The sequence below is a fragment of the Anabrus simplex genome, chromosome 4 (assembly GCF_040414725.1).
Source record: "Anabrus simplex isolate iqAnaSimp1 chromosome 4, ASM4041472v1, whole genome shotgun sequence".
NCBI classification, from domain to species: Eukaryota; Metazoa; Arthropoda; class Insecta; order Orthoptera; family Tettigoniidae; genus Anabrus; species Anabrus simplex.
The window spans coordinates 142460434-142583164 of NC_090268.1; the positions used below are offsets into that span (position 1 = coordinate 142460434).

The following is a 122731-nucleotide window of genomic DNA, read 5'->3' on the forward strand; positions in this document are numbered from 1 at the left end:
TTGTGGTTACCACAGACCATGTGCACTTATTACCCGCAATTTTCTTTCTGCCTTGTCACAGATTTGATCAAGGGTATGATCGTGAGTATTACTTTTATCACACAACTATGTCACAGCTCGATGTGATCAAAGATGCTGAATTACACTGTAAAATATTTTATCACTTAAACATTATCAAACTTTTATGACACAGAGATGTGATAGTGTAACATAGGCCTAAGGTGTTCGTCCTAAATGAGAGTGTGCTAAGAGGTCACGGATTTTCTAGAGGCAGCCCGAGGGGGAAATTTACGATTTACGTTCACAACCAAAGAAAAAGTGAATTGAACATTTTACATTTTAACACAAAAGGGAACTGCCTCTTTACAAACATGATTGGACTCGGCGGAAGTGCTAAGTCATATGAAATTAAATCTGGCGACTGAGAGAAAAGCGGGTAAGTTCCGTCGTTACGGAGAAATTAAATTGAACATCTGAAGATTACTACCCGAAAAATGAAATAGCTATGTGCTTACCTTATGAGGGGAGGGGGGAGACCAAGGCGCCCATCACCTGGAGGAGGCAACATTTCCCGTCGCCGGTCCAAGTTTAGGAACTCTCCTGGGGCCTATTCCACAAAAGTATGGTCTTGTACATTACAAGTAAATTCTCTAGTAACTTGTACAAATACCAGAGTTTCTGTTCCACAAAAGAATTTTCTACAGTTGTACTTTACTACTCTATACTTACAAATTACCAGTGAATTTTTATAGGTATGTTCCACAAAAGTACTAGTACTTGTAACTTACTAGTGAATTGGGAAGTATTCTCTACCAGTGAAAGGACAATAATAAATAAACCTACTAGTGCTATTTAAATATACTTATTTTACATACAATTTGATAAATATGTGGTCTAGCAGTAGTGATAGTGATGGAGGTGAAAATGAAAACTACCGTCTGTATAGAGAAAGAATAAACTTCAAGTTTAAGACTGTATTTGAATACAATGAGCATTTTAGGTTAAGCACAATACAAGTGGAAGAAATTTTGATGGATATTGGGCATAGGTTAGAACATCATACAAACAGAAATAAATCTCTCTCTGCTAAACAACAGTTACTAACAACACTACATTCGCTAGGAAATGTTGGTCAGTACCATGGTATTGCAGATATGCATGGGATGGCAAAATCTTCAGTCTGTAGGTCAATACATTCTGTGGTAGCTGCAATAAATTATATAAAATTTCCTCAAATTGTTCGGTGGCCTGAAAATACTGAGCAAATAGTGCAAGACTTCTACAATATAGCTCAAATGCCTCAAGTTGTGGGCTGTGTAGATGGAACTTTGGTGAACATTGATGCACCCCATGTTCTTGAAGGGCAGTATGTTGATCGGTATGGAAAGCATTCTATTAACTGTATGCTTGTATGTGGGCCAGATATGAAGTTCTATTATGCCAGCGCAAATTGGCCAGGTAGCGTCCATGATGCTCGTGTCCTTCGAAACAGCAATCTCTTTCGAATGATGGAGCAAGGTTGGAGACCCTTTCCGCAGTCAGTATTGCTTGGCGATTCTGCTTATCCTTTGAAGGATTGGCTTATTACACCTAAACTGGTCGATTTAGATGAACTCAGAGTGCAGAGGTTTAACAGGGCCCATAAGAGTACAAGAAGATTAATTGAAAATGCTATTGGTATTCTCAAAGAGAAATTTCCCAGTCTTAACCATTTGCGAGTACATCCCGTTTCTGCAGCTAACATTTTCAAATGCTGCGTAACACTATGTAACATTTCTCATGGAGAGTTACAAATCAATGCAATAGACCTGCAGGAAAACAACATTGTGGATGACTTACCTGAGCCAGAAGATGAAGGTGAAGAACTTGCCGAACCAGCTGTAGCTTACAAAAGAGATCAGCTAATTAACACTTTTCAGTGAAAGTGATAATTCATCTGTATATCCAATTTATTAAAAACTATTAAGTACTAAATACTATATTGAAACAATACACTTCAAGTTATATTATGATATTGTTAAAAAATGCAAAAACTAATCTAAGACATTAAAGACCTAACTTTTAACCTATTACTTAGTATTGCTATTTTAATCAATCACTACTTCACAACCTTCTTCTAAAACTACAACACTGTCCACAGATAATTCAGGATAATATTTTTTTACTGTGTCAGATGGCTGAACGCAAAATTGCTTTTCCATTGCTAGCACTTCATGGGCTAATTTTCTGTTTTTTAGGGTGAAGAATTCTATCTGCAAATCAATCTTCCTCCTTTTCTTTTCTGCCATGCTTTCTTCATGACTCTTACTAACTGTTTTCCTTGGTTGCCTCTGTTCACTGCAGGAAAATGTTGGGGTGGAGATATCTACAACAGGTGTTGAGGGTGATTCGTCGTAAGATTCTGGGACACTGAGGCTGTCAACGGACGGTGAATTTTTTCCAAGAATGTCCAAAACTTTATTGTCAATATCAGTCAATTTGGCATGTCTTCCACCACCTGTGCCAGTCTGCCTTTGATTATCAATCTTTGCCTACAAAAAAGAACTGTTATGTCGTAAATGTTAATATAATTACCCTAATTAAAATTGTGATTAAACTAAATTAAAATAAACCTAATTGAAGAATTTAAATAAAAACGTACTTACTAGTGTCACCTTCTTGAAATTAGGCCAGAATATATCTCTTACGTACATCCAACTTTTCCCCTCAAAAGCTCCATGAGCTTTTCCCAAGTCAAATATTTCCATCCAGCCATTTACTTTGTCTTGTTTTTTCAGACTCTCGCTGAATGCACCGAAAAGAATATCTTTTCTTCTTTCTATTTCCTTCAAAAGGAATAACTCTGTTTCTCTTGACACCATTTTTACAATTCTTGCAGAGTTTGCAATTTCGTAATAATTAAGTTTGGCGCCGAATATCGTTACTAGCGGCATCTGCTGCCTAATATGACAGACTATCGCGGAACACAAGCGGGCATGCGAGGATCGCGGATGAACAGAACAGAATTTCCTATCATCAAAGAAACAAACTGAAAAATAACATTGTAGCATTACGAAATTCACAAAAATATTAGAGTTCTTTGAATGTTTGCCGCATAACTTACCTTAAAATACGATATTACGACAAATGAGACACACATAACCTAATTTAATGAACGGAATACGAAGATGAACAGCTGATTCATGTTATGACGTAGTATGTTTATAGATATGTCGACACTTGTAAAACTTGTAACAATTCACTGGTAATATACAAGAGACTTTCAGTCTTTTGTGGAACAGAAATGTACAACTCCATACATTACAAGAACCCACACTAGTAACTTGTAATGTACAAGACCGTACTTTTGTGGAATAGGCCCCTGGAATTCTCCTTAGTGCAGGAGAATGGAATCACGCGAAGCTCATTAAATTATCAAGACAAGGTTGGGGCCAGCTGTGAGGCCAAGCCCTGTTCCGTCTCCCGAATGCAGAGGCATAGAGCCCCTGTAGAACCGTGGCCATCCGTGATCCGTCCTCTGCTCGGTTGGCCAGTCGGAGTGCAGAGCCTTTGGACCACGGACCTGCCGTGGCCACTTGTGGGCCGAGACCCATTATGTATCCACCGACCAAGTAATTTGCTAACGAATATCTCAATTATAATTGATCGCGCTAGAATCTTGTAGAGACTTTTTCCGAGCTTCTCCCTTCAGTAAGCCCATTGAACAACTTATTTAAATCAAAGTTTGTAGAGACATCCCTGGGTTACGGAGTAGGTATACAGACACGTTACAATTAATGGCGTAGTGTGTTTGACCGTGGATTCGAGTGTACTTGATTACAGTGGTAGGTGTAAGCAAATATTCTTCCTGATGCATAGATTTACAGGGGAAGAAAGCCAATAATTTCGTGTGATAGTCGGAGTTCTGTTGGAATGTAGAATGTTTTCTTATAACGTTTACGTGTGACATGTGGTATTGTGGCACGAAATTTTCCGAAGTGTCAAATCCTTAATACTTCTTGTACTGACAGATAGTTATGTCGTTGATAAACATGTATTAGTGTCAGATGATCTCACTTCGTGTTTTCGAATGGTAGGATTAATTGAGAAGATTATTAGTAGTATTCTTTATCATTCGTCTTGAATAATTTGTAGACTGTTTGAGGTTAGCTGTGACTATTTACAACAGCAAAGAAAATGCTTTTTGCTGTACCTTCCCATTCTGTGCATGGGTTTGATGAAGTGCTGAAATAATTGTTTTCGTTAATTCCGCAGGAGTTCTTATGATGGTTTACTCTGTTCCATCAGGATGTTGTGAACCTTATGCAAGGATGCTGTGGATTATTTTGTCTCTTCCCGTGATTTACCCAGGTAATATTTGTGGTATAAACTATTTGGATGAATAGAACCGATCTTTCATTAGTGTTCGTGTTTAAGGGACCGAGCTCGATAGCTGCAGTCGTTTAAGTGCGGCCAGTATCCAGTATTCGGGAGATTGTGGGTTCGAATCCCACTGTCGGCAGCCCTGAAGATGGTTTTCCGTGGTTTCCCATTTTCACACCAGGCAATGTTGGGGCTGTACCTTAATTAAGGCCACGGCCGATTCCTTCCCACTCCTAGACCTTTCCTGTGCCATAGTCGCCATAAGACCTGTCTGTGTTGGAGCGACGTAAAGCAACTTGTAAAAAAAAAGAAGTGTTTAAGGCACATGCATAAAGTTAGCTTATTTTTTGGATTAGTTGGTGATCTGTATTATTTTTATTTTACCTTAAATGAATGTTTATGGAAGAATTGAAAAGTGTGTTAACACTCGAACCACAGCTGGGTCATTTGTGACCCAGATGTTATTTCTTTCTTCCCAACCTTCTACAAAGAAAAAATAATTTTAGCATGTGTACAGCCAGGGATATTGTGTATTCTCAACGTGTGTGTCGTGTGAGTGCCATTCCTACAGATAAGCTAGATGCAGCATAATGTACATCGTGTGTACTGATGTCAGGTATTTGGTCTCTAAAAAAAGGACATGCAAGTCTTTCTTGCTTCACTGTACATTCGCAGTGCCATAGGAGCAAGAGCTTAGAACTGGACTCATTGTGGGTCAGCGAAGTGGGGTAGTCGTATTGTCCATGTATTCCTTATCTGTATGGTTAATATATTCTACCTGCCTGCTGTCATTTTTTGATGGATACAGTACTTTTGCATCCATCTCTTGGCACAGGCCAGAGTAAAGTGTAGCCTCCCCCGAAGTCCCAGTCAACACCCATGGCTGTGACAATATGGAAGCTGCTGGAGTATGGGTAGTGCCGAGTACTGACATTCAGAGCATGACGAGTGCATCTGACTGTTATTAAAGGTGTTGCTCATAGGGTCAGTCGTGCTGCAATAGTACTTTCTGACCCAGTGGGGAAAGCAATGGCAAACTACCTCACTCCTCATCTTGCCTAGTACACCTCATTTTGGTGCTACCATTGGTTTTTGGGGTATCCTTATAACCGCCTAACCCTTGATGGTGCTATTTGAGGATCCAACCAGTCTCTGGGCTGATGACCTAACAGTCAGACAATATTCTACATCAAAATACACTATGTGTACTAAGTTTCAAGAAAAAGTATCCAACACAGGTACTGGTATATTAATTGGCTCTACACTTATACAAATATTTCTTTTTCACAGTATAGAGAAGAAAGAACTAACAGCTGGGTCATTTGTGACCCAGCTGCAGTTCTAGTGTTAACCACAGGAAAATCAGTTAGGCTTAGTAGTATGGTAATTATATATGCTGTTGATAAACTAGACGTAAGGGTATGGATTTTTTTCTTTTTTAAGATCTGAAAATGAAACTGGTCTCATAATATTTTATATTCATTGTTGTCAATTCCTGTATAAGTAGCTTATCTACATTACATTGCACGTGTTTTTTGTACTTTCAGTAACAATAAGTGCTACTGCAGTTGAATCTAATTATCACAACGATGTCTGCGATGAGAGCTTTTTAAGGAAGGAAAAGGGCACCCTCACTAGTCCATTTTACCCTTCAAGGTATCCCAGTTATATTAGCTGCACATGGATCATTGAATCAAGGCCTCAGACTGCAGTTAGAATTAGGTAAGTTACGATTTAATTTTTTCTAAAATGATGAGCTTATAGGAGGAGCTGTAGGCCTAGTTATTACATCGCTAGTTATTCTCCAAGGTAAGGGCGATATCTTAGAGCGAATGGGTCCCCTCAGTGATTGAATTGAGACTGTATCCATCCTTCGGTGTTTTTATGTTAGGAGCATATTACCTATAACTTGATAAACCTTTGGAAGTTATGTCCATATTTTAATATTAGCCTAAAACTATGATTAATCAAATATGGTGTACTGTGATGTGTTGAGACACTCTTTGCAAGTAACGCTGAGTTTTTTGGTTACTGGGCGAGCTGTAAAAATCAGGAAACTAGTATTAGATCTTATTTAGATGATACTGTTAAAGTGAGAATTGTCTATATGTTGACAATAATATGGTATTTACCTGCATAATTTTCACACTCTGGTAGCATTCTAGAATGGGGATATCATCATGTAGTACATCACTTGGCAAGATGACATATGAATGTTACCTTAAAATGCTTGTAGAGGAGAGGTGTGTTAATCGCCAATGCTAGAATCCGACCATCCTGCCCCCAAGATAAACTTACTTTTAGAACCAGACACACAGATATCTTGTACCAATACCCACAACCCTATGCTGAGCACTTGCTACCATTGGATGCATTTTATGAAGCTCCCATAATTCAGCGCAGTTAGACATAATAGCCAGCTTCACCTCACTGATAGGTGCTAACAAAAGAGTTATAACCTCAAATATTTAGTGGGTGCCAATAATGTATGGGCCAATGGGTGACACAAAACAGCCCTCATTCTGATGTGATGTGTTAGACCAGTGATTTTTTTATATCTAGCTAGGACGTGCGCAAACCAATAGGTGTCTGCCTCCTCCCACAACATACATACGTACATGTAGGCCTATACATACATATCCTTCAACAGTTTGTAAAACCTACAGATCCTATTGGTACTCTCCTCAACTAACAACAAAGGCGCATCATTCTTTGCTGAGTAACCATCTCTACACTCTACCATTTCCCCACTCTTTATTTTGAAATTACTAAGCGAGTTGGCCATGAGATTGAGGTCACTTAGACGTGAGCTTTCTTTCAGAAGATGGTGGGTTCAAATCCCACTGTCAGCAGCTCTGGAGATGGTTTTCCATGCTTTCCCATTTTCACACCAGGAAAATGCTGGGGCTGTACCTTGATTAAGGCCACAGCAGCTTCATTGCCAATCCTAACCCTTTTCCATCCTTCCTTCAGCAAAAACCTTCAGTCTGTTAGTGCAATGTTAAACCATTAGCAAAAAAAATTTGAAATTTATTTTTGGAGGAAAATAAAAATTAGCTAAATTTTCCTGACATGGTTACGTTACTTTTCCATCATCTTTTTTTTAAAAAATAAATATATAGGCTATTTGCAAAATGTGTTGTCAAGAAAATGTCTTGCCATCAGTTTGCAGGCAGAAGCTGGGAAGCACAAGCAACAGCGCTGCAGTAACTAGACCACTCTATCTATGCATGCATAGTATTGATGGATGTATGCATTGGTAGTTTGCTTTTAGTAACCATGTGGGTGACATGGACCTGGTTTATAACATACTGGCCTCTTTACTGATTACCTTTATGTCTGTAAGTAAATAGAGATTAGAAAAAATGGGAGTTCCAATGCTTAATTTAAATTCATGCTGATCATGTTCACAAGAAATAATGGCAATCATGCTGCAGCTCGAGTTCTGAATGGATCCATCACATGTACTGGAACGCTACTGATGTAAACAAAAAGAACATTTGCAGTGTGCCAGGAGGTGAGCCTTAACATTTTGTGGACCAAAATCAGACCACTATCCAGAAATTGAAAATGAACTGCCAGAATAGTGACCAGATTAAGAAATTAAGTTAAACAAAAAAAAAATGCAGATTACAAAGAGATAGGTTTCTCATGGTTTAAAGCAAGCAGTGATGTCCAAGCTGGAAGTAGGTATGATTGTGCCAAAAAGAAAGGAAAATAAATTTGTAGATATTGAAAGGAAAGCAGATGTGCTGGGCTGAGTGGCTCAGACGGTTGAGGCGATGGCCTTCTGACCCAACTTGGCAGGTTCGATCCTGCCTCAGTTTGGTGATATTTGAAGGTGCTCAAATACATCAGCCTCGTGTTGGTATATTTACTGGCACGTAAAAGAACTTGTGCGGGACTAAATTCTGGCACCTTGGCGTCTCCGAAAACTGTAAAAGTAGTTAGTGAGATGTAAAGCCAATAACATTATTATTAAAAGCAGATGCAAGAAGAGGTTGAGAAAGAACTAAAACAACTATTACCATAAGATAAAATCAGAAAGTTTAAACCTTGGATGGGACATTAAACTAATAAAATCAATCCTGAAACAGCTGAGTGTCAAAACAAGACTGTTGACCTTTTATCAGACAAAAAAAAAACAGCTTGAATACTTCGGTCACATTGCCAGGAAACCAGAGGAAATGAGAAAATTAATCATACACTAGAAGGTAAAGCCTATGACTGAGGACCCAGAGAACATGTACCATTGTAATCGATGGACCAAATCAAGAGTCTGACTGGGATGACCTGCAGCAAGCCAGTCTCCATGCTCAGTACAGAGACTTCTGGAAGCAGGCCATCAACAGGATTACAGTATGAATCCATTACACTCTTACATAGAGTTGGATTGACATTGAGATATAGAATGGAAACATTTAAAACACATTTATGCCCAAGTAGGTCGTTTTCGACCCGTCAAATTATGCTATCCATCTTTAAGCTATCACATTGTTGACACTGGTAAGATCGATTAAGTTAACCATTATATATTTCGTCGTACATTTAGGCGGGAATTTGATTAATTGTTGTCATTATTCTTGATCTGGAATCAATAGAAGAAAGATGGATTGTCAGCCCTCTGCACGCGGGAGAAGAATGAGAGTAGAATTGACAACTATTCGCATTGGCATGTTATTCATTGCAGTATTTACTATTTAAAACTTCAATAATATACATACATAATTTGATATCTGCACAACTTGTTTAGAATTTCCAGTATTTTCGATGGAACCTAGTGTGGGTCACTAACGACCCGCTGGGCAGTTACCCAAGAACTATCACTGACTTTCACATTCGCTCGATAACGACCATAATATTTAGTTCAAACCTTACGTAATTACTCTTAGTATTCCTAATTGCTCTGTAATTTATTGCAGAGTACAGCAACTAACAGTTGCAGAAATTCTGAATGAGCTCGAAGTGGCCGATCCTTCAGATATCCCCGACTCAGGTGTTGATATCTTTATTGGGCTGCATGAAGATGGAGGAGAAGAAACAAATGCTGACTCTGGTGATGAAGATTGTTCATATTCTGACAGACTAAATCGTGCTCAACTTCATGCTCCAGCAGAGTTAGTGATGCAGGTACCAATAAATAGTAACTTCAATTCAGAACTTCCTCCCAAATTCATTGATGAACCAGAACCACTTTTGGAAAATGAACAGGTTGACGGTATTGACTTGGACACAAATTGTACTAATGGGACAGCCAAATTTTAGTCTTTCAATTGGGAAGTAGGTGATATGAAATTCCCATCCTCTTCTTCGTCCAATGTTCATCATCCAGGTAAAAGAAATTTTACGATCCAATCACACCCTATACATTTTTTTAATGCATTTCTCGAAGCAGATACAGTTCTTCAAATATTGAAGTATACCATTGGTTATGCCTTTTACACTAATAATCTACAGTTTCAATTATCATTGAAAGAGATGTAATCTTTTCTCGGCATACTTTTTCTGAGTGGATATGTACCCCTGCCATGAAGAACAATGTTTAGGGAGAACTCAGATGATGTTAGAAACAAACTTGTTCAGAACAGCACGCGTAGTAGGAATACATTTGAGGAAATATTCCGATGAAATGAAATGGCGTATGGCTTTTAGTGCTGGGAGATCCCAGAACGGGTTCGGCTCGCCAGGTGCAGGTCTTTCGATTTGACTTCCGTAGGCACCTGCGCGTTGTGATGAGGATGAAATGATGATGAAGACAACACGTACACCCAGCCCCCATGCCAAGGAAATTAACCAATGATGGTTAAAATTCCCGACCCTGCCGGGAATCGAACTCGGGACCCCTGTGACTAAAGGCCAGCACGCTAATCGTTTAGCCATAATATTCCGATTTCTTCACGTTTGTGACAGTTTGGATCTACCGGCAGGTGACAAAATGGGTAAATTGAAAAAAAAAAAAATTATTGATCACCTAAACAAGTCATTACTTATAAGTGCTCCCATTAAAGACAAAGTACCTATTGATGAGTCTATGATCCCGTATTTCGGGCGTCACAGGTGTAAGCAATCCATCCGTGGCAAACCAATTTGTTTTGGCTTCAAAAGCTGGGTAGCCGCTCAGAGGACAGGCTACTGTTTCCAAGCTGACATTTACCAAGTATATAAAGGAGGAGAAAGGAGTGGGATTAGATGAAGCAGTAGTGATGACATTTGTGGATATTCTTTCTGAAATATTTCCTGGAACTGCTTTTTCTTTCTATTTTGACAACTTTTGCATGTCAGCTAAGCTTCTATGTAGGATCTCTGAAAGAGGCCATCATGCTACATGAATTCCCAGAAGCAACAGAATGCTAAAGTGCCCTATTTCTGGTAAGCCTTTCATTGAAAAGGAAGAGTGCAGTTACTTTGAATCTTATTTTGATAAAGAGCATGGTGTGATAGTTGTGTCTTGGAAGGACAGTGGTGTAGTGAACATTATGTCAAATCAGTTTGGTGTAGCTCCCCTTCAAGAGGTTACAAGATACTCAGTCAACCAATGGGGGAAAATAAGTCAAACAGCCAAATGTTTTCCGTAAGTACAACCAAAGCATGGGTGGAGTTGATCTCATGAACCGTAACATGTCAGATTTACGAATTTCAGTTCGTGGCAAAAAGTGGTACATTCCTATTTTGTTTTGGTTGCTCGATGTATGCATGAAAAATGCCTGGATTCTTAGCAGAAGCTACGGTATGTCTCTTGATGCCCTAACTTTCCGTTGGGAAGCAACGAAGGCAATTCTCTACAAATATGGTACAGCTCCTAAGGGAAGAGGTCGAGTTACATCGCTTGACATTATCAAGGAATGCCAGAGGAAGTACAATCAAGGGCACCTGCTGATAAGTCAACAACCTAGGTGCCGATGCAAGATTTGTCGCAATAAAACAGTGAAGGCCTGTGCAAGGTGTAATGTTCCCCTTCATGACAGGTGTTTTGTAAATTACCATGAGTGATCTCAGTTCCACTGTCAGTTATGGAGTCTGAAGTTACATGTTTTGGGTACTAAATAGTATTATACACTGACTGACAGAGCAAATGCAACACCAAGAAGGAGTGGTTCAAAAGGGATGAAAGTTGGGGAAAAAACAGAGACGGCACAGACGAATAATTGATGTTTATTTCAAAGCGATATGCAGGTTACACAATGCGCACGGCATCGACTCAGTAGGATGTAGGACCACCGCGAGCGGCGATGCACGCAGAAACACGTCGAGGTACAGAGTCAGTAAGAGTGCGGATGGTGTCCTGAGGGATGGTTCTCCATTCTCTGTCAACCATTTGCCACAGTTGGTCGTCCGTACGAGGCTGGGGCAGAGTTTGCAAACGGCGTCCAATGAGATCCCACACGTGTTCGATTGGTGAGAGATCCGGAGAGTACGCTGGCCACGGAAGCATCTGTACACCTCGTAGAGCCTGTTGGGAGATGCGAGCAGTGTGTGGGCGGGCATTATCCTGCTGAAACAGAACATTGGGCAGCCCCTGAAGGTACGGGAGTGCCACCGGCCGCAGCACATGCTGCACGTAGCGGTGGGCATTTAACGTGCCTTGAATACGCACTAGAGGTGACGTGGAATCATACGCAATAGCGCCCCAAACCATGATGCCGCGTTGTCTAGCGGTAGGGCGCTCCACAGTTACTGCCGGATTTGACCTTTCTCCACGCCGACGCCACACTCGTCTGTGGTGACTATCACTGACAGAACAGAAGCGTGACTCATCGGAGAACACGACGTTCCGCCATTCCCTCTTCCAAGTCGCTCTAGCCCGGCACCATGCCAGGCGTGCACGTCTATGCTGTGGAGTCAATGGTAGTCTTCTGAGCGGACGCCGGGAGTGCAGGCCTCCTTCAACCAATCGACGGGAAATTGTTCTGGTCGATATTGGAACAGCCAGGGTGTCTTGCACATGCTGAAGAATGGCGGTTGACGTGGCGTGCGGGGCTGCCACCGCTTGGCGGCGGATGCGCCGATCCTCGCGTGCTGACGTCACTCGGGCTGCGCCTGGACCCCTCGCACGTGCCACATGTCCCTGCGCCAACCATCTTCGCCACAGGCGCTGCACCGTGGACACATCCCTATGGGTATCGGCTGCGATTTGACGAAGCGACCAACCTGCCCTTCTCAACCCGATCACCATACCCCTCGTAAAGTCGTCTGTCTGCTGGAAATGCCTCCGTTGACGGCGGCCTGGCATTCTTAGCTATACACGTGTCCTGTGGCACATGACAACACATTCTACAATGACTGTCGGCTGAGAAATCACGGTACGAAGTGGGCCATTCGCCAACGCCGTGTCCCATTTATCGTTCGCTACGTGCGCAGCACAGCGGCGCATTTCACATCATGAGCATACCTCAGTGACGTCAGTCTACCCTGCAATTGGCATAAAGTTCTGACCACTCCTTCTTGGTGTTGCATTTGCTCTGTCAGTCAGTGTAATTAAACAGAACCATGACAGTTATTGCTTTTTGTGTCATTATGATACTCATTTCTAAAGGTAAGTGAAGTTTAAATCTGTAGAAATAAGTTGTTGCTATGGTTGATGTTCAGAATATCCTCTCTCCCTGTTTCCCGAGCAAGTGCTTAGCGGGTCATTAACAACCCATGTGTTTATATGGGTTCTAAACAAGTACATATGGTTTTGTTCATTTGTTCATAAATAATGGATTCTAAACAAGTAAATATGGTTTTGTTCATTTGTACATGAATAATGGGTCATATTAAGTATTTATATATAAAAGTTATCAATATTGGAATAAAAAAAATTATTTGGGCATAAATGGGTTAATTGTTCATTTGTCAGTGGTGCAGAAAGAGTGTGTGGTAGAACATCAGGGAATGTTAGAAAAAGCTATCTTGGTCAATTGACTGGCTGGTTACCAGAGGTCTTGCATGTTAAATGACAGTCCTGTAAATTATTTACAATGTCCTCTGCAGGTAGCAGATAGGGACCCTCTCAGGGGCAGTCCAACCCAGAGAGTGGCACGCCTATGTATACGAGTCCCAGAGCACACTGACTCGGTGTGTAGCATCTAGAAAGAGTCCCAGCTCAGGGTTACAAGTGAAGATCTCAACGACATCTACAGCGGACAAGGTGGACTTTGGCATGGTGGAGATGGCGGGAGAGGCAGCCCTGTATTCAAGGATTAATATGAGTACAACCTGCTGCCTTTTAGGTTGAGGTGACTGGACACCAAAGGCTAAGGGAGAAAACCTTGAAAGAAAATCACCTACTGTGTTGGGCTCAGCAGGTCAACAATGGGATTGTTGAGGAAGTTGCTTTCAAGAATAATATGAGCTTCGGATGTAGAAATTCACTACAGCAAAATCAGTTTAGTGTTGAGTGACAGCTTACAGCCTGATGTTACACCAGCTACCCAAACCAAACAAAGAAAAAGTATCAGATTGGGAACATTAAATATCCTGACATTGACAAACAAAACTTTTTTTTTGCTAGTGGCTTTACGTCGCACCGACACAGATAGGTCTTATGGCGACGATGGGATAAGAAAGGCCTAGGAGTTGGAAGGAAGCGGCCGTGGTCTTAATTAAGGTACATTTTCCTGGTGTGAAAATGGGAAACCACGGAAAACCATCTTCAGCGCTGCCCACAGTGGGATTCAAACCCACTATCTCCCGGATGCAAGCTCACAGCCGCATGCCTCTAACCGCATGGCCAACTCGCCCGGTGACAAACAAAACTGAAGAGGTGGTTGACCTCATGGGAAGGAAGAGACTTCTGATAATGGGGTTGAGTGAAACAAAGTGGAAGAAAACTGGGAAAATAAATATCATATTGGACTATAGTCTCTGCTGGTCTGGAAATGAAGTAGTCTAAAAACAGAGTGGGATTTTTAATACATAAAGACATAGATTCTTGTAGTCAAGTCAAGTTTGTTAGTGAAAGGATAATTAAGTTATCTGTAAACTTAGGAGAAAGAAAACGCGATGTGATCCAACTCTATGCCTCACAGGCAGGATGCTCAAAAGAGGAAAAAAACCAACTTTCAAACTTGAAAGAATACACTGAGGATGAAAATCTAATTGTAATGGGTGATTTTAATTCACAAGTTGGCTCACAACGAACAGGATATGAATCCACACTGGGCCCTCATGGAATGGAAAAGAGAAATGAAAAGGGAGAATGTATGTTAGATCTATGCATGAGAAACAATCTTATAGTGAGTAATCCTTGGTTAAAATCACAAGATATAGCTGGGATGATAAAAAGGGTATGGTAATTATTATATTCTGATAGATCAAATATATGTGAATAATGACAAGGTCATTCCAAGTGAAGACCTTTTTGGTGGAGACAGTTGCAGTTATTACAGAGAAAAGACCTCACAGAGTCTGTAACAAGAGAGTCCCAAAAATAAAAGCTTGGCAACTTACCAAGCCAAGTGCAAAGGAAGAATTCAAGGAAGGTGTATGCAAATTGTTGCTGAGAGAAGAACTGAAATTGGTAGATGAAGAATGGGATGTTCTAAAAAAGATTGTGGTAGATACTGCAGAAAAGGTATGTGGACAATAGAGCCAAAAAATGAAAACCTAAAGAAACTGTCTGGTGGAATGATGATATTAAAAAGGCAATCAGTTACAGAAACTGTGCAAGAAGAGTCCTATATCTAGCAAGAATATGAGGAGGACATAATATAATAGAACAGAAGTTTACAGAGAGAAAAAATTATGTGTCAAACACTTCGTTGTAGCAGAAATGCAAGGAAGATCTGGCTTCTAATAGTGAGTGAAGTAGGGATAAGACCAAAATAACAGGAGTTCCAAAGGCACTTTTAAACTTTACTGAACTGTGATGGAAATGTCACTCCCTTAAACGACGAGCCTTATGATTTTGGCAGCACAGGTACCAATATTGTGACATGGTTGGAAGTACAGACAGCAGTATTTAAACTGAAAAATAACAAGTCAACTGGATCAGATGAATTTAGTGTTGAGATGATCAAAGCACTCAGAGAGGTTGGACAACAGTGGATGTACAGAGTACTGAACAAAATTTGGAAAGAGAATGTAATTACCCAATGACTGGAAACAGGGAGTTATACCATTGCTGAAAAAAAAAAAAAAGGCGATAGAAAAAAATGCACAATAATAATGTTATATTTTTACATCCCACTGACTACCTTTTTCTATGGTTTTTGGAGAGAAAGAAATGTACCAAATACAGGGGTGTAACTCTACTGTCACATGCCCTGAAAATCTACGATTCTATACTTGAGAGCAGAATTAGAAAATAAGTTGAACCTACACTTTTGGTAGGAACAGCATTGATTTAGACCTCATAGATCAACTATAGACCTCATTTTTGCCACCAGACTGTTCTATGAGAAGTATTGGGAGGAAGGTAAAACACTTAACTGTTTTTCTGGACATCGAGAAAACATATGACCATGTACCACGCAGGCATGTATGGCAATGTTTGAGTCGTAAGAAATTGCCCTATGACATCATAGTACAACATTTATATGATGAAACCAAGAGTTGTGTTCAGGTCCAGGATGGAAGATCAGGTTGGTTCGAAACAAAGAGTGGAGTCCAGCAAGGAAGTTGTCTTTCACCACTCTTCTTCATAATCATAATGGGTGAAGTTTTAAAAGCAGTTAAAAGAAAGGATCTAACAGTATTGCCCTGGTTTTTACTGATGTAATAGAATGGGGTGAGAGGAAGCGGAAGTACAAGCTAGACTAGATCTTTGGCATGAAGTTTTTACAACCTTAGGTCTTAAAATAAAATCAGTAAAACCAAGACAGTTGGCTTGGTGATGATTAGAAATTCTTCAACTGTTCGTCTAACAAGGAAAGGGTACATACCAAGGAATCTCGGATCTTATGCAAATTTTGCACACATGTTAAATGAGCCAAGAATAACTCAACGGCCAAAACGTCTCTTTTGGAAATTAATTTATGAGACTACAGAAAGTGTTGAAATTTGCATGGTGGAATTGGCCCACTTGGCTATGCAGGACTGTGTCGCATGCTGATTTCGCTCGTCGAGGGACCACACCACTGATCTTCTTTCTTATTCCGTTAAGCACGTCGTGAAAAAGGTGTTGTGGCATTAAGAGGAATAATTTTATTCCTGCATTGATTGTGGGTTAATAAAGGCAATAGAATAAGATTGTTATGGTGAAAGTAAAGGTTAATAAATATAGCAAGGTACGTTATACTCTAAAGCAAGTTACTCCCTATAGTTACTGCAACAATGATGCTCGTGGTAGAAATGTTGAATGCACAAAGCAGTTCTACAGCAACCACACTTAACGAAGCGAGGAGAAGGGCAAATGGAACATTTTAAATCACCGCTGTCAAAACGATATTGCACAGGATGTTGAAAGGCTCCCGGGTTTTTGGATAAATACTGATTTCAGTACCAGGCATATTGCCACATGGGACGAAAATGAGGAGATGACAGTTGGTGATATGTCAGGGATTGAATTTTCAATATGGTGTTTTTCTGCACCAAAATGATACCCAAATTCAATAATTGAACTGTGCCAGATAATCTGCGTACAAAGGCTTTCCATACTCTGAACTCTTGCACCATCTAGTGGTTGACAGTAAGCTGTGGCACCAGGGGGGGATCATCATCAGCTGTACAGTATCTTCATTTTGTGTAGATTTATGTTCAGAAAAGGAATTAAGATTGAGTGCAACTTTACCGGATGGTGTATTTTGCTTGAATATGTCATTAAACCATTTGTTCACTTGTATAGATCCCCTTTTTTTTGGATTTATTGCAACCAACATGAATATTTTCACATGAAAACATGTTCTTTTTCACCGTCTTACAAAACACACCTTTCGACTCTCTTAAAGAGATACATAAAGGCCCCATAACTTCGCCACTTGCGGTAACTCTCGACATTATGGTGTAAATGTGTTGTGCACACCACAGATTGCACTTGCGGTGGTAACTGATTTTTCCACTTTTAACGTCAATGTCCTTCCTGTACACATCTCCAGGCTGAACCCACGTTACACACATAACAGCTGGGAATCTATGGTTTACAAAGGCTTTGCTCTGTGTCCTCAGAAGAGAACCTTGATCTATTGATCATGATTGCATAATGAATTTCTCTTCTGAGGATGCATGGCAAAGTCTTTGCAAAATGTAAAGATTTCCAATGGTTTGCCTCTTTTAGACAGATATAGTGACAATTAATTTGACTTGTTGTGAAATCAAAATTATTATCATCTGAACCATGAAAGCATCAGTCTAAACATTCTTAAAACAGTGAGAAACCGTCACTTGACTAAAATGAGTGGAAGAAATAGTGTTGTCACTTTTTGAGTTTAAGCACGCCACCACTGCACGGTGCCAGTGTAAGTTACATAGAGTAATCATACCACATCCCACTATTAGCTGTTCTTGTAGTTATCCCAACACAATACTGTACTGTACTTGAAATTCTTAAATATCGAATGTGCAAATTTTCTGATCAAGAAAGCACAATCAACATTTCCCATCATTCCTGTTTTTTGCATTGAAAGCCTTTTGGAAAAGGAATACACTAGAAAATAGAAATTATGAATAGTGGCTGGTTCAGAACATGTTGGAAGAGAATAGAACCAAGATATCGTGCTTCAAAATACATTTGTGTTACTAAAAACTGTATATATTGAGAATAGGTTCTGTTTTAACGGTATTGGTATCCAGGGCAACCAAGATTCGGGCATGGCACTGTTTAATCATCTGAATTTGGTGTCACAACAGTTTGACCTTCTATAAAATTTTATAAAAGTCCAAAGAACAATCACATCCTTGAGATTGTGAGGTAGCAAGATGAACATCGGGTCACTTCCTTATCCTGACATGCTGGTGTATTATTTATCTGCCTACTGGATATCCGTGTCGGTGAGGAGTACACTCCTTGGTCATAAGCAAGTGGCTGTACCTCTTTCTGTAATAGATTACATACAGAACTGAATTTAAATAAAATATTCACCATTAGCAGTTGTCCACTACTTGGAAAGTTTGCAAGCAAACCTAGAAGATACTCGAGCTTGAAAGTTTCTCAAGATTTCCTTTGCCCTGAAGAAGAATTGAAACTTTAGGTAATGAAATCCTTTTGTCTAGGTGGGCTGAAAAATGTTTAAATGCTGGATATTTTATTGTATCCCAGTGTACAACACAGAACGAAACAGAATGGCTTAGTTATTATTTTATTGAAAAAAGATCTCTGCATGCCGTAGATTTAGCTGAAGTGCACATGCACGCAATAACACACTCTCTCGCTGGTTGATATCACGCACAAGGAACATTACTGACGCTATATTCATCTTTCAACCATGGATAGAAACACTTTTGAATGTATTTTACGTCTACATCTCGTACTAACTTATTGCCGGGGGATGCAAACATGTTTTTGATTGTCAAAAGTGTCTCTCATAGTGCTCACTAGTGACTGACCCACTAACCACCACAGATAAGGAAGGGAGTGATCGCACTAATGACACTGAATGTATACATGTAATCCTGGTGACAGCACGTTGGATTATCAAATCTCAACACACGTTTTCTGCTGTTTTTTCATTCATAACTCCCCAACAAATGTGAAAATGAAAAATCTGGCTTCGAGATGCATTTACACCCCCATTCCATCCACCTTTATTGAAAAAAGATCTCTGCATGCCGTAGATTTAGCTGACGTGCACATGCACGCAATAACACACTCTCTTGTTATTATAGTTGTATCTGTAGATAATAGTTGTAAAATGTGATATTTTGATGTGGTTAAGTGTAAGAGAGAGCTTCGCTACTTGAAATAAGTCATAATGAATTTTTTTTTAAAAGAAATTACCACTTAGAAACTAATTTCCTCTTGATAATTCATCTGAGGAAAACATTTTAAAAAAATGTTTCAATATGTACTTAATTTTAGGTGACGTTAGTATAGAGCACTTCTCATGTGGATGGAGGGGTGCTTATGAGTTACTGATTCTGGATAAATTCATGCGTGAATTCACGTATTTATATGAAAAAAGAAGCTTCACCAGACTTTGAGACCTCATTTTCATTCACTGTTAGATTTCAAAATTATATCACTTATTTCTGGTATGGTAAGTGAAAACTTCTTTCTGGTGTGGTGGGATAGCTCTCTATGCTTAAAAAGGTATGCATGTATATTTATAGGGTCAGTCTGTGGTGCTTGAGTGGGAAATTTCCAAGTGAGGAACGAATTGACATATGAAAGTGAAAAGAAAAACTTCTGTATATGGACAGAGCAACCTGTGGCGAGGACTCTTTTCTCCTGGTTCCTTCTGGAGAGTAACTGTTGTCATATATATGTGAGCCTCCTGTCTATGAATTTTGTATGTTCAGCTAATATTTTTTCTCATCAACTTGTATAATTATAGGATATAAACTTCATGGTTCTAATCCTACAAGTTGCTCATCTATTGTGCAATAAGAGCCCGGCTAAAAGTTAGCCCTGTAGTTTTGAATAAACATGTCCCAAATTTCCCTCACTGTCTCTAGACAAGAAGAACCAGTATTTACACGCTAGACACTGTAATATGTCAATTTTACATACAGTATGTGATACGGTAATACTAACATGCATAAATCTGACGTAGCAATTTTATCTACACATACTAATATACATAAGAAAAGTGCAGTGACTTACCGATAACGCTGTAACTGGAGAAGCAATTCACGATTGCATCTGCACGCTGTGGTGATGTATTACTTACTGATAACTGAAGGCACTTCTGGAAGTTGGCGAGATATGGACAGACAGAGGGAAAATACTGAGCGGATGAGTAAAGTGTACACATACACATAATGTATGTTAGTACTCTAGGGTTAATGGTTAGATTTCAAATCATAATGTACATAAGTTAATTCCAGCAGTGGTTTTGTATAAAATCATTCAAAATCTGTAAGGAAGGATAAGATATTTAACTTCTTGTGTAAACACGAATAATAATCAAATCTTCTCATCCTGAAATAATTCATTGGAGCTTATTTTAATATGCTTTAATGATTTAATCTTCTTTCAATTTTATGACTGCAGAGGATCACTGTAGTCAGTCTGTTGATCAGACCTCTTCGAAGGGGCTGTTCGAGCCTTGCAGACCTCCCAGTGTTTTTCATGTGTTTCGATCTTCATGTCCTTTCTATTGTTGAAAATATTTGTGTTATTAGTTTTTTCTTGCGAGTGTGAAGCAGATATTTATGTCCTGGATTTTTTAAATTTAATTTTTCCTTATCCGTGGTGTCTTCTGGTGTAAGGCCAATTTCCTTCAAATCCTCTCTTATTTCTCTGATCTATCTGCATCCTTTTGTTATATTTTTTGAGTCAAGATTATACTGCACCAGTTTCTTCAGAAGTCTCAAATCCTGCATTCTCATTGTATGTCCGAAGAATCCGTCTCCTCTTATGCATAGTATCAGTGATGAGTTCCAACTGTTATACAAAACTTTGTTGGATACTATCTGCCAATGTCCGTCTTTCTAGTATTTTTTGATTATGCAAGTTCTTCCAGTTCTTTTTTCGATCTTCTGGAGTCTCTTGGTCTTTTATTGTTCGTTCAGGTGAAAGAGGGTCTCTGCTGAACATGTGTCTTCCAATTTGATGACTATATTGTAATGTTTTAGTTTTTGGGTATTTGGATCAAGTGGTTTTTTTTTTTTTTTTTTAGGTTGCTATTAATTCTCCTAGGTAGTGGTGGGGACGGAGCGGTTCGGTTCGGAGCAAGTACTGTGACGTCATTACTCGGTTAAACTGAGTACAGAACCGAGTGCAACTTTATAGCGGTAAATTTAAAATTGATATTGACCTTCTAAGCTACAGTTTACATTCATAAAGAAGATTATCAATTATTATCAGTGGTACAATGCTCCGTAATATCTGTTATTGGTTATTTGCACAATTTTTATAATGCAATATAAATTTAACATGTAACGTAACAAACAGTGTAATTACAACCCTGTGCTTAACGTGAGGCATATCAAGTAGACATAAATAAAGAAATAAACATACAAATGAATAAATAAATACAATAAATATAAATGCATGTGATAATTGACGAAACGAAATCTAGTGCTTTGAAATGTGCCTAAACTCATATAATGTCAAACATTTCATTTATAACTATGTGGTAAAGAGTTAAATGAAAAATCTGTTAAGATAACATCAGTAATGGAAATAAGTATACAAATGAACTCAATTCTTCATCTTGTGACAAGCATTAAAATCCAGACACAATACGTTGTACACAGACAGTATGGGAAGTACCGTTAGTGTTCTGTATTGCATGGAACAGATGTTTTAAAGGAGGAATTTCCATTCAGAAATATCAGAGTTTCGGCTCGTTTTGCAGAAAGCGACGACCTTCGGTCTGAACGAATTTGTCCAGCACATGCAAAACACCTCCAATGCGGGCACAGATGTAGCTGGTACGCTAAGGTAAGCAAGAGCAAGTTCACTTAAGGGTCAGTGAATATTGAAATTTCACGACCGCATTGTAATTGAAATTGACTTTCAACATATTAGGTCGTGTTGCATACATCTAGTGCGTGTCGAAGAGACGTTAAGTAGAGAAAAAAAATGGCCAACCGGACACCAGTGGGATCCGAGCCCACAACCTCCCGAGTTCGCGTCGGTAGCTCTACAAATTGAGCTATGGTGGCCTTGTTCTTTTTTGCTCTGTTGGAAAGGATCTAAGCTACAGGTCTGGCTCTATCCTCTACAATCCTCAGTGACTGCTTGTCTTCGCATACAAAAGTACGCAAACTCCTAAGCAACTTTTTTTTTTTTCCTGCACTGTCTCATCCATACGTTGGAATGGAATTACTTTCACGATGTGCAACTCTATTTGTACCATGTCCTTACGATAAGCTCGTTTTATGTGATTCCATAAATTTGACGTTCCTCCACCTGTACAATAGATTTGATTGCAAATTTTAGAAGTAGCGGATTTTCTACCTGGTCTGCTAGTAAAGTACTGCCATGGTTGGGAGGACTGTCATGGCATTATTGCTTCTTTCTTATTACAAATATCGGTAGAAAATATAGCGCATCAACTTTAAACAAAGACATATGTAGTATAAGGAAACAGAAATAGAACAGACGTCTCAGTCTGGAGTCTGAACTACAGCATAGTGGTGTTGCGAGTCTAGCCTGGCTGGAAGGTTTACTGAAGCACCCGCAGCGCTATACGGAGTATTCGAGTTAAATCGGTGCTCCACTGTAACGTCACGAAAACCTGAAGAACCGAGTTACTCTCCAGTTCTACTCGCTCCGTCCCCACCTCTACTCCTAGGTATTGAATTGGTTGACTGTTTTCACTTGATTACCATTTATGCTTATTTCTTTTAACAGTGTTGGTGTTTGGAACATAATTTCTGTCTTTTCAAATGATATTTTAAGGTCAGTTTTGAAGTTCTGATATCTGCCTTTTAGCTTCATCTAAATCATTGTTATCAAGTCACCAGCAATACAAAGGCAGTTTTTTTTAATTTATCTGCTTATTTTTATTGTTTGGGGCCGTTTCTTAAACCATTCATTCATTACCATTTCTGGAGCACAGTTGAACAGTAGAGATGAGAGTCCATCGCCCTGGTGTAGTCCTGTTTTGATCTCGAATGGTGCTGATAATTCATCCCTGAACTTCACTTATGACTTGGTTGTTTATGAGGCTTAAGTGAGGCCAGTATTCGGGGGATGTTGTTGTTGTTGTTGTTGTTTGAGTCATCAGTCCATAGACTGGTTTGATGCAGCTCTCCATGCCACCCTATCATGTGCCAACCTTTTCATTTCTACGTAACTACTGCATCCTACATCTGCTCTAATTTGCTTGTCATATTCATACCTTGGTCTACCCCTACCGTTCTTACCACCTACACTTCTTCAAAAACCAACTGAACAAGTCCTGGGTGTCTTAAGATGTGTCCTATCATTCTATCACTTCTTCTCATCAAATTTAGCCAAATCGATCTCCTCTCGCCAATTCGATTCAGTATCTCTTCATTTGTGATTCGATCTATCCATCTCACCTTCAGCATTCTTCTGTAACACTGCATTTCAAAAGCTTCTATTCTCTTTCTTTCTGAGCTAGTTATCGTCCATGTTTCACTTCCATACAATGCCACGCTCCACACGAAAGTCTTCAAAAACATCTTTCTAATTCCTATATCAACGTTTGAAGTGAGCAAATTTCTTTTCTTAAGAAAGCTCTTCCTTACTTTGCTAATATGCATCCTCCTTACTTCTGCCATCGTTTGTTATTTTACTACCCAAGTAGCAATATTCACCTACTTCCTTTAAGACTTTATTTCCTAATTTAATATTTCCTGCATCACCTGCCTTCGTTTGACTGCAGTCCATTACTTTTGTCTTGGACTTATTTATTTTCATCTTGTACTCCTTACCCAAGACTTCATCCATACCATTCAGCAGCTTCTCGAGATCTTCTGCAGTCTCAGATAAAATAACAATATCATCGGAAAATCTCAAGGTTTTGATTTCCTCTCCTTGGATTATGATTCCCTTTCCAAATTCCTCTTTGATTTCCTTTACTGCCTGATCTATGTAAACATTGAAAAGGAGGGGGGACAAATGCAGCCTTGCCTCACTCCTTTCTGGATTGCTGCCTCTTTTTCAAAGCCCTCAATTCTTATCACTGCAGACTGATTTTTGTACAGATTGTAGGTAGTTCTTCGTTCTCGGTATCTGATTCCAATCACCTTCAGAATCTTAAATAGCTGGTCCAATCAACATTATCGAATGCCTTTTCTGGATCTATGAATGCCATGTATGTGGGCTTGTCGTTCTTGATTTGATTCTCTAAGATCAGATGTAAAGTCAGGATTGCATCACGTGTTCCTACATTTCTTCTGAAGCCAAATTGATCTTCTCCCAACTCAGCTTCAACTTGTTTTTTCATTCTTCTGTAAATAATACGTGTTAAAATTTTGCAGGCATGAGATACTAAATCAATGGTGCGATTGTTTTCACACCTGTCAGCATGAGCTTTCTTGGGAATAGGTATAACAACATTCTGCCGAAAATCGGGTGGGACTTCTCCTGTCTCATACATCTTACACACTAAATGGAATAGCCTTGCCATGCTGGTTTCTCCTAAGGCAGTCAGTAATTCATAGGGAATGTCATCAATTCCAGGTGCCTTGTTCCTATTTAGGTCGCTCACAGCTCTGTCAAACTCTGACCTCAAAATTGGGTCTCCCATTTTATCAGCATCAACAGCCTTTTCTTGTTCCAGAACCAAATTATCTATACCTTCACCTTGATACAACTGTAGGATATGTTACTGCCATCTTTCTGCTTTGTCTTCTTTCCCTAGAAGTGGCTTTCTGTCTGAGCTCTTAATATTCATACACCTAGATTTCCTTTCTCCAAAGGTTTCCTTGATTTTCCTGTATGCAGTATCTACTTTTCCTAGAACCATACAACCTTCGACATCCTTGCACTTCTCCTTCAGGCATTCTTCCTTAACTACCTTGCACTTTCTATCCACTTAATTCTTTATTCGCCTGTATTCTTTTCTGCCCTCTTCATTTCTAGCGTTCTTGTATTTCCGTCGTTCATCAATCAGGTCTAGTATCTCCTGAGTTATCCACTGATTCTTAGTTGAACTTTTCTTCCTTCCTAACATTTCTTCAGCAGCCCTGTTGACTTCATTTTTCATGACTATCCACTCTTCCTCTATAGTGTTTCCTTCAGCCTTTTCATTTAGTCTCTTTGCAACATGTTCCTTGAAACAATTCTTCACACTCTTTTCTTTTAACTTGTCTAGATCCCATCCTTTTGCATTCTTTCCTTTCTTCAATTTCTTCAGCTTCAGATGGCATGTCATGACCAAAAAGTCGTGGTCAGAGTCCACGTCTGCTCCTGGGAAAGTTTTGCAATCCAACACCTGGTTTCTGAATCTCTGCCTAATCATAATGAAGTCTATTAGATACCTTCCAGTGTCTCCAGGTCTCATCCACTTATAAAGCCGTCGTTTGTGGTGTTAGAACCAAGTATTGGCAAGGACTAAATTATGATCATTTCAGAATTCAACCAGCCGACTTCCTCTTTCGTTCCTTTATCCCAATCCGAATTCTCATACTGTATTACCTTCTCTTCCTTGGCCTACCACTGCATTCCAGTCTCCCATCACAATTAGATTCTTGTCGCCTTTTACATATTGTATTAAATCTTCTATCTCTTCATATGTTCTTTTGATTTCCTCATCATCCGCTGAGCTAGTAGGCTGCACTATTGTGGTGGGCATTGGTTTGGTGCCTATCTTGACGACAATAATTCTTTCACTATGCTGGTCGTAGTAGCTTACTCGCTGCTCTATTTTCTTATTCATTATTAAACCAACTCCTGCATTTCCTCTGTTTGATTTTGTGTTGATAATTCGGTAGTCGCCTGACCAAAAATCCTGTTCTTCCTGCCAACGTACTTCACTTATACCAACTACATCTAACTTTAGTCTATCCATCTCCCTTTTGAGATTCTCTAATCTACCACAACGATTCAAACTTCTAACATTCCACGCTTCGACTTGCAGAATGTCAGTATCCATCTTTCTGATGATCGCCCCCTCTCGTGTAGTCCCCATCCGAATGGGGGACTAGTTTACCTCTGGAATATTTTACCCGGGAGGAAACCATCATCAGTACATCATTCATACAGAGAGAGCTGCATGTCCTCGGGAGTTAGTTACGGCTGTAGTTTCCCGTTGCTTTCAGCCGTGTAGCAGTATCAACACAGCTAAGCCATGTTGAGTATTATTACAAGGCCATATCAGTCAATCATCCAGACTGCCGCCCTTGCAACTTCCGAAAGGCTGCTACCCCCCTTTCGATGAACCATTCCTTAGTCTGGTCTCTCAACAGATACCCATCCGATATGGTTGCACCTGCGGCTCGGCTATCTGCTTCATTGGGACACACAAGCCTCTCCACCGCGGCAAGGTTACATGGTTCGCAGGGTTCGAACCCCACTGTCGGCAGCCCTGAAGATTGTTTTCCGCGGTTTCCCATTTTCACACCAGGCAAATGCTGGTGCTGTACCTTAATTAAGGCCACGGCCGCTTCCTTTCCACTGCTAGCCCTTTCCTGTCCCATTGTCACCATAAGAGCTATCTGTGTCGGTGCGACGTAAAGCAACTTGTAAAAGAAAAAAAAAGGTGTCTTAGAGTTCTTAGTATAGATTTCCTGTGGTTGCAAATGCATGCTTTTTTTGTTTTGTTTAAGTCTATAAATGTTGTCGCTATATCTCTATTTCCTCTCCTGTTGTAATCCATTATTAGCTTGAGACTCATGATCTGGTCAGGATAGCTCCTCTGAAATCTCTCTGGTATTCTGCTAGTTCCTTCTCGAGTTGTGACCTGAATGATTCTTGAAAGGACTTCATGTTTAATGTCTAGAAGTGAGATTCCCGTATAGTTGTTAGGATCTGTTTTGTCAGCTTTTTTATGTAGTGGGTGGATGATTGCTGTTGTCCAGTGTTCTGGTAGTTTTTCTTTAATCCTTATGCTGACAAGCTGTTGATAAAAGGCACTTTATGCTGATCTTCCTGCATATTTTTAGATCTCTACAAAGGTCTGATCTTCTCCTGGTGCTTTGTAATTTTTCATCTCATCCAGTGCTTGGTAATCTTCTTTTATTGTGGGACGTTTGACGTTTTCTAGTGGCGTTGTTATTGGAGTGTTGGTGTCAAAGGTAATGAGTTCTGTTGGTTTCTCACAATTTAGGAGTTTAGTGAAATATTTAGTGAGGATTTACGTATTGTCTTTATTGTTATGGGCCAGTTTACCATTTTCATCCTTCATTAGTAGGGTTGGGGATTAATTTTTCTGGAGTTGACCTTAATTAATATTTTATTTTGTAACTGATTTGGGGAGTTTTGTAGTAATCTCTCAAGTGTGTTTTGTTGAATTCTTGAATTAATTTTAGTGCATCTTTTAATGCTTTAATATATGTAAATATAATTCTTTTTATAAAGCACTGTATCTTTATTTTAATTCTCTGAAACTAATTGAATGTTTTGCTATTCAAAATGGGAGAATAAAATGCACCTTTCTGAGTAATGTCTGCACATATGGCTTTTCTGAAAACCATAAAAATATAGTTAAAGGGATATAAAACCAGTAACAATTATTCTCTACATATATGATGGTACAATCTAATAATTGACAAAATATGTAGCTATAATCGTTGTAATGTATATATGATGCTACAGTGTAACAAGTGACAAAATATCTAGTTATTATTACCGGTATCAATGTATTTTTTCATATGTAATGCAAAAGCCACTTTATTTGATGTTTATTTTATTTAGTGTATTAGATTTGGACCTTGAGGAAGATACAGACTGCATACAGCAGCCATGTTGTAGTCATGCTTGGCTCTCCATACCACAGATTGGAGCCAAGGAACCTCTCAAGCTGTGTGGTCATAGTGTAAAGCCAAGGACCCTGACCTTGCCCCATAATAGGACCTATATCAAGTTTCATACCTCTAAAGTAGTCAAAGGAGGAAGAGGATTCAAACTTGTCTATATGATAGGTAAGGTGGTTCTACGGAAATTATTATGCACCTAGTTAAGTGTTTACTTGGTAAATATTCCGTTAAAGTACCGTTGTGTGAATGTAGTGGCGTATGTTATGTATATAATTCATTTCTAGAGGTCTTGTTACATACTATTCTTATGCTGTAATATTTAATTTGTCCAAAAGTGCATAAAGCTTTTTGTGAGTGTTAAAAATGAATAAAAGGTGAAGATGTGAATGGCTTCAGAAAGTTCAAGCTAGTGTACAGAAGAAGAGACTATAAATTAGATGTCATTTTAAAGGGTTAATATACTTTCTTACTGTTGAATGGTACAGGACGTACAGTATACCAGGAAAATTAGCATTGGTAAAAGCGTGATGTAAGTTTATTGTGTTAAACCCCAACTTCTGATTTTTTATCTGCTAGTCAGCAGGCTTGAATTGTAATATAATATTTGTCATTGGTTCCCATGTCCTCTTTTGTTTAACCATTTTATATTAACTGCAAAGTCATTTACGTGGTTGGAATTTGAGAGTTTGGCCCATATTTTACAGCCAGAAGTTGAAACAAATAAAAGCAAGGGGGTATTTATAAATATCATATCATGCATGTGACATTCTGAATCATTTTTCATTAACTGCAAGGTCATTTACCTGGTTGAAATTTGAGTGTTTTGTTCATCTGTTAGCACCTAAAATTAAAACATATAAAAGAAAGTAATATTTATGAATTACACATCATGCTAGTGACATTGTGAAAAATTTTACATTAACTTCACAGTCAGTTACGTCATTTACCTCACTAGTACTGCAGGGATTTGTCTCAGAGATAATTTTCGAAAAGTAAGGGGTTGCGATACTTTCCCGTTTTGAGAAGTACTGTACATACTGTTTTCTGGTTTATGATCTATCCCCTGCAGCATTAGAAGTCCAATTAGAGTTTTTATCTCAGTTGGATTTGTATCCACCCAATCTCTCGCTTGTGACTGTGGTTTCAAGTTGGATGGGCTTTTTAGTATACACATTGGTCTGTGTGGCAATAAGTTGAAAGATATCATCACCTATGAACTGTTCAAAATATTCCAACAGATTGGATTCATCGTCGAAGTCCACATTTACACCACTAGCACCAGAAAATACGAATTTCTGACGTGAAACACCACGCGGCACTTTGCCTTCATCCGTTTCATCATGTTGTTCACCTTGTTCTTCATTCTCATTCTCTGAACCACTTTCACTATCAGACTCACCTTCATCTGTATCAAACCACTCATGTTTGGATTTCTGAGAAGATAAATGGTCACAATCATTCTCTAAGTGTTGAATAATCTCGTTGTTCTTCAAGCGTTTCAAACTCTTTGAACTAGATGCTGTCATATTTAGCCTTCTGCGGGCAAGTAGCACTGCACAGCTGTAAAATAAAAAGAAATAAGCCTCAAGAAGCATGACGTGGTATTTACTGCCATCGTGTGGGAAAAACATCAATTAAGACGACAATACACGACGCGGCAAAGTAGCTCGTCATACCCAGGAGATATTTGCGGTAAAAGACGAGTACGTATATATTTGTCATGCCCATTACCCTGTAACATTCAGCGTACAAATATATACGTCATGCCCATTTAAGAGGTTAATATTAGTTGTATCATTTATTTTTACGAGGGGGGATCAAATATGAACAGGATTTTAATTTTTATTTAAATTCATTTTTTGAAAAACACAAAGCAATTACAATTTATTTTTTCACATAGTTTCCTGCTTTGGAAATGCATTTGTCCCAACATATGGGCAGCTTTTTGATGCCCTCATCGTAAAAAGAACTGGGTTGTGTCACCAGCCAGTTGCGCACGAAGTCTTCCACACTCTCGTCATCTTCAAATCATTGCCCTCCTAGAGCTTCTTTAAGCGATCCGAACAAATGGAAATTGAAGGGCGATAAGTCCGGGCTGTAAGGGTGATGATCAAGTGTAGTCCAGTGCATTTCCTGTAGCTTGGAGACAGTTAGAGCTGCATTATGGGGCCACGCATTGCTGTGGAGGAGGATGACTTGTCGAATCGGTTGGCTTGTCTTTTGCGGCGATATGCAACCCTTGCCTTGTTCAACAGCTCGCCGTAGTAAGCAGCATTGATTGTGCGTCGCTCATTCAAAAAATCAATCAGCAAAATGCCTCGTCAATCGAAAAAACGGTTGCAAGAACCTTTCCAGCTGACAGTCGAGTCTTGGCTTTCACTGGTGTTGCCTTCCCTTTCCTCCGCTACTCCTTAGTTGGCTTGTTTGGTGACGATCCAACGCAAAAATGCATCACCTTCTTCTGCAAACCTTGCTGTAAGCCTCTGACAGACCTCCACAACTTCAGATTTTCGGTTAAAAGGTGAGGGACCCATCTGGAACACACTTTACGGGACTGTAGGTCGTTTTTGATGATTGCTTGACAGCTCCCATAACTGATTCCGACTTGTTCTGCAATTTCTGATACTGTCCATCGTCGTCAATAATGTCTTTTAACCGCACAAATATTTTTGTCTGTAATGCTGGTCCAAGGACGGCGATCGTGTTGCTGATTTTCTACATGTTCTCGTCCTTCCTTGAACTTTTTATGCCAGGCAAACACCCGCATCCTTGACAATGTTTGATCACCGCTGTGCAGTCAATCTCCGGAAAATTTCTGCAGCTGTAACTCCTTGACGAGCAAGAAATTTTATAAATATGCATTGCACAGTGGAGGGGTGCACCTGTTGCTCCGACATCGTGAGCGTTACTGACAAAACTACGGGAAATATCATACAGTACGCTCACCCCACTCCTAACGGTCCTGCCTAAGCATACCAGAAGAGCAGGGCTAGTCCTACCAACTGTTCATGTTCAGGAACAAAAATGCTGTTTGTATTTGATCAAACTTCATAATATGAAAGTTATTTCTCACCCATATTAATAAGTCAACTGGGACTGAGTATTATATCCCCATAGCTCAATTTTTTTTTACAATACATTTTATTTAAAGTTAAAAACTTCATGATCGTTCCGTATTGAATAGAGAAATAAGAAGATGTACAATATTAGAAGGATCCACCTTTCAATACTTTGTTGTAAGGTGAACTAAAAAAAAGTCACAACTTGTTTGTGTTCAATGTATTAGTTGTTTTAAGATCTTTATATCTTGCCCTACTTTACTATTTGGCTGATGATGACACTTGTAATGTGTCGAAACCGGTCCCAATAAACAAGTTGTGACTTCTTTTTAGTTCAACTTACAACGAAGTATTGAAAGGTGGATCCTTCTAACATTGTACATCTTCTTATACATTTTATCTCTTTATTCTCTGTCACATTTTTTAGTTATTCAACCCTTTCTCTATTATTCACTAACTTTCATTCTTATCAAATTATATTTTTATCAGATTCTTCGGTTTATTCCCTCTGCGTGATTTATGAGTTTCATGTCCGTAATGACAGATTACACATATACAGATAAGGAAGGATTTCCACCTTATCAATACTGTTTATGTCTGGCTCCATGGCTAAATAGTTAGCGTGCTGGCCTGTGGTCACTGGGATCCCGGGTTTGATTCCCGGCAGGATCGGGAATTTTAACCATCATTGGTTAATTTCCTTGGCATGGGGGCTGGGTGTATGTGTTGTCTTCATCATCATTTCATCCTCATCACGATGCGCAGGTTGCCTGCGGGAGTCAAATCAAAAGACCTGCACCTGGCGAGCCGAGCCCGTCCTGGGATCTTCCGGCACTAAAAGCCATCCGCCATTTCAATACGGTTTATTGTTCAGCTAATAAGGTCGAAACCGGTACTGTAAGATAATTGTTTTACAAGAAACAGTATTGATAAGGTGGAAATCCTTTCTTATCTGTATATTTATTCCCTCCTTTCCGAGACCTCGCTCAGTTGTATTCAATCTAGTTCATTATCAAGCAAAACTGCATTTACTGTATTAAACCATTTGTTGGAAATATTAGAGCATAATCCATTACATATCATAGTCTTGGGTTCACTGTGATCAGAATCTCTCACTACATGAATACGTACAGAGTTCCGAAAATCCAAATGTGAATAAACACAAAATTATGTTCACATGATTTCAAATCACATCACAACCACACCATCATATCAAATAAGGGTTTCATTACGGAATTAATTTATTGTTATCTAGGTTTTTTACTATTATTGAAATCATCAAATCGCATATGGCTTCTAGTGCCGGAAGTGTCCAAGGACATGTTCGGCTCACCAGGTGCAGGTCTTGATTTGATGCCCGTAGACGACCTGTAATGAGGATGAAATGATGATGAAGACGACACATACACCCAGTCCCCACGCCAGCAAAATTAACCATTGATGGTTAAAATTCTCAACCCTGCCAGGAATTGAACCCGGGACCCCTGTGATCAAAGGTCAGCACGCTAACTATTTAGCCATGGAGCTATTATTATCGATTCCTTATTTTTAGATTATGAGTTGTCAAATTATGTAGACGACCCTACAATGACGACACACGCAACTCCTAGTAAGGGATGAAAACAAAGAATGAGACGAAAAATCACCTATTAGACATTAATTACTCCGTCATCATCCCGTACAATTAAGGATAAATTCAGATACATACACTCAATTGTGCAAAATCAATACTTAATCACAGCATACAAATCTTCTTTAATTGTTGTTGAGTTCATTTAAAGTAATTTATTATCATCATACATGACCAATGTGTACCCTAGTGGTCACCATGTGGTTATAATTCAATCCACCATTGCAATTACCCCACTCATTCGCTGCATGGATTCCATTCCATATCATTTCAGTCGAATCGGGCATTCTCGGCATTTCAACAATCACCTTGCAATCTAATTTAACTCTCAACAACTTGTGTTATTTATCCCATTCTACTTTACTTGACCTTTATTTTCTGATTATTATTTCCTATCTCATGAGAAAGTATTCTGAAGAATAAATATCACGTGGCTGCCAAGGAATGAAATTAGTGTTACGATCTGATTCAGATTGTCAGGGTACGTTTCAGCTTCAGTTTCCAAAAAATATTGTTATTATTATCATCATCATCATCATCATCATCATCATCATCATCATCATCATCATCAGGGCCTCACTATTCCAGTGATAATCTTTGAAGATTGTATCTCTCTCTCTCTCTCTCTCTCTCTCTCTCTCTCTCTCTCTCTCTCTCTCTCTCTCTCTAAAATAATGATGAACTATTAATATTCATGCTCTAATTAACCAACACCAAGATGAAAGAAAAATCAAATTTATCTAATAGTAAACAAATTCCTTAATCTAGAATACAATTTGATGAAAATCTACAGAAAAGAAAAATAGTATTTAATTGATACTCATGTTCCTCGATGCAGACAGATTCAGCTGGGATGTGTAGACATGAAGACAGGTGGTCTCATCTCTCGATTAAGTGGGATAGTACAAGTTCATTGTGCTGACTCACACAATTACAGCTTAGACGTACATGATGTCCACGAAGTCAGGAGATCCTCCCTCGCGGGTCCATGACTGATGATCTTGTTCTCGTAGTTAGGCTGAAACTAAGACTCAAATTAGAAATTTGATCCACTTGCATTTACACCACTAAGTTGTGTACTATTATACTTGTCTATTTCTTGATGCAAAGATGTACAACATTTAACGCTCCATTCATTCTCTGCCTCCTTAGCTAATATCAGTTGAATTTAATATCTTGATTCAGGTCTTACAGTTGCATAACTCTCGCCATAAGCTGCTTGAAGTTGTCTCTAGCTAACTTATTCACTGTGGTAATCTTCTATGTTGATCCACTTCGTATTCGACAGGTTCACGAGTTCTCTCGTGAAATAATAATTTCTTCTCAGCGACACGAAATGTTCCCAAGTTTGCTTCAGAATGTAATCCACACGAAATCGTAGAATGAAATTCTAAGTTGGAATACAAACTCATAAGACATTTAAAGACAAAGTCCATAAAATTATGTAGAAGTATTCAAAGTTTCCAGATGTAGTAGAAAAGACAAAGTTATACCATCAAAAAATGTTTCAGAGAATGTTCTTTCCTTCTCATCTTCTTAACATTACACCTTTCGTTATGTCTGGTTAAGTGATGTAATCTCCCGATTAGAGTTACTATTGTTTGAGATTGCAGCTTAACTGTGATTTATTCCCTTTTACGAGAACATGGATCTTTCTAGAATTCTGACGCCCCCTTTCCCAGTCTTCTCGCATGACATTAGCATTAAATGACACTAGTATGTTTTTATTGTTCACCGACCTATTCAATACAATACAATCTTAAAAATTAGGACTTTGTCCTTATCAAAATTAACATAAAATTAATACATTGGATGGTACATGTTTCGCCTATCAATAGTAGGCATCATCAGCCATATTTTTTTTACCTTAGGAATAGATCAGGTACCTGATTGGAAATGACTTATCAATACTGTTAAAAACTGTCTTGTAAAATGGATTGGAGATCATTAAACAACTATTACAGTATAAAATGTAGTAAACTATTACTTAAACCAGGCGAGTTGGCTGTGCGGTTAGGGTTGTGCAGCTGTGAGCTTGCATCCGGGAGATAGTGGGTTCGAACCCCACTGTCGGCAGCCCTGAAGATGGTTTTCTGTGGTTTCCCATTTTCACACCAGGCAAATGTCTGGCTCCATGGCTAAATGGTTAGCATGCTGGCCTTTGGTCACAGGGGTCCCGGGTTCGATTCTCGGCAGGGTCGGGAAATTTAACCATCATTGGTTAATTTCGCTGGCTCGGGGGCTGGGTGTAGGTGTTGTCTTCATCATAATTTCATCCTCATCATGACGCGCAGGTTGCCTGCGGGTGTCAAATCAAAAGACCTGCACCTGGCAAGCCGAACATGTCCTCAGACATTCCCGGCACTAAAAGCCATACGCCATTTCATTTTTTACCAGGCAAATGCTGGGGCTGTACCTTAATTAAGGCCATGGCCGCTTCCTTCCCACTCCTAAGCTTTTCCTGTCCCATTGTCGCCATAAGACCTATCTGTGTCGGTGCGACGTAAAGCAAATAGCAAAAAAAATAATTAATATTTGAGTCTATAAACATGACAATTATTTGATGTTTATGACATAGGTGGCTGGTTCTTGATATTAAAAGATATTACATTAAAGATAAAAATCAGAAAGCACATTCCATTTAATTATCAATTGGCATGTTGTTAAAAACTTGAGGAAAGTTGAGCATTGGTAATGGTCGTTGGTTCTTGAAGTCAATATGTATTGATTTTCATTTATATGCTTATAAATTTTGAAGAATTTTCATATGGCCTGCTTCTTTTTGAGATAATGTTAGTTGGAATGCTGGTGCCGTAGGCTATATTGAAGTTTGTGTCGACATCCTTAGGCCATTTTCATTGAGGTAGTATTTGTGGGAAGATCTTGTGATAGGTGTGGCTCTTTGTTGTTGGACGTGTTGAGGTGAGCGTACTAGTCGAAAGGGAACATTGTTGTCACTCGGTGGGTAGGCAAGTGTGTGATGAAATTCTGTAATTAAAGAGTTATTTTGAAAATTTAATGAAGGACTATAATTGGAATTAAGGAGCTGAATAGTGGAAGTTAAATGAAAAGTGTTGACACTTACCCCTTCAACCGCTGAGATGTTAACATACGTTGAGTGCTTTAGAGCAACTGGCAGCCGCCGAGCTCTACTTTGCGTGTTGTATTTGTGAAGTCTTGGTGGAGGGGGTTAGGCTTGGGAAGGCATGGCTAAGGGCCTATTCGCTGCACGTGAGGAGGAGTTGCCGGCAGCGGGAGAAGGGGAGGGGGGTGGTGTGTGTGTGTTAGATTGGTGGGAGTGTTTACTGATTTGGTACTAAACATCTTATAAAAATTACTATTCAGAAGGAGTGGTTTTTGTAATATAATTGGAATCTGTTCATAAAGAGGGCTTTTGTTCTCTGTTACATCATTTAAGTTTTTGTCTTTCTTAAATTATTGATCTAGGAAAATGTATAAGTTTTCATATTCCATCATGAGCTTACCTTTTTAAGTTCTTTTTAAGATTTGTAAATCCTGATCTATTGTAGTAGATTTTTGACCTGTTTCCTTCATGTGGTTACTCATCGCAGAGACCTTATTATGTTTTTGGGCGTTACAATGTTCTGCATTATCTAGTTGAGAAACAGCGGCCAGTTTGGCCAACATAAGAAAAATTACATACTGAGCATCTGAGCTTGAATATTTATTATTAGTTGAATTGACTGAGTTATGATTAAAAAATAAATTTTAATTTGTATTCCACGTTGTGTAAGCGATTTTTATCTCGGTTTTGTTTTTTTAAAGGACGGTTATTTGATGGATTTTTGGGTAGGTAAATGTGAACGTCGCAAATTTTGGTTTGTAGGGTTTTATTGGAGAAAAAAGGTTTGTGGTTAATTTTAGTCTAACTTTAATAATGATTTTGTTGATCATATCTGGATTGAACCCATTGAATCTGGCTATTTCTTTTATGAAATCTAATTCATTTTTTAGATTATTTGGTGAAAGAGGGATCTTTAATGCCCTGTATACTAAACTGTAATAAGTGCCTTGTTTATGGGAATTCGGGTGCAAAGATTAGTTTTTTATAGTTATTGGAGTAAATGAAGGCTTGCGGTAAATTTGGAAATCAAATTTGTCTACAATTTGCGTGATTTTGATGTCTAGAAAATTGATTGAATTGTTGTTTTTGTTTTCCTTTTCGTCTAAATTATTTAGAAACGTTAGGATGTTGTTGTTATTATTATTATTATTATTATTATTATTATTATTATTATGTTGTTTATCAATAATTGCTAATGTGTCGTCGACGTGATGGAGCAATAAACTGAGTCCGTTAATGTTTTTTACTCTTTTGTTGTATTCTAGATTGTCCATGTAGATGTCCACTAAAATGCCGGAGATCAGGTCTCACAAAGCTAAGCCTTCTTGTTTATATATTTTGTTGTTGAAAGTAAAGTGATTATTGTGTAAAACAAAACTTAGTAACTTTTACTTGACGTTGTACCGTTTTCATCGTCCTAATGTCGGAATGAAGGTCGTCATACGAAGTTATAAATTTGCCATGCACGGTAATGATCGCGAATATTACGTAATTGGGCCATACGTCACAAAGGAATGCATATATTAAGTAAATTAGGCCGTGATTTCGAAGTGTATACATTTTACGAGCGTGTATATATTCAAGAAGGCCGTGCACGTGACGGCAAAGGTATTTATTTGATGAATTAAAGATGCCTAGATCACGGACCGAGACGGAAAATTGTCAAGGATCCATGCGGCCGTGATAAAATAATAGAAGGTTTTTCAATATTGTTAAAACAAGATCAAGAAGCTGAACAATAAAAAAATCCGCAACGTAAAATCGAAATAAAGTTATCCTCAAGAAATATAGCCAGTCTTCGTGTGAATAGAAAGGAGATATTATACAAGTTACCGAGTGGAGAACTCGCGAAGTGAGAGAATAAATTGGAAAACAGACATTCACAAAGGAATATCGTGAAGAGAGTTAGGAAATACCCTAACAGTAGTCGAAGTGGATATTCAAGTCCGTACAAGCAACCAAGTTAAATATTACGAAGTATAAATTGATGAGCCGAACAGAAAAGAGAATATTTACAGAAATAATTTGCAATAATTTAACTGTCAAATAGCTACTAAAGATTAATATTGAAGTATTGTTTTAAAAACCTGACATTAATTACAAGCCTGATATTTATTCCTGAGAGCATGGATATGAAACTAATTCATGGTTTGGAAATGTTTCTTTCTGTTATGATTGACTGCAACATCATGATGCAAGGCTAAACTGGATATGGAGCCGGCTGTCTGACGGATACCGCCCGGCTGTCACTACTATTCCGAGTCCCGAGTCACAACCTGACGGTGACGTAGCAGAGGATGGAGCTGTACGACGCAATCCCTAGATGACAACATCCAGTCCGAAGCCGACCATCTAACGTCAGTGATCACAAGATAAGTTCCAAAGAGATATTTTATTTTCTTGAAATTGATATGTAGTAAATTTGTAATGATATTATAGTGTATATTTGGTACGTTGTTTAACCTAGTTCTTCGTGATAAAATCACAGACGTTGTTATCTTCGAAATGAAATTGTCCATGTTGAGCTATTATTACTAACAGGGGAATAGGTACTTCTTCCAGATTCTACAATCTATGCCATAAGATAGGAATGCGTAAAACTAAACCAGGAGAGTTTTGGAATGTAATTTCTAACCAGTATGGGATAAAAACTTCGTATTTAAAGTGACGTAACCTTAAATATATTCTTGAAGAAGATAGTTGGTTTACGAATAACCTGAATATGTTTACCGATACGACGCAATGAAATGTGAGTAGATATTAACTTATTTGATTTATATATGCATTTCATTTTTAAGCTAGCGTGTTTACGCGTATGATATATGAATTTTAACCCAAAAGAGTACCATTGTAGTAAAGTAATGTGATGTTGGAATGATTTGCCGTCATGTTGGTGATGATATATGTTTACAGAGAGAATTTATGATTTGAATGGCATGTTTATGTGCTAATGTGAATAATTATTCGTCGTGATATGTTTATGAGATTGAATTATATGATATGATGGTAATTAATCGTAGTAGACGGAGAGATAGATATATTTATGAGTAATTTTGGCGGTAAATACGACGTAATATGGGCCGATGGTGATGATTACCATTTGCGGCAGAATAATAAAATGGTTATGAGTGGTATATAGGGTTAATGGTACACGCGTACGATGTAATACACCGCATATTTCGTATATTTAGGTTACCATACACTGTCTTCGGAAGGAATATCCAAATAGGAAATAAATGAAGGGAAACTTGTCGTCTTCATAGTTAATTTATACCAACGTTGTACTAAATATTACTGGAAGTTTGTTGGCAAGAATGAATTTGATTCAAATAATAATCCCATAATTTAAAATCTTTACCGCAATTACATATAAGAGTTAACCAAATGCATTCCTACGGAATCAGTGATACCTGATTAATTAATGCTAAACCCTAAAACATGTTTGGTACAATTTCTATTAGAAATACAATGATAATTAAACTTTGAACGATACCTACATTTATTTAAGATGTTATTTGAATATTTTAATCTAATGATACTTTCGAGGAGACCAATATTTTCAATTTAAGAACAAAATATATTTGAAATAGCCATTTTTGGGCCAAAATAATTTGGAACTTACTTGTGATTACTAACGTTGAGACGCCGAAAAGAGTGAATAATGAAATAATGTTGAAATGAAAATGACGAAAATAAGCATTTTTTTTTCAAATCATTTTTCTTTATTATTTTTTTAATTACCAGTTGATTATGTATAAAAGTAACAAGGAATGTTGGACTTAGACTAAATAATCTTATTAAGAAATTTAATTAGGATTAGGGACTCAGACTTATTTTTCAACCAAAAGATTTCTTTATTATAGAAGAAGAAGAAGATAATTGATAATGATAAATATTATTTTCTTTTGTGATTCCGGAATCAAGAAATAAAATATAGATTTTCTAATTTAGAGGTTATTATTTTAGGAGATAGGCTGATATTATTAAGATTTAGGTAATTTTTGAATTAATCCATTAAAAATATTTTATTTATTTTTTTTTTCACTTATATTCGGATGACTGGACTTGGAAAACATAATAATGATTTTGGATGATGAATGGTACCGAGAATAATTTGTTGATATGGAAATGTGGTGCTTCAGTTGACCTCACGTTAATATAGTATTTTTCGAAAAAGTAATTTAATTATCCCTGAGAGGTGTCACGAGGCAAAGTAAGGATTACCACATCATATATTCTGATGGGAGAATTCTAAGTTACGATCTCGCTAGAATTTTATGAGGCGATAACTGCGTATTTGATGAACATTTAAAGCGAACTTAGCCAACGACACTTTGCATCAAATTTATTATGCATTCATCCATTAAATGAACTATTAGAGTGATGGGAGATTGAGGGGAAAATAGCCGGAGCAATCGTTACCCAAGTTAATCTTCATATTAAAAATGATCGTCCAATATGGTGCAAGGATGAAACTACCCCTCAGGATGGTGCATATTAAAAATGGCGCCCAACTTCGGAGCAAAACTGAGGACACCCAGGCCATATTAAAAATGACGTGTAATTTCGTAGCAGAACTGAGGATACCATTTATGGCGCATATTAAAAATAAAATAACGCCAAACGTTGGAACAAAAAAATTGAGGATACTCAGAGGTAGTGACAAGGTAATTGCAGGATACAGTAAATTGATGCCCAGTAATAAAGTAAGATTGAAGATACCTTAGCCCAAATGTTGAGTTGGCAATTCGCCGTTGAAACATGATTGAGGATACTCGATATGGGAGTATGGGAGAAAATAATGAAGGAGGATGGTTGAGAAAGATAATAAACGGCAGTGAAGTGAAAAATAGATGATTATCTGAGACCGGATATTTTCAGAGGATACCAAGAAGGAAAGAAGGAGTTGAGAGAAAGATAAACAATCCAAGGATATGGAAGAAAGGCGGAAGAGGAGATGGATAAAAATTATTAAAATAGATTGCATTAATAATTTAAATAATTAATTGGTTAAGATAATTTATAATATTGTTTTCAATCATTATATTGTATTATGTTTAGATAGCAATAGATAATAGGGTAGTAATGTGAAAAAAAAAAATGCTTATTTTCAATATTTTGGATGACTGGGATGGTAGGACGGCTGATTAGCGGGGGAAGTCAGATAGTCGGTTTTCCATATTGATTGAGCAATTGAGATAATCTTTAGTGAATTTAAGTCATAATTTAGAGAATTTGGAATTTTAAGAAGGTTGGATAATAGTAAATGCAAATATGACGAGTTTGAACCAACTTCGTTTACAATTAGAGGAATATCAGAAGGAGCAGGGAGAGAAACTGCAAGGACAGGATGAGGAGATAAATAGAATGATAGAGGATGCAGAAAAGGCAAAAAGAGAACAGGAACAGAAATTTAAGGAGAAGGATGAACAGATAAACCAGATAACCGAAAAGTTAGACAAGACAAAAGACGAACAGAAGGGAATAATGGAAATGTTAAAAGAAATGATGGTGGAGATGAGAAATATGAAAGAAGAGCAAAAAGAACATAATCATAAACAAGAAGAGAAACAGCAAGAAATGATGAGGAAACAAGAAGAAAAACAGCAAGAAATGATGAGGAAGCAAGAAATGAGACAGAAAGAGCAATTGGAAGAAATATTTGGAAGATTTCGAGAAGAATACCGACAGAAACAAGAAGAGTGTAATCAGAAACAAGAGGAATACCAAATAAAACAAGAAGAAAGGCATCGAAGCCAGATTGAGGAGATGAGAAGGATGGAGAAGAGGCAAGAGGAGATGATTAGAACAGGAATTGGCAAGATTGAAGAAGAAGTTTCCCAGATGAAAAACGGGATAAGCGAACTTCGAACTGAAATGATGGAAAAGATGGAGGATAAGAACAAAGAGATCCATAATGAAATGGATAAAATTAGAGGAGAATTAGCCGAAAATAGAAATTATATCCAGGAATTGAAAGAGGATGAAATTAAGAAGCTAACGGAAAACATGGAGTCGATGAGGGTAGATTCCCAAGCAAAATGGAATCAATATGAAGAGAAGTTAAAAGACATAAATGAGAACGTAATAACAGCAAATAAAACGCTGGGAGATAATTTTATATTAGCACGTGACCATATTGGAGATGAGATGAAAATTTTAAATGAAGAAATGAAGAAGAACAAAAATGAAACGGAGAAGAGAATGATTAGAACGGAGCAGGGAATTGACGAGATGAAGAAAGAAATTCAGAATATAAGGGGTGAAATTCAAACTACAAAATTAGAGATGTCAAAACAATTGAATGAACAGAGAATCGTAGATATAAATATAAATGACAGGGAAGGAACACCGACAATTTCGGGCGAAACTGATCAGAGCAGTAAGGACGTTATAGTTGGAAATATTGGAAATGGAAGCCCAGCCATTATAAATATTGTAAAAACGTACGATGACAGGCCCAAAAATTTTAGTAATACTGCGGCAATGTCACCAAAGAGGTTCTTGCGAGAAATGGAGGAATATTTTAAAGAAAATAGAATACCTGACGAAAAGAAACTTAGGATAGTAGAAAAACACTTAGATGCAAATCCGAATTTGTGGTATCAGGCATTTAAGTACACTTTCCACGATTACGATGAGTTCAAGGTCGCATTTCTCAAACGATTTTGGAATCCGGAGATTCAACAAAACCTTAGATTGGAGTTGTATTCAAAAAGATATTCGTCGGTAGGACCAACGAGATTTAGTGACTACTTCTCATACCAGTTTCATAGGTTCCAGGACCTAGATTCTGCACCCAGCGAATTAGAGGCGATAAAGACAATTCAAAAGCAGTTTCCTCCAGAAACTCAAAGATTATTAGCTGCTGCAAATGTGACTTCCGCAATCGAAATGGAAAGCATTTTAAGGCAGCTGGATATGACGTCGAGTCATCCGACAGCAAGAATCCATAGGAATACAAACAATCAAGAAGAAGTGAACGTAATAAATTGGGAAAATACTCAGAAGAAATCGGTATCCGAGAAAAGAGAAAACGATAGAAGCTCAAGGAAGAGAGAACTTAGTGATGATGATGATGAGAGGACAGGTGATCGGAACCGATGCAGATGCAGGCAGAATGGGCATGATAGTGGAAGGCAGAATGAAGAGAGACGATTTTTGCCATATCATCGACAGCCTAGCCGATTTAGAAATGAAAGAGAAAGAGGAAGTTACAGACAGAAGCCAATGTATCATGGAGCACCGATGAACAGGTACAATAATAGGGAGAATAGGAACGGACAGTATATACAGGAATTGAGAAAAGAAACTAGAGAAAAGAAAAGATGGGAAGAAGCGATCAGGGATCGAGATATCAACGGAGACATAGAGGGAGCCAAGAGTCTAGAGCTTCAGGAATACAAAAGAAAAGATAGAGAAGGGCAAAAACTGAATCCGGAAGCTCAATCGTATCAGACAGACTCTCAGAGTAAAAAAAAAAACGCCAATTTCGATGTAGAGAGTAAGGAAGATGATATTTTGGAAAAATTGGGCAACAAAATTAAGAGTTGGTATGTACTACAAATTGAGGCTTGGGATATCGATCCGGATGAATTACTAGATGAGATACAAGAAATTCACAAAGAAAATAAATCGTACTTACCCATCATTACTGCACGAATAAATGGCCTGAAAACACATTGTTTGGTTGATTCAGGAGCAAGTATAAGTGTTATATCGAAGGCGTTATTTGTTGAGGTAAATCAAGAAGGAAAGTTGCCAATTATACCAGTTGCACAAATGAAAATAAGAGGAATTATACCAGATAAATCTGTTGAATGTAAAATACAAACTTATTTAAATATCAGGATTGGTAGATTTATATTTGAACACCCATTCATAATTATGAACAAAATTAAGTACAATGTGATTCTTGGGGTGGATTTTATAGTAACAACGGAGATGATAATAGACTTGAAAAATCAGGAAATAAGATTCCCAATCGTTAAGGAAAGTGGAAAAATAGTCAAGGAAAGGATAGAGTTAGAGGGAAAGGCAGAAAACACGGAGCATATGAAATTTGAAGCTATTGAAACTGAAAAGTTAATGGAAGAGGAAATACCGTTAAACGAGACTGAGGAAATGGAAGAAATTATACATAGCTTGGAGAAGATATTGATAAAAGATGAAGAAAAAGAAGAGTCAGACATTTGGAGAAAGATCGCAGAAACGAAATTGAGTCCTAAAGAGAAACAGAAATTATATTCGATAATAGGAAAGTATTCAGGAATATTTAAGGATAAACCGGGAAAGATTCCGAATTTTAAATATAAAATCATCGTAAATGACTGGACACCATATAAAGGAAGGTTATATGACGTACCTGAAAAATATCTCCAGGAAGTAAGAAAGATCATCCAAGAGATGGTAGCTGATGGTATAATCATAAAGACTATTACACCTTATTTGAATCCATTAGTAATTGTAAAGAAAAGTAACGGAAAACTAAGAATTTGCCTTGATTGTAGAAAGTTAAATGAGAAATTAATACCAGAATATAATCAGGTTCCAAAAATTAAGGAGATAATAAAGAAATTTAAGGGCAAGAAGTATTTTTCGAGTTTAGACTTTACATCTTCGTTTCATCATATAGTTTTAGAAGAAAAATCTAGACTTCTAACCGGATTCATGTTTGACAGTCAAACATATGCTTATTGTAGGTTGCCTTTCGGATTAAAGAACAGTTGTGCCGTATTAATAAGAGCATTAGATAGGAACCTGTTACCTGACGTGAAAGAATATGTGACATGCTATGTGGATGACATGGTTTTTGCAACAGAGACATTTGACGAACATTGTAGTAAGCTAAAGCAATTATTAGATAATTTGGAAACTACAGGATTCAAAATTAACCTGGCCAAATCAAAATTTTGTCAAAATGAGATATTATTTGTCGGACATGTAATTGACGGAAACGGGGTGAAACCTAATCCGGTTAAAATTCAAGCAATTTGCGAATTTCCTAGACCAACGCGCATAAAGCAAGTTAGGCAATTTTTGGGAATGACCCAATTCTTTGCAAATCACTGTAAAGGGTATACAGAAATCGCAGCGCCATTGCAGGATTTGTTAAAATTAAACAACAAATGGAAATGGAATACTCAAACAGAAGAAGCTTTCCTGGCAATGAAAAGATTAATGGCAAATAGTATCAAGTTAGGATATCCGGATCATACTAAAGAATTTATCATACAAACGGATGCATCAAATGTCGGTATAGGAGCATACTTATACCAAGAGGCACCAGAAAATGATGAGGATCGAATATACTTGGCATTTGCAAGCCGCAAGTTACGCAGCCATGAAGTAAACTATACAACAACTGAGCAGGAGTTACTAGCAATTATTTATGCTCTGCAACAGTGGAAAAAGATTGTATATGGATTTCCAGTTACTATCCGTACAGACCACAAAGCTTTGGAATTCGGTCTTAAGGCAGCGATGCTAAGTGAAAGAGTCACACGATGGATTTTATTCGCCCAACAGTTTAATATCAGAATTGAGCATTGTAGTGGGAAGGACAATATCCTCGCGGATGCATTAAGCAGAAATCCTGTGGGAAAAGAAGAAACTATAAATCAGATCGAATTAGTAAGACAGGACGAAGAATTTTTAGAAAAACTAAGGGATATATCAGCATGGCAAAGAGCAGATGAGAAATTAATGTTAGAAATAACAAGGATTGAACAAAGTGATTTCGATGACGACAGGGAAAATAATAGAGATGATAAATATATAATGGAACATGGAATATTGAAGCAGTATGTCGGCAAGGATTCGAGAAGGACCAAAATAGTAGTACCCAGATCTTTGCAAAAAGGGATAATTTGGCATTCCCATAGGATAATTGGACATGGGGGAATAGAAAAGGTGGTGAGGACGATAATGGAAAGATTTACATGGACAGGAATGAGACAAACAATTAGAGATGTAATCAAGACCTGTGATACATGCCAAAGGACAAAATATACCCCTTTCCTTACCAAGCAGGAACCAATTGCAATAATACCAACAGCTCCTCGTGAGATCTTTGCAACAGATTTATATGGAAGGTTACCAACAGCTGTTAAAGGAAATAAGTACATAGTTGTCACAATGGACATTTTTTCAAAATTCACAGTCCTACAGCCTATACAGAGAGCAACAACAAAACAAATATTGAGAGTTATAAACAAAAACGTTATACCTCAGATGGGAAAACCGAAAAGAATCTTAACTGATAGAGGAACACAGTTTACGTCGGGTGAATTCCAGGATGCAATGCAAATTTTAGGAATTAAACATGTCTATTGTTCAGTAAGACACCCGTCAGCCAATCCAGTGGAGCGATGCATGCGAGAAATTTCTAAATATTGTAGGATATATTGCTCCCAAAGTCATTGGAAATGGATTGAAGTGATAAAAATAATCGAGGCATGTATGAACGACACTGTCCATGAATCAACGAGCCAGATACCGAGACTCGTACATTTGAACGAACGACCAGCTCGACCATGGGATGAGATTATAGGAAAAGATGAAGAACCAAAACCCACTTGCGAAGAGATTAATCAAATAGTAAGTGCCAAATTAGAAGAACAGGCAAACAAACGCCAAAGAAGAGTCCGAAATAAGAAATTCCACCCACCATTCCGGGTTGATGACTTGGTAATGATAAAGAAAGTACCAATCTCTAACGTTTCAGAAAGAATATTCGCCAAATTCGTTCATTTATATGATGGTCCATATGTGGTAAAGAAGGTTTATGGAAACAACGCCTATATGATAGAAAGTCTGGATGGGACATATCAAAACGTATACAACGCATCAAACATGAAACCATATTATAAAGAAGATCAAGAATAGAGTACTAACTAAAATCTGAAACACATGATATAAATGGGCGAAGTCAGGCCGATGAAAAACTACATCAGTTTAGAATAACAAAAATTGAAATAAATATACTGCGAGCAGCATATTTATTTATCTATGGCAGGAGGATAAATGTACCGTTTTCATCGTCCTAATGTCGGAATGAAGGTCGTCATACGAAGTTATAAATTTGCCATGCACGGTAATGATCGCGAATATTACGTAATTGGGCCATACGTCACAAAGGAATGCATATATTAAGTAAATTAGGCCGTGATTTCGAAGTGTATACATTTTACGAGCGTGTATATATTCAAGAAGGCCGTGCACGTGACGGCAAAGATATTTATTTGATGAATTAAAGATGCCTAGATCACGGACCGAGACGGAAAATTGTCAAGGATCCATGCGGCCGTGATAAAATAATAGAAGGTTTTTCAATATTGTTAAAACAAGATCAAGAAGCTGAACAATAAAAAAATCCGCAACGTAAAATCGAAATAAAGTTATCCTCAAGAAATATAGCCAGTCTTCGTGTGAATAGAAAGGAGATATTATACAAGTTACCGAGTGGAGAACTCGCGAAGTGAGAGAATAAATTGGAAAACAGACATTCACAAAGGAATATCGTGAAGAGAGTTAGGAAATACCCTAACAGTAGTCGAAGTGGATATTCAAGTCCGTACAAGCAACCAAGTTAAATATTACGAAGTATAAATTGATGAGCCGAACAGAAAAGAGAATATTTACAGAAATAATTTGCAATAATTTAACTGTCAAATAGCTACTAAAGATTAATATTGAAGTATTGTTTTAAAAACCTGACATTAATTACAAGCCTGATATTTATTCCTGAGAGCATGGATATGAAACTAATTCATGGTTTGGAAATGTTTCTTTCTGTTATGATTGACTGCAACATCATGATGCAAGGCTAAACTGGATATGGAGCCGGCTGTCTGACGGATACCGCCCGGCTGTCACTACTATTCCGAGTCCCGAGTCACAACCTGACGGTGACGTAGCAGAGGATGGAGCTGTACGACGCAATCCCTAGATGACAACATCCAGTCCGAAGCCGACCATCTAACGTCAGTGATCACAAGATAAGTTCCAAAGAGATATTTTATTTTCTTGAAATTGATATGTAGTAAATTTGTAATGATATTATAGTGTATATTTGGTACGTTGTTTAACCTAGTTCTTCGTGATAAAATCACAGACGTTGTTATCTTCGAAATGAAATTGTCCATGTTGAGCTATTATTACTAACAGGGGAATAGGTACTTCTTCCAGATTCTACAATCTATGCCATAAGATAGGAATGCGTAAAACTAAACCAGGAGAGTTTTGGAATGTAATTTCTAACCAGTATGGGATAAAAACTTCGTATTTAAAGTGACGTAACCTTAAATATATTCTTGAAGAAGATAGTTGGTTTACGAATAACCTGAATATGTTTACCGATACGACGCAATGAAATGTGAGTAGATATTAACTTATTTGATTTATATATGCATTTCATTTTTAAGCTAGCGTGTTTACGCGTATGATATATGAATTTTAACCCAAAAGAGTACCATTGTAGTAAAGTAATGTGATGTTGGAATGATTTGCCGTCATGTTGGTGATGATATATGTTTACAGAGAGAATTTATGATTTGAATGGCATGTTTATGTGCTAATGTGAATAATTATTCGTCGTGATATGTTTATGAGATTGAATTATATGATATGATGGTAATTAATCGTAGTAGACGGAGAGATAGATATATTTATGAGTAATTTTGGCGGTAAATACGACGTAATATGGGCCGATGGTGATGATTACCATTTGCGGCAGAATAATAAAATGGTTATGAGTGGTATATAGGGTTAATGGTACACGCGTACGATGTAATACACCGCATATTTCGTATATTTAGGTTACCATACACTGTCTTCGGAAGGAATATCCAAATAGGAAATAAATGAAGGGAAACTTGTCGTCTTCATAGTTAATTTATACCAACGTTGTACTAAATATTACTGGAAGTTTGTTGGCAAGAATGAATTTGATTCAAATAATAATCCCATAATTTAAAATCTTTACCGCAATTACATATAAGAGTTAACCAAATGCATTCCTACGGAATCAGTGATACCTGATTAATTAATGCTAAACCCTAAAACATGTTTGGTACAATTTCTATTAGAAATACAATGATAATTAAACTTTGAACGATACCTACATTTATTTAAGATGTTATTTGAATATTTTAATCTAATGATACTTTCGAGGAGACCAATATTTTCAATTTAAGAACAAAATATATTTGAAATAGCCATTTTTGGGCCAAAATAATTTGGAACTTACTTGTGATTACTAACGTTGAGACGCCGAAAAGAGTGAATAATGAAATAATGTTGAAATGAAAATGACGAAAATAAGCATTTTTTTTTTCAAATCATTTTTCTTTATTATTTTTTTAATTACCAGTTGATTATGTATAAAAGTAACAAGGAATGTTGGACTTAGACTAAATAATCTTATTAAGAAATTTAATTAGGATTAGGGACTCAGACTTATTTTTCAACCAAAAGATTTCTTTATTATAGAAGAAGAAGAAGATAATTGATAATGATAAATATTATTTTCTTTTGTGATTCCGGAATCAAGAAATAAAATATAGATTTTCTAATTTAGAGGTTATTATTTTAGGAGATAGGCTGATATTATTAAGATTTAGGTAATTTTTGAATTAATCCATTAAAAATATTTTATTTATTTTTTTTTTTCACTTATATTCGGATGACTGGACTTGGAAAACATAATAATGATTTTGGATGATGAATGGTACCGAGAATAATTTGTTGATATGGAAATGTGGTGCTTCAGTTGACCTCACGTTAATATAGTATTTTTCGAAAAAGTAATTTAATTATCCCTGAGAGGTGTCACGAGGCAAAGTAAGGATTACCACATCATATATTCTGATGGGAGAATTCTAAGTTACGATCTCGCTAGAATTTTATGAGGCGATAACTGCGTATTTGATGAACATTTAAAGCGAACTTAGCCAACGACACTTTGCATCAAATTTATTATGCATTCATCCATTAAATGAACTATTAGAGTGATGGGAGATTGAGGGGAAAATAGCCGGAGCAATCGTTACCCAAGTTAATCTTCATATTAAAAATGATCGTCCAATATGGTGCAAGGATGAAACTACCCCTCAGGATGGTGCAACGTTCTTCATTATATTGTTCATAACAGTGATGAACAGTAGTGAGGACGGTGCACTTCCTTGCTCCTCCCCTAACTGTGGTTCATTGATGGTTCTCGATATCCTTTCTATGATCTTCTCTAGAGTTTTTAGCCCATGTAACAGTAGTGTTATTCCTCTATAGTTGGTGGGTTTCCGTCTGCTATGCCTTTCTTAAACAGGAGAATTATAACACCCTTGCTCCAATCTGCGGGTATTTTGTTGCCTATCCATACGGCATTTAGTACTCTGTTGCAGCCATTGTATACCCAGGATGCCTGTTAACTTTATCATGTCCACATTCACTTCATCTGCACCTGAAGATTTCGCTTTAGGCATAGATTTTAAGGCTGTCTCAGTTTCTGTCCAGGTGATGGGAGATTCCTCACTGTTGACTTGAATTTCCAGTTCTGTATTTTGTTCTTGAACTGGTCTATGTAATAGGTGGTCTAAATGGTTCTTCAGGACTTCTCTCATGTCACTTTCTGTCCTAACCAGATTTCCATTTTCCATTTCGATATGTTGTTGTAATTGTCGTGTAACCTAATACTTTCTCTTTATTTAAAGTGACTAGAGAGGGTAATTTAGAATTCTGAGGTTTCTCCATTAAGTAGTTCAAGAACAAAATGCATGTTTGAATGTTGATATCTGAAACATTTGTCTTTTAAATTAACGTACCATTCTATTCAGTCTCATTTAATAATTTTGATTGTGTAAATACGAGTTTAAAAATAAGTCGGTTGCATTTTCACAATGAATGTCATTGTTACTCTTCCTCGGAAGTTGAAGGATAGGTAATTATTGCACAGGGCAATAATAGCTATATAGTGTTTACAATCATGTAAGTGCCTCATCTCTATTTGCATTATGTTGCAGATGATGTTTGTTCTGGGCCTGGAGATGTGCCTTGTGATGAACATTTTACAGAATGTTACAACAGCACACAACGCTGCGATGGTAACAAGGATTGTTCATCAGGCTTGGATGAGTTTAATTGTTGTGGTCCTGAGCAGCATTCATGTGCTACTTCCCCGGGCTGCTACACGCACCAGCAGAGGTGCGATGGACACCCTGACTGCCATGACTATTCCGATGAAGTAGACTGCGGTGAGTGACATGTTCAAACTACAGTGAAACGTGTTCGAAACCATCACAACTTATTCTTTGGGAAAAGGGCTGTTAGAACATTTGGCTGCTATATTAAGTTTGTTATATTAAAATGAAAAGATAAGAATAAATCTTAATACTGATATATATTGGCAACTTCATGGAAACTAACATGGTATGTAATGCTAATGTATATTTATTGAACTGCATAAAAATGAAGTTCTACTGCTCAAATTCGGTCAATTAGCTGTGAAGTAGGTCCATGTCCAGGGTGTACAATTCCTAACAATGTTTAGTAAAAAATCATATCTAGTTGCAAAATGTAGGTCATTATACAAAATGTGTGTGATCGCTGACTGCAGTGGAAGGTTACCATTAAAATTAGGGAAGTATTTTTACACAGGCCTTATGGGAAAATTAATCAGTTCTAGAGAATAATGACCATTTCTTAAGGTGACCACCATATAGAGGTGGTTGTTTTGGCAGGTTTCACTGTATTCGTTTTTTATATATTTCAGAATAGAGATATGTAATGTGCTCTGAGGTGTGTGTATATTGTATTTTGTGCAAATGTAATGCAGTATGATCCTCTTTTTAAGTATCTTAATTTGTTAGTTTATACTGGCCCCATGGTCTAGGTGTAGTGTGCCTGCCTCTCACCTGGAGGCCCCAGGTTCGATTCCTCATCAGGTTAGGGATTTTTATCTGGACCTGAGGTTTGATATAAGGTCCACTCATTCTATCTGATTACAATTGAGAGGAGCTATCTGATGGTGAGATGATGACTGTGATCTAGAAATCCGAGAATAACGACAGAGAGGATCTGTCGTGCTGACCATGTGTCACTTCATAAACTGCAGGCCTCTGGCTGAGCAGCATTCGCTTGGTAGACCAAGGCCTATTAGGGCTGTAGTGCCGTGGGGGCTGGGGGAATTTATTAGTTTGGAAATAGGGCATTTCAGATAATCTCTTGTGAAAGTTTATGCAATTTGTTCAAGTTGAAAAAGTTTGCTTGGAACTAGAGCCAGAAACGATCCTGTTATTCCTATTTAAATAAATACCATCTGCTATACAAACAACACTGATACTTGCTGACTCTTCAGTTTTTTTTGCACAGCATCAGAAAAATAAACAAGGAGTTTGGCCTTAATATAAACATTCAGGGAACAAAATTTGTGGTAATCAGCTGGCACAAAATCACTATTATCATTATCACCATGGAGAGAAACATAATTGAAAAGGTGTCAAATTTCAAGTGTCTAGGGTGCTAACTAACTCTAGATTGTGATGTAGATGTAGAAATCAGAATCGGTATTGGAAGAAGAGTATTTTTGAAATTAAAATATCTTGTTTACAGTCGTGATCTCAGATTCAAAACTTGTTAGTGTGTCATGAAGTAGTGTGAGTTACCAGCATTACTTTATGGTTGATATTTGTTTTATGTTGCATCGACACAGCAGGTCTTATGGTGATGATGGGATAGGACACGGGTCTAGGACTGGGAAGGCAGTGACCGTGGACTTAATTAAGGTACAGCCCCAGCATTTGCCTGGTATTATCATAATCACAAACACGCACACACGAGATGCTGTCAGTTGTGTACACTGTTTTATTTACAAATTATACGCACACAGCAATGAAACAACATCTTGAACACTTGAAGAAGAAGAAGAAGACTGCTACATTAGCATGTCAACCAACTGCCAACGCAACAAAATCACAACAAGAGTTCACATACTGAATTTGACTAGCGACTTTTGCTAACAACGCTTCTCAACTCCCAAGACTGTCTCTTTATATACCTTGCCTGGCCAGGAAGAGTATTACGCAATATGTTTTTTCGTATCTTCTTGAGTCTCCACTAATCTGTGTACAAACGAATCGAACATTCTGCAAAACTCTAGTGACTAAGGTGTATTGTTCTAGAATCTTAACCTGTGTTGCACAACATTACATCGGACTTATACATCATATCTATAGGTAATAATAAATTATATACTATTAATTACATGACTGTTCTTACATTAAATAAAGTTGTGTTAATAGACATACAGCAGATGTATCGTGACATAACCACACGTTTTGTTACACAAGACAGATCATACAACACACAAATAATAAATGATACGACTACGATTTATACCAAATAAAGTCCGTACTGACAACCTGTCATACATAGCTACGTAGAGAATAATAATAATAATAATAATAATAATAATAATAATAATACATGTACCCGTGTGGGGATTTACCGGTTACCTCCATCGGGCGCGTCCCATTGGAATTGGGGAAGCTTGCTGGCTCTGCCGCCAGCAGAGTCAGAGGGTAGTAGAGAAATAAAATACCACCGTGAAAAAAAAAACTGGTCCCTTGCCAGGGTTACGGCGAAGACTGGTAAATGACCAGAAGCCAGAAAACATCTTGAGGCAACCTCTAGGGCTAACAACCCTAGTTGTAAAAGGATGGGTACCCGTCCAAAGCAAAGTCAAGTCAAAAAGCATGATGGCACAATATTTCAAGAAACATACCCCAGGGGGTAAATCTTCGGATAAATCCCTCGTCGTGAACGCCACGGCGCACGAGTCTCGTTCGGATTCTGGGGGAGACTCAACATCATGCAAGAGACGAGTCGGAGCGTCTCGGTGTACCCCGAAGAGTCAAAAACTCAGGCCAAAATCTAAAACCTTTCTAGCAACTTTCAACATAAATTCACTTACGCAAACTGGCAAGCTGAAAACCCTCACTAAAGCTCTTCACGAAAATCAGATATCCATAATGGCCCTACAGGAAACAAGGTACCCAGATGAAGAGATTTTTGAATCCGAAGGCTACCAATTTTTCAAGAGCAAAGTGCAAAGAGAAATCCTCAGTGGAGCTGAGATGCTTGGAACCGCGTTTGCTGTTAGAACCAAGATCCTTAAATCTGTTGCAGATTTCGAACCTGTGAATGACAGATTGTCTATACTCACAATTAAATGCGCGAACAAAACCTACGCCCTAGTTAACGCACATGCTCGTACAAACGATAAGAACAAGGAATGTCAAGGTAAAGAAAGGCATCAATGTGGCCTCAGATCATTATATGTCTCTTATCAAATTCAAACCAATTCCCGCAAACGCAAGAAAGACAACCAAACAGATCACACGCTTCGACAATGATAAACTTCGGCAAAGGGTCAAGGAGTTCCAGGAGAAGGCTAGACCAAATGACTGTGACTTTAACAACGCCAAAAGTCTCCTTGTTGAGGCCGCCAAAGACGTTGCAGAAATCAAGAGAAGCAAAAAGCATGCCTGGTGGAGTAGTACCTGCGAATCAGTCCTCCAAGAAAGACTCAATGTGTGGAAACAGTACTACTCTACGAAATCAGGAAATGATTGGGAACCTACAAAACCCAACGTGCCCAAGCAGCTAGGGTGTTCAGAACTGAGAAACGTAAATACGAAAAATCTCTCATTGAAAAGATAGAACAAAACTTTAGGAAGAATGAAAGCAGAGAGTACTACAGAGCCTTCAAACGCAAACTCACTGGCTATAAACCACCATCTCTATGCTTTGAGCGAAAGGACGGCACACTGGCGACGTCAAATGAAGAAAATTGCAGCATTCTGGGAGATTACTTCAAGAATTTACTTAATTGCTCTAAACCGCAAAGCGCCATTGAGACCAAGGAACCCTTACTCAGGTACCCAGATTCCAGACCACCTGACAGAGATGAAATCAAGCGCCACATTGCCCGTCTCAAAAATAACAAAGCTCCGGGGGAAGACTCAGTAGTAGCAGAACTATGGAAATATGCCCCAGAGGAATCACTTGATATCTTGCAAAAGCAAATAGAAGAAATTTGGAACAAGGAGACCCTACCCGAAGATTGGAAAATAGCTTTGATCCATCCATTACACAAAAAAGGCAGCATGAAGAACATCAACAACTACAGAGGAATATCTTTGCTACCCGTGACTTACAAAATTCTATCACTTGCCATCCTGGAGCGTTTGGAAGCACAAGTCGAACATCAAATAGGTGAATACCAAGTAGGGTTCAGAAAAGGTCACTCAACAGCTGAACAGCTCCAAAATCTCAAAACGATCATCAGATATTGTACACTAAGGTCCAAGCAGTATGTGTCTGTCTTTGTGGACTTTAAGAAAGCGTACGACTCCATTGACCGGGAAGTCCTGCTAAACATCTTAAATGAATTTGGAGTTGATTTGAAACTGCTGGCATTAATTAGAGCCACCCTGACCGATACAAAATCCAAGGTGAAGTTCCACGGATGTCTCTCGCATTCCTTTGACATCAAAACAGGAGTCCGACAAGGTGATGGGCTATCCCCGATACTCTTCAACTGTGTTCTTGAAAAGATCATCAGAACCTGGCGGGTGAGATTACAGGAAACCAACTACAGTCCATTGAGAATAGGAACCAAATCCAAGGGGATCGCAACAGACTGCTTAGCATTTGCCGTTGATATTGCTGTTCTCTCAAACGACATAGAAACCGCTAGAGCTCAAGTTGAAATTTTAAAGGAAATTGCCGAACAAACTGGTTTGCAGATATCGTTTGAGAAAACAGAAGTAATGACTAACATTAAAGAGGCTCCACCAAAACTCCATACAAAATACGGGGACATCACCCGAGTAGACAAATTCAAATACCTGGGTGAGATCATCATGAAAAATGGACTGGACAAAGAAGCACTTCAGGAGCGAGTACGCAAACTGGAAATAGCCTACCAAACATCCCGCACAATCTACAACAAAAAATGCCTTTCCCAAAACACCAAGATGCGTCACTATGAAACAGTTCTGAAGCTAGTAATTCTGTATGCAGCCGAAACCCTGTCTCTAAATGCCAACAAAGGACTCCTGTGCCTCCAAATGCAAGCTCACAGCTTTACACTTAAGGCTTTGTCAATGAACCGATTGCAGCAGGCCTTTTAAATGTGGTTGTATCATCATCCTATGAATAGGATGGAAGAACACCGAATCCCAAAGAAGGTATTCTTAGGAGGAGGAAGGCCTGTGGGAAGGCCACGTAATAGGCGGGAAGATGGTGTACATCAGGATGCAGCACACATCCTCAAGATCCAGAATTGGAGAGTTGCTGGACAAGATCGACAAGTTTGGCGGAGAGCAACTTGGGAGGCCATGACCCGAAAACGGGCCGTCGCGCCATAGGTAAGATAAGGTATCATAGAATGTTCAAGATCGTATAGGTAGAACATGACACTGAGGAGGAAGTACTCCATCGTACTGGGAACTAATATAACTGGAAGCAACTGATTATGGCAGACAAGATGGAAAGAAAATGAGGATGTGGGCAGAGTAGATTACCCTGAAATGTGGAACCTCCAACAGTGGTTTGATATCCATGATACAGCAACTCTGATATAGGAAACACAAAATAAAAAAAAATTGCTCAGTGACAAAACAGCTGTAGAAGAACAATAAGAAATGTTACCTCAATCTCACAAAATCTATTCTAAGATCATTTCCTAACCTGCTAGCCTACAGCCTGACTGTAGTTAAATATGTAAAATATATTGCTATATGGTGAGAACAGATCCAAAAGTATGTACAGTATGTATAATTCAAGCAAATTTAAATGTCCCCAGCTCATTCTCCCTACCCTCTACCATGGCACATAGAGCCCATCGTGCGCTGTGGGTGATTGCTGCCCAACCAGATAGCTTGCAGAAAGAGAAGTGCCGTGTGGTCAGCATAACAAGATCCTCCATTGGATTGCTTAGCTTTTGTGACTGGGTTCGCCTCCTCTTGTATCAGAAAGCTCAGTGAACCTGAGACCACCAGTTCATTCCCCAGACAGTATTACAATGGCAGTGGAATCTATAGGCATGAAATTGTCTTCTCCTTGATCTTCTTGGAATGCAGAGCCTTTGTAAGCCTAATCATTGTCACTCTTGCCACTCTCAGTTAAAGACCTTCCTTTCATAGAATACTTGTTCCACAAGTACATGTTCTTTTTATTTTTGAAGTTATTCGTGCTTACTTTCAGGAGCATTGTTCTTGAACTTCATTTTCACAACTTGAAACATACTGAGTTCTTTGTTACTTCTTGCATTTGTTGTAGGTTTGGCATATCGGTTTCATAATGTATAATGATTGTTTCTCTTTTCAGATTATTGTGGCAAAGGTGAAGCCTTGTGCAGTTCTTCTGTCCCAAGGTGCTACAATCCAAGATTAGAGCGCATGTGTAGCCTATCCAGGTGTTTCAATCCACGACAACAGCGTTGTGATGGGAAAGTCGACTGTCCGTTTGGGGAGGATGAAGTTGGCTGTGGTAAGCAAGTTAACCTCCTTTTTGTGCCGTTCACTTCTGTCACAGCTGAACATATTCATGTCCTGTTTAAGTGATTATAAAGCAGTCATTCTTGATGACCAAGCAAGCGACTGTGAGGTTTGGGTCACATAGCTATCAGCTTGCTTTTGGGAAATAGTGGGTTCGAACTCCCGCTGTCGGTAGCCCTGAAGATGGTTTTCTGAATTTCCCATTTTCACACCAGGCAAATGCTGGGACTGTACCTTAATTAAGGCCACATTCACTTCCTTCCTGCTCGTAGCCTTTTCCTATCCCATTTTTGCCTTAAGGCCTATCTAGGTTGGTGCGAGGTAAAAAAAAAACATTGTAAAGAAAGTTAATTAATGAGAAATGAAAATGCTGGTTTTACACTTACTACAATTGCACATATGTATTACTCCACTTTTTTGGCCCTAGATATTGCAGGTATCTTGGAACATAATGTATATCAGATATTATCCTTCAGATTATTTTCCAATCATTTAGCAAATATATTGTGATTATTACTTTCCCTGAACTTGCTTACTGTTTGCCTACTTGTGCCCTTTGATATTTTTTTGAGATTTCTAACGAATAGGAATTTAATCTTGAATTTATTGTGATATTTCATTCGTGAGCTCGTTATGATCCAAACCATTATGAATCCTTCTAATTTCACTTTTTTTGAAGAATATTATCCTGTATCCTAATTTTAATTTTCCTCTAGCCCAAGGTGCAAAATTTCCAGCCGCAAGGTCACCATTGGGGACCAAGCTTCACTATTTATAAAATATTGGCTCTTCATGAATGACTGCAGCAGTTCGCAGTAATTCTTATTGGGTTGCTCCATAGACTGTGTTCTTGTATTAGATATCCTATTCTTTCTCCAGTATTAATATTTTTTTTAGCTGTACTATTCATGAGTTCAGTGTTCAGTAAAGTCTACAGTTTTATTTCAATTTTATTTCAAGCTTTGTGAAATAGCACGAGCGCTTTAGATGCACTCCTGTCTTGTGCACCAAATGCAGGGGTGGCGAGGTTTCGAGAGCGAGGATGACGGAAAGTTTAGCAGTCTGGCTGCACAACAGCAGCTCTTTGTCTTGCGAGCGTGTCAACCAGTTTATTTTTATAGTGCTCAAGACTGACTTATCAAACCTTTCTTACACTTAGCTGACAATATTTCGCATTACTTCCAGCTTGAGCTGATATAGCTCTGTGCTCCACCCAGCTCAAGGACATATTTCTGCAGTCCCATAATGGCAAGTCACCAAGTCCTGGCAAAGTATGGGTTTAATGGATTTTAAGTTGTGCAACTCCAAGTGTTTGACTGTATTGTGAACTCATGATAATGGTTCATGGTGTAGATTACTGTAGTGATGTCCTAGTTCGTGAACCTTGGGCAACAGCTGAGTGGCCTAATAAGTGGTCCTGAGAGTCGGGATACCAGTTGCTATGGAATTGGAGTGGACATCTCGGACATATTCTGAGTCATGGCCTGCCTTGTGCTCAGGTGGCTAGGACTATACAATCCACTGGTGGTCCCTGACCTGTGAGAAGAGAGATCCTCGCTTGGACTATGTGTAAGTAGGGTAGCATCCTGCTTCACGGAATTTTCACCAGGCACGCTCAGAATGTTTTAAGCAGGCCTCGGACCTGTGGGAATTATGGAGTTTCACTCCCATTTGATAGGTGAGGGACTCCTTAGAAACAACTTGGCGACCGATATGGAATTTGATGGGGAGCTATCAATATTAATGGGCATATGGAAGAAAGAAAGTAGAATTGACTGAGTCAGCAAAGAGAATGCATCTGGATGTGCCAAGAGTTAATGATATTTGCGTAAGGGGAGATAATGAAAAAGAGGTAGGATATTATAAAGTGTACTTGATAGTGGTTAAAAAGGGAACGGCAGACTATGGGGTTGAGCTGTTCATCGGGAATACTATTGCACGCAACATAGTTTCTGTTAGGCATGTAAATGAGCAAATGATGTGGGTATATTTGGCAGTTGGAGGAATTAGGATGAGAATTGTCTCCATATATTCACCATGTGAGGGTAGAGATGAGGATGAATTTGACAAGTTTTATGAATCATTGAGTGACATCATAATCAGGGTCAACAGCAAGGATAGAATAGTGCTAATGGGTGATTTAATGGCGAGAGTTGGAAATAGAACTAAAGTATACGAAAGGATGATTGGTGAATGTGGGGAAGATATGGGAAGTATTAGGAATGGGAAGCGTTTGCTAGACTTCTGTGCTAGTATGGGTTTAGCAGTTACAAAAATATTCTTCAAGCATAAGGCTATTCACCGCTATGGGAGGGTCGGGGCACCAGGTCCATAATAAACTATATCTTAACCAATTGAAGTCCGAATTTATTCCAAACTTGTTTGACCCCTGTGACTGAATATTTCTTAGCTTAGTTCTAATGTAAGGGGCGGATGTCCTGGAGGATCATAACACTGGAATATTTACTGTTTTTCTGTTTTTATTTATTTCCTAACTTAAAAATAGGTTTAGTATGACCAAACTGACAACTGAATACAACATTTCAGGGGGCATCCAAAGTTTTTGTTTGTGTGGTATGTTTTGAAACAGTCTTCCAAGTGAAGAGGAACAAGGCACTTCTTGCTTACTCTGGAAAGTAAAGCTTTCTTTTTGCTCCAGTAATCATTTAGGTTAGGTTTCATATTTTGTGACATTATTATGGTGAGGGTGAAATAAGTCTTCATTTCATGTACGGATAAATCTTTCTATGTATTATCACAATCCCCGCCAGTCAGAAATGCATTGTGTGCATATTTATTATTTTCGCTTACGATCTGAATCCAGAAATCATTGCCCAAGAATTGCCTAAATACATCTAACTCTGTTCCAGATTCAAGCAGTTGTTGACTGCTGAAATGGAATTTTACTGAATTATTCGGCTCGTGAATCTAGGCCCAATCACTTGCACATACATTGCTTTCGTTTACACACTCCTCACTATCCTCACTGCTTTCACTCAAATTGTCATCAAAATTACCATTACTGAATTCATCATCATTTATATCACAGTCACTCATAAAATTCACCAGATTCGATACTTTATTGCGTTAAGGCCTTGGTGCCGCCATGATCACAATATAAATAAACCATACACGTATCTTAGAGGTGAAGCTTTCACGGCGTGAAGAATTATTTAGTTTAATTTTCGGGTTGAACCATGTTGTAGTTGTCTGTACATCATGTGCAGTTTGCCGACGTTTCAAATACATAGCAGTATTCTTTGTCAAGGCGACTGAAATACCCCTACTCGATCTAAGGTAATCAGTTTCCCAGGCAGCAATTTACACTACTAGAGTGGCCCTGACTTTGGCCTTTTATATCCTAGTCTTTCTGGCTGACGTAAGCCCTGGCTGTCTCGCGAGTGTTCTGGAAGGTATGTGTCAGAGCCAGGTAGTGGGAGCTTGCCCGCGCTGTTATGTAATGGGGTTTCAGTCCGTGTGTTTATGTTGTGGTCTGTAACTATGAATGATAGGCATCCAAGAATTACTGATTTTATACCCTTCTTCTAAATTTATGTTGTTCGGATGTTTCTTGATTTCGATAGCCTCGCAGATTTTCCTTTCCATATTCCAAGGGATAGCTGCTAGGAGCTTGGTCTTATCAAATGATATTCCGTGCCTTGTTTCATAGGAATGCTTGGCCACCGCTGAAATATCTGTGTTTTGGTTCTTGGTGTGATGGATATGTTCTTTTAGGCGGGTGGAGATCAGATGTTTCGTTTCCCCAAAATAACAAGCTCCGCAGCTACATTCAGTGTGATATACTCCAGGAGCCTGTAATTCTATTGTGTCTTTTACTGGTGGTAGATAACGGGCTAGCTTCCGGTGAGTTTTATGGATGGTTTTTATGCCGTATTTGTCCAGTATCTTGCCGATCCTGTCTGTAGTATTTCTAATGTATGGCAGTATCACTGTTTTCGGGCAGGTCAGTTCTTCTTTCCCGTTGTTTTCTCCTACGGCGGCCTTTTCTTTGTTCTCTTCTGATTTTTTAAGGACTCGTCGGATGTTATTGAGCGAGTAGCCGTTTTTCTTGAGGGTTCTCGTGAGGTGTTCTTTCACTTCCTCGAGGTGCTCTGCGTCTGATATCGCTATGGCCCTGTTTACCAGTGCTGTTAGGACAGCCTGCTTTTGTGATGGGTGATGATGAGACAAGGCGTGTAGGTACCTGTCTGTGTGTGTGGGTTTCCTGTATACTGCATGACTCAGAGTCCCATTGGAGTTGCGCTTTACTAGGACATCCAGGAACGGTAGTTTTCCGTCTACTTCGATTTCCATGGTGAACTGAATATTTGCATGAATAGAGTTGAGATGGTCGAGAAATACCTGTAGGTTATTGCTCCCGTGAGGCCAGATTACGAATGTGCCATCTACAAAACAGAGAAAACATTTCAGTATCAGGATAGATGTGGCTAAGGCTTTATGTTCGAAGTGTTCCATATACATGTTTTCTATTATTGGAGAGAGTGGCGACCCCATCACGGCCCCTTCTGTCTGTTCGTAGAACACCCTGTTGAAATAGAAATAAGTGGCATTTAGGCATTCTTTAGCTAGTGTTGACAGGTCTTCTGGAAGTTTCTGGTCTAGTAGCGGAAATACTTCTGTTAGCGGCACCTTGGTGAAAAGTGACGTGACATTAAAACTTACTAATAAGTCCTTACTTTCAATTGATGGTCCTTAAGGAGCTGGATGAAATGTCGGGAGTCCTTCACGTAGGTTTCAGTGTGTCCTGTATGTGGCTGAAGCAGTCCGGCTAGGTAACGGGCGATATCGTGCGTCAGAGATCCTATAGCGCTCACGATAGATCGCAGAGGTATGCCTTCTTTATGTATTTTAGGAAGGCCATACAATTTAGGAGGTATCGGGTCCGAGGATATCATCTTCTTCTGTATTTCGGCTGGGATACTGGAATTTTTTACTAGTATGTGGAGTTTGTTCTTAATGCGGTTGGTAGGATTTCTTATTTTTCTGTATGTAGAATCAGTGAGTAATTGTTCTATTTTCCGAGTGTAGTCGGTGCATGTCATTATCACCGTAGCGTTGCCTTTATCTGCGGCTAGGATAATATTTTCCGTATCTTGACGTAGTGCTTTTAGGGCATGAATTTCTTCTTTGGTCAAATTGGACGGCAGTGGCTTTGCGGTTCTCAGTAGACATGGTATATTTTCATTGCAATCCGACATCTTCCTACCGAATCTGCAGAGGAGATCAGACTATCTATAAACCTCACCGGAAGCTAGCCCGTTATCTACCACCAGTAAAAGACACAATAGAATTACAGGCTCCTGGAGTATATCACATTGAATGTAGCTGCGGAGCTTGTTATGTTAGGGAAACAAAACATCTGATCTCCACCCGCCTAAAAGAACAAAACACAGATATTTCAGCGGTAGCCAAGCATTCCTACGAAACAAGGCACGGAATATCATTTGATAAGACCACGATCCCAGCAGCTATCCCTTGGAATCTGGAAAGGAAAATCTGCGAGGTTAACGAAATCAAGAAACATCCGAACAACATAAATTTAGAAGAAGGATATAAAATCAGTAATTCTTGGATGCCTATCATTGATAGTTTAAGACATACAGACCACAACATGAACACATGGGCCGAAACCCCATTACATAACAGCACGGGCAAGCTCCCACTACCTCGCTCTGACACATACCTTCCAGAACGCTCACGAGACAGCCAGGGCTTACGTCAGCCAGAAAGACTAGGATATAAAAGGCCAAGGTCAGGGCCACTCTAGTAGTGTAAATTGCTGCCTGGGAGACTGATTACCTTGGATCGAGTAGGGGTATTTCAGTCGCCTTGACAAAGAATACTCCAATGTATTCGAAATGTCGGCAAACTGTACATGATGTACAGACAACTACAACACGGTGTAACCCGGAAATTAAACTAAATAAACCATACACGTACCTGAAAAGATATCCACCAAAGATAAAATACGTGAAATAATCGATAGTGGTCAAGGAACTTCCAAACTCTTCAATACATTCTACAGATATCAATAGTCAGCACTATCTATATTTATGAATAAGAAATTCAAGATTTAAATGGCGGACAGGCAGCACCCATCTTTCGTCATTACGGCAGTTAGGAGCTAAAGACGGACAGCGTCCGTCTTTTGTCTCCAATCGGTTAACCGACTTCGAATTCAGGAAATCTGTTAGGAATGTTCGGGCTTTCCTGGGATTTTTCGAAGATAGACCACTATCTGATCGATAGTGAACGAAGTATCTCTAGGTCTAGGATAGAGAAAGTGAAATCTGTCTGCAGACGAATAAGAGTAGAAAATCTCCAGGATGAGGAAATTAGACAGAAGTACATGGATATGATTAGCAAAAAGTTCCAAACAGTAGACAGTAAGCAGGTTCAGAGAATGGGTGGCATACAGGGATGCTGTAATAGAAATAGCAAGGGGATGCCTAGGAACAACTGTATGTAAAGATGGGAAGAAGCGGAACTTTGGTGAAATGATGAAGTGATAGCAGCTTGTAAATATAAAGATGTATCTTAAATGTCTCCAAAGAAGGAGTGATGCAGACTGGGAATTGTACGTAGATGAAAGAAACAGAGCGAAACAAATAGTTGTTGAATCCAAAAAGAATCTTGGGAAGATTTTGGTAATATGCTGGAAGGGGTAGTTCAAGCAGCAGGGAAACCTTTCTGGACAGTAATAATGAATCTTTGGAAGGGAGGGAAAAGGGAAATAGTGTCTTGGGGTAATTCAGGGGAACTTGCATAATTCATTCCAGAGAATCGCTGGACAGGTGGAAGGAATATTTTGAAAATCTTCTCGATGTAAAAGGAAATCTTCCTGGTGACGTCGCAAACAACCGATCTCATGTGGAGGAGGACAAAATGTTAGTGAAATTATACTTGATGAAATGGAAAGGATGGTAAACAAACTCCATTGTCTTAAAACAGCAGCAATAGATGAAATTAGACCTGAAATGGTGAAATATAGTAGGAAGGCAGGGATGAAATGGCTTCATAAAGCTATAAGTTTAGCATGGTGTGTTAGTAAGCTACCTTCTGATTGGACAAAAGCAGTAATTGCACCAATCTATAAACAGGGGAACAGGAAGGGCTGCAACAACTATCGAGGTATATTATTGATCAGTATACGAGGCAAAGTATTCACTGGCATCTTGGAAGGGAGGGTCCGATCTGTGGTTGAGAGTAAGTTGGGTGAAAACCAGTGTGGTTTCAGACCACAGAGGGGCTGTCAGAATCAGATTTTCCATATGCATCAGGTAATTGAAAAATGCTACAAGAGGAATAGATAGTTATATTTATGTTTTGTAGATCTAAAGAAAGCATATGACAGAGTACCGAGGGAAAAGATGTTTGCCGTACTAGGGGACTATGGGATTAACTGTAGATTATTAAAATCAATCAAAGGCATTTACGTAGACAATTGGGCTGCAGTGAGAATTGATGGTAGAATGAGTTCGTTGTTCAAGGTACAGGGTACTTGCAAAGCTGTAATCTTTCACCTTTGTTGTTCATAGTTTACATGGATCATCTGCTGAAAGGTATTAAGTGGCAGGGAGGGATTCAGTTGGGTGGAAATATATTAAGCAGTCTGGTCTACGCTGATGACTTGGTCGTAATGGCAGATTGTGCCAAAAGCTTGCAGTCTAATATCTTGGAACTTGAAAATAGGTGCACTGAGTATGGTATGAAAATTAGCCTTTCAAAGACTAAATTGATGTGAATAGGTAAGAAATCCAAGAGAATTGAATGTCAGATTGGGGATACAGTGCTGGAACAGGTAGATAATTGCAAGTAGTTAGGATGTTTGTGCTCTTAGGATGGTAGTATTGTAAATGAGATTGAATCAAGGTGCAGTAAAGTTAATGCAATTAGCTTGCAGTTGCGATCAACAGTATTCTGTAAGAAGGAAGTCAGCTCCCGGATGAAACTATCTTTACATCGGTCTGTTTTCAGACCAACTTTGCTGTACGGGAGTGAAAGCTGGATGGACTCGGGATATCTTATTCGTAAGCTAGAAGTAACTGATTAAATAAATAAGAGAAATAGCTGTGTGAATGCATTTTGTTAATTACGTATGATAACTGTACCTAGCCTGTGTATATATATATATATAGTCATCTGTAATATGTCAAAGAAAATTTGCAGTATTATAAACAACATTTGGAAATACATGAATGTAATACCAGAAGTCGCTCCAGGTTAAATTTAGCTTCATACGGATTAAGGTGATACTCCGGAGATAAAAATCAATATTTTGGTCATTTTGGTGAAATTTTTTAATGACTGAAATTGAAAGGATTGAGTTTCTTTCTTCTTGTCACAAAGTTATTCCGCTGAATTTAAACAATTTATCACTATATTATTGCTTTATTTGCCAATTATAATTGTACATTTAAATCCCATTTTTCTCCCATAATATTCTGCCAAACGTAACAAAATTTGTATGGTATATGTATCACAGCTATATTAAGAAACCTGCATATGGAATTTTTGATTGCAGAATGTATCACAGCTATATTAAAAAACCTGCATATGGAATTTTTGATTGCAGAATTTTTTCAAGTAGTAGTGATTTTTAAATCCAAAATTGTAAAACATAAAAATTACGTGAAATTATTACGGTATATCTCTGTGTATAAATTGTGTACAGAATAATCGATACATAGTGCTTTTAAAAGAAGTATTATCTACCTAATTATGAATTTACAATAACATGTTTATTAAAGTTCATGAAAAAATTGGAATTAAAAATTTCAAAAGAAAAAAATATAGCCACTTATATTTGCAATATAAGTTTTTTTTAAATAAACTTCCAAATATTCTTGTGGAAGCATCAGTAAGTAAATTCAGATTTTGGTGATCTTAAAATTAAGTGATTATGTGAAATGATTATTTTGTAGGGCGTAGGGATGTGACAACCCCATCACCCAGTGGGTAACCACTGCAATTAGCCTCCTGAGTATTGACAGGTAAACCATAAACCTTACTGACATGAAGAAATACATGCCAGGCACCGACCAGCTAGTGCATAACAAAATATTAATGCAAAGATCCGGGATAGGCCTAGCAAGCCAGTGGTAGGGGTATTAACATCACTTTCAACAATCAAACGAGCCTCGGATCGAATGTAAAACCAATACCAAAAGTGACAAAGCCTTTGTGTAGATCTGTCAGGTATGACGGCCAAAATGGTTCTGATGACAGACAAATCTGTTCAAATAAAAATATAAGAATTGGGACTATTAATGTAGTATTCTTAGAAAAGTATGCAAGAATTCAAGAAATCACACGGATAATGACAGAGAGGAACATACCGATAATGGGACTAAGTAAAATTTGGAAAAAAAAAAGGAGTGGTAGTAAGGTGCTGGAGAGGGGATATAAAATGTGGTGGTCAGGAAGAGACAAAAGAAGAAATGGTGTTGCATTAATAGTGGCTAAGGAACTGGCCAACAAAGTACTCAATGTGGATTATGTTTGCGACAGATTAATTAAAGTTCAGTTAATGATGGAAGGAAATATCCTTGATACATGATAGATGAAGAGAGTATCACTAAACTGGAGGATGCTGTAACATCTAACAAGACTGTGATTATAGGAGACTTCAGTGCTAGAGTTGGGAATGATAGAGGAGGATATGAAACAGTTATAGGAAGCCAGGGAGAAGATCACAGAAATTATGAAGGGGAGATGTTATTAGACTTGTGTCTGAGAAATAAATGGATCATTGGTAATGGATGGTATAAGAAAAGAGATAGTCACAAGTTTAGCAGGTACAGTTGGAACTTGCAATTGATTATATAATAATAACGGAAGAAATCAGAAGATGCTTGACATATGTGAAAGTGATACCAAGCATTAATCTTGATGGTGACCACAGACTATTGGTGGGGACATTGTTGAAGTTCAGAAGGGGTAAATGTGGTGGGGGGAGGGGGGGGGGGAAGACAGGCAAAAATGAAATGCTGGAAACTAAATGATAGAGACATCCAAGAGATATATAGGGAAAAGGTTAAAACTCAACTTCCTAAAGATGAGAGGAAGAATGGAAAAGGTTAAAACAGGCTTTTGTCAGAGCAGCAGAAGAAACCTGTGGAAGAACAACAAAAGTCAGTCACAAAGAAACTCCATGGTGGAATGAGAGAATTGCAGATCCAGTCAACAAGAAGAATAATGTGTGGAGAGAATGGTTCAGAAACAGAACGGGATATAATGGAGACAAATGGAAACGACTAAGCAGAGCAGCAAGGAAAATTATAGCATTGGCTAAATAGATGTCCTGGGAAAAATTTATGAGATAGAAGAGGATTATAAGAATGACAAGAAAATATTGTACCGCACGTTAGGTAACAGAAGGAAGCAAAAAGAAAATACAGCAAAAGTCATCCAAGATGGAAAGCGTGTGCGGGAAGAAAAAGAAGTTTTGAAAGTATGGAAAGAATATTTCTGAAATCTGTATGAAGGACAAAATGAAACAAATGAACCCAAGGAAATAAATGAAGATAAAATAAATATCACCATTACAGTGGAAGGGTTGAATAAATGATCAGATGAAATAGGAAGAGAAGATCTACAAATGTCAGATGTACAAATAGCTGTATTAGAAATGAAAAATGGCAAAACTTCTGTAATAGATGACATCACATTGGAAATGATTAAAGTTGCAGGACCTATTGGAATGCGGTGGCTGTATAGAATAATGAAGATACAGTAGTATGGACTGATGGAAAGATTTCTGATGATTGGACAAGGGCAGTTATTTACCTATTTTTTAAAAAAGGTAATAAGGCACTTTGTGAGAACTACAGAGGAATAGCATTACTGTGTCATTGCATGGAAATTTAGGAAAAAATTATCCAAAAAAATCAAGCAAACATCAATTAAGAGAACGACAACAAGGATTTAGACCTGGAAGATCAACTATTGATGCCATATTTACAGCTAGACAAGTCGTAGAAAAGAAATGGGAATTTGGGAAAGACATCACAGTTGCATTCATAGATATACAAAAGGCTTATGACACGGTTAGAAGAGAAGAGATATGGCAAGGGTTGAATAGAATGGAATTGTCAAGAGAAATCAGAATGGTTTAGAACAGACAGAAGAGTTTGACAGGGAAGTGTACTTTCACAAGTGCTCTAATATAGTGATGGACTACATTATGAGGAAAGTTCGTCAAGGGTTAGCAGGTTAACAGCAAATGATAAGAAAGTCATAGCATATGCAGATGATGTAATGATATGGGAAGAGAATGAACAAAAATTGGAAGAACAATTAAATACCTTGCAGAGGGCAATTGAAGAAGCAGGCAGGGAAATAAGTTTAACGAAAAGTGAGGTAATGAAAATCCTTAGAGGAAACAAAAAAATGAGGGATGTTAGGTGTAATGGAAAAATTCTTGAAGAAGTAGATGCTTTTAAATACCTAGAAAGTAAGCTAACTGCGAAAGGAAACATCAAGAAAGAAATTTTGGAGAGAATAGGAAATTGCTCATAATTTTATTACTGTGTGTCAGACAAAATTAGAAATTGGGAAGAACCTACGAAAGCAAAAATCATGATATATAAATTGTATCATTTGCCAATATTGACTTGTGGAGCAGAATGTTGGACTTGGACAAAAAAAATCTGAGTAGATTACAAGCGACAGAGATGCACTTTCTGTTAGGGATCGTGGGTAAAACAAGGAGGGACAAGATAAGAAATGAAACCATACGAAACACGCTACAGATCAACCCTCTAAAAGAAACTATGGAGAGAAATAGGCTGAAATGTTTCAACCAGATCAAAAGAATGGGACAAGGAAGATTACGAAGAAAAGCTCTGGAATGAACAGAATCTGGAAGATCAGTTGGAAGACCACGAACAAGATGGAGGGATCAGGTGGACGATGACATAAATCGGAGAGGACTACTGTAGCAGACAGTGATGAACCATAGAATGTGGGAAAAAAGAGAAGATAGGAAAAGGCACTGTGAATGACCTGCATAAACAGAAACATATCAAGAAGAAGATTATTTTGTACATGTGAACTTAATGACGAAGTCTATTGTAACTATGTTACTTAATGACTAATAAAGAATCTTGAATCAGACATGAAAGTAGCGAGAATGATTACGGGCACAAATAGGTGGGAGCAGTGGCAGGGGGTACTTGGAATGAGGTGATAAAGGCTAAGTTAAAAATGAACTTGATGGATGAAGCTGTATGCATAAACTGGCTTCGGTCGTGGTGTCATGTGAGGCGAATGGAGAAGGATAGTTTACCCAGGAGAATAATGGACTCCGTTATGGAGGGTAAGAGGAGTAGAGGGAGATCAAGACGACGATGGTTAGACACTGTTTCTAACGATTTAAAGATAATAGGTATAGAACTAAATGAGGCCACAGAACTAGTTACAAATAGGGGATTGTGCCAGCGTTTAGTGCATTCACATAGGCTTGTAACTTTTTGATGACTACTAATAAATAAAATCATGAATAAAAATATATAAATAAAATTACTCAAAAACTTGATAAAATTAATAAGCATAATTAACCAAAATGTCCGTAGTATGGGTGCCAGAGTTCAACAGAATGGATCCCTCGAATTTAGATAGAGCATGATAAACTTTATATCCCAGGGCGTGTACATAATGCTGCGTACTGGTACATCTGCTGCAGGCCTTACCTAACCTCCTGAAAACGACTAAATAGGTAGGAACTGCACCTAGGTTCATCAATAACTCCACTGATTCTAAAATAGCTAACTATATTCTTAACAAAATCCGTGCATGAGCACCTCATCGACATAAAACATTATACATATAATACACACATAAAATATTGCTGGAAGACTCCATATTTACAACAACAACAATAACGAAAACCATGGGAAAACGAAAGTGAGAACTAAACTACCATTTGTAGATAGTCCGATGAACAATGTACATGTATGAAGATAAATACCCTTCACTGTCTCTATATCAATTCGACTTACCGATTCTCATAATCGGCAGTTAACACATCACACAGATACTGTACCTTGTAATACTGTGTTCACATATTTTAACACTTGTAAAGATGTATACACATGTCTGTCGATCCTCAACATAAATTATGGAAAGTCTGAGATAGCTTTCACCAACATATAATGCCAGACCTCCACAAGTACTACAATACTTAATGCATACGCCCTCCACAATTTGTTGATCAGCCACTTTCCACGAACGTAACAAGACTACGCTCCACGAACGTTTGAAGTCCAGTCCATTGCAGCTGTGTCACTCGAATACCGTATATCAGCACCACTTCCTTCCCGTACAGTTGTTGTTCCTTCATACAGTGTTACTACTTGTAGTTGTAGTAGTTACATTACAATCACCCCGGTTGCCGCCGTATGATCAACCTTTATAGACATCAACATCCCCCTCCTCTCAGATAATACGTCTGGATTGGTGCTTGCCCGCCAGTCATGAGTGATCTCTAGTCAAGACCAAGCCCTGAACTTCTCCTTGCTTCCAAGAGATAAACAAACTCTGGGGATTATTACATGAGTCAACAAACTTCCCTAATACAACAACAAGCTCATCTCATCAGGCTGAGATATATACATGACTCATGGAATATTCCGACACAAGTACATCACAACAAACACAGGGGTAGCCACATGACTCAACCAAATTACCAGAGTTATTAAAGCAATGTTTTCCCACTCGTGCAAAACAAATTACTCATACCTACATATTTGGATATCTTCCAGTTTACCAATATAAATAGCAAAATATACAAATGAAATACTGATAATAATAATGATAATAATAATAAATTGAATACTGACAATAATATCTCTAACTTCTACATATAATTCGGGGGTGTGATATATGTACTATCACAGGCTTGCATGCTGAATGCTGTAAGGCATAACCATCTATAATGAAGTATGTATGTATATGTTTCTCATAATATTATGTTTGATTACAAAAGCTGTGAACGTTGATTTCGCTACATCAGTATGAATTCATCACGTATGCCTTCTGCTTACCCATGCCTGTCACAGCTGTCGGCATATATCCATCTGTCTCACACATGCTTTCACCAGATATTGCAGTGGTGGGGTATAAGTGGAGCTCTGGCCACGCGTCGTCAGCATCGATTTAGCGATTGACATAAATAAGATTTAGGGTATTTGTCATGTGAGGGAGAAGAAGAGGATCAGGCAGAAAGGTTATATGAGGCAAGTAATGAGAGTCGGCAACTAAAATAGTGTATTGCTAATGTGGGATTTCAATGCAGATTTTGCAGATACATTGCTGAGACCCATAGGATAAGGCCCATACGAGGGACATGACAAGAAGAATAAACGGAGTTGGATTAATGAAGAAAAGCCATTGAGTTGTTCATCTGTAATTTCAGTAGGCACATTTACAATAACGTAATTGCAAAAGTATACAGCAAACGTTATAACAAACTTAAGTTGAACTGTTGAAGCATGTAACAGCAAAATAAATACAAAAGAAACTCCTCTGTGTTCTAAGTGTAGCTAAAGTGCACAAATACAAGGAGAGAAAAGTCCGGCTCTATGGCTAAATGGTTAGCATGCTGGCCTTTGGTCACAGGGGTCCCGGATTCGATTCCCGACAGGGTTGGGAATTTTAACCATAATTGGTTATTTCCCTTGGCACGGGGACTGAGTGTATGTGCAGTCTTCATCATTTCATCCTCATAATATCGTGCAGGTCACCTATGGGAGTCAAAAGACCTGCGCCAGGCTTCTCCGGAGGCCACATGCTATTCTTCTTCTTCTTTCCGATGAGGCCTGCTAAGGACCACGTGCCAATTTCAATTCAGTTCTTCATACTTTGTTGTTTTCTCTTCTGCTCCTTCCAATATTCTTTCATCCTTTCATTATGCTGTTTCCTTCTGTCCTCGGATCACTTCGCACCAGGATTCTTGTTCAGTCTTCTTTGGAGTCTTTCCATACTTACTACCCTTTTTCTAAAAATGTCTCTGTCCATAGAGTCTTCTTCTCTTATATTATTTCTTTCTAAATCTTTCTTTACTTCTTGAATCCAACTAGTTGTTGCCTTTTTGTCCCAAAGGTACTTGAAAATCGTTTTTGTTAATCTGGAATTCTGTAAATATGTCCAAAAAATTACAATCTCCTTTTTCTTACGGTATCGGTTGTTTTCTATGTTCCTGTATATTTCATCATTAGATCTTAATTTCCATACTTCAGTTGTTTTCACATGGCCTAAGATTTTTCTCATGGTTCTCCTTTCTAGTAGCTCAAGTTTATCTAATCTATAGTTTAGTACCAGGCATTCACTTCCATATAAGCATTTTGGTTTCACCACTGTAGTGTATTATTATTATTATTATTATTATTATTATTATTATTATTATTATTATTATTATTATTATTATTATTAGGAAATAAAATAAAATAAATAATCCCATGGAACATTCACCAACAGGACCGTACTGCCCCAACAGTATTCCCAAACAGATATTAACATTCTACCAAACATACGTAGGTGGTTTGAAAAGTTCTCGCAATGTACTAGAATTAAGTTTCTTACCTCGGTGGAACTACTTTTATTTTTCAACGTAGTCTCCCTGTAGACTAATGCATTTGGTCCAGCGATGTTCCAATGCCTTGATCCCATCTCGAAAATGAGATTCCTCCAGGCCTGCAAAATACCTCTCCAATTCGGCTGTCAGTTCTTCCCTTGTAGAAAATCTCCGTCCACCGAGGAAAATTTTCAGCTTGGGGAATAGATGAAAGTCTGATGGTGCCAAATCAGGTGAATAAGGTGGATGTGGCAACAATTCGTACCCCAGTTCATGAAGTTTTGCCATGGCAATAACACTTGTGCATGGCAGAGCGTTGTCCCGATGAAAGATGACCTTTTTCCTTGCCAAACCAGGCCTTGTTTCGCGTATCTTTTCCTGTAATTGGTCTAGGAGGTTTGCATAGTATTGCCCCGTAATTGTTTGGCCAGTAGGAAGATAATCTGTCAGCAGAATGCCTTTTGCATCCCAGAAAACTGAGGCCATGACCTTTCCGGCCGAACGCACTGCCTTTGCTTTCTTTGGTGGTGGTGAAACAGCATGTTTCCACTGCTTTGACTGCTGTTTTGTCTCTAGGGTATAGTAGTGGACCCAAGTTTCATCTGTAGTCACAAACCGGCACAAAAAATCTTGTTGGTTGCATTGAAAACGGGCCAGACTTTGTTCGGGCATTTCCAATCTGGTGCGGCACCCATCTTGCGGATAATTTTTTCATACCCAATTCTTCGGTTAAAATATAATATACCCATTCAGAAGACATCCCTACAGCTTCAGCAATCTCCTGCACTTTCAGTCGACGATCCTCCATGACCATTTTATGCACTTTTGCGATAAATTCTGGGGTCATAACACTTCTTGGCCGTCCACTACGCAGATCGTCATCCAAGCTCTCCCGACCAAATTTAAACTCGCTGGTCCACTTGGCAACAGTTGAAGATGAAGGAGCAGAGTCCCCCAGTGTGTTCTGAAAATCGGCATGAATTTCCTTTGCTTTCATACCTTTCTTTACAAAGTATTTAATCACTGCTTGAATCTCAGTTTTTTCCATTGTCACAAATCACTACGCGGGAACAACAACAACAGTCGTCACTACCACACTCCTGCAGCTAGAGCACTGACGCGTCACGTGTTCACTCACAAAGGATGTGTGATTATTGCGCGGGAACCTCGTTGCTCTAGCACTGACATCTAGCGGTGATTCCGAGAACTTTTCAAACCGTCCTCGTACTTTCAAATAAAGCCATATTGGCAGTGAGGGCATACAGGGCTACGAGCCATACACATGGTACATAGAAAGCACATTAACACATACCTCATTCATATGACCAATCACTGCCACTAACACCAAGCTTTCATACAAAATACACTCAGAAAATACTTACACTCCAATGCTTGCAGCCCAACTGTCACAGGTTTGGAAGGAACTCCTAACTAAACAAGTCAGCTGTCAGAATAATAATGATGGCACACTTCTGGATGCAGCCAGTCACCAAGCCTACATTTGAGAAGGGAAGGGAAAGGAATGGGAGGGTGAACAACCAATAAGGAAACAGTTACATGGTACAACTATTCATACTACAAAAGACTTTCTTGAATCTTAATTGAGGTGCATTTCAAGTGTCTGTAGAATGTCTTCAAGATATCAATAATATTTCAATTGATATGATTTTCGAAAATATCACTGTCATGGAAAGTGCACTTGTGACAATGCAAAGGTATGAAAACATTCTGAATAAGATGAGGAAGATGAAAGTCAACAGGAAAAGAAAATGCATACTGGATTTGTGTGCTAGTATGGGATTAGCCATTGCATATTTGTTCATTAATTAGAAGATTATTCGTACATATACATTGAAGGGAAGGTTAGGATTTGGTGGTGGTGTTGATGATTATTGTTTTTAAGCTGGGCAACCATCTGTTAACACACTCAAAAAGGAAAGAAGAATGTGGTTATCTGAAAAAAGAGAGGGGGGGGGGGGGGGAGGGCATGACCTCGCAAACTTAATATTGTTGGGGTCTGAAGACAACAGGACTTGACCAAGGCAGGTGACCAAGGTAAAAGCGAGGAGGCTGGCTCAAGTAAGTGAAAGCAACTCCAGACTCTACTAAGTACCTGTGGTCACCCACTCACACTCCCCACATGAAAGCCTCTGGAGGTTTCCCTTTCAGTCGCCTCTGAATATTGGGTTTGCAGTTTGTGTGGCCATTTTCATTCCAACTGCTTCAGTTACAACAAAATTAAATTCTTTTCAAGGTCCACCTATTCAATACAATGACGTTTTATTGTGATTTAATCACATGTCAAATAGTCAAATGGTACCAGTTTCGGCATCTATGTGCCATCATCAGTCTTGGGTACAAATTAAAACAAGATATACATTCCTAAAACATCTAAAACACATTTTAACACATTATAAAATAACATACAATTAATGTGGTGATACATGAAATACGATAAAATTATGATACAATTGGTATGATATAAAATTCTTAAAATTCCAGCTGTTCGTTACATAATTCAGTCTGTGTGCATCCGGGTGAATTTTTACAGTTGTATGCTGTCTATGTGAATGACATTTGTTCCTTTAGATATTAGGTGGTTCCAGGGAAGTTTACTTTGATCATGTGAGATCGCGATGTATTTAGAGATGACTTCCCACTTCAATTTGAACCTTGAGCAGCATGTGAACGTGTTGTTACACAGACGGAGCCGGACGATGATGATGGCACATAGATGCCGAAACTGGTACCACTTGACTATTTGACATGTGATTAAATCACAATAAAACGTCATTGTATTGAATAGGTGGACCTTGAAAAGAATTTAATTTTGTTGTAATCCCACTTCAATACGGAACCAATGAAATTCATAACTATAAAAATAAAAAAAATAAAAAAACTGCTTCAGTTAGCTGTTATTTTCTAACCCTTACGACAGGTAGGGAATACCATGGACTATTTTACCACCTTCACCTTTAAGAGGACAGGGGAGAGTTTGCACATAAAAAATAATAATGTAGAGACAGAATGTTAATTCTATTTTTTAGAGCTTGTATACAGAATGTACCTGAATGTCTTTTCAGATCCCAGATGTGGTCGCAAGATCAAGTGTAACAGTGGAGTAGGCTGTTACCCTCCTTCTCAGCGATGTAATGATCAGAGCAATTGTGAGGATGATTCAGATGAAGCCGATTGCCCGAGAGATCTATGCATCCTTATGCAAGGTATGTTCCAGTGTGATAATGGACGTTGCATTCACGAGAGAGAATGGTGCAATGGTATTGACAACTGCTTGGATAACAGTGATGAGCAAAACTGCATTAAGGTAAGGATATATTCATTTTCCTTTTTTCTTTCTAGTATTAGTATTAAGCATTAGAAATTACCGTATTTACGCGAATAATCCCCGCATATTTTTTAAAAAAAATTTGAGGCATGAAATTGGGGTGTGGGTTTTATTTGCGTCAAGGTTGCCAACACGCTCCTGGCTCACTTAGTTTTCGATGCTGAGTGTACAGTTATGCTTTGTGCAACCGTAGATGGAAGAAAACTGTCCCCATATGTCATATTTAAACGGAAAAAAATTCACTTTTAATTCTAAACTGATTTTACATTTTTTAAAAATAGCACTGTATTTTACAGAGTAATTTAAATTCAAAATTTCTCCACATCACGATAGAACGCGTCTTCCGGAACGTGCAGGGGTAGCTTTCCACATTTTCACTCACTTTGGTGTGTCTGTAGTGTGTTTCATAGTTGAAAATAGAGTGAAATCGTAATTCTTTTGTATTCAGCGTTTTAAGGAACACCACAATATCACGAAGCAGGCAGTACGCGGAAAAGCAGAATCCACGAAAACTGGCGAGGGTTGGCATTTCTGAATTACAAGATGGCTGTTAATTCGAAATCACGTCATTGGAAGTCCGATTTCTGTATTACAAAGACTTCAAATTAACAAGGTTTTACTGTATTGCAAAACTAACATCAGATTTCGCTGGTGTGTCTATTTCAAGTGTTTACATTGCACGAAAAGAATTATCCACCACCGGTCGTGTTACTGTCCAGTAAAAAGAGACCACATGTGAGAAGTGTTTTAGGCCCGTATTCACTAACGTCGGTAACTTTTGCTGTTATCTTAGATTTCCAAAACTCGGATATGTCATTATCTCAGATATTCACCACAGAATTTATTATCTCAGTTTACCAAAACTAAGTTTTCGTTTCAGTCTGAGTTTAAACCACAAATTTTTCATACTGACGTACGGAAAACAAATGGCTACGTGCTGCCGCCACTATCGAATTGTAAACAAGTTTTTGATTCCATTCGGGGTTTGCAAATAATTTGCATCAATTATGTCCGCTATTGAGCAGAAACAAAGAAAGAAGCCTAATATGACTTTCCAAGAGAGTGAATTGTTATTGAACTTGGTGACAGAAAGCATTAACAAAGGGAATTAAAAAACCAATTATAGCCTACACATTATATGTCACTCAAAAAATAAGGCAGTATTCCTTAATTCTTCATTAAAAGTCACCCAGTCGTGTACCGTACAAGATATTAGCTATAATCGAGAATTCATTTTAGGCCTAGCTATGCGTTGAGAATTCCAGGCTATGTTCAGAAGCTTTAGATAACCTAAAATGTGTCTGAAAATCAGAGTCATCGTAGTCTTGGAAATACGTCGCACGTTCTTTTATCCATCTAGGACTTTTATTAATTGCATAACCTTGATCATATTATTCGTCGCTGTGATTTTATCTTTCAATTAGATATTCCAGCCACCTACGAGCTGCCATCTTGGAAGGCTATTATCTTAGATTTCCCATTTTACTGGTGAATCAATCTCTGGTAAAATTTTAAACCGAGATAATACCCATTATCTGAGATAATGTTGTTGGTGAATACAAACTTAACTGTTACCTGGGTTTACGTAGTTTTAAACTGAGATAAAAGCGTTTACTCACGTTGGTGAATACGGGCCTAAGACGTGGAGTGTGACGAACTTGTAAGTAATTTAGGAGAGGATTCTAGTGATGCAAGAAACAACAAATCTTCCCATCTACACGGAATTGACCCTACTGCAAGTTCAGATTAATGAAATACCTGTCACGTAAGTAGGCCTACTTGCTCATTTTCATGGAAAATAAATTTCATAGCAGTGATATTTGCGTGAAGACCACGTGGACCTCGCGATGTGATACGAAATATTTGTTTATGCCTACGTTACTCTTTCAATGGTAGGAATTTTAGTTCATTTCTTTTTCTATTTTTTTTTTTTTTTCAAAATGAGCCTTCCTAAAATGAGGGTGCAGTCATTATTCGGGTAAATACGGTAATGTTTAATTTGATCCCGTGGTACTCTATCAAGTCAGCTAGTTATTAAAGGGCATGGGGCTCCTGAAGAATTTTGGGGTCCAGTACTCTTTGCCCTAAGGGACTGCTTAACCCTTTCCTGCAGATTGCGTAGTAAAGCGTACTGGAGTTACACATTGTCTTGTGGTGGTTGCGTGGTAGAGTGTATTCAACTTTCAGAGCGACTTCCTGTGTCATCTGTCTGCTAAACATATAACTTCTTGGAACCAGTGAATTCCCTACACTTCCTAGATACAACTGGCATGCAAGGAATGCTAAAAAAAGGGTTTCTTATACAATTTCTTAGATAGAACAGACAACTGACAATGTAAACACATTGCAGCAACATGAAGAGGATATTTGTTACAAATTAGATTAATATGTTGACAAATGCAATAGTTGTGAGTTTGAAGTTGTAGGTATGATGATAAAAATGGTGTGGGAAGCATTTGGGACAGAAGATGAACCTGAGGGGAAATCGAAATACAGTATATTGCTCAGGACAGGAAATGCTCATTCAGGTACCATCTCCTGGTAAAATATTAGGCCTACTTGGATAAAAAATAATAATCAGTTTTAATCCTCCAGTTAATTCTGTTTCGGACTATGGGTCTCTACGTAATTACATAATATTCCAACTAATATCACTTTATCTTCCAATCCCATTCAGTTAAAGATGGTTTATAATTTGTATGTCCGAGAGGCAGTATGATTTGCTATCTCAATATCTTCATTTGACGGATCCTGAAAATGAAATGAATTGGGGGATTCAGGGTGAAGTACTGCATTCTCTGCATTACCAAGAAAATAAGAGCTCCATCAGGTTGAGCAATTCAAGACTGACTTTATGAATAAGTAATTTAATATTAACTTGCACCATGTTGGATGCTTCCTGATGTATCATTCTGAACTAGGGGGTTCCTGCATGTAATTAGGTGATCTCATTATATCATTTTAGAATAAGTATAGTGTACTTTCCCTTGTTGCAAAATTTGAAACCGATATCTTAAGTGGTTTGTACAGAATAAATTATTTAGTGAAGGTACTCCACAACTATACCTGACAAGCAAATTATATTACTCTAGGTTTCGTCAGACAGTGAGTCAAAGATAGTCCGTGGGAAAGGGTTAACTGAGGTGGTTAAGTCATGCTTGATTCACTTGAAAGAATATGGGTTTGAATTTTCACCATTGAATGATAAGAATTTCATTTGGTCCGTATTGAACTGAGATTACAATTAAATTAATAATATATTGCGGTTCCACCTATTCAATACAAGAAAACTTATTAATGCAAGGTTATATTATAAGTTAATCACAATTGGGACCGATTTCAACCTTTAGTGATATTGAACTTTCGTCATGTGAAAATGTTTGTTTTCTACGTCTTTTATTTGCTAGTGAGTTGTTTACCTTGCACCTTTTGAACGATAGGCTGAAGATGATGCTGATTAAACGTCGAAACCAGCCCAATTATGATTAACTTATAATGTAACCTTGCATTAATAAGTTTTCTTGTATTGAATAGGTGGAACCACAATATATTATTACATTCATTGTGATTTTTCACCAGGAAGTCAAAAAATTTTGAACAGAGCTTTCCACTTCTGGAGAGGCACATTGCCGTGAGGTTCGCTTAACCTACTCAGGGAATGGGCACCAGGTTAATTCCTGGGAGCGAAGATAGCCAAGCATAGATCTAACTGTTCTGTTGCACTATGTGCCAAGGTTGCATTCCACTCCTCGTAAGAACTTCATGGCTTATTTGGAGGTGGCTTTTCTTTTACTCTTTCCTCTGGTTTTCAATTAGATCTTTGTTCATCATTTACTTCTGTATTCCTCATTTCTTACTTACAAAATTCTGGTCCTCTTTGATAACATGAGTATTTTCATCAACATCAGTCACTTTATGAACTGCCTATGATTTGTGGAAAACTTTAGTGCTGATTGTTGAGTAATTGTCTCCTGATTGCCAGACTTAGTATATCAGATGTTAAGAGGACTGGTCTTTTGATCTCAAGTTGGTGAGTTCAAACCCGTTCAAATACACGAGCCTTGTGTTGGTAGATTTACTGAGACGTAAATTAATTCCTGAGGGTCGGAATCCTGTCTTCCTTAACATCCCTAAAAAACAGAAAAGTACTTTGTCTTCCTTAACATCCCTAAAAAACAGAAAAGTACTTAGTGGGATGCAAAACCAGTAATGTATTTCTGACCGCAATGTTCATAACTCTCAATTTTCTTTCTGACTATAAACAGAAATACAGTGTCTTAATGTCTCATGTCTGGTTATATAACACAGATCTACAAAATAAAATCAGTTTCAGGTGAATGTACATTTTTCTAGAGGAGTTTCTTTTTACCCGGATTGTAGAAATCACTTCATAGTCCTCGTATCATAAATGTAGTTAAAAAGATATTCATAATTTTAGACAGTCATGAGAATACACGACCCCAAAAAATCCTTAACCATACCTATGTACATAGAGTAGAAGTCCGTTATAGTGAGAATTCATAACGGGCGAAAAATTTACTCTCTATAACGGATTGTCGTTATATCCGAATTTTTGTAAAAATCGGGAAAACCCCCATGCACATTAAATTCAGTATGAAATGGCAATCAGTTTGTTCAAAATTTGAGTTTCCGCGGATAATATCCACACTGCGGCTTACTTGTTTATTGTTTTCCGGAATCCGATACTATGTGAAAGTGTGTGTTTAATTTCATTCTGAAAAAATATATATTACCGTATTTCTACGAATACATTTCCTTCAGAAAAATTTAATCAGACTTAAAAGTGTTTTGTAAAATCACATGAATGTCTTTCTTATACAGTATGAATTTTTAGACTGTAGACGCCGAACACTGGCTTTAGTTATACCATATTTTTTGTGGCTGTACAATTATGCTTTATTTCAGCGGGTTTAATAACCATTAACTTAAAACTGGCATCATCATATCGAAGGGAACTCGTTGAAAATTTGCCGGCAGTACACATTCCACGTGTCTCTACAATACGACAATCCATCAGGAAAATATTCTTGCTTACTATAAAACTGTTACTTTCACTTAGCGTGCCGCTACACGCACGTCTTGCTTGCCAGATTCGGCCAACTTCAGCGGCTAGCGATGTATCGGTCTTAATCGCGGACTTTGAAAGTCAACGAACGAGTTTATTGCGCCGCGGTATGGCAATCCCGCCCATGCAATTTTGTGCACATACCTCACAATTTCATCTTCGACTTCTTTAAAGCCTCCTTGTTGCAGGCCACTGAATGCATTTTTTGTGCAGTACGCATTTTTAAGCTAACTTTGCCTTCACAGTAACGCCGAATATTACCTTTAGTTAGGCCTATGCCGTATTTTCTTGCGGCTGCACAATTATTATACATTTCCGAGTGTTTAATACCCATTAACTTAAAATTGGCATCATAACATCGACGAGAACCCGTTGAAAATTTGCCGGCAATACCTGTTCCACGTATCTTTACAATACGACGATCCATCACAAAAATATTCCTGCTGTCTATAAAACTTAATTTTTCTAAGCGTCAGAGGTACCGCAGACACGTTATAACTCTGCTACTGAGTAGCCGTGGCCTTTCTAAGAATTCCAAGGCTCGCATGTTTTGATGCCATTCTGCAGATTTGAGAAACATTTTTGTAGAGGATAATAGAATGTCCTTCTCTCTTCACTATTTCCCGAGATCCAGTGACGTTACACATACGCACTATACGACCAGTCGCCGCGACTAGCGATGTAGTCCTGTGATAAAGAGGCGGTTGTTTATTGTCAACGAGTTTTGTGTGTGCGGGCGCGGAGGTGAAAAAAACAGTGTGGTTTCTGCGGTAGTTGCCAGTGGTGTTCATTACTATCAGGCCGCGAATGCAAAATGACCCTTGATTTTTCACATGGGATTCTGAGGGGAAAAAAAACGTTTTCTTGGATTCGGAGAAGTACGGTATCACTCCAGAGGCTTCTGTGGCAAACATTTCAGTTTTCTTCTTCAAACGGCATCACCTAACCTAACTGTATATGTGTCATAAAAACCTATTTGAAACGCATGTAGAGAAATGATAACCTGATCGCTAAAAACTGACATGGGAATAGCTTTCCGAAATTTAACTAGACGCGAAAAATATATAAACCATCCTCTGAAATCAGTGATGTACCCTGCCATATCTTGAGGTGTATCATTTTCTTACTTAATTTCAGTATACGGTATACCATTAAGAGATCGTTTACTTCAGCCTTAATTTTTAATGAGTAACAACTGCTACCGGCCACGTTATTTACGCATTTATTCCAAAACGTCTCATCCTCTTTCATTTCGAATTTTCTTTTGAGAACAGCAGTCAACAGGTATTACCAATCGACTCCAATATCGCCTTCGAATGTTGACGAGAGAGTTCGCAAATGCACATAGCGCGAAAACTATACCGTACCGAAGATGATCGATCACATTTTGTGGCAAACGTTTCAGTTTTGTTATTCAAATAGAGTCTCATATCCTAACTTCTCTGTACTATATGTATGATGAAAACGTACTTCAAGCGGAAGTAGAGAAATGATAACCTTCTCGCTATAAATTTACATGATAAATAGCCTTTCCGTGATTTAACGGACGCGAGAAAATATAAACTAACCTCGTAATCGTTGATGCACTCTGCCATATCTTAAGGTGTAGGCCTATCTCATTCTTAATTGCGGTATTTAGCATTAAAATTAAGCGATCGTTTATCCAGCGTTTATCTTTAACGAGTTAACAACGGTTATCGGACACGTAATTTACGCATTTATTACGAAAACATGTTCTCCTCTTACATTTTCCTCACGGAAGAGCAGTCGACGGGTATTACTAACCGACTCCGACATTGCCTTTGAATGTCGATGAGAGAGCTCGCTGGTGGGCATAGCGAGAAAACGATACGGTACCAAAAATGATCGATCGCATGCAGTATAATAACTGGGTGCATAAATATCGGCAACGGAAAAAATCGAGCGCGCATAATCGCTCGTAATAACGGATGCGTCAGTGATAGGGTTCTCGCTGTAACCGAAGGATAATACACAGTTAAATATAGGAATTTTGAAGGGACCTACAAAAGTTATCGTTATAACGGGGTTCTCATTATATGCCGTACTCGCTATAGTGGACTTCTACTGTATTCATAATAAAACAACATTTAACATACCCTGTTGTGACTTTTGACTCATACTTGCTATCCAAAAACGCACAATAAGTTCATTGCCTACGGGTATAGGCTAGTAGTGCTTAGCATGTCATCGTCTTTTTTGTATTTCTGCTGGTTCATCACAGCAATGCATCTAGTTGTCCATCATCATAGACACACCCTAGTAGCATTTTGCCATCACCAGAATTTCTTGATGAAATCTTAACCTCCATGTTGTTACTGATGTCACCAAGCTTTTTCAGGAGAGAATCAAAATGAGAGTGCAAGAAATGGGTGACATGCAGCAATCCATTTTTCTGCATGCATTTAGCAATTTCTGAATTTCTTCCTTGTAGTCTGGAGAATTTTAAAATTCTCCATCCACTGACAACTCTCTTATCTATGGCCCCACTAACACCTCTTCTTTTAGTTCGCAGATGAAATATTTGTGAACTTTGTAATATGGGAACTCTTTTTGAATTTCTTTGCCTAGAGCAGGGGTTCTCAAACTTTTTTCGTTCATGGCACACTCTTTCGCTATGCTAAGTATAGCGGCACACCCCAATGTATAAGTAACTATGCCTGCTTTAGAGGAATTTCAAACGCTACAGAGCAGTCCTGAAAGAATGAAAACCCCCGTGGAGGGTACACGAATTACTGGAACATTAGCACAGCCGACTTGATGTAACGTTAGTCGAGAAATTTTGATCACTCCCGAACCCTAGTGGAACATATATAAACCATTCATTTGTCACCTGCAGTCAGTTCAGTACTACAGTTGAATTCGGAGAGATGTTTACATGTAGTGCAATTGGTTGTTGAATAAGTCGCAATTAAGTGTTATTATAAAACTGAACTAAATACACGGATATTGTGTAGTAATATGGAGAAGTTTATAATTAAACGCCAACAATTAAACAGCAGTGAAGAATTTCTTCTTCTTCTTCTTCTTCTTCTTCTTCTTCTTCTTCTTCTTCTTCTTCTTCTTCTTCTTCTTCTTTTCCTACCTCGTTTCCCATACCTGTGGGGTTGTGGGTGCATCAAACATGTGGTTTTGGCCCTGTTTTCCGACCGGATGCCCTTCCTGACGTCAACCCTATACAGAGGGGTGTATTCACTATTGCGTGTTTCTGTGGTGGTTGGTAGGGTAGTGTGTTGTGTGAATATGAAGAGGAGTGTGTTGGGACGGACACAAACACCCAGTCCCCGAGCCAGAAGTATTAATCGGAAGCAATTAAAATCCCCTATCCGGCCAGGAATCAAACCCGGGACCCTCTGAACCGAAGGACAGTACGCTGATCATTCAGCCAACAAGTCGGGTAAACAGCAGTGAAGAACATCAGAGTGAAAATAGAACAAGTGGATCACCCGGATCAAGTGTCAGTGAGAAGCTACTTCCGCATCGCCAGGTGCTGTGCGCAGGTATCAGGATTCTTATTTATACTTCCAATTTACATGTACTGAATCTGGAAATCGTAAACTTCCTGAGTGTGTTGTATGTGGCAAAAAATTAAGCAATGAATATATGGTTCAAGCAAACTAAAGAGAGACTTGAAAACAAAACATAGTCACTTGGAAAATAAATATAAAGCTTATTTAAATCGTTTGCTCTCTTCTGAAATTAAAGAAGGCAAGGGCAATGAATAAAATAAATACAGCTTCATAAAAAGCGCCAGTAGCTAGCTATAAAGTAGCAGAAATAATTGTCAGGAATATGCAGTCGCATACAGCAGCAGAAACTTTGATTTTACCTGCTTGTAAAGTAATAGTTACTCCATGTTAGGAGAGGCTGCTGAGAGAGAGAGAGATATCAAAAGTACCTTTATCAAACTATACAATTGCTTGCCACATAGAATACATGTCAGCTGATATTAAAAAAGTAGTGGAAAAATTACATGATGGTAAAAAATGTGCACTTTAACTGGGTGAATTAACAGATGTAAGTAAAAATGTCCATTATTGAGTTACATAAGTTTTTTTAAACGAAGAATCACTTACTGAACAGTTCCTATCCTGCAAAAAATTGCGCCTGACGTCAACAGGATCAAACACACATAATTCTATGACAGCGACATTGGAAGAAAATGGACTGAGTTGGAACAATTGTATTTCAGTGCGCACTGATGGAGCCCCAGCAATGACTGGTCGAATGAGAGGTTTTACTTCAAGGTTGAAGCAAGATTTTCCACACATTGTTATTTTACATCAGGAAGCTTTAGTGGCAAAAACCATTCCTTCAGATCTAAGGAACGTAATGAGCTCGGTTGTTGAAATGTTTAATTAAAAGTAGAGCTCTAAAAACTAGACTTCTCAAAGTAATGTGTCAGGAAGCAGGAGCTGATCATGAAACTCTGATCCTTCACATCTAAATTTGCTGGTTGTCCAAAGGAAGTGTGCTTTCCAGATTTTATGAATTTAGAAATGAGTTATTAAAAATATTTTTCACAGAATAACCAGAGTGTGCTGACCTCATTAGCGACAAAACTTGGTGTTCCAAAGTCACATACCTAGCTGATAATTTTGGACATTTGAATAATCTCAACGCCAGTATGTAGCGAAAGAAAGAGAATATTCTTACATCAACTACAAACTGAATGGATGCTTAAGAAAAATTCAGCTGTGGAAGTTAAAATTTGAAAAACTGACATTGAAATGCTTCCTCTCACAGCTGATACCGACATCTGTTCCAGTCTGATTTTAGAACATCTTTCTGGTTTGGAGAATAAACTGCAAGAATATTTTCCTTCCGTCAACGTGAACGAATGCGACTGGGTTCGCAATCCCTTTGCCATTACTGCTGAGGACACAAAACAAGTACCATTAGAAGAGACAGAAGAATTGGCTGAACTTCAAGCCGATCGAACTTTGAAGCTGAAATTTAGAAAAGAAACACTATTTCTGTGAAAACAGAGTTCTCAGTGTTATCAGAGCATGCCATACCTTTATTAATACCATTTTCAAGAACATATCTGTTTGAACAGGGATTTTCGGCACTGACCTGCATTAAAAATAAGAAACGTGAGCGACTTCTTTCTGTAGACAGGTGTGTGTCTGCGATTCCTCCCCGCATCAAACAGTTGTGCAAAAATAAACAAGCCCACATTTCCCACTAAATTGTAACAATAGTGTAATATTATTGACAGAGCATCTGATTTTTTGAGTTCTTATTGCATGTGGGTTTACGCCGTTCTGTAATATTAGTAAATAGTATTACTAAAATATTGAATACACAAGCTTATTTTTTTCACGGCACAGCCCAACAATTTCACGGCACACCCTTTGAGAACCCCTGACCTAGAGTCTTATTGAAAAATCAGAACGGTTTTTGTAGTAACAGATCCACTACAGACTATCAATGATAAGTTGTGGGAACACAAGGAGTCGGTTCATTATCTCTTTATAGATTTCTTCAAGGCATATGATTCAATCCATAGAGAAGGGCTGTGGAACATCATAATGGAGGTTGGCTTTCCCATAAAATTAATTAACGTGCAACTATGTATGGATGGTAATGTTAGCTGTGTTTTGGTCAAGGGTAGAAAATCAAGTTCCTTCCAGAATAAAACTATTGTATTCAACATTGCACTGGAGAAGATTATCAGGAAATTAGCTCTTGTACCTGCTGGCATCATATTGGGGAAACAACATAAAGTCCTTGCATATGCGGATGATATTGTTCTTATTGGCCGCAATTAATTAGAAATTAGACAGTTATTTGTGGAACTAGAGGAAATGGCAGCAAAAATTGGCTTATGGGTGAATGATAAGAAGACACATTACATGGTTGTACAGAGACCGAATCATGAGAAGGTTGACAGATTACCTTTGAAGATTGGGAAATATATATTTAAAAGAGTAGAGGAGTTTAAATTCCTTGGTGTATTAATCTATGATGAAAACCAAAGGCAATAGGAACACCAAGCTAGAATTAAGAATGCAAATAAGATATTTTACTCTACGAGTCCTGCCGGGCTGAGTGGCTCAGACATTTGAGACGCTGGCCTTCTGACCCCAACTTGGCTGGTTTGATCCTGGCTCAGTCCTCTGGTATTGGAAGGTGCTCAAATACGTCAGCCTTGTGTCGGTACGTTTACTGGCACGTAAAAGAACTCCTGTGGGACTAAATTCTGGCACGTCTCCAAAAACCATAAAAGTAGTTTGTGGGACGTAAAGCAAGTAATCTTATTATCTATGAGCCCTATATTAGGCTCCAAGTTTTTAACAAGGAATGCAAAAATGATTATCTACAATATAATCATTCGACCAGTACTTCTGTATGGTTCAGAGACATGGAGTATAACCAAGAAAGAGCAGCAGCAGTTGCAAGTCTTTGAGAATAAAGTTTATAGAAAAATATTTGGCCCATGGTTCGATCTTGTCTCCAAAGCTGGCAGAAAAGATCTAATTATGAGATTTGCGCCCTCTCTCAACAAGACAATATAATGGGTGTGATAGAATGCAATAGACTGCACTGGGCTGGACATGTACTGAGATGCAGGTGCAGAGCACCGCTAGATCTGTACAAGGGATCTCTCAATGGGAAAAGACCTTCAGGAAGACTCCGAAGTACCTGGAAGAAGGAGATCAACAAGGTATGCTGGCCCTCCAAATTGATAAATGGGAAGAGCGGGCTCAAGATCGAAAAGGATGGAAGAGGATTGTGAGATCGGCATGGGAACTTCAAGTTCCTCAGAAGCCTACGGAGTGAGTGAGAGTTTTAGTGAAAGCCTTTGCCAAACCAAGCTGTATGTGGAGGGATGGGAGCAGCGCCTTTGATGAGTTAACAAATGAGGTGTGTTGGACATTCTCTTCTCCTGACTTACAAGTGCCTCTTGGTTTCCAGTATCGCATATCTCCGAGTAATTACAGCGACAGTTGTTACACGACCAGGGTCCGATCAACACGAGCAATAAATACAACAACCACACTTACCGTATCTGTCTCCAACATAAGTCGATTCTTAAAATGTGGAAACGATGTAGGCCAGAGGTGGCGAACCATCTAAGTCTAAAACTAATATACTGATCAAATAACAAGTCCAAGTTTTAGAGAACCAGACTTAAATTAAATGAAAGAAATTAAAATGTTTGAAAAGCATTAAGTCCCACAAGAAGCAAAGAAAATAAATCAAATTAAAATACATGTAGGACAAGAAAATCCTCGTTAAGATATAAGAACAAATTATTTCTCACACGGTTACCCCATTAACTATCAATCAATTGCAGTGAAATTCTAATCCATAACTTCACTTGGTATACAACCAATTAATCAGGGAAATTGTTTACACTAATAATTCAATGATTTCCAGAAAGGTTGACTGCAGTCACTGAGCGAAAACAGTTTCTTTATGAACAATCTTTAGTTATCGGAAATGAAGGTAGCCACGATGTATCACTTAAATGAGTTCCAGCAAAGAAGGAACATCAGAATAGTAAAAATCAGAATAAGCATTTAAGTTACAGAACAAGTTAATACTCGCAAGAAAAGACTCATTAAATATCCAAATTATAACAGAGAAAACCCCGACATTAGTTCAACACAAAGCAAGTCATCACATTACCAAGTTAACCCACATACAGCACTTAAAAAAACGATCGTCAAGAATTAATTCAACAGAACGAACGCACATCAAATGTCAAAACAAGGTTACACACCCACTAACAGTTTAGAAGTGAAACCATAGCAACAAAGTCACATGACCAGAAAGGAAAATGACTGTCATAAACAACTCAGTCAAAAGAAACGGTTTTCAACTCCCTGCACTTACAATTCAATTCAGTAGTATTTCAGTAGATCAAATCATAATTAAGAAACTGGTAAATTAATCCACCATTTACATGATATTGGAAACCCTTTCACAAATACAAAGTACATGAGTCACACTCGTCCTAATGGTTTCGTACACTCTTTGTACTTTAATACGTCATTTAGAACGTGAATAATTTTTAAAAGGTTAGTAGACCAAAATATATGAGCAGTAATTACATCAAAAAACCCCAAAACTTACAAATCAAGGTGACCAAGGAGATAATTACATTACAGTTTTAAAATCACTTTCTTAAGATCGGAGGGAAAAAAAATATATACAGCGTGTTTCAAAAGAATCTACATATTACAAAGTATTATTTTGTCCAAACTATCGATCGCTGCGCCTCTGCTATTGGAGAAACAAATGCATAGTCTAGTTTATATTAATAGCTGCTAGATGTAAGTTGTCTTCTGTTTTGCTTGGTAACCGTCATATGTTTAAAATGGCTACTCCACAGCAGCAGAAATCATTTTGTGTTCTCTAGCTTGCGAAGTGCAATTCTGTTATTACAGTGCAAAGATGTTTCAGTTTGAGGTACCAAATTGATCCTCCGAATGGATGGAACATTCGCAGACGGTATCGGCAGTTTGTAGATACAGGATGTGTATATAAGGAAAGAGTCCTGGCCACCCTCGTGTTCCTGAAGAAAATGTTGCACGAATTGAAACTGCTTTCCAACATAGTTCTTCAAAATCAACTCGCCGTGCCAGTCGGGAGTTACAACTGCCTACAACAATAATTTGGCGTGTTTTGAGACATTGGTTGGTTATGAAGCAGTACAAGTTACAGCTGTTACAAGCTTTGCGTCCTGATGACAAACGCAAATGTGTGGCATTTTGTAACGAGATTCTTGATGCTATTGACAATGATAACACTTTCGCACAATGCATCGTGTTCAGTGATGAAGCGACTTTCCATGTTAATAGTCAGGTGAACAAACACATCGAATTTGGGGCCTACAGAGCCCATATGCAATCGTTGAACATGTTCAAATTTCGCGCAAAATCAATGTGTTTTGTGCGGTATCCCGATCATCTGTTTAGGGCCCATCCTTCTTTGATGGAAACACGGTTAACGGTCAGCAGTTTCTCGCTATGTTACAAAACTGCTTGTTTCCGGTAAGGAAATGCATTCTATCAGTGGGAGAAACCCAGTGTAGAGAAAAAAGTACCAATGAAGTGTAAAGAAGTGTATAAGATGTACTTCAGCCCAATACTGACATCTGCCAGGTTGAGGTGCTGGCCTTCTGACCCCAACTTAGTAGGTTCGATTCTGGCTCAGTCCGGTGGTATTTGAAGGTGCTTAGATACGTCAGCCTTGTGTCAGTAGATTTACTGGCATGTAAAAGAACTCCTGCGAGACAAAATTCTGGCACCTCTGCATCTCCAAAAACCATCATAAGTAGTTAATGGGACATAAAATTAGTAACATTATTATTTAATACTGACATATGCAGCAGAGACCTCGACACGAGAACAACAACAACAAAAAAACAGGAGAATAAAATACAAGCCAGTGAAATGAACATTTTTAAGTAGTACCGTATGATAAGAAACAAGAAAGAACAGAATAAGAAATGGGGGGCATCAAGAAGGAACTCTGAGAGGAAAGACTTTGACAGAATAGAGAGAGGTAAACTTAGATGGTTTGGACATATTAAGATAATAGAAGAGGGAAAGATGCTATTGGATGGTGGATACCCAGATAGGAGGAGGAAGGACTAGAGGGAGACCCAAATGTAAGGTGGTTGAAAACGATCTAGAATAGTGTAATCGAAAGAAACCTGGTTTCAAAGACAGTTAAGGAGAACAATGGTAGTCGCATGGAAAAAGATGGAAAGGTATGCTGTAAACATCGCAACCTGATGAGAGCTGGACAAGGGAAATGGATGATGATGATGATGATGATGTGACCCAAGCAATCAGTTAAGGGTTGTGGACCTGATAGTGATGATTGCTATCAAACCAGATGACAAGGTCTGCAGAATGACATTGTCAGTCATATTACTCTATTTTCTAGACCAGTTTAATTGCCTATTGCATCAGGCAGCTCCTCAGTTGACCTCTCAGGACTAAGCAAACCCTGTTCCAGCCCACAGACCAGGTCTCTGTGAAGTAACTTTCTTGTAGAATAGAGAAAATTGCAACCAAATTTTTATAATAAATTTACTATGGCTGGGTGTCATCTTCCCTTCTTGGAAGAATATACAGCTTGGAATAGTCTTATTGCTTCAGTTAAAGAACTGTAACTTTCTTCTGAACTTTACTATCAGCTTTTTTTTTTTTTTCCTTCTTTCTGATGTCCAAATTCTACAGAGTAAAATAATGTTGGAGAATGAAGTATCATGTCCCTGCTCCATAGACTGCATGAGAGTTTCTGCTGATTCAAGTGCAGTTTGTAGAGGAATATGGGATCAAGGTACAGTCTCTTCTTCCTCACCACTGTCCACGGCCACAAGTTCATTGTCGTTTTAGAATCTTTGGTTTCAAAGTCGAACACTTTGCATTTTCTCCTATTAACTTATTTTGGACACATTGTGTCAGAGAAGATATTTATGTGCAAAATGGCGACTAGCTAAACTGACTATATTGGATGAGATGCAGCCATATTTACTTTCTTTAAAACTTTCGTGAAGGATCAATGACAGTCAGTAGGCTGGTCTCAATAAGGCTTCATCTTGCTCAACAGATGAGAATACCACGTGTTGTGAATGACAACTGTAGCCTAGCACAGGGCCTCTTCTTGGATGTTTTGTAACTTATCTGTATAAGATATGCAATACTTCCTTAATGTATATACGTGAATAGTCCCTACCATTGCAAAATATCTGCAACCTAATTTTAGGAAGGGGAATTTTGAAAGAGTTTGTTGTTGTTGTTGTTGTTGTTGTATAGCTTTGTTCAATATTATTATTGAGAAATGTAAATAACTTACTGCAGTATAATAAATATGTCTGGTCTGCATTACCATTTAGTGAGAGTAAATCTGGTTTTCTCTGGCACAAAGCTTTATTTTCCCTCCAATCACTTGTGGAACTCTTGTCCACATTGTACTTTCTTCCCACAGCACGATTACCTTTGCCTTTTCAGTAATGTTGAGCTTTTCTTTAGCCATGAATGACCTATAACGAGAACTCGCACTAGCCGTCATAAATACATGATATTACTTCAACTGATGCCACAAAAATTACGCAATATGTATGCGGCACTGCTTTTCACTTTCGGCAGGAACAGATTTGCCAACAGAAAAATACCAGCTTCCAGATTTCTGTATGTCAGGAACACTCTACCAACCTGAATGCGAGTGACAACTGCAACCCAACTTCTCTTAGTCAAATTTTGAAAACAATATGCGGGGAGTATTCATGTATATACTATACCGGGAAATGATCAGGGATCTGGGCATGAGAATCTACACTTAAGGGTGGACGGTTCTTATGGAATAGGTACAGAGGCATATGCAGAGCGAAATAATAGTTATGCTTAAATTCAGTTTATTCATTACTATGAATTGACATGTAATGTTTCTTGTTATTCCTGCTTGAAATATTTGTATCGTAGATAAATTATTAAAATAAAATATTTCATGAGATGATTGATTGTCTTTCGCCTTAATGTTTGAAAACGCTTCAAAATAAATAAATTGAAATAAATTTCTTTTGTTTAAAATTGAAAACTCAAAATATCAAGAGTTATTTCCTACAGTCTTTCTAAATAACTTTAACATAAATATTATTTTCACTTCAAAATAAATATTTCTTCACTTCCAATGTTTATCAAGTTTTGTCCTACAGTCTTTCTAAGTATTGAAATTTAACACTTTGAAAATAACACAAAATCAATCTGGTTCATGAAGTTCCTACAATCTTTCCTAAGTATTGAAATTTAACACTCTATAATAACACAAAATCAATCTGATTTCCACTGAGCATTGTATTAACTGTCTGTATAACTGCGAACATAATCACTGACTTTATCATTCCTGTAGTGTTGGTTCGAGACAATGCGTACAAAATAATAATAATAATAATAATAATAATAATAATAATAATAATAATAATAATAAATAGAATAATAATAATAACAATAATAATGCAAAAATAATAATAAAAATAATAAATATTGACATAAAATGTGAATAAAGAAATAGCAAAATGACGCAGTGGTGGTGATTACACATCAGAGCATGGAAACGTGGCGGATAACTTTCAATATGCAAAATTAAATGATATACAAGGGAACACTTACAGGCCTAAAAATGACAACTAAGAAAGGAGAGTGGAAGGTGCAGGAACCCTATGAGGTCCATCGGAAGGTATGGCGTTATGGGGCAGAAAAAAGTTTACGATCATCACCTCGAAACTCATCATATTAACATTAACAAAACCAATATTACAAGAAATAAGGTCATGACATAGTAACTGATACTTAATTCACAAATCAAGGGGGTTTAAAAGACTTTAACAAAATACAGTTCCATGACATGGAATCAAGACATACTTAAGAGAAAAACTCGATTTAACATAGAAAGGTGATGCTACATTACAATGTATAGTTTAAAATGAAAGTAAGTGAAAGAATTGAAATTACGGCAACGGGAATCTAGGGCAAACTCGGACACGATAAATTTAAAACTTTAAAAATTACATTAAGCAAATAAATATCGAAACACAAAAGGAATAAAATTAAATCAAATGAAATCAGAAAACATAGAGAATAACACAAAAATAGCACTGAAATAAATAACACAAAAATAGCACTGAAATAACACTTACCAATAAGAACAGGAGTTCCTGAGGGAAGGCCTCGAGCGCACGCGCTCGCTAGGGCGGTCGGATGTAAATGACACCGATCACACCCATCATTTTTCTGAAACCGGCAGAAGACCGGAAATGGCCCAATCACAATTAACCAAGAAGATCAAACTTACACTAGATTCCCGTTCCTTTTTGCCAATAGGAACATCTTGACCATATATGGTCATTTTAAGATCGTTAACAATTACACAAGTTCTGGAACATTGCTATTACAACACCAAAAATGTCATCGTTGGAAACCGCAGGTGCGGTACAGGATGCCTCAATTTAAAGAATCTTCTAAATTTTTAAATCACATTACAAACCTCAAATTAACATTTCGTCAAGTTACACACTTGCTGACATTAATTTAAATGGTCAATTACATAAAATTTATATACAAAAAAAAATCACTTCAAAACAATTCTTGCATCTTGCAGTGTTCATTTACAGTTCCATATATCTTGATGTTTCCCTAATTTTCAATTTTTTTTTTTTTTTTTTTTTTTTTATGTTACAAACATTTTCAAATTAATATTCTCTTCCAATTACATACAAAATATTCCAGCCGAGTCCAGAGTTCTTATTTCTTCATTTTTCACAATACAAAAATATTACCGACAAAAATGAAATCCAGCTGTCCTTTCTTGTTGACCAAATTGCAATTCTGCTATTCTTTCTTGATAATACACCTGCCACAATTCCACTTAAAAGAAAGTCTGGTGGAATTTTACGCACTTGTTCTGAAAAATGGTTTTAAGTGCACATCATATCACCTGTGTTCACTGGAACTCAGGACCAGAATGTAGATATATGCTGGTCAGCAAACAGCAAGTTGATACCATAGGCAGCCGATGTCGTGAAGTCATCCCCATGGCACCACGTTCCGTATCCCTCGTAGACACGTCCCACCTCGACTCGAGATAGCAGCAGGTAGATATGATGATTTTAAAAAATAGGCACTCCTCAGGATTTCATGTGTTACCGTGTTGTATAGCGAATGCACAAAAGTTCAACTGACTAAAATTGCTTAGTAGTGTCCTATTCAGAATAACTTATATTTGCATATCATAAAATGGGCACAGTATTTCGTTAAGTGGATTTGTTCACTGTTCTTAATACTGGCAGAAAAATTATGAAAGCTCATTTAATTGGAACCATTGTTCATATGGAAAACACAGTTCTAACATAATTACAGATATTACACACAAAGAAAAAGATTTATTCTCTATAGAAAAGTGTTCTAAACCATGAATGTTTATATGTTCCAATGCTTAGAATGTTATGGAACGTCTAATGCGACACTGTCTTACTCACTTGTGATGAGTGTTTTAATCTGATTTAAAGTTAAATAAACTTTAAATGGAACATGTGTCTTCAAGCACTTTTATGGAGTTACACTATGTGATCCAAAAGTATCCAGACACCTGGCTGAACATGACGTACAAGTTCGTGCCACCCTCCATCAGTAATGCTGGAATTCAATATGGTGTTGGCCCACCCTTAGCCTTGATGACAGCTTCCACTCTCGCAAGCATACATTCAGTCGGGTGCTGGAAGGTTACTTGGGGAATGGCAGCCCATTCTTCACGGAGTGCTGCACTGAGGAAAGGTAGCGATGTCGGTCGGTGAGGTCTGGTACGAAGTCGGCGTTCCAAAACATCTCAAAGGTGTTCTGTAGGATTCAGGTCGGGACTCTGTGCAGGCCAGTCCATTACAGGGATGTTATTGTCGTGTAACCACTCCGCTACAGGCCGTGCATTATGAACAGGTGCTCGATCATGTTGAAAGATGCAATCGCCATCCCCGAAGTGCTCTTCAACAGTGGGAAGCAAGAAGGTGCTTAAAACATCAGTGTTGGCCTGTGCTATGATAGTGCCATGCAAAACAAGGGGTGCAAGCCCCCTTCATGAAAAGCATGACCACACCATAAAACCACCACCTCCGAATTTTACTGTTGGCACTACACACGCTGGCAGATGACGTTCACCAGGCAATCGCCATACCCTCACCCTGCCATCGGATCGCCACATTGTGTACCGTGATTCGTCACTCCACGCAACGTTTTTCCACTGTTCAATTGACCTGCATGATGTATGGCTTATGGGCAGCCGCGCGACCATGAAATCCAAGTTTTTCCTCCTCCCGCCGAACTGTCATAGTACTTGGAGTGGATCCTAATGCAGTTTGGAATTCCTGTGTGATGGTCTGGACAGATACCTGCCTATTACCTTTGACGACCCTCTTCAACTGTCGGCGGTCTCTGTCAGTCAACAGACGAGGCCGGCCTGTACGCTTTCGTGCTGTATGTGTCCCTTCATTTTTCCACTTCACTATCACATTAGAAACATTGGACCTAGGGATGTTTAGGAGTGTGGAAATCTTGCATACAGATTTCTGACACAAGTGACACCCAATCACCTGACCACGTTCGAAGTCCGTGAGTTCCGCGGAGCACCCCATTCTGCCCTCTCGCAATGTCTAATGACTACTGAGGTCGCTGATTTGGAGTACCTGGCAGTAGGTGGCAGCACAATGCACCTAAGATGAAAAACGTATGGTTTCGGGGGTATCTGGATACTTTTGATCACATAGTGTATTTGTTTTAATAGACTGATTATATATGTAGCTCACTAGAAACTTGCGTTAATGTGCACACGCTTCATGAATGCCAAGTTGAACTAACTCTGATGTGAGTACAAGATCTGACCCTTCCCTTCCAATCGAGTTTAAATTCAAATTATTATTTCACAATATAAGTTAATGTCACACGTCCTCAAAATACTCTTAGAATTACGAGAAGACTGAGTTCGTATCTGAATGGTTGAAAAGTTTCTAAGTCCAAGAAGTAACACTTTAAAAATAAGTCTGTTGATGATAATTACAGTAGAGTTCCCACTTACGAACTTCCTCGCAACGACTAAGTTCGAGCTTCGGCGAAGACACTCATGTACGACAGCATGTTCTCCCTTCTGTTGCGAGTTGTGAACTGTCTTTACTTGGCAAACCCTAGTCCTTTTATACGATTCTGCCAGGTCTGACTCAATCTCCTTGTTGCAAAATATATTTCCTTTAAGGTTGAATTACAGTAGAGTCTCGCTCATCCGACCTTCGCTTATCCGACATTCCGTGTTATCCGACACTGGTAGACTTAATTTGAACTTTTGGTGGAGACTAAATTCAGGCACACCCGCTGTGGAGGTTGCGACCATGGGACAAGCACTGGCCTGACCGCTGGCGGTAGGACATTTTTTTTTTCTCAAGGACAGGTGCAGTGAGTCTTCAGTCATTGTTCATTGTAGTATTGGTTGGGTGCGGATGTTGTAGTTTTCATATCCTCTGTGAGTATAGCGAGTAAATGGAAGAAAGTGATTGTTTCTATGGAAGACAAGTTGAGTGCATTAAAGAGACTGGACAAAGGGGAAATGTGCCTTCAGATTATGGATGTTGGAGACTGGAAAAAACAGAGGGAAGAAATTTAAAAGGGGTGCTCTACCAGAGCAGAGAAAAAATGAAAAATGTGAGTACGAAAAAGTAAGTGAAGCACTGTTTCTTTGGTTATCTCAACACCGGGAGAAGGACCTGCCATTATCTGGCCCCATTCTCCAGGAAAAGGCTGTGTATTTCCAGAAGGAGTTTTTTTTTTTGCTAAGGGCTTTACGTCGCACCGACACAGATAGGTCTTATGGCGACGATGGGATAGGAAAGGGCTAGGAGTTGGAAGGAAGCGGCCGTGGCCTTAATTAAGGTACAGCCCCAGCATTTGCCTGGTGTGAAAATGGGAAACCACGGAAAACCATCTTCAGGGCTGCCGATAGTGGGATTCGAACCTACTATCTCCCGGATGCAAGCTCACAGCCGCGCGCCAACTCGCCCGGTCAGAAGGAGTTTAATGAAGGGGACCCTAATTTTCCTGCCAGTGCTGGGTGGCTTGATCGGTGGAAGAAACGGTACGGCATTAGGCAGTTTAATATCTGTGGAGAAAAGTTTCTTTTCGTAAGACATCTGGAATACTGCATGTACTGTACAATGATAATTCAATAAACAGAGTACCGTAAAACACGTCATTGTTTTAGTACTAGAGTATAGTCTCCCTGTTTGTTTTAGTTCATTTTCAATGTTATTCTGTATTATCCGACATTTTCGGTGATCCGACGTACTCCAGGTCCCGTTTAGGTCGGATAATCGAGACTCTACTGTACTTGCAAATCCATAGGCCGATTTATTTGAAATTTGAATATGTTGGCCTTCAAATGATGGGCTACAATATGACATATTTCATTATTCGATATCTTATCTGGATCAAAAGATAGTAAAAAAATGTTCTAGTAGTTTCCAGGCTATCACGCACTGTACACACGATCGGTGCATCATAGCAGGTCAGCTCTCTTGCGTAGAGCTCGTGGTGTAGTCACCTCGCTTGCTGAACGCACGTCCTGGCCGTGACGTGGCTATGCTTCACGCTGAATTAAATTATGTTCCAGACCGCTGACGGTTCCTGGTACAATGCGCTATATTCTAGCAGAGCCATAGAATTTTAACTGGTATTATTGATTCTTGAAAACTTCGAAAGATTGTTGGATAATCCGATAATTGGTTAATCAAGAGACGGGCAATTGATATTTTGTGTTTCCTACCTTAGCAACTACTTAGCAGCTAACTCTGATACTAATTCCATATTTGATGTGACCTAATAATGCTTTTCAGAATTAATCTACCCTGCCTTCTCTCATAACTTTCCTTAAGAATAATACCTAATTGCCAAATATTTTCTAAAATTAATTCTTTGCATCATCTCCCTGTTGTTTTGTTATCCTCTTCCACATCAGTATCAAGAGGAAAAATCCATCCATGGAACATTATAGTTGCAAAAGTAACAAGCAAACAAATAATATTCCCGGTGGCTGAGAATAAAAAATTGTGGATATTGTTGATTTTATTTTCCTTTGCCTAGAGCAATCTCCTGAAGGTCTGTGAAACCCTCATTATGAGGTGCTACCCAGAATTTCCAAAAACTTGCTCATGAAAACTTGAATACTTACATTAACGCCTAATTTCCACCATCACCTTCACAGTAATCACCCTGGGCTTGAATAACTGATTCCAGTGGTTTTTCCATTTTTGAAAGTACTCTTTGAGGTCTTCCAGCTTTAATGTGTTCAGCACTTCCTGTGATTCCACAGGGAAGTCAAAATGTCATTCTTTCAACCGTGTTTCATTTTACGGATGTGGGAGATGTCTCAAGGTGCCAGATCTGATGCTTAGGAGGTGGGGACAGAATGGTGGCCGTGGTTTTTGTCAGACAGTCCCTCACAATCGGCAAAGTATTTGCAGGCACATTGTCTTGATGCAGTAACCATTTCCTGTTGTTCCACGTCAGGCCATTTGTGCCTCACATCTTCCCTCAGTCATCTCAAAACGTCTTTGTAAAACTTCTTGTTGACACCGGCCATTTCAGAATTAGCAGAAACACAGGAACACATTGTAAAGATCAGCACCAAAGCATGGTAACACATCCACTTATGAAGACGCCAGTTGCCAGGCTAATAGTTGAAACTTACACCAAGAGGCACCTAAAGTCAGAACTTAATATCACTACTTGTTCACATTCAAATTTTAGGAAATTCTAAGTAGCACTTCATATGTGTTTGTAGCCCGCCTGGTGGCCATGATCGTTAAGGCATTGACGTCTAAACGGTCTGACACAGTGGTTAGCCAGTTCGACCGTTGGTCGAAAAAATTTCACCATCAGAATGTTGGCCTGCAGGTTAGGGTAGGTGGTGGTATACAATTTCTAATCACTAGATTGCGTGCCAAGAGCCTGGACTAAATTCTAAATCTCTCCACAATGCTCGTATGGAGTGAGGGCATATGAAGCTGTTGACGGTGATTTGTCCGTCGGATGGAGACTTTAAGCCTTGAACAGACCCTTGGTACTATTCGACAGGAGTATTCTGTAAAATAAGAAACAATTTTAGGTTCAATGGTTTACCCAATCAATACACCTCACTTTACAAGTGAAAACTATTTAATATTAAAACATATTAAACATATGTTAACATATTAACATGAACATATATTATGTTAAATAGTTTTCACTTGTAAAGTGAGGTGTATTTGTTGGGTGGACCATTGAACCTAACTCTGTGTTTTATTTTAAACTGTATGAATATGGATCTATATGATGAAGTTCGTAAATTGTACTAGGAGTATTCTGTGCCGGCACCGGGTTTCATCCTCTCCCTTCCTACTATCATATATCACGTCATTCATTTAATCTCATTAACTCCTCTGATGAGGTTGATGTCGAAAAGGGTATCCAGTCATAAAAACCTGCCACGGCAGATTCATCTCACCTCATACTCAACCTCGTAGAGAAACGGGACAAGGGTTGGACAAACAAACTTCATATGTGTCTGTCATAGATTCAGATTTTTTCCCCTTAAAATTAAAACATAAGAGTATTAAATGAGAATGTTTTCTTTCAACATTTTACATGAAATAATGATTTCGCCCTGTTGGTAGTCATTTAAGTGGTTGCAGTTCAAGTGTTTGTGAAAGTTCAGCCAAGGAGTAGTTCAAATTACAGATAGATTTGTGTAATTGAATGTTTGGTAACAAGATTTTAAGTGATCCAAAACTGTAAGTTTACATATGTACCTACACTAAAGATTTTCATAATTGATTTCATCTTGTGAAATATTATCTCAGCTTGTATAATTTGTGTTTCTCTTTGTTAAGAATTCGGTGATCACAGCAGCAATCATGTGCTCCCTCATTTGTGGCTTGCTGTTGGTGATAGCTGTGGGATGCATGTGTCGCCTCTATAGTCTACGTCTGTCTGTCGCGAACAGCTATAGAGTTCTTCAAAATGTGGCTCCTGGAAGAATAAGAGCATTGGCTCCTCATCCTGATGATGAATTCTTCACCAGAGAGCCTCCTCCAGCGTACAGTGTAGCTGTGAACGATAGCCAACAACTGCAGCGCCTACCAGCTCAAGCAAATAACAATAGAATACTTACTATTTCAGGTTCAGAACAAAACTCCAATCACAGACACAGTAGTAGGCGCTCTTCTCGAAGACATACAAGTAATAGACGTAGGTCTCACAGAAGCGCGGCAGGAAGGACTTCACCCCATGTTGATTCTCAATCGAGACAGAGAGTATTAAATTGTCCTCTACCCTGTGTGTCAATTCCTGTTTCTTCAACACTGGAGACCTCCCTTGCTGCCCAGAGAGAGTCAATGATAGTGTCTAGTCATAGTACAGATAATAAACCTATTAACTCAAATGCTAATCCTATCTCTTCAGTTAGTACAATCACAGTAGATAGGATAAGTTCTCCAGACACTTGTATCACTGTAAACCCAGAAGGAGAGCTTTCTTCTTCCACCTCAAGCTCAGTGTCTCCAAGTCGAGAGAGTGTGACGTCATCGACAAGTTTAATGTCGTACATGTCTGGTAATGATGATGACTCTCAGCTACTGGTGTTGCCTCCATCATAGCCAAATGAAGAAGACTAAAGTATGTACAAGCAGAAACTTTTTATTGTTATAAATAGATCGATTTGTGTAATTAAATGTTTGTTTAAAGAGGCCTTATTTGTTAAACTACTGAGACTCCTATTACAGTATACAAGAACAATTTTGTATATAGTACTTCATAGTAATGTTATAACATTTAATCAAGCTTTTTGGCTTCTTTGTTGTTTATTTTGTAAGTGGAAGTTGCAGAGATGAATATTAAGTCTGTTCTATTTGAAAAAAATTCCTAAAAAGAGAGAGAGAGAAATACCTAATAATAATTTTTACAAACTTAATGTAGAAGCAATAGACAATATTTTTTATTTCCAATGGACCTCTGTTTCAGTTTAGTATTGAATTGCAAGACTGTTGTTATAATGAATTAAACCTGATCAAAAATCTCAGAGCTGAAAGATGTTACCTGTAAGCAGGGTAAATCAGAATGGGGATGGAAGGGAAATGGGGAGTAGCAGAACTTAGAACATAGAGAAGAAGAGGAGAAAATTTTATATGGTAGGATCATACAGATTGCAGATAAAATACTTCATGGAATATGTTTCATTGGGCTATCGTGATGAACTCTTAGGAAACAAGCAGTGTACAGCAATGCAAAAGGAAAGAGAAAAATTTATGAAAGGAGTATTTACTTTTCATTTATGAATTACACTAGAGTCCCGTTAATTCGAACCCCGTTAATCCAAAATTCCGGTTAATCCGAACTGAAATATTCAATTTTTTAAAAAAATTATCCTTATTGAAATGAAGATTTAGGCTCTACTTGCATTTTATTAATCATATTTTATTAGACTAACTTAATGTAAACTTAATTACACATCATAAACCATCAATCACTGGTTGTTTATCTTTACAAAGTCTGTTAGTTTCTTTTGCGTAGTGATTGGAACCTGCTCGACGTAGCGTACGGCAAGTTCTAAGGCGGCATCTGAATGTGACACTAGTTGTTCATTGTGATCTTCTTCGTCGTCACTCTGGCCTTCTGACCCCAACTTGGCAGGTTAAATCCTGGCTCAGTCCAGTGGTATTTGAAGGTGCTCAAATACGTCAGCCTCGTGTAAGTAGATTTACTGGCACGTAAAAGAACTCCTGCGGGAGAAAATCCTGGCGCCTAGGCGTCTCCGAATTCCTTAAAAGTAGTTAGCGGGACATAAAAACAATAACAGTATTATTAGAAAATATTTTCAGGTTAATCCAAAAATTTCGTAATCCGAACAGACTCCGGTCACAATTAGTTCGGTTTAACAAGACTCTACTGTATATATTTTACAGGAAAGGAACTATGAAAAAATTATGTTAAACTAGCTGCCTCTGTGGATCAGTGGTAGATTGTCGGCCTCCGGATCCCAGAGCGCCTCCTCCAGCATACAGTGTAGCTTACTCGGTCTGCAGAGTAAAACGGAACTTCGAAATTGACGAGCAGACAGCCAGATGGCGTCAAATTAAAATGTTTGCACATAGTAGCTGAGGCCATATTATTATTATTATTATTATTATTATTATTATTATTAAACTGCAGAATGCCTAGGGAAAGAGTTCTCAGATAGATCCTACACTACCAGCCCAATGGAAGTCAATCTGTTTAATATCCAGCCACGTAGCTTAATATACAGTATGTCTGAAAGGTGAAGATGATTTCAATGTTAAATTGCTACAGGTATTTTCATTATTAGATTGTCACATCACTGTCTCTTTCAGAATCAAAACTGTTGTAAATGCTGAATACACATGGAAGTATTTGAGCTGAATGTTTCAAGAGATTTATACATGGCACAGACGGAATAATAACAACTGTTTTTCTGGTTGAGTACTGATCTTGTCCAGTAATGTATAGGAAGATAGAAACACACAGTAGGATAGACACAATGACAAGTCAGTGTGGGAAGAGAGAGCAATAGAAAGAGGAGACAACGACAAAACATAAAAATATGAAAGGACAAGGACAATCTTCACATCTTCATACAGATTGGCTCTGGGAAGCTGAAATAAACTTTCCAGTCAGACTGTGGATTTTTAATTGCATCTGGTTAGCTTCTCTAGCTCTGGGGCTGGGTGTTTGTGTTATCTTAATGTACAACTTCAAATACATACAACATATCACACAACAAACCAGCACAGAAATACACAATAGTGCAATAGTAAATACGTTCCTCCACATATGGTTGGTGTCAGGAAAGCCATCCAGGCATAAATCTTGGTTAAATCCAAACTGCTGACCCCAGGTAATTGGGAAATGGTCGAGAAGAAGAGCATGTGTAGCCTGCCTTGCAGTCTAGGGGTACCGAGCTCAATAGCCGCAGTCGCTTAAGTGCGGCCAGTATCCAGTATTGCAGGTTATAAATTTCATTTTTGTCCGTTTTGAAGATCTACTTGTGATATAAATTCTTATAATTTTGTTAAATACCACCTATTCAATACAATAAAAACGTAATAAAAACTTACATATTTATTAAGTTGTTGATATGGTACATGTTTCGCTCCTTTTTCATGAGCATCATCAGCCAAATATCATTTACTTAAGGTTATATAAGATCATGAATCTATTCTATTGGATTAAATTATGCTTGTAAACCTGATTGACAAATCTTATAATATTTTACAAGTCATATAACAATAAAATTATGTCTTTAAGTTAAAACATATTTGTCTAAATTCTATCTACGTCTAACATTTTATTAACGAAACTCATCTGGTGAACATCCTTAATCCATAATAGTTGTCACCTCTGTTTCCATGAACTCATAAATGATTAACTTTCATCATGAGCTCCTATGAGGACAGGATGTACAGTTTAACTCCACATGGCGGAGTACGAAAAGACTGTGCCTCAAGGATTTTAAGGAGGTAGGTAGTAGAAAAATCGTCAGCTCTAAAGAATATAATGAGCTGGATGAGGTATACTAGTTTTTCAGTTATTTGAGAGAAGAATCTCTAAACTTTCTATGACTCCTTTGATTCTCTTCTTTCCATACTGTGATACACTTATTCTTCCAAGGTTGAATTAGTTTCCTTTCTGTCCTTTCCTTGTCTCTAGGAATTGTGATCCCTTTCATATCAGGCCTCGACCTTTTTGGACTAACTAAATCATAATAGTAACAGTACAGATTGGATTTGAAAAGTAAAAGGAAGAAGACTGGCACAGATTTGCTGAAGAAATGCTAAACACAACCTGGTCCTTGTGAGCCCCTGGAAGATAAACTGTCGTTATATCAGGAGTTAATTTTTATATTGCATTTTTTAAGATACTACAAACTATCACTGCAATCTTTGAAAGATCTGTTAGTTTTATATACAGTAAGAGATTACCATATCCGTAAAATTAATTTTTTTTAAATCAGATTTGTATTTTTCCCCTTTCCCCTCCCCTCCCCTCCAATACTTCATTAGATGTGGATTGTTTCTATGTTCTACATTACTGAAATGCAATGAGAATGGAAGTATTCCTGCTTGTTGTAATGTATGTGATATTTATGAGAGGGATAATTTAGTTATAAGACTGTGCACTTATTACATTAACAATATTACATGTATTTGTTCACGTGTAATAATTGAGTATTATATGGGTCTTTGTTTCTCTTGTCATTAAGCTTCTTGAATTGATGTTCTTAAGGACATTCCTATGTTCTTTGTGTATCTAGAGGCAAAAGGAAAAAATGTACAAATAATAAAAATTGAAACCATGGCAATAAAATTGAATATTGAGTCGGTAATCAAGAACTGAGACTGGAGGATACTATAATACACTTGCCATGGCTCTTCTGTGAAATATTCTATCTTCATGTTGTTTGTATAGTACTTTGTGGTTCTTGTAAACGTGTTGGCTCTATAGTCAGTGAAAGATACTTCCTGCTATCTGCCTGTCTAGTCACGTTCTTTCTACTTGATAAGTTTTGATCTGTTGTGTATTTTGCCATTTGAATATCAGGTGCATAATCATGTAATACTGCCTTCTCTTCAATGTAATATGTGTTTATTTGAATGGCTGTAATTGAAAGGTGTTCATTAAAAAAGATCTTACATCAGCAACATAATTACAGCCAATACAGCTTTTTCTCTGTCATAAAATTTGTTGCAAATATATGTATGTATATTTGTTTTTAAGAAGGCAGTTTCAATATACCATACTGACAAAAGATATGTTATTGTTTATCAATGAGTTAATAAAACAGTTTTTAAGAAGTTAGTGTTCTTAATTTATATGCAGTTTTCTAACCATCCTGTAAATTTTTGTATTTTGGGTTTATGCTGTGTGAAACAAGACAAAAAGCTGGGAATTTTCTCAGAAGTAGACCGTGACTTCTAATAAGGCTGAAAAGTACCTGGTTTCTCACCAGGTGGCTCACAATGCACCACTATACAGCAAGATTCTGTGTAAAATGCTTAACACTTAAGTGTTGATAGATCATGATAAATGAAACATAAATCGCGGGTCTCATTTTTATACATCATCTGTTGGCACAGTCATTATCCAATTTGTAATAACAGCTTCTTTGCACTATTCATGATTTTCTTTCTGTGCTAAGCTTTGATATACCCAGCATACAGCCCTGATTCTGGTTATCGAAATATCCAAGGTGAAGATGTGTCTTAGAAATAAAATTTATTGCAATGAGCGTAGCGGTGAACAAACGAAGCAAGACTTTCAGAACGTGGTATTGTGTCTGCTCCCGATGATGAGTAGCCATTTGGGATCTGCAGCGACAAAGCAGCAGATGGTCACATATGGATAACATCCGGTTTGACCAGACTAGGCATTTTGTATTCTATGACTTGTGTGTGTACTTAGTGTTTGTTGTTATCACGTTTTCTTATACAGAGTTGACGGATATGTATATGTACTTAGTGTACACACTAGCAAACGGAAATAGTTGTCTCGCATGTCGCATTTATCAAGAATGGTACTCAAGGAGACTGCTTCCAGATCAGAGAACTTTGGAAGCCGTTGATTAACATCTGAGATAAAGAGATTCTGTGGTCACTCTCAGTGCAATTATCTGTTGCAGGCTTCAGTCCACTGCCAGTCCAGCATTGGAAGAAGTTGTGACAAATCGCCTCCGAGTATGCGTTAGATTATTATTATTATTATTATTATTATTATTATTATTATTATTATTATTATTATTATTATTTTCCACAAATTGTAGGTACAATTCAGGGATGGTGAATGGAGAAAGGGCATAGCCCCACATACACGAATGTACCTCCATCTTCACTTAAAATTACAATATTAAAATATACAATAATTCTACATAGTGTGTGTTTATGGCCTTGACATTGCATGTACCACAGACGTATGGCAAACATTGGCAGGTGAAGAACTGCATCCATTTCATCCGCGTACCGAACTCAATAGCTGCAGTCGCTTAAGTGTGGCCAGTATCCAGTAATCGGGAGATAGTGGGTTCGAACCCCACTGTCGGCAGCCCTGAAGATGGTTTTCCGTGGTTTCCCATTTTCACACCAGGCAAATGCTGGGGCTGTACCTTAATTAAGGCCACGGCCACTTCTTTCCCATTCCTAGGCCTTTCCTATCCCATTGTCAAAAGACCTATCTGTGTCGGTGCGACGTATAGCAAATAGCAAAAAAAAAAAAAAAAAAAAAAAAAAACCAATAGCATTTCTTCCATTATGCACCCAGGAGCCGTTACCTCGTGATTACCCAAACAGGTTGTATTGCAGTGTTGAACATCCAGACTTATCCAGAATTATATTATTCACAAACGAAGCTTGTTTCTCTTGTGATGGTATGATAAACATGAATAATATGCATGAAAGCTTGGAAGAAATACCCTATTTCATTCTGGAAGCTTGACATTGGCAACAATTGTTAAATGTTTGGTGTTGATTGTTGGAAGCTTAAAAGGACCGTACTGACTGCCAAATCATTTGAAGGGACTCATTCCTTGATGATGAGCTTCCTTGTTTGCTGGAAGAAATGCTACTAAGAGCAAAATCCATCATGCAGTTCATGCATCACTGAGCTCCAGTCTCGAGCCAACAGGTGAAGAGGTTATCAGTGTGCTATATTGCTGAAACTGGATGGGGGGGGGGTGGGGGGTCCCCAAGACATAAATGTGTGTGATTTCTTCCTGTGGAGGAATTTAAACACCACATTGAAAATGCTTGTGTGACTATATTTGCATGAGGTGGTATTTTGAATAAAGTCCAATTAGGGTATTAAAATGAAGTATATGCAGAAATGGAAAGAGGCTACATCATCGAGTATTTGCTTCCTTTGCTCTGAAACTCTGTTAACATGTTCAGTAAATCATCTTCATTAAGGCATATCTGTTGCTTTACTAGCATGCACATATTTTTTGTTCACTGTTCATTATTTACATGTACATTTTATATGATTCTATTGTCTTTTCAAAATGATTTCATTTTGCAAAGCTGTTTGGTCTCTTGTAATATCAATTGTACAATATAAATGTCTGAGTCCTCCTATTCTATACATTATTTACTTCATCTATGAAGATGTTGTTTTTACATTATTGACCATACCTGTTTCAACCCGTATTTTGGGTCGTCTTCAGTGGATTGAAATGTAAAGGTACATAATCTACAATTCAATGATGTATTAATAAAAGCTTAAGGACACTAGTATAATAAGTCTTGCTGAAATCTTGAATCTTAGAAGTACTAGTTCAGCAGAGTCGTCATAAAAGTTAATGGACACTAATGTAATAAGTCTTATTAGAATCTTGATTATTAACATGTAAAAAGCATAGTTAAAATATGGCATGAGATGTGGTCTCTTGTCTTAAAATTATTAAATCATGTGTAGTAAATTCTCTTATCTTCTCTCTTGAACTGAAACCTTTCTAAAAATTCTGTATATAGTCATCAAATGTAGTGATATAAGGAGGAAAGTAGTTTGATGCACTCTCTCCTGTGCATGATGTTAATTAATTTATTTATTTATTATGACTTCTTTCATGTGGCGAAGTTAGGGCACTCGACCCTCTCTTACACTCAACCACAATACAACAAATAATATTGAGGCTGGCTATTACTATTATACTACTTATACTATTTCCTAATTAAGCTTAAGTTACACACCCATACAACATGCAGCTTGTTAGCTTAATAGCTCGTTCTTCAGATAATTCAATCATTTCTTCATTCCCGTTTGTAAACAAGCATTTTAAAATTAAAACAATAATACTTACAGACTAGTGCTGCTTGAAATTCATTTCAATTTATCCAACTTTGATTGGCGACTTGCGTCTGTCAAATCACCATAATCATCCCTGTGGTTGGCACTGTAGTACCGTTTCAAATTGTATTTTTTAAACACATTAAATGAAAGAAATGGCGTATGGCTTTGAATGCTGGGAGTGTCCGAGGACAAGTCGGCTCTCCAGGTGCAGGTCTTTTGAACTGACGCCCGTAGGCTGAAGAACACTAAAACTGTGAATTGCCGTATTTTTGTCTGACAGGAGATAGAGGAAAGCGAGGTAGGTGGACCCATTTTACGAGCAAGCTACAAATGTTCAATGTGAATTGCCAAAGCTGGGAAACCTGCGCGTTGTGATGATGAAATGATGATGAAGACGGCACGTACACCCAGCCCCCATGCCAGCGAAATTAATCAATTAAGGTTAAAATTCCTGACCCTGCCGGGAAACAAACCTGGGACCCCTGTGACCAAAGGCCAGCACGCTAATCATTTAACCATGGAGCCGGACAACACATTAAATCTCGGTGGCACACTAAACATTTGGCATGCCCTTTTGTTTATTGTAAGAGAAGGCCTAATGGCCTTAACTATGCCAATAAAGACATCTATATATCTATCTATAAGCTGAACAGAAAAACGAAATTTCCCATTCTGCTTTAAAGGCTGCTGCTTCACCACTCCTTTTCTTTTGTATGATGTTAAGTCATCATAACTGCGAAACTGATTTAGTTACACGCTGTCAACAAAGCGCATTGGACTAGACTAGTGACTGATGGATCAGCTGCTCTCTTTGGCGCGGTGGGCAGACCGCTCGCTCAGCCAGCCAAGCTCCTCCCACCACTACCAAAACTACCTTTCCCCAAAACGCTCGGGGAGTGCTGTTTGGATGGCCCTGTTCTAGATGGAAGTACAATTAAGGTGATGCCTGTAAGTGATAGGTACTGGCATTCAAGATACAGAGTGACCCTGTTAATACACTGATCATTCAACTGTACATGCCTACAACAAATGCGGACGAGGAAGAGGTAGACCGGATTTACGAGCAGATAGAGGTGGTGCTTCATGAGAATGGAAAAGGTCAAATAAGAACTGTGATTATGGGAGATTGGAATAGTGTAGTGGGAAGTGGAAGGCAGAGTAATGTAGTCGGAGATTATGGATTAAAGAGGAGAAAAACTAATTGATTTCTGCAAGAGCCTCGACCTTTGGTTTGCGAACACCTGGTTTAAGAACTATAAACAGAGGTTCTATACATGAAAATATGATATATTCATTGAACACAACATCATGATATTATTAGAAACCTTCCTTACAAAATTTTTGGAGGCACCTAATCAATATGCAGTACATGCACTAGCATCACAAGGCAGACTAGGAAGACCAAAAGGATAATAACATGTCTGTTAAATCAAAACTGTCACCTTTCTGTGAGGTGTTCAAAACTGCAAATGTGCTGGCAGTCCAAACAAGGACATGCAATGTCAAAGGTGTTTACTTTCAATCGGAATTTAGCTCCGAAGACATAATAGATGAAATAGTCACTTTTTTAATATCATACCAAGAAATGAGATGATCATATTAGGAAAAGATTTAAGTTGTAGATACGTCCAGCCAAATTGGAAAACCACCTTGGTTGCTGACTGCCTCATAGGAGGAAGTCTCACGCCACTTAGTGACCTGTTGATAAGGACCTACCATAGTCTGAATGGTTGAAGGGTGATTGATATCATGTTCAGCAACATGAGAAACATGTCCACACAAAGCAGAAAGTGATAAATGATGATGCAATCTGGAAATACCTACCCAATCTGCCATTACATAGCCACTGAACAAGAAAGCTATTTGCAAAAAGCACAAAAGTAACAAAATCATCTCTCTAGAAAACTCAATGAATAGAAACTGGAAATGGTGATATCAGAAAGCCCATATCAGGTAATTAGTACATACAATGAAAATCTAAATCAGACACTTCAGGAGACAGAAAAAATAATATATGGACTAATTAAACCAAGGCAGTACAAATACAGGAAATCCAAACCCTGTTTCAACACAGAATGCTATGAAGCAAGAAATATTATACTACAAGCATTGCATAAAGTAAAGAGAAGTCTTGATCACCATGAGATCTGAAAAAGTATGCAATGAAAAAGAAAGAATACAAGGTTATTATTTATTTCGTATGGCATACAGAGGGTACAGAGAAACTATATACAGTATATTATATACACTTAAAGCAGATAGAACAACAATCAAAGGATCAATGAATGGTAGTATAACTTATAATGTAATGTCCAGAGAATTTAGCCAATTCACTGCCTTTTCACTTGCCGCATGAAGTTTGTGGTATCCTCCCTGGAAGCTCCGAAGTGGGCACATCATTACAACATGGTGGACTGTCTGAGCCGCATCACTGCAGTCGCAATGAGGGCTGGAAATTTTTCCCCACTTGTGGAGCCAGAAGTTGCATCTTCCAGAATACAAGGTGATACTGCGAAATATGAGGGAAACCTATATCGCCCTGGAAGAAATCAAAGTAATAGAAGCAGCTAAATGAGACCCATTTAAAGCCTTGCAACTGAGGCAGTCAATATACCCAAGACAATTACCAATGATACCTGGAAGAACCATTTCAGAGTATATTACAGCACAAGGAAGCTAGGTTCGACCCAATAACGGAATTGAACAGCGACATCACAGATATCATTCTGCTCATTACAAGCGAAATCAAAGCAGCAATCAAATAATCCAAGAAAGGTAAAGCCTGTGGACAAGACCAATCTTCATTGAACCCAGAGGACTGTCACTATTAAAGGAAGCATGGACCAATCTTATGAACCAATGTCTTATACATTCAACCATCCCTGATACATGGAGGAATTTAATAGTCGAAGTCTTGTACAAAGGAAAAGGGGACGAGAGGGACCTGAATAAGTATGGTGACATAGCATTGGAATGTATAAGGGCCATTCAAAGAAGAAACGAGCCGGAGGCTATAAAATGAAAACCTGTATCGTTATTTCAGAAGTATTGCCCAGCACTGTTGAGGCACTTGTCCCACTGTGACACAAAGTGGTGAATGGCCGTCTTGTAAAATTCCTGGGGCTGCATTGTGAACCAGTTCTGAACGTAGTGCTTGATGTCGTCGTCTGAGATAAATCGTTTGCCTCGAGCCATGGAATTCGCTACCTGCGAACATTAGAGAAAATCCTTCTCATCGCAAGTTTAAAGTGGCTTGCCGGGAGCATTTGCTGGGTAGATCCCGCTGACTTGCTGGATAATTGTTGAGTGAATGAAGGAATGAATGGGATGAATGAATGGATTACTGCAGTTAAATAATTTAAGTGTACGTTATTTTGTGTATTTTAAAATTAAGGATTCTTTCATTATTATTATTATTATTATTATTATTGCTATTAGTATTATTTGTTTTATTTGTATTCGAAATTATAAGTTATGTATATGTATGCTCATCTAGTGGTTAAGTGTAAGAGAGGGCCTTGAGCCCTAACTTCGCCACCAATAAAGGCATTATCTATCTATCTATCTAGGTCACCTTGGATGTTTTGGGTTGCGGCGAACCTGCATGCTTCCACTGGAGACTTTGTCGTTTCAACTGTGGTTCGAAGTAATGACAGGCACCATGTCTCGTCTCCAGCGACCACTCGTGACAGGAACTCGCCCCTTCCTTGGCATAGCACAGCAGATGTTCAAGGGAAAGGCCCATTCGACATGCTTCCTGTGCTGGTTGAATACTATGAGGCACCCATTGGGTGCACTTTTAGCAAAATTTCTCCTTAGTGATGGTGTGAACACTTCCGACACTCACTCCGACTTCTGCGACAATGGCTGCTACCATAACTCGCTGGTCTTGCATAATGAGGGTAATGCGGTGTGGCGTTCCAGACCGTGCATCATCGGCCAACGACATCCTTCCTTCCCTGAATCGCTTGTGCCATGCCTTGACACTTGCAACGGACATGCAGTGTTCTCTGTACACTTGTGCCATTCAATGAATTTTCATTTTTCTCACTCCTTCTGTTGTCAAGAAACACTCTACACCCTTTTGCTCTTCTTTTGAAGCCTCCATTTCACTGTTGTCAGCACGACTGGGTGCAGTGGATGATCAACGGGTATGCGTGCTCACTCTGTCGTCACATGGTGTGCACCCATGTACCTCCCGCAGCAAGTTTAGGACCTCGATGCTCTTATAGGGACTGCACCTTCTTCCGCAGGCAATTGCATTATGATCCTTTCAGCAGTTTTCATTTTATAGCCTCTGGCTCATTTCTTTTTGAATGACCCCTATACATCTTCAGATATTTACAAAGATCTTCTCCAACAGGTTAACAGTGTTACCAGATGAAAAACTGCCTGAAGAGCAATTCAAGTTTTGCAAGGTCAATTGATCAAACATGCCAGGATAGCTTTCAAGAACAAGATACAGGAAACCCTCAGATATCAGCAAGGAAAGCTCTACGAAGGCGGATCAAATATAAATGAGAATTTGAATGTACCGCTGCTGTTAGTAAGAATTCTGAGGCGGGGCTTTGCCAGGATGTTGGCAGGGGTGTCTGGAGAAGGGGTTTGTGCGCGTGAATGACTGTGGAGAGCTGGGCGGCTTCAGTATGCCATGAGTGACAAAGAGGTGCACACATCTGTTGCGCAACATATCATTTTCAAATTTCTCGCAAAAGAGGGCACTAAACCTTACAAAATTTTGAGACGGCTCTGTGCACAGTTTGAGGGAGAAACACTTTTGCAGACTTGAAGTGTATGAGTGGGTTAAAAAAAATTGTGGCAGAAAGAGAAGCTATGGAAAGTGAACCTCATGAAAGGAGACCACAGACAAGCATCACTGCAGGCAACATTGTTGCCATTTGTGACATTGGTGAAGATCAGCGAATAAAAATTTTGCAAATTGTTTTAACCATACGAATAAGTGTTCAAACCATCATCCGAGATGAACTCCATTTCAAAAAATTGTTTGCCAGATGGGTTCCTCATGTTCTCAACCAGGAACAAAAAATCTTTACGCCAGGAAGTATGTCAGACTCCTGCATTGCAACGAGGAGGAAGGAGGGGATTTCTTGCATTGTATTATGTCTTGTGATGAAACTTAGGTGCATCATTACACCCCAGAGTCAAAGCAAGCAAGCATGGAGTGGCAGTGAATAGACAAAGCAGGTCCGGTCAAGGCCAAAACATACCCATCTGCTGGAAAGGTGCTTGCAGCCGTTTTCTGGGACTCCGTGGGCATTTTTAAGGTGGATTTTCTGCATGAGCAAATGACAGTTAATGCAGCCTATTACGGTCGCCTTTTGTATATAGTAAAAGCTGCGTATTGAAACAAGCGACGCCAGCAACTGATCCGAAACATCATTCTTCTCCATGACAACACACTGCCACATACAGCCGCTTTAATGTGGGGAAAAACTGGAGGAAATTCGCTGGACACCTCTGGAACACCCTCTGTACAGTCCAAATTTATTGCCTTGCGACTACCATTTGTTTGGACCATTCAAACAAGACCTAGGAGAACAGCAGTTTGATGATGATGCAAGTGTAGAAGAGTTTGTGTGCAACTGGCTCCGCACACATCCCTCTTCTTTCTATCAGGGCGGCATCAAAAACTTAGCAATCCGATGGAGAAAATGTAAAGTGATCTCTTTATGTGTATTTGTTTGGTTGATGCAATAAATTTATAACAATAATTCCAATTTATATTTGATCCGCCCTTGTATATAGTTTTTATATATTATAGTAAAGAATTCAATCTCGTAAATACACAGAATGTTATAATCAAAACCGAGCTCGATAGATGCAGTCCCTTAAGTGCGGCCAGTATCCAGTAATCGGGAGATAGTGAGTTCGAACCCCACTGTCGGCAGCCCTGAAGATGGTTTTCCGTGGTTTCCCATTTTTACACCAGGCAAATGCTGGGGCTGTACCTTAATTAAGGCCACGGCTGCTTCCTTCCCATTCGTAGGCCTTTCCTACCCATCGCCGCCATAAGACATATCTGTGCCGGTGCGACGTAAAGCAAATAGCAACAAAAAAAAAGAAAAGTTATGGAAGGACTATTACCGAATTACGGAAAGAACACTACTGTATGAGAATGATAAATAATATCTTTGCCTTAACTACATTCAACTAGACAACTAGCTGGAAAGATCAGACACTCTAGCACAGATGAACGGGATTCTATACAGGGATCCAATGACACTTTTCTCGTTTAATATCATAGTAATGGACTCAGTAAAATCCACTGTGACCGAGGATGTAAGAATGTACGCATACATGGATGACATGGCAATGGTCTCAAGATCACGAGAACAGGTACAAAAAACCTGTCACATATCTGGAGTCACATTTCAAGCACATGACACAACAATTACCAGGCACATAAAACAAAGAACAACAACTGCGATCATAGCAATGACTGGCAACAGGCAGCTACTTAGGATTTAGTTGGACGCTCTATTAAAACTGCTGCAAGCAAAGGTCACACCATCTGTCACATATGGACTGCATGTCATCTGGACTCATCTGACGAAGGGGGATCTCTTAAACATAGAGAACGTAAAGTCAACGTACTGTAAAAAAGGCTTTAAGACTACCAAAGTATACACACTTCTGCCTTGTATATGGGCTCACCAAAGAACTATTCTATCTGGAAGAGTTAAACCTACAGCTGCTCTAGAAACTATGGATGCCTTCAATGAAGCAATTCAAGATCCTCATGCAAAAAAAAAAAATATGGAGTGAATTTATTTTATAGATGCAATGTTGACATCAGCATGGAGACAAGCAGACATCTTCAACATGTGATGACATGTTTGTAGTACACGGGTTTTACTTCCGATCCTGCAGCAACAATAAGCACCATGACCCAGATGGACAGTGCATCTGCGAACTATGCAACAAACATTGTGATTATTATCACAGCATGATGTATGAGAAAGGACTGAGTACTGTACCAGAGAATAGTGTAAAATTATTACCAACTTATCAACAATGTACAAATTTCTACTTAATAATAATTTATTTATTATTAACAAGTTTGCGGTTTGGCTGGCTTGTGGGATGTACTTCCAACAGAACTCGGGGATCAAGGCAGGTTCTCTGTCCTTGATCTAGAGTATGTGTGTGTTTATATGCAGTGGTATTAACAGTAATTAGGTTGAATTAGTTAACTGAGAAAAATTACAAATTACTTCACAGATTGCCATTTTTAAGGAAAACACTAAGTTCTCTTTTTTTGCATAGGACTGGAATGATACCGAAGTTTGCAAGGAAAAAGATGTTACTTCATTTTAGGTTTCGTTTTTAGCATATAAATATTAAGTGACTATAATCACTGAGGGACTAAACACAATACATTGGAAATTCCAAAATTATATTTTCATAAAAATTTTATTTTAGTTAGCAACTTTTTAGCACCTCAAATAATTTGCCATTTACTTTACAAAATAATTGGTTCTTAAAGTACCGAGCAAGTGGCTGTGGGGTTTGGGTCACATAGCTATCAGCTTGCATTCAGGAGATAGTGGGTTCAAATCCTACCTTGGCAGCCCTGAAGAAGGTTTTCCATTGTTTCCCATTTTCACACCAGGCAAATACTGGGCCTGTATTTTAATTACGGCCATGGTTGCTTCCTTCCCACTCCTAGCCATTTCTTATCCCTTTGTTGCCATAAGACCTATCTGTGTCAGTGTAACGTAAAGCTCAATTGTAAATAATAATAATAATAATAATTTGAAATGTTCTTGGAGGAAATTACATCTTTGCTTTTGCTTGAAAAGATGCTCTACAGGGGCACTTGGAAGAATGCCTGTGTTTAATTTTTAAACACCACCACCAACAGTCATGGATCTTGTAGGAAGTACTAGAGAGATAAGAATGCACCTCATCCAGTACTGGTGAAGCTACTGATTCTACTGTTGAACTGAAAAGTTAATTTCATTCCATTTCTGTTTTCATGTCATGCATATTAATTACTAAAATAATGAGTGCAAGTTTATTCCAAGAAATAAATTGAGTAAAAATTAAATTTTGTAAAAAGGAATGATTACAAGTAAATGTTTCTAGAAATGCATTTGTTACAAATAATTTGATTTCTTTTACTCAAGTACTTCCCAACTCTGTATATACACTACACTGGTGTCATAAAGTTTAAACTCACCTCTGAAATTCTCTATATATTCTCGAAACTGACTGAGATTTATTGGATTTCAGATCTATTTTCTGCTGCAGGTATTCGTCAATTTTACAATTCATTTATTCATATCTTAAAGGCAAGGCCTTGTCGCTGCAACCATATTTATCTCTCCTGTGCTGAGCATTTCAGGTCAACATATTTTTTCAAATTCAGCCTGTTCATCACGGAATCCAGATACTTCTTCCTCGGCCTTCCTCTTCCCTTCTTACCCAGAACTTTTCCTTCCAGCATAGTCGTGAGGAATGTGTTATGTCGAAGTGTGTGGCCAAGGAATTTGGTTTTCCTCTTTTCTACAGTGTTGATCAATTCCCTTGTTTCATCTATTTCCTTAAGGACCCTTTTGTTTGATTTTTTTCTGTCCAACTAATTTTCAGCATCCTCCTCTATATCCACATTTCCATTGCTTCCAGGCATTTTATATCCTGTTTTGCTAAGACCCATGTTTTGCAACCATACAACAAAACACCCACACAAACATTTTGGCAAATTCTTTCCTAATTTTAATGTTAATGTTCCTACTTGTCAGAAGCTGTTTCTTGTTACTGAAGGCTTGTTTAGCTAGAGCAATCCTCCTCCTGATTTCTGTGGTGCACCTGTTGTCCTGAGTGATAATGCTTCCCAAGTAGCAAAATTGACTTACTTGTTGTACAGTTTAATCACCTTATCTTAATGTTTATTGGTATCTCCTCAATTAATTTGTTGATAACTAATACTTTTGTTTTCGAGGTGTTCAGTTTCAATTTTGATTCTTGTAGTGTTGATGTTAAAACTCGTAGCATTTTACTTATTTCCCCCTCTGAATCTGCAGTTAATGCAATGTCATTGGCAAACCTTATACAGTGGATTTCTTGTCCGTTAATTTAAATTCCTTTGGTTTTTTGCGTAAGTTTTGATATGGCCTCCTCAATGAACATGTTGAACAAAAATGGGGATACCTCACAACCTTGTCTCACTCCCCTCCTAATGGATGCTGTCTTAAACATTACCGTTGATTTCTATTGTGCTTTGATTTTTGTACAGGAGTAAAATGAGTCTTCTGTCCCTCCAGTCCAGTCCTATATTCTTCATGTTCCTAAAGAGTTATTTCCAGTTTACTTCATCAAATACTTTCTCTATATCTACAAATGCAATGTATGTTTTCCTGTTAACACTCAGTCTTCTTTTTGAATAGTTTTTAATACTAGAAGAGCTTCTCTTGTTCCCTTCCCTGTTGTAAAACCACACTGATCCTGCAATGCATATTGTTCAATTTTCTTTTTAATCCTGTTCTTAATTATATTAAGCAGTATTTTGGATGCGTGTGATAGCAGTGTTAGTGTTCTATAGTTGGAACAGTCAGTAGCATTTCCTCTCTGTGGTAAGGTAACTGTCCTACTTTTAGTAAAGTCTCTAGGAATTTTGCCATTGTAATACCATCTTGCAATGGTATTATACAGTTGTTGTTTCATTCTTTCTCCTATTCCCTTGAGATTGTTCTGCTGGTATGTCGTCCAGTCTGGTTGCTTTCTTGTCCTTTAATTGTTTTAGTGCTAGGTCAAATTCTCCCCATGTGATTATTGGGCCTACAGTATATTGTCTTCTTCCACCATCTGTTCAGGTTCAAGATAGTCTGGAATTGCCATTACTTCTTCATTCCAGTACAGGTCTTCAAGATATTCCTTCCAGCGTTCTGCGATATCTTCATTATCAATAAGGAGTTGCCCATTCTTATACTTTATAATTGAACTTCTTGTTTTGGGTTTATATTGGAGTGATTTGATCATGCCATATGTTCTATCTGTTCTTCCTCCTATTATTATCATTCTCTATAGTCTGCGTAATTTCCTTCATTTTGCCTCCCTACATTTTGTCACAATGAGATGCTTTGTTTTTCTGTACTGATCTTGGTTTAATGTTGTGTTTATCTTCTTATACTGAACAGAATGTAACAAAAACTTTTCAGTCTGTCAAACACACAGCAATTACAATATAAATTATAACACTACAAACATACCTGTAAAAATACACGCTATTATACAAAGAATGACATGTTTTGTTCTACAAGAACATCCTCAGATTCTCTCAAATCACTTAAAACATGCTTAAATATGTACAGTATTGTTTACGTTGCATAAACTTGTCAATGATAGAGAGTTTAGTCATAACATGAACCAGTGATGACAAAAAATAAATTTGCAAGTATTAATATAATTAAAAACTTACGTACTTATCTAGACTGCCAATGCTAAGTCCATTGTCACCAAACACTATTTCAGAATTGTGGTCATGGAAAGTTTTGGGCAAAGCACACTGCTCGGATGTCCTTCCTGACGTCAACCTAAAATATCATATTTTAGTGTGCATACCAGATTCCGTAAGAGAAATGGGACAAGGGTTGGACATACACACATATATCTGGAGAGTGATACTTGTAATACTCAGCCTGTGTGCACCGAACGTCAGTCTGGATTCTGTTATATTGCTACACCAAAGCATTTATAAACCTTAAAAGACTCTCCTGTCACTGTAGTGGAAATCATGTATTGTTAACTATAATACAAACTACTTTCCCCCCTTTTTGAATGTCTCTGTCGGTTTAGATAGTTTGCTAACACTGACTTAATAGTACTGCTTCAATATAGGCAAGCTAAAGACTCACTTCAGAAATGGGGAAAAAATTAGTGTAAGTAACAAAAGCCTGCTATGGAATGTGCCTACAAGACAGTTAGTCAAACTGGCAGATTGCTGCAAAATTAGGGATTCATGAATTTGGCGTTTGCTCTTTGAAGAAAAGACAAAGAGACAAGTACTCTCAAAGATCGAGTATGTAGAGCACGTCGTAGAAGAACATCTGCTACTGAACATAAACACACTGTGATCTTAAGCAAGAAAACAAGAGCAATAAAAGGCTTACAGCTGAGGACATCTGCACTTCAATCAACAGAACTAGAGAACAACAACAAGTGTCAGTGTAGTACAGGTAATAGACCCCATATAGGGACCTTACCTAGAAAACTTCATGATAATTCTGGCTTACTTTATGTTTCTGGAATTGCTGAATCCAAATTTTTAACTTTCCATCAAAAATTACCTCCCGCAACAACCCCCCACCACAAAATGTTGAGGAAATCCCCCAAAATGTGGATTTTAAATTTTTTTTTTGTAGAAAGTAGGTCAAATTTGCGACAATAAAAGTGCTATGACATTTTGACGTGGGCCGAGTAAGGGGCTGTGCTCCCCTTACCACCCTCCAACCATTTACGTTAAAACTCTCCTCTCCCACTCATTCTTCCTTTCAGAATATGAAAGTCCCAAAAAAAAAAAAAAAAAAAACTACTTTTCCTAAAAAAAAGACATAAGAAGACAAGAAAGGGGGAGAACTTTCCATTTTAAAACCTTGGGACAGGGCGTTTTTCACTCAAAGTTAATGGTTGAAAGTTTGAAATTTACAATTAAAAATCAAGAAAATACATACGTGCAACTTTGTTACATGATTTTTCAGTACTGAACGTAGGTTCTGCTCACCTAGGTTTTTGCTCAAGTCTAGCCAAAAGGAGAATAGAGATGCATTTGTTGTTCATATTATTGAATTTCTACAAGTCAGGACCCGTACTTTCATGGAATCTGAAAATTTTTTCTCTTAAAATTAGGAACATGTGACATTTACATGATGGACGGAAATTTAAAAAAAAACTTTCCCTTACTAATGAAAAGTTCTTGAAAAAAATGAAAAATGATTACAAATCTGTCTCTGTTTTTCGGGATAAGTTTAATTTATTCTTCTCCACGTGACTACAGTCGAGGGCCCATGTTCATCTATGTCAATTTGATCTCTATCACATCCGTCAAATGTTGCTCCATGGGTTTCACCCAAGTCTGAAACATATGGAAATATGTACACAAGAACCTTGTTTATTCAGATTAAGTGGGACCGGAACCGATCTGGATTATCAACCACGAACCTACTACGCTGGTATAGCAGGGGGAGAGGTGATACTCCCATATGGCGCGTCCCAGATGGCGGATAGGGGGGTCCTAACCGGCTTGCCGGCGAACTTGAGGGAAATAAAATACCTCTCGCGGACCAAACACACTACCCCGTGCGGGTGGGGGACGCACATGTAGAATACACCCGCGGTATCCCCTGCCTGTCGTAAGAGGCGACTAAAAGGGGCCCAAAGGGCTTTCAAATTTGGAGTGTGGATTGGCTACCATGGGGCCCTTAGCTGAGTCTTGGCATTGCTTCCACTTACTTGTGCCAGACTCCTCACTTTCGTCTGTCCTGTCCGACCTCCCTTGGTCAACTCTTGTTCATTTCCGACTCCGACGGTATTAGAGCATTCGAGGCCTAGGGAGTCTTTCATTTTCACGCCCTTCGTGGCCCTTGCCTTTCTTCGTCCGTTACTTCATTTTTCGAAGTGACGGATCCCTTCCTTCTTCTTCTTTTTTGTCTCTCTCTACCCCCTGTGGGTGGGGGACGCAGACGAAAAATACACCCACGGTATCCGCTTGACACTACTTTTGATTAGTATCATCACGCAGGGAACACCATGGGTCGCCTTTACTTGCGAGTAGTGCCACTATATTAGGTACACAGTAGGTTTGTGATTCGTAGCAGCAGTAGATGTGGACTGTGGGTTCCCAGTACCCGTGAGTTGTACCACGTGAGCAAAACCACGGGTCTGGGCGTAGCCTGTGAGTTGTACCACTATATGAGCAACACCGTGGGTCTGCATTGCCTGTGATTGGCACCCACTATGTGAGGAACACCACGGGAATACCGGCGCCCATGATTAGTACACCGAGGTGAGGAGCCTTATCGGTTTGCGTTGGCTATGAGTGGTGCCATTGTGTGAGAAACACCATAGGTCTGCGTTACCTGTACGAGGTACAATACTTGTGAGTAGTACCATAATATTTGGAACACCGTGAGTTTACGCTACCTTTGATTAATACCGCAACTTGAGAAATACCATGGTTCTCCTTTACTAGCGATAAGTGCCATTATGCGGAATCGTTGACAAAGATATTGGCCCATTTAGACAAGCATCATCGATTCAGGATTGGGCTTTGGAAGCAGTCCCTTGGTCAGTAATATTGTTTCTAGGAATGTGAGGCATTGCACGTCTTATCCACTGATTGTTTTAAATTCATATTCATCACCTCATTCCTCATCATCACGTTTTGAATTCTGGTCAGTGGATGAATTTTTTATTATTTTTATTTGTAATCGCATTTCATCTCATTTCATACCATAGGGGCCGATGACCTAGATGTTACGCCCCTCTAAACAACAAGCATCATCATCATCATCATCATCATCATACAGGACATTTTTACACTAGAGTTTTTGCCTTGCACTAATCTGAAGGCCAAAATGTACAAACCATCATCGAAGGGATCTCGCCATCTTATAGATCATACTTGTGTTTCGCTTCCTGTCTACAGATATTCAGGTAACTTGCATCTACGTCAGCGTCGGCGGAAGGAGTGAAATGTGCAGATACTCCGCGAGTCACTCGAGATCCACCACCCCCTTCTAATATCTGTCAGCCACCCTCTTGCCAAACCTTCTCTCCCTGCAAATGTTATGCGTCATGACCCTTTACAAAGTAAGTGTCCTCTATTAGATAATAAAAGACCTAAGAATCAATCATCATCTTCTGCAGGCTGTTTCAAATGTGGATCAGTTACACACCTGGCTAAGAATTGTAAAGTACAGAGCAGTACTCCTTTGTGTTCTACCTCTAGTTTCAACAGTAACTCAATTTGACTAATGTGCCCGGCTGATTCCTCTTCCCTAGCTGTATATCCCGGCTCAGTCCAGTTTAAACCTGGGGGTACTATGTCACGTAATCAGGAAGAAAGACTCTCTAAGACCATCTTTGAGGAACCTAAAGAATGCCTCAAAATTGCCTCCAATACTCCAGGCTTCATGCCCTTCCTCAAAATTGAAATAAATAATGAACCAGTCATG

The 122731-nt window shown here is 38.3% G+C and overlaps 1 protein-coding gene across 3 annotated transcripts; it reads left to right on the plus strand.

Moving 5' to 3' along the window:
• The first annotated feature begins 3830 nt into the window (after positions 1–3830).
• LOC136871713 (low-density lipoprotein receptor-related protein 12) lies at positions 3831–105553 on the plus strand. Of its 3 annotated transcripts, none has more exons than XM_067145236.2 (8): positions 3831–4144; positions 4255–4350; positions 5910–6084; positions 27716–27942; positions 50569–50799; positions 56939–57100; positions 75787–76028; positions 100577–105553. In XM_067145236.2, exons 2-8 carry the CDS (start codon positions 4263–4265, stop codon positions 101339–101341), a joined length of 1890 nt encoding a protein of 629 aa, XP_067001337.2. In that variant the 5' UTR covers positions 3831–4144; positions 4255–4262; the 3' UTR covers positions 101342–105553. The 3 variants fall into 3 exon arrangements, with proteins under 3 accessions (XP_067001337.2, XP_067001336.2, XP_067001338.2); XM_067145235.2 differs by having other exon boundaries at positions 3831–4072; XM_067145237.2 differs by having other exon boundaries at positions 3831–4072; positions 4288–4350.
• The last annotated feature ends 17178 nt before the right edge of the window (positions 105554–122731 follow it).

Excerpts from the sequence above, each read along its gene's own strand:
- LOC136871713 (XM_067145236.2), top strand. The coding sequence starts at position 4,263 with ATGATGGTTTACTCTGTTCCATCAGGATGTTGTGAACCTTATGCAAGG. Across the intron at positions 4,351-5,909 it reads TCTTCCCGTGATTTACCCAG|TAACAATAAGTGCTACTGCA; the intron begins GTAATATTTGTG and ends TTGTACTTTCAG. Across the intron at positions 57,101-75,786 it reads GGAGGATGAAGTTGGCTGTG|ATCCCAGATGTGGTCGCAAG; the intron begins GTAAGCAAGTTA and ends ATGTCTTTTCAG.